We start from the raw sequence: 121,896 nt of genomic DNA, 5'->3' as shown, positions 1-121,896 counted from the left end.
ATTGCCATCGAGTTGATTCCGACTCATAGTGACCCTACAGGACAGAGTAGAACTGCGCCATAGGGTTTCCAAGGAGCGCTTGGTGGATCTGAACTGCTGGCCTTTTGGTTAGCAGCTGTAGCTCTTAATCACTCCGCCACCAAGGTTTCCATTTGGAACATAGCTGTACTAAAAAAAAAAATGTGTTGTTTATCTGAAATTTAGATTGAACTGGTGTCCTATATTTTTATTTGCAAAATCTGGCCACCTAGTGTAGGAGCGCAAGTGTGGAAACACCATGAACAATGAGGGAGCTGGAGCAGAGGAACCAGGACAGAGCCAGAGTACAGATGGGGAGACCAGGCACGAGAGGAGCAAGCTTTGCCCCTGGCCTTACACGGGGTCAGGAGGCTGGAATGCTACCGGTTCCAGGACACTCTGCCTTCCAGATCCCCCTGATTCCATGCAAACTTTTCCCGCACACCTTGAGCTTGTGTACAAAACCAGCTTGCCCGAGACTTCCTGCCTAGATCAGCTGAGCTATTTTGGGGAGCTGGATAAAGACCAAGATCTCATGGAAGCTGGGGCCAGGGTTCTCCAAGAAGGGGAAGAGGTCCTAAGGGGCCACTTCAGTCCTCCAGAGCGTCAGGGTAAGGCAGGAGAGAATCCCGTCATATCAAGTTAGCTAAGCCCCAGGCTGGTCAACAACCATCACCCTGGAGAGGTGATGTTACTTGCTGTGCCCTGAAAAACAGGGCCTGGCACCTGGCCAGGGGTGGCCAAACCCTGTGCCTGCCTCCCAGAACTAAGTGCAAGGCCCGCCTCTAAACAGCAGGTGTCCTGAGCACCTATTGTGTGCTGGGGCCAGGCTTCTGCCTTCCAACTTACTTCCTGGCCAATAAGCCTGCAATCTTTCTCGTTAACAAATATTTATTGAGCACTCACCTAAGTGGAATAATAACGGTCTTAGTCATCTAGTACTGCTATAACAGAAATACCACAAGTGGTAACCACTAAAAAACCGGCTTTAACAAAGAAAAGTTTATTCTCACGGTCCAGTAAGCTAAACAAAGAGAAGTTTATTCTCACAGTCCAGTAAGCTAGAAGTCTTGAATTCAGGGATCCATCTCTAGCGGGAGGCTTTCTCCGTCTGCTCTGGAGGAAGGTCCTTGTCATCAGTCTTCCCTTGGCCTGGGAGCACGTCAGCACAGGCACCTCAGGTCCAAAGTTGCGCTCTGCTCCCGGCGCTGCTTTCTTGGTGGTATGAGGTCCCCATGTCTCTCTGCTTGCTTCTTTCTTTTATATATCAAAAGAGATTGGTTTAAGACACTACCTACTCTTGTAGACCTCATGAATAGAATTGCCACTAATCTATTGTATTACATCATAGCGATAGGATTTACAACATATAGGAAAGTCACATAAAATGGTGGACAATCACACAATACTGGGACTCATGGCCCAGCTAAGTTGACAGATATTTTTGGGGTACACAATTCAAGCCATGACAATAACTAACGTTTATTTGTGCCAGGATTACCTGGGTGATGCAGATGGTTAAGCGCTGGGCTTATTAAGCACTAGGCTTAATAAGGAGCCCTGGTAGTACAGTGGTTAAGTATTTGGCTGCTAACCGAAAGGCACTTTGAACCCACCAGCTACTCCGCGGGAGAAAGATGTGGCAGTCGGCTTTCTTTAAAGTTTACAGCCTTGGAAAGCTCATGGTGTAGTTCTACCATGCCCTATACAGTTGCTACGAGTTGGAATTGACACCATGGCAATGAGGTTTTTTTTTTTTTTTTAACTATGTGCCAGGATCACAGGATCAGGGCTTTGAACCGGTTCATTCTGGTTCAAACCCCTGCTGATAACTTGCATTTCCAGCCCAGACATACTGAATCAGAATCCACATTTTAACAATTCCCAGATGATTCTTATATATGATAAAATTTGAGGACCACTGCTCTAATAGTGGTTCTCAGAGTTGGTCCCTAACTGCAGCATTAGCATTGCCACGGAACTTGTTAGAAATGCAAATTCTCTGCAGGGGTTTGAACCAGAATGAACCGATATGAAGCCCTGGTCAGGATTTCCGGGGCGACGCAAAACGGTTGAGTGCTGGGCTCCTAACCTGAAGTTGGCAGTTCAAGTCCACCCGGAGGTGCCTTGGAAGAAAGGCCTGGTGATCTACTTCTGAAAATCAGCCAAGGAAAACCCAATGGAGCACAACTGTTCGATCCTGAAACCATCATGGTGACGGCACAGGCCCAGGCAGCATTTTGTTCCGTTGGGCATGGGGTCCCCATGAGTTGGGGGCTAACCTGAAGGCCGCTACCACCACCAATGGTCTTGATGCAAGCTGTTTCCTTGCCGGGAGCGGAGTCTGTCTCATTCCTACCGTGTCAGGTTTTATTTTAGCTATCACTTTGGGTATCTCCTTTGCCACTGTTAACCTGTTTCTCTGTCTTGTCCGCCGCGGTGGATCCCCAGCCTCTAGCTCGGTGTGTCCTCTTCTGTAAGGCCTCCCACACAGTGTAAGTGGGAGTGATTAGGGTTGAAAATGGGCCTGGGTCGTGCGGGCCTTGAACGTCTGGTTGAATCGGGACTTCATCACATAAGCGCTGGGGAGCCAGGAAAGGTTCCTGAACACGGACAAGGACGTGGCCAGAGCTTTTCCCGACGGGGTTAGTGCGCCTGCCCGTCCCTCTCTTGTCACCCTTGGGGAACGCTGTGAACGGCGTCCAGGCACAGCGACTAGCAAAAAGCGCGCCCCCTGCCCTCTGCAACCGAGTCTGAAGAACCACCGAGAAAGCGCAGAGCGGTCAGCACGCGCCAGCGAGTGGCAGGGGGCTAGAGCGGCGCGCCAAGCCGATTGTCACGTGGGCGGCTACGCGAAGGCGGAACTTCCGGCGGTACGGGCCCTTCCTTCCGGTTGTTGGTTCCAGCTGGCCCCTCCCGGAGTGGGCCCTGCGCCCTCGCGTCCCGCGGCGCTCTGCCGCCGGGCCCCCTGTCACCATGAAAAAGTTCTTCCAGGAGATCAAGGCCGACATCAAGTTCAAGGGCGCAGGGCCCGGTCAGAAGCTCACAGACTCAGTGGGGTGAGGGATAGGCGCAGGGGTTTGCGGCCTAGGGGGCGGGGAGGGCAGGAGAGGGGTCTGAGACCTCAGGGGCAGGGGGTGTTGGGAGGGGCTGCGGGGAGTCAGGGCGCGAGACCCCGGGAGGCGGGGCAAGAGGGGGAGGAGAGGGTCGTAAGGGGGCGGGGCAGGAAAGGCGAAGCTTGCGGGGGCGGGGCGGGCAGGGGACCTTTAACAGACTGGGGTTGTCTTGGGGGTGTAGATGGGCAGAGATTGGGGCTGATCCTGGAGGAGGAGGTACGACTTGGGTCGCGCAGAGTCGTTGCGAGGCTCGGTGTCCACGGAAATAGAGGTTCTGGTCTCTGGTTCTGGGGTACGTGGGAGGACGGGGGTGAACTGGAGGGGGAGCCTACAGAGTCTGGAAGTTCTGGCGGCCCTAGGCAGTTGTTGGAAGGTATGTCACTGCTGTGGGAGGTCTGGGCGAATTGGGGGTGTTGGGAGGGGTAGGGGAAGGTTTGGAGGAGGGCGGTGGGTGGAGGTGGGGAGCTGGGGGAACGTGTGATGATTTAGGGAGGCTTTGGAGGAGAATTGAGGGGAGGGGAAGAGAGGTAGGATGAAGAGTCAAGCTTCTGTGAGTTATCAGGGGAGAACTTGAGGAAGAGAAGGCCGTGGGACTAGACGGAAGCTCTGGGCAGGGGGTGTGAGTGGCTGGTGCTCAGGAGACTGTGAAGAGGTGGCAGGGGTGAGGAAGGGAGCCTCAGAGGACCGGTGTGTCTGAGGAGGAAGACCCTTGGAGGGGTATGAGACAAGGGAGTCTGGAAGGGGCAGGGCCTGCTGCAGGGGGCCCTGGAGGGAGAGTGTGGACTGAGAGAGTGGGCCTAGGATTGGGAGTGACTGGGGAAAGATGTCAGCGTGGGGAGGGGTCTGAGGAATAATGGAGGCAATGGTGAAGAGGTGGGGCTTGGGAGGGGGTTGGCGGAGATGCAGGAAGGGGGGGCCGTGGGAATCGGGAGGCTATGGGGGTGGGTGAGGAAGGGTGGGGTCACATGAGGGCATTGAGTCATCTGTCACAGGAGTTCTTAGGAGCATAAGCTGAGCAGGACGCAGGAGGCCCATGAGGGCCAGGTCCGTGAGTAAGGGAGACCATGTTTGTTATCGTTAGTTGCTCTCAAGTGGGTTCTGACTCATGGCAACCCCGTGTGTGCAGAGAAGCTCTGTGCTCCTTAGGGTTTTCAAGGCTGTGACTTTTCAGAAGCAGATTGCCAGACTTTTCTTCAGAGGCACCTCTGGGTGGGTTTCAACTGCTAACTTTTTGGCTAGTAGTTGAGCGTTTAACTGTTTGTGCCATCCAGGGACAAAATCGGTGGCTGGGCAGAGATAGGAGCCCTGGTAACACAGTGGTTAGGAGCTCGGCTGCTAACTAAAATGTTGGCAGTTTGAATCTGCCATCTGCTCCGCAGAAACCCTGTGGGGCAGTTCTGCTCTGTCTTATAGGGTTGCTGTGAGTCGGAATTGACTCGGTGCCTCCTTGGGGAGAGATGGGGAGAGCAGTGGGCAAGACAAGGGGGGTTGTTCATTTATCCAACAAATAGTGGGTGGAGAGGGGGCTGGAGCAGCGAGAACTTTGTGTGGCAGGCTGTGGTGGTGATGCTGAGTCAGACTGGAGGCCTAGCAGGGGGGAGGGACGGGCAGCCTTCTGTGACTTATCTGGACAGGACATGGCTCAGTGACTCGGGGTGTGTGGGGGAGCATGCGTGAGGCTCACGTGTCCAGCAGTCTGTCCATCTCCTGGAGGTCACCTTCTAGCAGGGGCCGATGGACAGATAGGCCAATAACTAGATCATGAAGGGTCAGGTGGTGCTCAGGACCAGGAGGAAAAATAAGCAGGGTCCAGTCAGAGGTGTAGAGCACTGGTAGGTGCTCTGAGAGGGTTTTTCTGAGAAGGCGACAGTGGCACCGAGACCCTGGATGAGGTGAGAGACTCGGCCATGTGGATCTCAGCGCCCTCCACCTGTCCCCACAGCAGCCCCAGACCCCCTTTCCTCATCCCGCCCCGCTGTGGGACATTCCGGGTGTGTGGCGGGAACAGCTGGGCATGTTTTGAGAACAGCCTGGAGACCCCTGTGGATGGAGAGGTGCAAACAAGGGAGACGGCTGGTTGTGAGGGCCTCACTAGCCACAGGGAGGCTCTGCGGTCTTGTTCTCCATGTGATATGGTGCGTTTCGCAGAGGTGTGCCACGCACTGGCTTAGGGTTTAGGAGGACTCCCCTGGCTGCCCCGCGGAGGACTCCTCGAGGGGCAGCACATGAGGTGTTCTGGGAAATGTGGTTTTTATAGAAAGATCTAGAAAGCAGGTGGAGCTTGGGGGAGTCTCCATGACTTACCTTTTCCTCCATGCTGAGGTCCTCAGACCCTGCTGGTGCTGTGGGGAGGACTGGAGAGTCGGGAAAGGTCAAGGGGATGATAGAGAAGGGGGGTGAGGGGCATGACCCAAGAGCTTTGGGTCCTGACAAGGTTCTGTGGATGGATGTAGCAGCTGGGTCAGGAGCAGGTGTCGAGGGCAGAAGGCGGGCAAGGCAGAGGAGTCCAGCCAGCTTCAGGGAAAGGGCCTCTCTGCCAGAAACACTCAGGGCCAGGCCATGCTCATGCTTATCGTCCAGTAGGTCAGGAAGTCATCCCTCCAAAACTAAAACCAAACCCTTTGGCATCAAGTTGATTCCAGCTTACAGCAATCTGTGTGTTATAGAGTAGAACTCCCTGACAAGGTTTGCTCGGCTGTAATCTTTACCAAAGCAGATCATCCAGCTTTTCTTCTGTGGCACCGCTGGGTGGTTCGAATCGCCAACCATTAGGTTAGTAGCTGAGAGCAAACTGTTGGTGACACCCAGCCATCCCTCAGGTGGGGGTCACGGCTGTCCTCAGTCCAGAGGATGGAGATGAAGTTGACAAGGTTTCTGTATAACACTTTGCCCGGTGCCTGGCATGGTGTGAATTCGTTCCATCGTTGGCCGACCCTACAGGCCTGCCACCAATGTGGTGTAACCAGGGCACGTTACGTTACGTGAACGTCGTGAACCTCTCGTTTGTGAGAGGGGTCTGAAAACCTCCCTCAGAGGCTCGTAATGAGGTGGGAGCAAGCCGAGTCCCAGCCAGCACCAGGCCCAGTGTCTGACACACAGTAGGCGCCCAGTAAATGAAGCTGTGACGTTATTGTAGACGGTAAGCACTGAGCCCTTCGTGGAAGGGAGAGAGGAGGAGAGATGAGTCTGTCAGTCCTTTAAGATGTTAGGGTGCTTTTACACATACGTCATCCTACCATTGCCCTGTGTAGGGGTGCTGTTGCCCCCATTTTACAGGTGGGAGCACTGAGGCCCAGGTTGGATGCAGGACTTGCCTGAAGTGGCAGAGCTGGAGTACACCCACACTCTCCTGCCCCAGGAGCTTCTCACCTGCAGTAAACTGTGCCTTTGCCGTGGGGGTGCCTTGGAAAGAGGGGCAGGTGGTGGAAGGCTGATTAGAAGCTTCCGTGGACCCCACATCAGCCTTGCTCATTCAGCGTCCCTCCATCTGGCCCCAGGGAGAAGGCCCCCAAAGACAAGCCCAACCAGCCGGCCCCCAAGCAGCCTCGCCAGGGTCCCACTAATGAGGCGCAGATGGCAGCTGCCGCGGCCCTGGCCCGGCTTGAGCAGAAGCAGCCCCGGGGCCGGGCCCCCGCATCGCAGGACTCCATCCGGAGCCAGGGTGAGCAGTTTACAGGTCCCGGACCCTGTGCTTGGCTCTGGGTGAAAACGGTGACTCGACTGATGACTTTGGCGGGGGGGGGGGGGGGTGTAAGGTCGCGGTTGTTAGAGTGTGAAGGGCATGTGCAGGGTGAAAGGTAGGTTTGGGGCCTGATCTAGTTGGGGGGCTCGGGGTCAGGGAGCTTCTTCCAGGAAGGGGATGGAAGCTGAGACTTGGGGGAGGGAGAGCAGATGGTCGGCAAGGACAGGGGGAGGTGGTCCTGGCGAGGGACCAGAACTTGACCCTCAGAAGGGGGAGGGCCTGGGGAGGGGGCTGGCCTTGCATTTATACCAAGCATGTGCGTGGGGTCTCTGGGTGGGACAGGGGCCCCCACTCCATCCCATCTTTGCCTCTCCCTCCTGTCTCCCCTTCCAGTGAGAAAGGAACTTCAAGCAGAAGCGACCGTCAGTGGGAGCCTGGAGTCTCCGGAGACCCATGTGGTAAAAGCCTGGAGGGAGGGCCTGGGGGGGAGCTTGGGCTCCTGTAGAGGGCTCACCCAGATTCTTGCCTGCATTGGTGTAGTTGGCCATTTCCTCATCACCAGCTGCATGCTAAGAGTACCTGGTGTGGGGGCGGGGGGGGCGGCGCAGAAGAGACGTTGTAGTCACCCCTGCCCTTGGAGCTCCAAGGGGGGACTGGGGAAACCCTGCCTTGAACAGTCGAACATGGTGTCACCTGGGGCCGGTGGGGCTCAGCATCCAGTGATGCCCGGCTTGGGTTCCTCCCTGTGACCCTGGGACTGTGGGTGCTGTTAGAGCCTGCAGTTTTCAGAAGACAAAACTGAGGTTCAGAGAAGTGAAGGCAGCTGTCCTTGGCAGGGCCAGGACTGGAGCCCCGGTCTGTCTGACCCCAAAGCTGGTTCCCTCAGCACTGCCCTCTGCTGCGTTCCTTCTCTGAGGCAGGAGGATCAGTGGAGACGGGTGTAATCAGGGGGGGCCTTCCTGTAGGAGGTGGGCTTCAAAGGGGAGAGGGCTGGAAGGGGGTTCCAAGCAGCTTGGCCAGTGAGGACTCACCACATTTTAGATTGGAAGAGCTCCTAGAGATTGTGGCCTCAGGAAAGGCCAGGGTGCCGGTGAGTCCTGACTTCCCACCCAGGAGCAGCAGGAGCCAGGGCTGCTGCATGTGTTGGGTGCTCACTCACTCGGTGTCAGGAGCTGCTAAGTGCTTTTACATTCCCGACCTCATTTCATCTGGAGGCCATCCGCATGGACATTTTACAGACCAGAAGGCTGACTGGGGTGGGGGTGCAGGCTTCAGTCGTTGGTCTGAGGTGCCCTGTGGCTAATTGGTGGCAGAGGCAGGGCTGGGATCAGGGAGGCCTGACTCCAAGGCCTCACCCCCAGACACTATTGCCCCCAGGTCTCTGAGCCCAGAGAGGAAGGCTCGGCCCACCCGGCAGTGGCTGGTGTGTACTTTACCTGCCCGCTCACGGGGGCCATCCTGAGGAAGGACCAGCGGGACGCCCATATCAAAGAGGCCATTCTCTCGGTGAGCGGCACCCCGTGTCCCCCACCCACACCCCCAGGAACCTTGGTTGGTACAGGCCCCTTGTAAAGTCCTACAATTGCTTTTATCATATTTGTGTTGGTTGGTTGGTTGGTTTTTGTTTCTGTTTTAATCTCTTTAAAAAGGTAATGCTAATGTGTGGTACAAAATTGAAAAGGTACAAAAGGGTTGATGGAGAAAAGCTGCTGTCTGCTTCTTTCTCAGCCACCCCTCTCTGGAGGAGTTAAGGCCCCTTTACAGAGCTATGCCAAGTACAGGTGGTCGCTGACTTATGACACGGTCCCATTCCTACAACTCTGTCGTAAGTCGGTTCTGACATGAGCTGGATACCTTTTTTTTTTTTTTTTTTTAGTTTTCATCATTATTGTCTTCTATTATCAGTACCTTTATAAACCTGGCAGTGTTTTGAATGGTAAATCTTAAAGTTGAACATCTGCCAGCGTTCACTGAGAATGGCAACATCAGCAAATTACACGCTGCAGCGTATCGTTAACGAAGAGACGTACAAAAAAAAACAACAGTCGTTAAGTGCGGTTTGCCGTAACTTGAGTATATCGTAAGTCAGGGATTACCTGTATGTACAAACTATCAATGTACTTATATCTCTGCCCCACTTGGTTTTGTTTTACATAAAAGGTTACCTACCATCCACAGTTAAGGTATCAGCATGGAGATAACAGTTGAAAAAGAATTTCCATGTTATTTTTTTTCTTTGTAAGTCTTCTTTGCAAGTAATTTCAAATTTAAAGTAGGGGTATAAGAGTAGCACAAAGAACATCGAATGCCTTTTATCCAGAGTATGAGTTTCTGATTGCTGCTGGAATATGTGACCGCAAGCATGGTGGCTTAAAACCCACTCCCACTGCCAGTAAACTGACCTATAGTTCTGAGGGTCAGAAACCCAAAATGCGTTGCAAAATCAGGCCGTCAACAAGGTTGCACTCCTCCTGGAAGCTCTTAGGGGAGAATCAAGCTGTGGACAGGGCTGAATTCCTTCCAGAGGCTACAGGGTAGAATCCATTTCTAGGCCTTCTGCAGCTTCCAGAGGCTGCCTACACTCCTTGGCGCTCGGTCCCTTCTTCCATTCTCTAAGCTTGTCAGCTGAGTCCTGATCCTTCTCACGCTGCCTTCCCTCTGGTTCTCTCTCTCCTGCCTCCTTCTTCCCCTTTTAAGGACCCCAGTGATTACACAGAGGAGCCCTGGAAGCCCAATGGTAAAGCACTCAGCTGCTAACTGGAAGGTCAGCAGTTCAAAACCGCCAGTGGCTCCATAGGAGGAAGGTGGCAGTCTGCTCCTGTAGAGATTTACCGGCTGGGAACCTCTGTGGGGTTGCTCTGCAGCAGTATCAACGCGACAGCAGTGGGGTTTTCCCTGAGAATAGTTGTCTCATGGTTTCTTTAGTACTCTTTGCTTTGTTTTTCGTGTTTTAGTAGTTAAAGCTTCGGTACAACCAGAGTGCACCCCAGTGTAAAGTATGATACGGATCCCATGCTATTTTTTCCAGCTTGCTATCCATTTTTTTCCCCAACACCGTTTATTGAAAATGCCTGCCTTTTCCCCCTGAAATGAAGTCTGACTTTAATCACAAAGTAGTGAACCCCAATATGGCTTCAGGTCCCTTCCCGGACATTCTCTTCCTTCGCGCCTTGTCTGCTCACGCAGCTGTTCATTTAAACGAGACTGCAGGTCGCCGGGGAGCCTCTGAGAGCCTTGTTTGGAGCTGCAGCTCTTCCCGGGGTGGGGGTGCCCATCCCCGGGGGCTGAGTCCCGAGGGAGTTCTGGCTGGGGGCAGCGGCGGGGGGTCTTCTAAGCCTGGCCTGGCCTGGGCCATGTCCTGAGGATGCTCTTCTGTCTCGTTCCCTCCTCTCTCTGCATGGGTTCCCCTCCCTGCCCCACCACTCAATTGGCAGACTGTCCCCACTTTTAAGTTGGCTGGAGCACTGACTCAGTTTGATGCCACTGTCGCTGCTGGAGGCTCACCTGTGCACCTGAGGGCAAAGGGCTGGGGTAGGTAGGTAGAGTCCCCACCTCTGCCCCCAGGAGCTGTGAGCCTGCCCATGTCAGGCCCGGGGCCAGCATCCAAGACTGCTGAGTCACCTGTATCCTGCCATGTCTCCCAGGTGAGGAATCTACTGGTAGCGAGCAGTGCTCCCAAGTCTAGGCCTCCAGCCTACGTGGAGCAGCCCTGCCCAGCACACAGCCCCCAACTCTAGAGCTCCAGAGAGACACATGGGGGCGGCCAGGCAGCTGTCGTCCTGTGCACGAACAGACTTGTCTCCCCTGGGACGTGTTGGCAGTCCCCAGGGCGCCCACTTGGTGGGTCACCAGGTGCTCTGCGATTCTGGGGTACCAGCCGTGGCTCCTTCCTTCTCTTTCCTTCAGGCAGCTGGGATGCTGGGAGAGGGGCTGTGAGAGGGTACATCAGTGCCACTGTTGGTGTTTCAGGTCTTCTGCCACTCACGCATGCACCTGCCCACGGAGGGGTCCCAGGCCTCAGCTGCATCCTGTCCCTGCCGCCTGTCACGCCTATGACGCTGGACGAGGCACTTGACATCTCTCGGTCTGTTTCTTCGTCTGAAAACCGGGAGTTGTGACAGGATGACTTGCAGGGCCGAGAGCAGGTTGGAGGGTTGGTGGGCTGTGTGGCAGAGGCTCCGGGTGTGGTGAATGCCACGTGAAGCATGGTAAGTGCCATGTGAAGCTGTAGCGCTGGAGCACAGGGCAGGGAGCAGTGGAGTCGGATCCGCCCCGAGAAGGCCCAGGGAAGGCCGTCCTTTCTGGCTGTGGCCCCCTGGCCCCTGGAGGAGGGACCGGGCCGGGCTGGAGGCTGGAAGGACCTGCTGCTCGTCTCACTGAATCGGCTTCCGTTAAGGGCTGCTGCTCCGCCGAGAGGCGCCTCGGGACGGTTGTTACTGCTGTTGTTACTGTCATCTGAGTGTTGAGGGGACAGGTTGCCCAGGCAGTTTGGCCTCTGGGCGTGAGGGGTTGTTTTCTTTTTGTTTTTTTGTGTCGTCATTTTTTGGTGTCTGTATGTTTTGAATAGGTGTCTTACCAGCTGCTGTGGCAGCGGTCCCAACTCACGGGGACCACATGGATGTCAGAGCAGAACTGCATTCTGTAGGGTTTTCCACAGCCGATTTTTCAGAAGTAGATCTTCAGGCCTTTCTTCTGAAGCACCCCTGGGTAGACTTAAGCCTCCAGCCTTGAGGACATTTAACCGGTCTTTACCACCCAGGGGCTCCTGGGCTTGGTTTCCAACGGCTCCCTCCCTCCCCAGCATTTCTCCACGGACCCGGTGGCCGCCTCCATCATGAAGATCCACACGTTCAACAAAGACCGGGACCGGGTGAAGCTGGGCGTGGACACCATCGCCAAGTGAGTGGGGGCCCTCGCTGAGCCCCGCCGTGCATCAGCGCACCTCAACCTGCTGAGGCCGAGCTGGGAAGGTCACCGGGCTGGGATTGTGCTGCTCAGGAAGTGACGCTTGCCCCTTTGGGCCTCAGTTTACCCATCTGTGATGAAACAAAGGGGTATACCTAATCGGGTTCCCATCCCAGGCTTCCCTTCAGGATCGTCAAAGGATGACTGTGTGGACGAGGCAGGGTGGAGACCCCACTCTGTGTGGGATTGAACAGGTCTGGGTGGGCTCGGAAGCACCCCCCCGATCCAAGGCAATTGCCCTGCAAGCACTCCCTGGGTGGGGCGGCCCTATCAGCTCTGGTGGTCAGCTGTTCTGGCTCTGTCCACCACCCCATTACCATGGTTACTTGGGGTGCCCAGGTGTCTAGGTCTCCATGCTGGGGGCAGGACCCAGGCAGAGCAGGGAGGGCAGCAGGGGCTCCTGTCCCAGTGCAGGCTGTGAGCTTCGGGGAGTGAGTTCCAGCCCTGGGTCCCATGCCACCGTCTCCCTCTGAGAATGAGGTGGAGTGTGGCTGAGTGCTGTCCCATCTCCCCAACCCCTACCCCCACAGGTACCTGGACAATATCCACTTGCACCCTGAGGAGGAGAAGTACCGGAAGATCAAGCTGCAAAACAAGGTGTTCCAGGTGAGAGCTACTGTCTGCCAGTGGCAGGAGCACAGCGCCGTAGATGGGCTTAAAACAGCCCACACTGCTCCTCACTGTCCTGGAGGCCAGAGGATGTGGGCAGAGCCAGGCTCACCCCGAAAGCTCGAGGGAAGGATGCTTGCTGGTCTCCTCCAGCTCCTGGGGCTGCAGGCGTTCCTTGGCTTCTGGCTGCGTTACTCCCTCTCTGCCTCCGTCTTCACGTGGCATCGGCCCTCGGTGGTCTCTGTGCACATCTCCCTCCTCTTAGAAGGACACCAGTCATGTGGGATGAGGACCCATCCGACTACAGCGTGACCTCGTGTAAACTGACATCATCTGCAGAGACCCCATTTCCAAACAAGGCCCCACTCACAGGCCCCGGGGGTCAGGACAGTGGCCCCATAGCAGGCTGCCTTCCCCAGGTGCATGCAGCCCTCGAGGTGTTTCGCCTCCTGCTTGTGCATCGTGGTGCTCAGCTATTGTCATGTGCCATCAAGTCGACTCCAACTCCCTGCGACCCCACGCGTGCAGAGTAGACTGTGCCCCATAGGGTTCTTAAGGCTGTGACCTTTCGGAAGCACGTTGCCAGGCCTTTCTTCTGAGGTGCCTCTGGGTGGGTTCGAACCACCAGCTGTTCAGCTAGTAGTCAAGTGCTTAGCCGTTTGTGCCACCAGGGACTCCATCTTTGCAGCGTGTCTTGCCTTGTCTTCAGCTTGAATGTGTGGGGAACATGGCGGCGTTGGGGAGGTTTCACTCAAGCGCAGACTTTGGCTTCTTTTGAGAAGTTGAGGGCTCTGGCCTGGCCTGTACTCCTGGGACAGGCGTCAGACGCTGACTGTCAGCCCTGCGTGGCCTGCTCCCCACCCCAGCACACTGGACCCCTAAGGAGCTGCCGCAAGCCCCAGCCTTTCCTTTGAAGCATGTGTCTGCGCTCAGCTCTGCAGATGGTGTCCGGGGCTTTGCCCCCAGCCAGAGTGCAGAAGTCCGGGCTGTGGGGTGTGGGCAGGGGAACACAGAGCTCATGGAGACCCTGGGCCCCGCCTGCCTGACCCCTGGCTCCACCCCCAGGAGCGCATTCACTGCCTGGAAGGGGCCCACGAGTTCTTTGAGGCCATCGGGTTCCAGAAGGTGATGCTTCCAGTTCCCGACCAGGGTAAGGGGCGGCCGAGGGCCTAGCCCAACGGTGGGGGGTGCCTCCCTGCTGTGACAGGGACTGAGTGGCTGTAGTGCCCGTGCCGTACCACAGAGGACCCTGAGGAGTTCTACGTGCTGGGCGAGGCGGCCCAGGCGCAGCCGCAGAACCTGGAGCGGCACAAGGAGCAGCTACTGGGTGCAGAGCCCGTGCGGGCCAGGCTGGACCGCCAGCGCCGCGTCTTCCGGCCCTCGGCCCTGGCCGCGCAGTTCGACCTGCCTGGGGACTTCTTCACGCTGACAGCTGAAGAGATCCGGCGGGAGCAGAGGCTGAGGTGGGCAGAGGCCCCCGCCGGGTGGGGGGTGGGTGTGCGGCCCGGCCCCGCTGAGCGGCTCGCCCCCCAGGGCCGATGCGGTGGAGCGGCTGAGCGTGCTGCGGACCAAGGCCATGCGGGAGAAGGAGGAGCAGCGCGAGCTGCGCAAGTACACATACACGCTGCTGCGTGTGCGCCTGCCCGACGGCTGCCTGCTGCAGGGTGCGTGTCCCCGGCAGGGGATGGACATGGCCCTGGTCGGGGCGCTGCTGGCCCCGGCCCTGCCCTGACCGCTTCCTGCCCCACGCTGTCCCCAGGGACCTTCTACGCCCGGGAGCGGCTGTCCGCACTCTATGCCTTCGTGAGGGAGGCCCTACAGAACGACTGGCTGCCCTTTGAGCTTCTGGCCTTGGGGGGACAGAGGCTATCGGAGGACGAGAACCTGGCCTTCAACGAGTGTGGGCTGGTGAGCACAGTGGCAGGCTCCGGGGGTCTGGCCAACACTCCCGGTGGGAGGTTACTCCTCAGTGTGGGGTGGCGCTGAAGGACCCGACCTCTGCACTTACAGTAGAACGTGGAGTGAGTTCCTGACTTCTGTCTGCCTCATCCCCATCTGTAAAATGGGGACAGCGGGAGCATTAGTTAACACTCGGGGGGAAGCAGAGTCAAGGTGGGATGAGAAATGCTGCAGAGACTGGAGTGGCTGAGGAGGCTGCCGGGGGAGGGGGCCTGGGCAAGGCTTGGAGGCTTGGGAGTGCCAGGCTGTGCACGGGCTCCGAGGGTTTGGGCTGGGGCCGTGGGGTGCTGTCCTTGGGCTCCGAGGGTTTGGGCTGGGGGAGTGGGGTGCTCTATGTGGGCTCCAAGGGTTTGGGCTGGGGCAGTAGGGTGCTGTCTGTGGGCTCCGAGGGTTTGGGCTGGGGCAGTGGGGTGCTGTCCGTGGGTTCCAAGGGTTTAGGAGGGAGGTTCTATCCATGGGCTCCGAGGGTTTGGGCTAGGGCAGTGGGGTCCTGTCTTGGGCTTTTAGCGTTTGGGCCAGGGGAGAGCGGTGCTGTCTTGGGCTTTTAGGGTTTGGGCTAGGGCAGTGGGGTGCTGTGTTGAGCTTTTAGGGTTTGGGCCAGGGGAATGGGGCACTGTCGCTGGCCAGGAGTAGCCCCAGAGCCGTGACCTCTGCTGCACAAAGGCCAGAGGTGAGGCCAGGCGTCTCCCACCACAGGTGCCCTCAGCTCTCCTGACCTTCTTGTGGGACCCAGCTGTGCTTGAGGACGTGAAGGCCGCGGGTGCCGGGCCAGACTTGAGTGTGCTGAGACCTGAGCTCCTGGCAGTCATTGAGCAGCTCTCATGAAATAAAGCAGGGTCAGCTCAGCCCCCGTCTGTCTCGTGCTCGTCCATGATCCCCAACCCTTCCCACCCCAGCCCCGTGCCTTCCCACCTCCTGGAGGGGGGCACAACAATGGAGGCTGTTAGCTGCCGTGTGGAAGAACGGAGGGGCTTAGGCTCTGTTGCTGACATGTGCCTGTGCCCACAGCCCCATGGGGATCTGGGGACGCTGCCCCCCTCGGAGGCATGTGACCTCAGCGTCCCCGTGGCTGTTAACGTGCTAATGGCGGACCAGGCCGGCAACAGCTGACAGCTGTGGGCCCTTCTGGGGTGGGAGACCCAGCCTGGAGCCCCTCCATGCCGTGTTGGTGGCGGAGGCTGCTCTGAGGGTGCAGCTGACCGCGGCAGGGGAGGGAGACACAGCTGCCAGTGCACAGATCTGTAGTTATTTCTTAACTATGATGTGGAATAAACAGGATATTTGAACAGTTTTCTGGTGGCTAATTTTGAGGAGCATGTGGTGTGCGGGGTGGACAGTCGACCAGGCCTGGATGGCTTCTTGAGGAGGGTTCGAGAGCAGACACCTGCGTTCCGGGTGGGGGTCGTGGATTCCAGGAGCCCCATACGGGCATCCCGTTTCACGTCTCTCCCTGGGAGACCTGTGGCATCACAGCCCCCACCCCCTTGGTGCAGGGGTCCCAGGAACCAAGGGCCGTGAGCCTCCCACGAGCCGTGGGGTGAGTGCTCACTCGCCGTCTCTGTGTGGCAGAACGACAACTCTGTCCTAATCGCTGGGCCCTGTGACTGTGGTACCTCACAGGCAAAAGAGATTTGCAGATGAAGGGAAGGATCCTGAGGTGGGAGGTGATCCTGGATCACTCAGTGGGTCCAGTGTAATCACAGAGTCCTTACAAGAGGGAGGTTGGTCAGAAATACAGGAATATGCTGAGCTGCCGGCTTTGAAGATGGAGGGGCCCTGAGCCAAGGAATGCAGGCGGCCTTAGAAGCCAGAGAACGGAACCAATTCTCCCATAGAGCTTCCAGAAGGAATGGGGATGGGGAAGGCTGACTGGCCAGGCCCAGGCCTTCTGCCCTGCAACTGGGGGACGAATAGGTGGGGAAGAGCAGGACCTCTGCAGAGGGGAGAAACCGGGGTGGTGTGACCAGAAGTGAAACCTGTGGCCAGAGGACCAGTCTCCCAGCCTCGGCTATACCCACAGGGAAAGCTCACACGTCTACAGGATCAACAACACTTCCTGTAGGCCGAGAGCTGGCTGGGCCTCTTTGGGGGGAACAGGAGCAAACGGTTCATTACAAGGGGAGGGGAGGAAGGATGTACAGGGCCAGGAATGAAGCCCCAACCCCACTCCCCTCAGGCCTTTGCTGGGCTTTGGCTCTGCCCAGTAGGGGTAAGTCATCAGCACCCCCGGACCAGTCTGACAACTTCACTCGCTGCTCAAGGAGGTCCTGTGGCTTATTTTTATACTTTCTCACTTTCAGCGATAAGGGCAGTGGTGATTCAGTGGTAGAGTTCTTACCTTCCATTCAATGCGTGGGTTTGACTCCCGGCCAATGCACCTCACACATGGCCACCACCCACCTATCCCTGGAGGCTTACGTGTTGTGTTGCTAAGATGCCGAAGAGGTTTCAGTGGAGCTGCCAGACTAAGCAGGACTAGGAAGAAAGGCCTGGTGACCGACATCTGAAAACCAGCCAGTGAAAACCCCATGGATCACAATGGTCCAATCTGCAACTGATCACGGGGATGGCGCAGGCCTGGGCAGCATCCCGTTGAGTTGTGTGTGGCATCACCATGAGTCGGGAGACTGGCTTGACAGCGGCTGACAACTGGGTTAACACTTCCTCGCTATGTGGCCCCACACGGGAGTCTGCTCTCATCCAGCCTCAAGGACTGGAAGCCAGAGCTGAGGTCCTGGCAGCTCTCGGTGGAGGAGCTGCACTCAACCCTTGTAGGAACACACATGGCAGCCTCCCTCCCAGGAGGAGCAGGCAGGACCAGCCAGCAGTGCCGACAGACCCTCGCTTTCAACTCAAGGCCCTCGGAGACGGCGAGGGTTTAAAGACAGCAGGTGGAACAGCGTGTCGGGAAGGGGTAAAGTTCTGCGCAGATGCTGTAGCACCAGACACGGAGGTTGGGGAGGCGGGTAGTCCCCTCCTAGCCGAGAGGCCTGGGGCAGGTGACTGACTGCACCCCCCTCAGACCCAGCACTTTTAAAGAACAGAGACAGACCAGGTCTGGGCTAGAGAATAAGTTTATACACAACCCCCCTTGTGACGCCCAGGCACCCACATCACACATGCCTGCCAGGGTGCCCACCTGCGGGTTCCAATTCATTTACAAGCATCTGACCCCAGCCCCTGACATGGGGCCGCAGCCATGCAGGCGCCCAGGCATGGAGCCACACTGCAGTAATGCTTTATGAAAGGAGCAGGTTAATAGGCAGCTTTTGGGGAAGTTTTTACAAGTATCAAAAAGAACTAGTCAAACATCCTATATAAACTTTCCAGCCCTCCAGGGAGGTCTGCCAAGCGGACAAAGTGCTCTTTCCAGGGGGTCGGCAGTACTTTCAAGTATCTGATGCGCGGCTGAGGACGCCTCATCACTGACCAAGCTCGGCGGGCCGCGGGCACTCAGGACAGGAGGAGCGCACTCACAGGCAGCGGGCCCTCACAGGTGTCCACTCTCACCGACCCCACAGCTCCCGAGGAGGTGCCACATGGGGTCTGGGCCTCTGGAAGGCAAGAGATGGTGTCTTAGCTGGCAGCACCCCCCATGCTCGTGTCACCAGGGCCTGAAGCAGCCCAGGCCTTCTAGGATGTGCTGTGATCTCGCAGTGGGGAGCAAAGGGGGAAAACTGCAGCCGAGATGCGTCCCTTCCAAGCAGCTGTGCTCCCTTCTGACCCCTAGTCACATCCTGCTCCCTCCTCAGCTCAGGGCCCTCCCACAGCTCAGAGTAAAGCCTGATCTTGGCCTTTACAGGTGACGGAATGGGCCCCTTCCTTCCTTCCTCAGCCTGGCCCCTGCCTGCCACCAGGCCCACTTCATCTTCTAACTCAAGTCCCGTTGTTACAAGGCAGTGAGAGTGCGTAGGCTCTTCTGGAACACGCCCAGAGTGCTGGACCCCTTCTCACCACCAACGTCTGGGATGTCCACCATCACGCAGTCGCCCTCCTCTTCCTCCTCCTCCTCCGTGTCCGCCTGGAAGCCATCCATGTCCCCAGCTCCAACCTGAACAGACGATGGTGCATGGCAGTCAGCCGTGGCAGGGGTTCCTGGGATGTGACCCCCACATACCCAGTCCACTAAATCGCCAAACGTGTTCAGAGTTTCCCCATATCCTCTGCCCATTTGGGCAGCAAATTCTCCACAGTTGAGAAGTCTCTGCAAACCTTCCAGCAGAGGAGGTCTTAAGGCTCCCTAAATGAACTAAATTCAGATCTCTCCACACCACTGTCATCACTATTTCACCTCATTACAAAAATACTGTGTGACTACAGAACCCTTGGTGTCTGGCTTGGTTTGAACAAGAAGCATGATTTCTGTGAGCTCCTGACAGGACGCCCCAGCTGCGAACTCGGTCAGCCAGCGTGGTCCACCCATGTCCTCACAGCTTAAACCCCACAGCCCCGGCACTTGACAGTTCTTCCTCTTACACTATGCTTGGGCCAGCTGTGCCAGTGAGAACACACTCTGGCCACTGTGGATGGAGGTCAAGGGGCCAGGGGTGAGGTGGGGTAGGCCTCTACTGAGCATACAGACATGGAAAGCAGGAGGACCTATTTCAAACACGCCACCCCCAGGGGTGCCCACCCACTCCGTAATACAAGAAGAAAAGCAGGGTGGAATGAAAGGACACTTCTGTCAATAGGGAGGCCATCTGTCAGGACACTGTGGAACTCCTCTTCCACAAAAGTCTCCATTTGCCTTGCAAAGGAACAGCAAAGCGAGAGCACTCAGCTTCAGCAGTGCAGGGCTGGTTCCCCGGCTCGGCCTCTAAGGGCAGATGGTGCTTAGGTGAATGGGCTCCTACAACCCCCAGGTAATGCAAAGGATGAATGTGCTCAGCTGCTAAGCGAAAGGCTGGAGGTTCAAGTCCACCCAGAGATGCCTTGGAAGAAAGGCCTGGCAATCTACTGGAAAATCAGCTACTGAAAACCATACAGAGCCCAGTTCTACTCTGACACACATGGGGTCACCAAGAGTCAAAACTGACTCGATGGCAACTGGTTATGTGTTCCCAGTTCATAGATTCCACCCATGGACTCCTGTCCAGATGAAGATCTTACTAGACCCACTTCATCAGGTGATTGGGGACATCACAGAGATAGGACCATCCCAATCCCCACCACTCCCCAGAGCAAGCACTGTCGCCGTGAGGATGGCAGGGCAAGCTTCAACTACGTGCTTCAAGAGAATGTTTCAGTAGAGGAGAGAGTACCAGCCACGTCCTAGCCGCGCTGATGAAGGCCATGCTGCCGTGGAGGTGTTAGTTTGCTGTGTTCGTTAGGAAGAACACGTGGATTTCATGATGGTCATCCCAAGTGAAACGGCCCACACCAGGCCCCTCCAGAGGGGAAAGGCCGGTGGAGATGAACTAGGTTTTCTTTTGGTCTACAACTTCCCAGAGGAATTACCATCCACAACTCTCCAGGCACAAACTGGATCTTAGACAGCGTTCTGCAGAGAGAATTCAGGCCGACGGCCCTAGGTCCACTGTGCTAGGAGCTGTTTGCAGCTAGTGAGTGGAAGAGCCTGTCACCTTACCTGCCGTTACTGTAGATGGTAACAGAGACAGAAAAGAGGGACATGGACAAGCACTCAGAGGACACTTGGCAAAAAGAAGAATAAAGCCTGTGTAACAACTATTCTCTTTTAGTTTCACTCTGATCAGATTATTTTTGGTTGGAAAGGGCAAAAATGCCCTCCCGCCATTGTAAAATCAAACTGAGGCTCAAAGAGTTACGTCACAGCAGAGATCGCACAGGTCGTGGTGGCAGAGCTGGAGCCAAACTAGTCCCAATTCAGCCCACAAGGTTGTAATACCCCCCTTGAACACAGGACTTTGAAAAATTCTTGAAAATTAAGAAAGCCCAACTCCATCTAAAATATTTATACATCCTTCCCTGTCTGCTTCAAGGGCGAATGAAGAAAACCAAAGACACAAGGGAAAGATGAGTCCAGAGGACTAATGGACCGCAACTACCTCAGCCTCCACCAGACTGAGTCCAGCACAGCTAGATGGTGCCGGCTACCGCCACCGACTGCTCTGACAGGGACCACAACAGAGGGTCCTGGACAGAGCTGGGGAAAAGTGTAGGACAAAATCCTAACTCCAAAAGAAAGACCAGACTTACTGGCCTGACAGAGACTGGAGAAACCCTGAGAGTTAGACACCCTTTTTTTACTCAGTACTAAAGTCGCTCCTGAGGTCTACCCTTCATGAAGCCAAAGACTAGACAGGCCCATAAAACAAACAACACATGTAGTAGCTCAACCACGTATCGAGACTAAATGGGCACAGCAGCCCAGGGGCAAGGACAAGAAGAAAGGAAAGGACAGGAAAGCTAGTAATGGGGAACTCAAGGTCGAGAACGGGAGAGTGTGGACACGTCCCAGGGTTGGCAGCCAATGTCACAAGACAACGTGTGTATTGTTTAATGATAAATTAATTTGCTCTGTATACCTTTATCTAAAGCACAATAAAAAAATGAAATATTTATACACATTTATAGTTTAGCAAAGGATCCCTGGTAGCACAATAGTTGAGTGCTTGACTGCTAACCAAAAGGTTGGCAATGTAAACCCACCAGTGCCTCCAAGGGAGAAAAGACCTGTCGATCGGCTCCCCTAAAGATTCCAGCCTAGAAAACCCTATGGGGAAGTTCTACTCTGTCACGTGGGGCCACTATGAGTCAGAACCGACTCGAGGACACCTAACAACAGCTTAGCAACAGCAGTCTTCCAGGATGCAGAAATATCAGTGAGCGGGCCTCTAATCCCACCCTCCTAAATTCCATCTGCCTTTTCCACTCGGTATAAGGTGGCCCCTATTCCATGTACAACCACAAGCTATTCTCCGGCCCCACCTCCTTGCAAACCAGAACCAGAATTTTGCTTGGAGTGTTGAGATCCCACTTCCCGACTCTCCTGCAGCTACGGGTGGCCGAGCCGAAGACTCCGGTCAGGGAGATACAGGTGGAATTTATGCTTCTGGCAAAGTGGGAAGCGCCGCCCCCCTCCTGGGAGGTTCTGGTCTCCCTGTCCTGCTGCCTGGAGGTGCAGCTGTCATCTTGCAGCACGAAGATGAAGGCCACCCGCTAAGGAAGGTGGGACTTCTGTTGCTGCAGAGAAACCCCTAGATGTTTAAGGCACGGTGCTAGGTGCTCTGTGATCTGTAGCCCAACACAATCCGAGCAGATTCGAGTGCTGTCAAGTAGTGGCACCCTGCTTGGAGGAGCAGCAGTGAGGTTGATGGCCTCCAAAACATCCCAAAGAGCCAGTGGCTCAGAGCTTTCCTCCCCTCAATACATTTGTTGGGCTGGCCCCTCCTTCCCCAGGGTCAGTGTGGTGCTGGGTTCCTTCATGTCAGAATCCCAGAGAAGGCCTTTAAAAATGTTGATTTTAGGGCATGACCTCAGAACTGTAGTTGTGTGCCATCAAGTCGATTCTGACTCCATATACCAGAGCAGAATTGCCTCATAGGGTTTCCTAGGCTATCATCTTTACAGGAGCTGGTCTCCAGGTCTTTGGCCTGTAGAGCTGGTGATGACTTTGAACCACTAACCTTTCAGTTAGCAACTGAGCGCTTAACTGCTGCACCACCAGGACTCTTTATCTCAGACCTACTCAGTCGAAAATCTAAATGTTTGTCCCACTCCTTGGGTGATGCTCACGCCTCACGCGGTTTGGGGCACCCAAGCGTGGCAGCGAGCAGTGGGTGGGTGTTCTGACACTGAGCACTGGTGTTTCCTCAGGAGTCACCCCCAGCCCCCAGGCCAGGGCAGGCCCCCGGCGATGGCCCCTGTGGCTCCACACTGGCCCCTGCTCCGCACTCCTTGGTTGTAAGTACCCAGGTGTTCCCTCCATGGGCCCTGTCGGGCTCCCTCACTAGATGGGTGTTTGTCTACAGGGTCCGGCGGGGTGCTGGCACACAGTAAGTGCTCAGTGACTGGGTCAAATTGAATGTTAAACAGAACAAAGAACGACAACAACATAAGCCCCCTGGCGGGGGTCCTCCCCAGCCATGGCCGGGCCCCCACCTCGCAGCCGCCGGTGCTCACCTGCCCGTCGTGCCTACGCTTCTTCATGAACTGCGTGATGCACATGCTGCCGGCCGACTTCCTCTTCAGAGAGAGCAGTGTGGCTGGGCTGGGCCCCACGGCGAGGGCGCTGCCACTGTCCTCCCGGGCAGTCGAGGGCACTGCAGTGATGTAGTTCCACTGGCAGGGCACGGGCAGGTGCTCCTGGTCGAAGCTCTTGAGCACCTGCGGGTGGACGTACCAGCACATCCTGAAGTCAGGCCGCTTCTCGTACACCGAGTTCTCGGAAATGATCCGCTTGAGCCTGGCCTTGGATGGAACGGTGGTGTCGTCGCCAGCGGTGGGGGTCTGTGGGCGGGAAGAGCCGGGGCTCGGGGGGCTGGTGGAGCTACTCTCGGGGCTGCCGGTGTCCCTGCTGAGTAGGCCTTGGCGGCAGCACTCCTGAAACTCACGGATGATCACCTTGCTCCCGTTGACGTTGCCATGTAGCAGCGGGAGCAGCTGGGCAAGGACTGGCAGGAGAGGAAGAAGCCGTGAGTTGGAAACAAGCGACGGCACCGCGGGCTGAAGAGTGAGCCGAGGCCCTGACACTGTGGCCCCCAGCCACTCTTCAAACCTGGAACCAAAACTGTCGCCCTTAATGGACCACGGCTACCACCAGCCCCGACCAGACTGAGTCCAGCACAACTGGATGGTGCCCAGCTACCACCACCGACTGCTCTGACAGGGATCAAAATAGAGTGTCCCGGACAGAGCTGGAGAAAAATGTAGAATAAAACTCTAACTCACAAAAAAAGGCCAGACTTACTGGCCTGACAGAGACCAAAGAAACCCCGAGAATATGGCCCCCAGACAACCTTTCAGCTCAGTAATGAAGTCCCTCCCAAGGCTCACCCCTTGGCCAAAGATTAGACAGGCCCATAAAACAAAATGAGACTAAAGGGGCACACTAGCCCAGGGACAAGGACCAGAAGGCAGGAGGGGACAGGAAAGCTGGTAATGGGGAACCCAAGGTCAGAAAGGAAGAGCATTGACATGTTTTGGGGTTGGCAATCTATGTCAGAACACAGTATGTGTATTAATTGTTTAATGAGAAACTAATTAGCTCTGTAAACCTTCATCTAAATTACAATTTAAAAAACAACTGTCCCTTGAAGTTCCCTTTAAACTAAGTAACAGTTTAGCTCAAAAAGGAAAGATTGTCACCCTTGAGTATTGCGTTCTTTATAAGACCAAACAGACAACAACTATTCTAAAGCTTAGATGAGAAGGTTGGGGGGCAGAGCTTGTCCAGGGGAGTGAAACAAGCAGAAGAGAACTAACGAGGATGCTGACACAACGTGAAGGATGTAGCCAGTGTCACCAGTCATCGTGTGTAGAAACTGGAATGGGAAGGAGTTTTGCGTGTATATTTTCACCAAAAAGAAAAAGACAAGCGAGCACAGTTCTCAATCTATCAGCTGCGGGGCGCGTTGGAGGGAAACGTGAGGCCGTACGGTGCGTGCACCCTGCTCTGGAAGGGATTCTAGGATGCGCGAGTCTCACGAGGCGAGCTCGGCTCAGGCACTCACAGAATGTCGCTTCGCCAGCTTTATGCCTGTACTTTGCGTTAGTAAGTGGCTGTCACCTCATTCTGAGTGTGATGGTTAATTTTACGTGTCAGCGTGGCTGGGCTATGATTCCCAGCGTTTCGGCCAAACACTAGACCAGTTTCTGTTCCATAATGCAATGCAGTGCAATGTGACCGCCTCCCAGCGTAATGTCATGTACTCCATCAGTTGAAAGGGGAGTTCCCTCAGGGCATGGACCGCCTCTGGCCTAGAGGTGTTCTGGAGAACTTGCTCTCCCTACTCGGCAGCCTGACGACCGCCTGACCTTGCCAGCCCACCAGGCACACGAGTCAATCCCTTGCGGTAAATGTCTATCTGTATCACATGTGTCTCACTGGTTCCGTTTCTCTACAGAACGCTGAGGAAGACACCAAGTACCTCTTCCTCTCCGGTGTGTCCTGGGGCAGTCCCAGCCCATCACTCCCCAGCTGGGGGACCCCCTTGGGGGGCACTCTCTGTGCCTGTGTTGATGTGGGAGGGGCAGCCTAAGCACAGCTGCTGCCTTTCCCTGCGACCGTGAGTGAGCCTCATGCTCAGGACCAGACATGGGGGCCTGGCTTCCTGGACAGTCGGAAGAGGGGGCCGACTCCCTTTCTGGGTGCTCAATAGATCCCACAGCACCCGGTGGCCTATCAGCACATCCTTGCTGTGTACATTAGGCACGGCAATATTCCCAGAAAACCACTCTCTGCTCTGTGCCCGTCCCATTCCTACAACTGTTCCCGGGGCAAGGGGGAAAGGAGCTCCCTCACCACAGCACGAGAGGGTGCGTGAGGAACACCAGCCCTGCATCAGCTGCGGGGAGTTACCCTGCCGGCCATGGGGACCAACATCACAGTGAAGCTGATCTGCTGCCTCTTCTCTGTGTGTGCGAGGCGCCCTCCCCCTGCTTGTGTGCAGGAAGCGCCCGGCCCCTGACCATGCGACTGAAGCTTGTTTTTCGAACCCTGACCTCGCCTCAGCAGTTATTTGTTGGAAAGAGTTTTGACTTATGAACCCAGTTGCCTAGCAGGACACCCGCCCTTAGACTGGAGCGTTCTGGGAACCCAGGCCCTACACTGAAGGAGAAGCCCTCTCCCCCAGTGCTTTCATGGAGCACTCACTCTGGTGGTCCCTCTTCTCTTTCTTGGAGGCCTTGGGCATCTGTTCCTCCTCGGGGGGCACCATGTCCAGGAGGCAGGCCGCAAACTGCTGCAGCACCTTGAGGTCGGTGCCAGCACAGCCATCCTTCTCAGCCGCCCAAACACAGCCGATTTTCACGGGCTGGAGGACGCGGAACCGCTTCCCCTTGGCTAGAAACTCGTCCCACTCTTTGGCCTTCAGTTTCTGGCGAACCTTGTGGTTCTCGGGGTCAGCACATTCCTTGCAAGGTAAGGTCAGAAGTTTATTTACAGTGCCCACACCCCTCAACCTGGGCATCCTGCAGTGGCTCCAACTCCCCAGCCAGGGGGCAGGGGGCTGTTTTCGCAGCTGGGGCCAGTGCAGAAAATGCCCCCTTCTCTGGCTCCGTGACTACGTCCCAGCGTTCCCCTTCCAGTCCAGTGCCAGAGGTGAGAGGCGTTTTCAGTCAAGGGTGCATTCCCACCCCTCTGCTGTTTCCAGTGCACGCACCCTCCCTGGCACCGACTGGCGCAGCCGGTATTTTTATAACCTCACCCACTGCGCCTCTGAACACCAGTCTGCGAGTTTCCTAGTTAATACGTGGCCACAGAGCTGTCCAATCGCCAGCCCCAAACCGCACATCCAACCTGGCACCACAAAGCTGGGCCTCGTCCCACATACACACATCGACAAACATGTGGGACCTGGTACCACTGAGACAAACATGACGGAGGGCCCGACAAGACCCCATTGGTTAAAAATGCACCACGACGACGTGCCCTCACATCTGACTGTGAAATACAAACTAGGCCCCACCACGACCTGCTTTCCCATCTCCCTGCCACCCAAACATCCAGTCAACAGGCCCTGGGAACGGCTTACTCAAGAGTTCCACAGCTCAACAGAATTCAGACAGGCACGGGGAACCCTTCTGGGGAGACAGGGAAGGCTTCTCCATCCTATTTTGGGTGGCGGTTTCACTGATGTAGTCAACTATCGAAGCTCATCAAACTGAACCCTGGAGGTAGGTCTATGTTCCTTGTCGTATGCTAATTATGCTTCCTGCTAGCCCTCTAGGCCACCGTACCCACTGCCACAGCAGTGACCCATGGAGGTGTGCTCTGACCAGAGGCTCTGCTTGCACAGCACCCCTCACTGAGGATTTCGTCCCACCTCTGCAGATTCCACCATCCTCCCTGGCAGATCCAAGTTCAGAGCTCAACCACTCCCACAGATGAACCTGCCGACCCAGGAGCCCTCCTGGGCCATGAGGTGGGCTGTGGCTCGTCTTCCCCGCCCCGCTCTGGCCCACACAAGCTCCTCTCTGAGCTGGTCACCCGCCTCCTCCTCACCTCGGTCACACCTTCGTCCTCAGACAGGTACCCGTGGGGCACAAAAAAGCCATCGTCCTCATCTTCATCCTCACCCACCTCATCATCATCATCCTCGAGGAGAGAAGACAGTCAGTCCATAACGTGCAGAAACAACACGGTCCTCGTTCACTATCTGAACCTACTGCCCTGAAGGCTGTTTCCACGGACACTTGGGCGGCCCGCAGACACCTGCTGACAGGGGCCCTCTTGTTACAGCAGGGCTGGGGGCAGGCAGGTGTAAGGCAAAAGGGAAGGATGGGGCTGCGAGAGGACCACAGGGAACGCGTGTGTGCCCTCCAAAGGGGAGAGACACTGCTCCGTTCCAGCCCGCAGCGGTGAAGCCAGCCCACTCTCGCACATAAGATTGTCTGAGAGAAGCTGAGGAAGCCAGATTTTAAATACCAGCTCAAGTTTTAAGACCTAACAGTGCAGGTCAGACAAGGTGCGTCTGCTGATGAGCCAAGCGCTGGGGCCACCCCAGGTGTGTTCTCACCCCTTCGCTGTGGGAAAGGGACTCCCCCGGCTCCTCCTCTTCCCACTCATCGTCACTGTCCACCTCATAGTCAAGGAGTTTCTGAAACGAGAAGCACGCAGTGTCTCATCATTGTTCTCAGGGCTGGGAGACAACGGCAGCACAGAAAGGCCAGGACACTTACAGCATCCAAGGGGCCGTGTGAACAAGGCCAAAGGAAACATGGGGAGACAGTGGTACATGTGTGCCACCCCCTCACCCGGTCAGACCCTCACCCGGTCCTGGGCCCAGGGGTTCCTCGGACGGATGATTGCCGTCTTCTTATTCCACGTGCCCCAGTATGCTGGTCGGTGGTTCTCAGAAAACTGCAGCAGCTTCATTCTGCCAAACTTCTTCCTTTCGGGAACGCCATCTGCTTTGCCGCTCTCCACGATCACCACGTCACTGAGGGACACAACACCGCCCTCAGCAATTGGTGTGCACACCACCCACAAGTCCTCCCAGGGAGCTGCCTCCTGATGGAGCATGGGCTAGCCAGCATAACCGCCTGTCTGCAAAGAAAGCTAAGGGACGTTCCCTGAGGGACACATACGAAGAAAAGATGTGGTGCGGGCAGGAAACAAGGAGGAAGAAAGATAAGAAGAGTACCAAACTGCTGCTCAAGAGCACTGTCAATAGGTGGGGTTGTGTACAGAAAGTGGAGGCCCTGGTTGGCGCCAACAGCCAAGTGCTCAACAACTAGCAGGAAGGTTGGTGGTTCAAACCCACCCAGGGGCACCTCAGCAGACAGACAGGCCTGGCAATCTACTTCCAAAAGGTCACAGCCTTGAAAACCCTATGGAGCACAGTTCTCTGCACACACAGGGTAGCCATGAGTCAGCATCGACTCAGTGGTAATGCTTGGAAGAGCAGGACAATGCCCTGTGTGGCGGCTGACACCAAGATAAGAAGGGCCCTCCAGGGGGAGACCAGGGAGCTGGGAGAGGCTTTCTGAGAGGCTGTCACTGTGTACACAAGGGGTTTCAGAGGCTTGAAGGATGGCAGAGAGGAGAGGCCTAAGTGACACCAGAGCCCAGTGCCAAGGCCCAAGAGGGAGACGACTTGCCCAGGCCTCAGGCAGCGGCAGACCCAGGTCCAGGCTTCTTGCCCAGTTCCCCAGGGCTGGTCCAGTGGCTCTCTGGCCTCACCCGTGGGAGCAGGGCAATCTCCCAGTCACTCGCCTGTTGAAGATGTCTGCATTCCGGTTACAAACAATGGTGGGCCCAGATCTGAGGGGTCGCCGGCCCTTTAGATCCTGCAGGAAGGAGAAGCTGCCACTCTGCTGCTGCAGAAGCTGGTCTAACTGGTCACAGAGGTCCTGATCGAAGGCTGTCCGGCACAGTGGGGCAAGAACCATGTGCTCTCTAATCTCAAATGGGGCAAACTTGCCACAGGAGCCGGCCAGGGTCTGAAATTGAGAGGAGACGTGGCGGAACCCCACTCAGCAGTGAAGCGGATGGGCCACTGCTGCCCACCATGCTGGGGTGATGCTCAAAGGCCGTGTCCTAAGTCAAGGGGCACACGCAGAAGGCTACATGCTGGGTGAGGCCATTTACATGAGATCCTGGAAAAGGCAAATACTACAGGACAGAGATCAGGTCAGCAGCTGCCAAGGCCGGGGGTGGGAGGAAGGGACTTATGACAAAGCAGCACGGACAGCTGTTTGGGTGACAGGAAGACTCTGTTATCTTGATTATGGTAGTGGTTATGTGACTCTACGGAGGTCCTGGGCAGTGCAAACAGTTAATGCACTCAGCTGCTAACCAAAGGGTCGGCGGTTCAAGTCTACCCAGAGGCACCTCGGAAGAAAAGCCTAGCGATCTACTCCCAAAAACCAAGTCAACGAAAACCTTATGCAGTTCTGAACAACAATAATGTAAAAAAAAAAAAAAAAAGGTATTGCTACTGGTCTGTTCTAAAATGTGTTTAAACCCCAGGAAGAGAATACAAAATAGCCAATATTCCAAAAAGTGTTCTTTTGTTTCTGGAAAGAAATTACTCTGACCCATGATGAATACCCAATCAAAATAAGAAAGCCCCATGAGGCAGCAGGGTCCAGTCCACAGCCGACAATGAGGATGGTACGGGACCAGGCAGAGCTGCCTTCCGCTGCGCCTGGGGTCGCTGCAAACAGGGGGCCGACTCGACAGCAGCAGCAACACACACACACACAAATACGTGTAGGGACGTGCATGCAGAGGGAAGATCTGGGAGGGAACCCTTCCATCTGGGAGAGACGGTAACCTCCGGAGAATGGGGTGAAAAGAGAAGGTCCTGAGCTCGCCACATGGGTGCTGGCTCAGTTCTGACCTGCCAGCTGATGGACAGGTGCCAGGTTGAGGAGCCAAAATTCTGGGCTAAATTCTACACTGCTGTTCTATGGCTAACTTTGCTGCCAGTCTTGAGCATACGTTTCCCAAGGGTTAAGAACACGGTCTTCTTCTCTCATGCCTTCCTCTGAAGCTCCTAACGTGAACCGGTCATTAAGCAACTCCTAGACACCAGGCAATTTTACCAAAACGCGCCATTTGGCCATTCCAGAACGTGGCAAAATGATAGAACACTTAACTTCTAGGCCTCACCAGAAACAGAGGCTCCCTGCGCACCAAGGATCACCCATTGATGGAAGGGGAGCCAGATGGTCAGAGGCCCCTTTCGTTTTTAAAAGGCCAAAGCCCCCCAGCACAAGAGAAGAAGCCGGTTTCTCACCTTGGGGGCTTGTGGAGTCTTTGGTTTCTGGAAGAACCGTGTGATCTCAGCCTTCTCAGCTTTAATGCGCTGCAACATAAGAGAAGATGACGAGGAAGAAGAAATCAAGAGACTTGGTGTGGATATGTTTGTGTCTTAAGACAGAGGCCTCCCGAGGTGACCTCCCAGCATTTTTGAGTTGCATTTATTTTGACTTTAGCTCTCAAGACCAATAGGCTGGCTGGTGGGTACCAGCTCAGATGTCAAAGAGGTGTGCTTGTTCTCGTGGGCACAGCACCGGGCTGTCAAGTCAGCAGCAAGCCAGCCACAGGAACGAGCTACAAGAACCTCCTGCTGACACCCACACATCAGTCCCAACACCTGGAGCCTGGGGCAGCAGTTCAGGTACCGCTCGCTCCCTGCTCAGAAGAGCCCCAGGTTCTGTGCTGGGGAGGCCAAATATCAGAGATGGGATATAGAAGTCCCCTGGGAAGACGTTACCTTTTCTTCTTCTTTTAACCGTTTCTCCTCCTCTTTTTTCCTTTTCTCCTCAAGTTTAGCCCTGTGAGACATGGAATTAAGTGTCAGCTAACCAGTACCTAAGAAGCCCTGGTAGTGTAACAGTTAAGCGCTCAGCCTCTAACCAAAAGGCTGGTGGTTCAAACCCGCCAGTGGCTCTGCGGAAGAAAGACATGGCAATCTGCCTCCGTAAAGATGACGGCCTAGGAGACCCTATGGGGTAGTTCTACTCTGTCGCGTGGGGTTGCTGTCCGTCGAATTCAACTTGATGGCACCCCACAACAACCAGTACCCAATAGACAGAGACAAAACCACACTCCTGAGTGGCAACACCCATCCCCAGCTGGTGAAAAACCTGAAGCGTCCCCTGGTGTGAAGAGGAAGAAGGCGGGCAGCAGAGCATGGAGCTCCCTGTCACCCTCTCACGCCTGTGGCTCAGTGTGTAACCCACGCAGAAGAAGTAGAAGGAATTCGAGGAATTCAAGGAGCGCCACCCCCTCGCCTTCTAAGCACCCCAGCAATGGACATGCAGGATGGCCGGCCCCAGGGAGCAAGGGCTGCAGCTTCGCCCAGACCACAAGCAGACTCACTCGAGCGCCTCTTGCCTCTCCTTGCGCCTCTCCTCCTTGAGCCTCTGCTTCTCCGCCTTCTCCTTCTCATCCTTCTCCCTCTTCTCCCGTCTCTCCTTCTCTTTCAGCTCCTTCTCTTCCTCTTTCTTTTTTCTGGCCTCTTCCTTGGCCCGCTTGGCCTCCTCTTTCAATTTCTCCTTTTCTTCCTTTTCTGCTTGTAACCTCAGTTGCTTGCCCAAGCGCTCTTTGTCCTATGGCCAAAACACAAGTCAACAGATGTGTCCCCTAAAGATCTCATGGCTGGGGGTGGGGGGTGGGGGAAGGAGGATAAGAATATGGAGGGGTGAGGGGCTGTGCTTAAGTGGAATGGAAGGAGCCAGGGCCGAGTGACAGGAAGAGCCTCATGTCATAAATCCTGACACAGAAGTGCTTTTTATCCATTGCAAAGACTACCTTCTGTTATGAGGAAAATGATGAGAATTAGCCATTTGTCACAGTATCTGGTGGGCGATTCAAAATCAGATTCATTTAAAATAACCTATCTTTGAACCCGAGGCGAGTTTATTATTTTTTTACTAAAAAAAAGGGGGGGGTGGTGGTGGCAGGCAGCTCTCTGGGTTGTCTATGCAGGCTTCTCTATTAGGTTTAAACTGCATTTATTTAACCAGAAAGCTCGGGTCAGAATATTAGTTGTAAAGAGAAATGGAGTCCTGATGCATGCCACAACATGGGAAAACCTTGAAAACATTATGCTGAGCGAAATAAATCAGTCACAAAAGAACAAATATTTTATGATCCCACTTATGAAAAAGGCAACTGTAGAGACTGAAACTTAAGAGTGGTTACTAGGGGCAGGAGCGACGGGGGAGGGGGAGTCCCTGCCTGAGGGGCACTGAATCTCTGTTCATGGCGGTGAGACACTTTGGAAAAGGACAGCAGTGACAGTCACACAACACGATGAATGTCGTCAACGTCCCTGCATTGCACGTGTGAAAACTGTTGAACCGGCAAATGCTTTGTTATATATATATTTTACCATAATTAAAAAAAAAAAAAAGAAGATAGGAACAGGTGGCAGGGAGGGGGAAACAAGCAAGTTACGGTCAAATAGTCAAAAACACCCACAGGTTTTGCCTCTTCTACCTTTAAAACAAAAACTCCCCACCCCACCCCCAAAACACCAGACTACAGAATCTATTTTATTTCTTTTGAAATAGAACACTGGGGCAAGGCAAGGATGGGGAACCTGCTGGGTAAGTCATAAAACTGTGGGGGAATAAATGAGAAAACACAAAAGGAGAAAATACAAATCTTTAAAGCCATTTCTCAGAATGTGAAGAAAAGGTGAAGTGTTAAGTGAAGAGAGGACAAATGAAGTGTCATCTCTGTGACTACAGTGCTGTCATTTCATTACTGTTGGAAAACCCAGCTAGTTTCTTTTAAAGTAGGAACACTGCACTTTATCACATCCGTTCCTCATTCCAAAGAATCAGGGCAAGACCCAGGGCGTGGAGTTATTCCATAATTTTTAGTTCAGATAAAACAAGCCCACCTGTCTGACCAGACAGATGGTCACCTGACACACCACAAGTAAGGAAGGTGTGGAGGTAATGACCCATGGAAGACGGCCTTGCCCACTGCCAGGGGCCTGATGATCAGTTTTCCTTTTGGGCGGAGGAGTATGCACTTGCCTTTGGAGAGAACACGCTAAAACGTCTGGATACATCTACGATCGCTGTGACCACAGCCACGGTGACAACGTTGTGTGTCTGGCTACCCGTTTCGTGCCAAGCACCCCCCCACATCCCCATCGGACATGCAGGATACCGGAGGAAGGTGACGGCCTTGGCATAACATCAAGACCATCAGTACGAGCACAGGGTGGTGAGAAAGAGAACCTCTCCCTGTTGCTAAATAAAAAAACAGAAAGCCTCTCCAAATCATGTGTAAATCAGATCTATTTGGCTGTGCTTGAGTTTCTTCCCCCGTATGTCCGACTCTGAAATTCCAGTGGAGGAGGAGGTAAATTATAAAAAAGACATTAACACGTGACACGCAAAAAAATTCAATGCAGGCATGAGCTGGCAGAGAAGACGTGGTGGACACGCAGTCAACCATCCCCAGTGCCCCTCTGTGAGCTGGCAGGCGGCGGGGGGAAGCCCGCAGTCATCTCTGTTCTCTGTGGCAAGAAGAAAGATGCCCCCTGCATTGCCATGTGAGAAATGAGGGTGCCCCCCAGACAACTAAACCCAAGATTCAGCAGGGAACTGCTCAAAAATGACCCCCACCTAGTGAGGGGCCACTAAAGCGTTACAGCACTTGGGAGCAAGTGAATAGAGCTGAAACCCACTCACAGGGGTGGGGATGCAAGGACAGGGACGGGGCTCCTTGGAAGGCAATTTAAGGTGACAACGAGAGGCCTGGCTGTTACAGTTGTCTCTGTATTAGAAATAATGGTGATAATAAAAGCTCTGAAAAGGCGACATGCAAGACCTCAGGATTCCGCAAAGCTAAAAGTGACGCAACCCACAAGCCACAAAGCCTAGTCATGTAAAGTGAAGCAAGAATCAAAATGATGATCAGAATAACCAGGAGAAAGGTCCAAACTAGGCCCAAGGAAGTGCAAAGGCCTTTGCTCACTATGGAATGCAAAAAGCACAGGAGGCCAGTTTTCTATTTCAGGGAAAACGTCTTACTCTTTGCAGTCTTATCTTGTTCTTCTCTGTAGAGCCTTTGATGCATTTCTTAGTTATCTGAAATGAAAGACATTGACAGTTAAGCATAGGTCGTTTCAATCACATTAGCGTGTTCAGCGTATCGAACATTCCTCAAGGGACGGCAAGCAGGGAATGACAGCTCCATGCTATGAAGAACTTCTTTGCCAAACAAAACAAACAGGAAAAAAAAAAGAAAAAAACCTTCCCAGGTGATCAGTTTCCACTGACAGGGCTAGAATGTCACGATGGGGTCACAAACTCAAATGAGTGTGCATGTGCGTATAACTTGGTGGGGGAGAGAGGAGATTGAGGAGGCAGATAACGAAAATGAATGAAGTGCGCCGACCACAGGAAAAACAAGATAAGCTCAAAAATAAAAACAACCAACAGCCAACGTGGGGAGTGCAGGATCTGTCGCAAGTTAGAGGGCACCTCCACCGCCTGTCTGGTTGTTGTGCTGTGGTGGCTCGTGTGTTGCTGTGATGCTGCAAGCTATGCCACCAGGATTTCAAATACCAGCAGGATTACCCATGGTGGACAGGTTTCAGCAGAGATTCCAGATTAAGACAGACTAGGAGGAAAGGCCTGGCAATCACTTCCAAAAATCAGCCAGCAAAAACCCTATAGGTCGCAATGATCCGATTCACAAGTGACCACGGGGACGGTGCAGGACTGGGCACTATTTCATTTTGTTGTGCAGGGGTTCACCATGAGTCAGAACGAACTCAACGGCAACTAGCAACATAACAACAGCGAACACCTGTCCTGTCCAGAGGGGACAGACCTCTTACAGGAGTGCAGAGAAGCTGATGCTGGGAAGTCTATGTTATTCTTTAGGTACTGAAATGATCGACACCGTGCGAATCAAATGCAGCACGTCTACAGGCTGCCTTCTTGCTGGCCACCCCTTTGCGCTCTGTGAAAGCTCAAGAAAAAAGGTCAGTCTCCCACAGGTGGCAACCTGGCCTACAGCCGCTGTGTTCTGGACCACAATATTCCCTACCGCCCTCCTTCAACCTGAGCACAGCCGACAAGGAACCCAAGTTCAACCAAGACACTACGTTAGAGCCACTTCCTAGTCCAACTAAACGACCCTACGTAGGCATATGAGCAGGCAGTTCAGACACCCGGCTTCGGCTTTCTGGAGCTGGGAATCCCGAAAACCAAACTCAACAGGCTGAAGAACGACAGGAAGAGAGGGTTAAGGCTGGAAAGAAAGAACTCCCCAGGTGCATTTTAGACTCCTAGAGGCAAGGAGTTTCTGGGTGGCACAAATGGTTGCGCACTCAACTACTAGCCAAAAGGATGGCAGTTCCAGCCTGCCAGTGATACCTTGGAAGGCAGGCCTGGTGACAGGGATGGGAAGATAAACCATGTGTGCAGAACAGGTCTGGCCTTGAAAACCCTACGGAACACAGGTCTACCCTGTACACACAGGGTCACCAGCAGTTGGATCAGTCTCATTGCAGCAAAAAAAAGAGACGGAAGTTGAGCTGAAAAACCAAAAGCCCATTTCCCTTAAGACGGTCTTCCATGTCCATGGCACCACGCAGCAGTGATGTCTTTATCCGGGAGCATCTAACCCCTGACTATAGCCCCTCACAGAGTACACCCACAGACCAAAGGAGCACTGAGCTTCAGTGTTGGTGAGGGAAAAATCTCATTAAGTGTAGGGTTGACAGCCAATTATTGTAATTGCTGTCAATAAGTTGTACACCTGTAAAAAGTTGTACTGGCTAAATTGTGATAAATACATTTACAACAACGACTAAAAAAACAAAAAGTAGCTGCTGAGGCTCCTTTTGTGCAACCAAGCACCTCATGGAATTTGGTTCCTTGCTTTGGAGATTTAGGGTCGTGATGTTTCCTGGACACCAGTTAATTGGCGTAATAACATGTTCAGTGCTTCTGTTCTATCTCCTAGTTCCTTGTGTAGTACCTGGGGTTGTAAAAACGGGTAAGCTGCTCCCAAAGCACAACAGTTGGTTTCTGTTCGCCTGGGGCAACAGAGAAAAAAACCGCCAGGAAGAGGAGGGAAATGGAATGTGTGGCTAATTGCCTCCAGGAACAACTGCCTCCTTTGCTGTGAGACCAGACCTGGATGGTGCCCAGCGACAGCACTGCTGAACATTTTGCTCGAACATTCCACAGAAGAATCGTGATCAAAGAGGGGGCAATGCAGAAGAGAATTGCAAATTCTCACGGAATTCAGACTTCCTGCAATCATGAACACGGGCTGAACCACTCTAACTACTGCCCTGAGATAATCTTTAAACCTTTAAATATATGCCCTGAAAGGCTTCTTAAAACCAAACAATAGTTTAGCTCAAATAAAGAATGTCTGCCTTGAGCATTGTGCTTTTTTAAGATCTATCTATATGAGATCAAATGGACAACATCAACTTTGAAAGATTAGATAGAAACCTTAGGGGCAGTTAGTTTATGTTAATGGGGAAGGACGATTCAGAAAAGGGTTGCCCAACTACAAGTAATAAATGTCACTGAATTGTACCTGTAGAAACTGTTGAATTGGTCTATGTTTTGCTGTATACATTCTCAACGACAAAAAATAAATTATTAAAAAAAATTAAAAACTACACTACAGACTAACGAATTCAAAAAGGCATCCTTCTCTCTCGGAACCTGCCATGTTCTTTCTGGACTAAGCCTTCCTTTAAGGACTGGTCAGACACAGTATGGTGAGAAAGCCACCTTTTCCAGTGTTGTTGGGGAAGCCAACTGCCCAAGTGACTGCCGAGTTTTAAGCCCTGTCTTTACTGAGCATGCTCCAAGCCAATGCCAGCCACCGGAGCAGTCCTACCAAATGTCTAGGAGAAAGCCTCTGCCTCCCAAGAATTCACGTTGCCTGCCAAGCCGCTGGACCCCCACACACTAAAGTACTGACTGGCAGAATTTCTAAGTTGCTGTATTTTTGTGTGGTTGTCCTTCATGCTCAAAGATGACAGTATCAAGCGTGATTACCAGACTTCTATGCGAAGATCTGGGGAAAAAGCACACTTAGTCTTGTCTGTCCTTGTTCTTGAATTTTGGCTGCAGCTTCCGGTGCCCTCTACAATGCATCCCCTTTGCTGCAAGCCCAGGAATACCGTAGTTGACATGACTACCAGGACCTGGTTTAATAACATCTAACAACTAGAACAATTCCTATTCAATTTAAAAATGGTAACTCTATTGCTTTACTAAACACTCAGATAAACCTTGTTATTGTTGTTGAGCGCAGTCCTAGTCAATTTTCCACTCATAGCAACTTCATGTGACAGAGTAGAACTGCCCCATATAGTTTCCTAGGCTGTAATCTTTACAGGAGCAAATCACCAGGAGCCGCTGGTGGGTCTGAACTGCCAACCTTTCAGTTAACAGCTGAGCACTTCACTGTTGCACCCCCAGGGCTCCTTAGACGGACCTTACTGGTTGGTCTGATAGAATTTAATCTTCTAGAAATCTGACCCAAGTATTTATAAAACTATAACTCTCAAATTTATATGCCATACGGCCACATTCTACCTACCTGGAGCCCAGCCAATGGTAACCTCATAGCAAAAAACATGATCAAGGATCCCAGAAGGAAGCTGGGAATAAAAAAATCAATCAAAAAAAAAAAAAAAAAATCAACTACTCCAACTGATCAAGAAGGATGTGCCTGTGACCAGAGGCTCCATCAGCCTGAGATCAGAACTAGATGGTGACCGGCTACCACCGATCACTGCCCTGACAGGGAACACAACAGAGAATCCCTGACGGAGCAGGACAACAGTGGGATGCAGATCTCAAATTCTCCTAAAAAGACCAGGCTTAGTAGTCTGACTGAGACTGGAGGGACCCTGACTGTCTTGGTCCCCGGACCCTTTGATAAGCCCAAGATTGGAACCATTCCCGAAACCTACTCTACAGAAAGGGATTGGCCTGGACTGTCAGACAATGATGCCGGTGAGGAGTGAACTTCATGTCACAAGCAGACATATGAGACTATGCAGGCGACTCCTGTCTGGTGGCGAGATGAGAAGAGGGGGACAGGAGCTGGCTGAATGGGCAAGGGGAATACACTGTGGAGAGGAGCAACATGCTGTCTCCTTAAGGGGAGAGCAGCTGGGAGTGAACAGTGGGGTGTGTATGGCTTTTTGTATGAGAGACTGACTTGATTTGTAAACTTTCACCTAAGGCACACACACACAAAAAAGATGTCCTCTGAGTTAAAATTCCTGCAGTTTTTTCATGAGAATCCTCTCAGGGCTTATTTATTCTGATTTTATACATAAAAAGCCAGTTGCCATCAAGTCAACTCCAACTTGTGGCAACCCCTCATGCGTTAGAGTAGAACTGTGCTCCACAGGGTTTTCTTTTTATAATTTTTATTGTGCTTTAAGTGAAAGTTTACAAATCAAGTCAGTCTCTCAAACAAAAACCCATATACACCTTGCTAAACACTCCCAATCACTCTCCCCGCAATGAGACAGTCCGCTCTCTCCCTCCACTCTCTCTTTTCGTGTCCGTTTGGCCAGCTTCTAACCCCCTCTACCCTCTCATCTCCTCTCCAGGCAGGAGATGCCAACATAGTCTCAAGTGTCCACCTGATCCAAGAAGCTCACTCCTCACCAGCATCCCTCTCCAACCCATTGTCCAATCCATGTCTGAAGAGTTGGCTTCGGGAATGGTTCCTGTCCTGGGCCAGCAGAAGGTCTGGGGGCCATGACCACTGGGGTCCTTCTAGTCTCAGTCAGACCATTAAGTCTGGTCTTTTTATGAGAATTTGGGGTCTGCATCCCACTGCTTTTCCTCTTCCCTCAGGGGTTCTCTGTCGTGTTCCGTCAGGGCAGTCACCAGTTGTAGCGGGGTACCATCTAGTTCTTCTGGTCTCAGGATGATTTCATCTCTGGTTCATGTGGCCCTTTCTGTCTCTTGGGCTCGTAACTGCTTTGTGTCCTCGGTGTTCTTCATTCTCCTTTGATCCAGGTGGGTTGAGGCCAATTGATGCATCTTAGATGGGTGCTTCCTACCACCCATTTAAGACCCGAGATGCCACTCTTCAAAGTAGGATGCAGAATGTTTTAATAGATTTTATTATGCCAATTGACTTAGATGTCCCCTGAAACCATGGTCCCCAAATCCCTGCCCCTGCTACATTGGCCTTCGAAGCAGTTTATTCAGGAAACTTCTTTGCTTTTGGTTTAGTCCAACTGTGCTGACCTCCCCTGTATTGTGTGTTATCTTTCCCTTTCCCTAAAGTAGTTCTTAACTACTATCTAATTAGTGAATACCCTTCTCTCACCCTCCCTCCCTCCCCCTCTCGGAACCACAAAAGAATGTTTTCTTCTCAGTTTAAACTATTTCTCAAGTTCTTATAATAGTGGTCTTATACAATATTTGTCCTTTTGCAACTGACCAATTTCACTCAGCATAATGCCTTCCAGGTTCCTCCACGTTATGAAATGTTTCACAGATTCCTCACTGTTCTTTATCAATGCGTAGTATTCCATTGTGTGAATATACCATAATTTATTTACCCATTCATCGGTTGATGGGCACCTTGGTTGCTTCCAGCTTTTTGCTATTGTAAACAATGCTGCAATAAACACGGGTGTGCATGTATCTGTTCGTGTAAAGGCTCTTATTTCTCTAGGATATATTCCAAGGAGTAGGATTGCTGGGTCGTATGGTAGTTCTATTTTTAGCTTTTTAAGGAAGCACCAAATCGATTTCCAAAGTGGTTGTACCATTTTACATTCCCACCAGCAGTGTAGAAGTGTTCCAATCTCTCCACAGCCTCTCTAACATTTATTATTTTGTGTTTTGGATTAATGCCAGCCATGTTGGAGTGAGATAAAATCTCATTGTAGTTTTGATCTGCATTTCTCTAATGGCTAATGATTGTGAACATTTCCTCACATATCTGTTAGCTACCTGAATGTCTTCTTTAGTGAAGTGTCTATTCATATCTTTTGCCCATTTTTTAATTGGGTTATTTGTCTTTTTGCAGTTGAGTTTTTGCAGTATCATGTAGATTTTAGAGATCAGGCGCTGATCGGAAATGTCATAGCTAGAAACTTTTTCCCAGTCTGTAGGTAGTCTTTTTACTCTTTTGGTGAAGTCTTTGGATGGGCATAGGTGTTTGATTTTTAGGAGCTCCCAGTTATCTAGTTTTTCTTCTGCATTCTTAACAATGTTTTGTATACTGTTTATGCCATGTATTGGGGCTCCTAACATTGTACCTATTTTTCCTTCCATAATCTTTACTGTTTTAGATTTTATATTCAGGTATTTGATCCATTTTGAGCTTGTTTTTGTGCATGGAGTGAGGTATGGGTCTTGTTCCATTTTTCTGCAGATGGATATCCAGTTATGCCAGCACCATTTGTTAAAAAGACTGTCTTTTCCCCATTTAACTGTTTTGGGGCATTTGTCAAATATCAACTGCTCATATGTGGATGGATTTATGTCCGGATTCTCAATTCTGTTCCATTGGTCTATATATGTGTTGTTGTACCAGTATCAGGCTGTTTTGACTACTGTGGCGGTATAATAAGTTCTAAAATGAGGTAAAGTAAGGCCTCCCACTTTGTTCTTCTTTTTCATAATGCCTTATTTATCCGGGGCCTCTTTCCCTTCCAAATGAAGTTGGTGATTTGTTTCTCCATCTCATTAAAGCATGTCGTTGGGATTTGGAATGGAATTGCATTAAATGTATAGATTGCTTTTGCTGGAATAGACATTTTTATAATGTTAAGTCTTCCCATCCACGAGCAAGGTATGTTCTTCCACTTATATGAGTCTCTTCTGGTTTCTTACAGAAGTGTACTGTAGTTTTCTTTGTACAAGTCTTTTACATCTCTGGTAAAATTTATTCCTAAGTATTTTACTTCTTGGGGGCTGCTGTAAATGGCATTGATTGGTGATTTCCTCTTTGATGTTCTTTTTGTTGGTGTAGAGGAATCCCATTGATTTTTGTATGTTTATCTTGTATCTCCACAGGGCTTTCAATGGCAGATGTTTCTAAAGATTACCAGGCCTTTCTTCCGAGGCACGTCTGGGTGGACTCAAACCTCCAACCTTGCCTTTAGCAGCCAGCGCGTTAACCATTTTTGCCACCCAGGGACTTCAGTTTTACATGTAAGGGTATCTAATTTCTGAGCTCGCAGGAGGCAGGCAGCAGCAAATGAGCTGAGGAAGCAGCTGCTATGGGCAGGCCCAGCAGCAGAGCTACAAGCCCAACAGCAGAGGAGAGAAGGCAGGGCGAAAAGATAAAGCCAAGACTGAGCCAAGCACACTGGAGTGCAAGGTGAGAGGGATGAATGCATGTGCTCCTAGGAGCCAGCAATTTTGCTTGCCCAACAGCCCAAGGAGGCGATGACAAGGACGCTCATTACAGCTGTACGTAAAGGACAAGCGTCGGAAACCACAGGAACACCTGGCAGGAAGAGAATGACTGCAAGGTAATGGATTTCTCTTTCCATATGGCCTTTCTGGCCCTGGGCCTGCATTTCTGTCAAGATGGTTAGCTAGGCCACAACCATGTGAAAGAACTGAACAGTTACTATGCAAGTAAGGTATGTAAAGCCCTGTGGTAACTGGTCAATCTACTACGCAAATAGGCTATGCAAAACCACTCAACAGGATTGAGTGTCTTGCTTATATAAGCAGCCAAACTGTCCTAGTTATCTTAACGTTAAAAAAAAAAAAAACCGTTGCCATCGAGTCAATTCCAACTAAGTGACTCTTACTTAGTTATCCAGTGCTGCTGTAACAGAAATACCGTTAAGTGGATGGCTTTAACAAAGAGACACCCTCTCACAGTCTAGTAGGCTATAAGTCTGAATTCAGGGCACCAGCTCCAGGGAAAGGTTTTCTCCAGGGAAGGTCCTTGTCATCACTCTTCCCTTGAACTAGGAGCTTCTTGGTGCAGGGACCCTGGGCCCAAAGGAGGCACTATTCTCCTGGCTCTCACTTCCTAGTGGTGTAATGTCCTCCACTCTCTGCTGCTTCCCTTTCCTTTCATCTCTTGTTAAGATAAAGGATGATGCAGGCCATACCTCAGGGAAACTCCCTTTACATTGGATCAGGGATGTGACCTTACTGGGTGTTACATCCCACCCTAATCCTCTTTAACATGACCTAATCTTGTCTGATTAACACAGGCAGCCATTAGGATTTACAACACATAGGAAAATTACAATCACAAAATGCAGGACAACCACACAATACTGGGAATCATGGTTTAACCAAGTTAACACATATGTTTTGGGGACACAATTCAACTCATGACACGATCCAACAGAGCTTTTGAGACATACACGGAAAGAGAGAGGAGCTGTAGCCCTGGAGACAGCTTAGCACTAGACCGCAAGTGACAGAGCCCGGCAGCAGCAGGCCCCAGCAAAGGGCCTGCCTACAGCCACAGCCGAGGAGACGAGAACTGTCCCGGTCGGAAGTTGTCCTCAATGACAAACTGTATCCTGTCCTGCATTGTTCCTGTTATTTCCAAGTTAACCTTGATCGTGAGCTGTGACACATCACTTCCCTAATAAACCCCACAGCTGTAAATATGGTCTATAGCCTGCATTGAATTGCATCCCCCAAATATGTGTCAACTTGACTAGGCCATGATTCCCAGTATTGTGTGATTGTCCCTCGTTTTGTCATTTGATGTGATTCTCCTACGTGTTGTAAATCCTACCTCTATGATGTTAATGAGGCAGGACTCAGTCTACAAGATGAGGTTGTATCTTGAGTCAATCTTTTTTGAAATATAAAGAGAGAAGCCAGCAGAGAGACAGGAGGACCTCACACCACCAAGAAAATAGAGCCAAGAACACACATCCTTTTGACCCCAGGTCCCTGTGCTGACAAGTGTCTGGTCCAGGGGAAGATTGATGACAAGGACCTTCTTCCAGAGCTGTTCCCCTCAACCTGGCACCATGAGTTTGGACTTCTAGCCTCCTAGACTGTAAAGGAATAAATTTCTCTTTGTTAAAGCCATCCATTTGTGGTACTTCTGTTATAGCAGCACTAGATAACTAAGGGAGTTCTGTGTGGCCGTTGCAATGAATTACTGAAGCCAGCAGAGAAGCAGTGTGTGCCATCAGGGAACGGCTGGTGTCAGAAGTGGTAAAAAGGTTGGCGTGTCCGACCTCCGCCTCATAGGGATCGGCTTTGTGCTTATTTTGATTCTCTCGCCACCTTGAGAACAGGACTTCTGCTGCTGCTAGGGTGCAGTGACTACATAAACTGAAGGGTGCGCTGACTACGTAAGCCGCAGGGTGCGCTGACTACGTAAGCCGCAGGGTGCGCTGACTATGTAAACTGCAGGGCATCCGCACTGGACCAGGGCAGGATTAGCAGTTACAAGCGCTAGATCTTTCCATCCCAGTATAAAAAATACGCAAGACACCCTGAGTGAAAGAAACAAAACCATCCTGTGGCTCTCTCAGGGATCTCTCCCACACACACACACACACACAGGAACATGTAGGATGATAATAGCTGCAATCGGGCAGGCCATCGGGAAGCCCTGGCGGCGCAGTGGTTAAGAGTTCGGCTGCTAACCAAAAGGATGGAAGTTCGAAACCACCAGCCAATCCTTGGAAACGATATGGGGCAGTTCTACTCTGTCCCATAGGGTCGCTATGAATCAGAATCGACTGGACAGCAATGTTTTTTTTGGGGGGGTGGTGGTGAGAGGGGGTTGTAACATTTTATTTTTTATACACGGAAAATACTTGCATAATTTAAATCAACGAGCCCTTGTGGATCAAAGACTAAGCACTCAGCTACCAGCTGAAAGGTTGGTGGTTCAAACCCACAGCGGGTCCTTGGGAGAAAGACCTGGTGATTTGCTCCAGTAAAGATTACCAAAAGTAAAAAAAATCAAATCCATTGCCACTGAGTTGATTCCAACTCATAGCAACCCTACAGGACAGAGCAGAGCTGCCCCATAGAATTTCCAAGGAACACTTGGTGGATTCGAACCGCCAACCTTCTGGTTAGCAGCCGTAGCACTTAACCACTATACCACCAGGGTTTCCGTTTACAGCCTAGAAAACCCTATAGGGCAGCTCTACTCTGTCCTATTGGGTCACTATGAGTCAGAATCAACTCAATGGCACCCGATAACAACATAATTTAAATTATATGGGAAAAAGCTCTGGCAACCTGGGGTCATTTGATATAGAGGCAAGCCAAGATTCCGGTAACACAAGTGTATTAAAATGATAATTTACGGAATCATAATCTTGAACCATCAACAAGATAGCCTAAATTGCTAACTGCAAATAAGCTTAAACACTATTTCTATCCCAAATGGGAAGAAACTCTAACGACAAGCTCTTCAGCTATTCAAAAGGCCCATAAGAAAGGGTGTTCCTGAATCAGTATTCCTCCAAGTAGGAATCTCCAGACCTCCTGGAGTATTTTTTTTTTTTTTAATGAATATTGCCCAGAATACATCAGAGTCCCTGGAAGGAGCCCTCATGAGCTGTATGTTAACAAGCTCCCAGGTGGCTCTTAAGCACACAAAGCACCACCAATTAAAAAGGCCCAGGGTTCCAAACGGCAGAGATTTTATGGTACAAATTCAAGTACTAACCAAAACCGTTGCCTTTGGTTAGCAGCCGTAGCTCTTAACCACTATGCTGCCAGGGTTTCCCAAGTACTAACAGATCCCCAATAAAACCCACAAGTTATAGTGATACTACACAATCTGTAAGCTTCCAAAAAGTTTCCACTGAAAATCTGGAAAGGAGGAAGAAGTGGGGGAGGGAAATTGGCAGAATAAACATATTTACAAAGCAACAAGGATGAGCAGAAACTCAGGCCCCCGGGCAGGAAAAGCTGCTAGTTAGGTGTGGGTGGTGGTGGTGGGTGCCGTCTAGTTGATTCCAACTCCTAGCGACCACATGTACAGAGCAGAACTGCCTCGCTGGGTTTTCTCGGCTGTAATCTTTACAGGAGCAGATCACCAGGCCTTTCTCCCATGGAGCCACTAGTAGCCGAACGTTTGATGGTCACAGCACCAGGGCTCCTTTAGAGTTAGGTACACACTACAGAGCTAATCAATCAAGAAATTCAGCACTCCTAAAAGGTAATAGGATTCAAAGAAGAAACTGATCTACAGGACTAACAACCCACACGAACCACACAGCCTCATTTAGCCTAAGACCACAGACACAATAGAAGGTCCCGGATAGAATGGGGGAAAAAAATGTAGAAAAAAACTCGAATTCTTAAAAAAAAAAAGACCAGGCTTAGTGGACTGATAGAGTCTGGAGGAACCCCCGAGACTATCACCCTGAGGTACCCTTTGAGCTTGGAACTGAAGCCATTACCAGAGGTCTCCTTTCAGCCAAATAATAGACTGGCTCATAAAATAAACAATATCACCCAAGTCATATGCTCCCTTAAATAATCACCTATATGAGACCAAATGGTCAACATTTACCCTAAAGCAAAGATGAGAACACAAGGAGGGGCAGGGAGGCTAGATTAATGGAAACAGAACAAACAGAATGGAAATAACGAGAATGCTGACACATTGTGAAAAACATGTAACCAATGTCACTGTACAATTGTATGAAAATTGTCAAATGAACCTAACCTGCTGTGTAAACTTTCAACTACAATATTATTAAAAAAAAACTAATGGGAGTCCCTGGGTGGTACAAAGAGTTAACATGCTTGGTTGCTGACTCAAAGGTTCTAGTCCATCCAGAGGTGCCAAGGAAGAAAGGCCTAGCAATCTACCTCTGAAAAACCGGCCCATAAAAACCCTATGGTACACGGTTCTACTCTGACATACACAGGGTCCCCATGAGTCAGAGCCGACTTGAGGGCAACTGGAGGTAAAGGCAAGGGCATAAACTGAAAGCTATGTATTTGAAGGTGGAGCTGGCATCTGTGAAAAGCTGGCAATAACTGTGGCTGCCTCTCAACTGGGCTCTCTGGTGGGGTCTGCATCGACAGCTCCCAGTTGTAGTTGTTGTTAGGTGCCGTCAAGGCGGTTCCAACTCATAGCAACCCTATGAACAATTGAACGAAATGCTGCCCAGTCCTGCCCCATCCCCACAATCGTTGCTATGCTTGAGCCCATTGTTGCAGCCACTGTGTCAATCCATCTGATTGAGGGTCTTCCTCTTTTTTGCTGACCCTCTACTTTACCAGGCATGATGTCCTTCTCCAGGGACTGGTCCCTCCTGATAACATGTCCAAAGTATGTGAGATGTGAGACTAAGTCTTGCCATCCTTGCTTCTAAGGAGCACTCTGGCTGTATTACTTTCAAGACAGATTTGTTCATTCTGGTTGTTGTGTGCTGTCAAGTCGATTCCAACTCACAGCAAACTTACAGGACAGAGTAGACCTGTCCCATAAGGTTTCCAAGGAATGGCTGGTGGATTCGAACTGCTGACCTTTTGGTTAGCAGCCTGAGCTCTTAACCACTTTGCCACCAGGACTCTCCATGGCATATTCAATATTCTTCGCCAATACCAATATTAAAATGCATCAATTCTTCTTAGGTCTTCCTTATTCACTGTCCAGTTTTCACATGCATAAGGCAAATTAAAACACCATGGCTTGGGTCAGGTGCACCTTAGTCCTCAGGGTGACATCTTTGCTTTTTAGTTTTTTCCAGATTTGCCAATGTAATATGTCACCTAATTTCTTTTTTTATTGTGCTTTAAGTGAAGGTTTAAAATTCAAGTCAGTTTCTCATACAAAAACTTACACACACATTGTCATGTGATCCCAGCTGCTCTCCCTACAAGGTGACAGCACGCTCCTTCTCTTCACCCTGTATTTCCCATGTCCATTCAACCAGCTCCTCTCCCCCTCTGCCTTCTCATCTCACCTCCGGACAGGAGCTGCCCACATAGTCCCATGTGCCTACTTCAGCTAAGAAGCACACTCACCAGAATCATTTTCTCTTATGGTCCAATCTACTCTTTCTCTTGCCTAAAGAGTTGGCTTCAGGAATGGTTTGTTTTGGGCTAACAGAGAGTGCAGGGGCCATGTCCTCTGGGGTCCCTACAGTCTCAGTCAGACCATTCAGCCTGCCCTTTGCACTAGAATTTGAGTTCTGCATCCCACTTTCCTCCAGCTCCATCACTGCCTGTTGTGTTCCCTATCAGGGCAGTTATTGGTGGTAGCTGGGCACCATCTAGTTCTTCTAGTTTCAGGCTGATGGAGTCCCTGGTTTATGTGGCCCTTTTTGTCTCTTGGGCTCTTATTTTCCTTGTGTCTTTGATGTTCTTCATTCTCTTTTGCTTCAGGTGGGTTAAGACTAACTGATGCATCTTAGATGGTCGCCTGCTAGCTTTTAAGACCCCAAAGTGGAATGCAGAACATTTTAACACACTCTGTTATGCCAATTGACCTAGATGTCCCCTGAAACTGTGGTCCCCAGACTCCTGCCCCTGCTACTCTGTCCCTCGAAGTATTTGGTTGTATTTCGTCACTTGATTTCTTGACCGCTTCTTCCATGGGTGTTGACTGTGGATCCAAGTAAAATGAAATCCTTGACAACTTCAGTATTTTTATCATGCAAACCAAACAACAGTTTACCTTAACTAATAAAGGATGTCTGCCTTAAGCATTGTGTTCTTTTAAGATCTATATATCTGGGATCAAACTGACAACAGCAACTCAAAAACAAGATTAGATAGGAAGCTTAGTGGGCAGTGAGTTTATGGTTATTGGGTAGGAACAATTTGGAAAAGGAGGGTGAGAATGGTGCACAACTCGAAGAATGTAATCCATGTCACTTAATTGTACATGGAGAAATGGTTGAATTGGTGTATGTTCTCTGTGTATATCCTCAACAACAACAAGAAAGAATGTCTTGTAGAACACTACAAAGCATTTTCTGAGAAGCTTCAAGCCTGCATTCGGAAGAAGACCTAGCGTCTCAGAAGCAGGGATCTCTAAATTTGGCACGCTTTGTCCACTTGCTCCATTGGTTTAGAACCACTGGGGCGGCAGACACAAGGCAAGATCCTTCATTACAATGCCCAACTATAGGACGTCCCATTTCTCATGCTTTGGCTATGGATGTAAAAAGAAACAAAAAATTAAGTTATTAAGAAAAACGGAAACATATGTACATGGCCTGTTCTCAGTGGTGATTGATTCTAATACATCACGTGACAAAGGGGTTCTGTAAAATAGAAGCAGCAGCCTGGAAGAAATCCAGGCAATTGAATTTATGCAACAAGATGGCTGACAACAAAAGAGATTTGAAGTTGGGTCTTGAGAGTCTGAGTAACAGCTAGGTAGCAGTATAAAGATTCATCTTCTAATCTGCCACATTTCGGAGCTTAGAACCCATTCTTTATTGACATTGTGTGAACCTAGAGGGAAAGTCGTTTTCCTTTCTCCTATACTCCTCAGCGAAGGAAGCCCTGGTGGTGCAGCGGATGAGCACTCAGCTGCTGACCAGAAGGTAGCAGTTGGAGACCAGGTCTCTCCTCGGGAGAAAAGACCTGGCCACCTGCTCCAAGATCCAAAGCCGTGGAAACCCTATGGGGCAGTTCCACTCTGTCCTATAGGGTCGCTGTGAGTTGGAATAGGCTCGATGGCAACGGGTTTGGTTTTTTTGTAAACTCCTCAGGAAGATGCCTGGGTGGTACAAATGGTTTATGCTTAACTATTAGCCGAAAGGTTGGCAGTTCAGCCCTACCCAGCTGCCCCACGGAAGAAAGGCATGGCGATCTGTTTCCACAAAAGATTACAGCCAAGAAAACCCTATAGAGCAGTTATACCCTGTAGCACGTGCGGTCTCCGTGAGTTGGAATCGATGCTATGATAAAGGGTTGTGTATATGCCTCAGGAGGGGAAAGGAAGGACCAAGAGATGAATCATCTGGAAGAGTCCAAGGAAAAAGCCCTTAGAAAGCAAATTTCAGAAAGCATCGAGGTTGGTGTCTGATGGTCCGATTAAGCAGCCACAGCAGAGACTGTGTGACCTTTGCCAGGATCCAGTCTTCCGAAAACCAAATGTGAGCAAACAAAAGTGTGACAAAACCATAAACAAAAGAGCACTGTTTTTAAACACACCTTGGGATTCGTTACCAATTTTATCCACCAAGGTCCATACGTGGCACAAACGGTTCTCGAGGTTGGCAGTTCAAACCTCTGCCGCAGCACCGCAGGAGAAAAGGCCTGGCAATCTGCTGCCACTAAGATTATAACCAAGACGACCCTACGGAGCAGTTCTACTCTGTAACACCTGGGGTCTTCAGGAGGTGGAATCAGATTAACATCAACTACAACAAGGGCAGGTGAGAACAGACAGGCACCATCGTGCTGATCAAAAATCAGTGACAGAAATAGGTGTTTCGAAAGTAATCCTTTTGGGATCCTTAAAAATGATGCTAAGTTCCTCATTTTTTTTTGTTCTTATTACTCTGGGTGAGTTTTTCAGATGGGTGGCCATGCTCAACAAAAGCTGGCTCTACGGAATTCCCCATTTTATTCTTCCTGTGGCCTTCCTGTCACTTCCAAAGTTTAGCAACTCTTCACTACCCACACTCCGACAATGATTGTTGGGACAGGAAAAATCGGGGAGGCTGAAGCTAGAACTCAAGGTGAGGGGTCATGGTTGCTTGCTTTACTCACTAAAATGGCTAAGTTGACTGTTACCACTAATTAAGTGCGAACACTTGGTAACAAGGTTACCAAAATGGCAGGGTATATAGTTCACCTAAAAGGAGCTCTGGTGGTACAGTGGTTAAGCACTGGGCTGCTAACCAAAAGGTCGGCGGTTCAAACCCACCCAGCGTCTCCATGGGAAAGACCTGGCAATGTGCTCCTGTAAGGATTACGGCCTAGGAAACCCCATGGGGCAGTCCTACTCTGTTACGTGGGGTCGCTATAAGTTAGAATTGACTCAACCACACACAACAACAGTTCACCTCAGGCTCTCGACACACTGTTGATTAACCAAGTTACCAGAACGTCACAACGGCTGTTTAAGTGAATGCTTTCTGAGGTCGGAAAGGAATCTGCCACGGAAGCCAGAAAACCTCGTTTCTGGTCCCACAAACCATCTGGGTGGCCCAGTATCCCCATATAAAAAGGAGTGGGACCAGAAGCACCGGTGTGCTGGGATCCCGGGAGAAATACTTACTCTGCAGGTAGGTGTGGAGGCAGGTAAGGGGCTGGTACTGCCTCGCTGTTTTCCACGTGTCGGCTGCCCCTCAGGGGAGCTGGTAGATGAGGACGAGCTCAGGGACGAATGGCTGAGGACAGAGTCTTCTTCGGGGCAAGAGCCCAGCTCCTCGCTCTCCCAGGCCATGCTCTCGTCCAATGGTGCTGTCTGGGGAGACGTGGCCTGAGGAGGTTTCGCCACCAAGATATCCTGCAAGACCACCACAGGCACCTTCCCTTTGAACAGAATGCCCCCCGCCTCGCTCCAACCCTGCTGTTCCCTCTCACAGCACGTTCTCCAACCGCCTCCCAGTTCAGGGCAGGGTTCCGGGGCGCCTTCCTGCCCGTCTCCATGCCTCTCTGCGCCTCCTGAACCAGCACTTCCCTTTGTGTGGCATGGAAGGTCGGGAAGGGTCTCTTCTGGAGATGCCAACTTATTGTCCTGACTGGCCTTCACCAGGCCCCTCTGACCTTCGTCTTCCTCTCCAACTCCACTGATGGTGTCCCTGGAGGGAGGGGCTTCAGAACAATATTTAGCATGGTCCACGGGGCTGTCCAGCGGATCGCTCGAGTCCTCTGTCAGGTCAATTAGGACTGTGGTCTCACCAGGATCAATTTTGGCTTTTCTTAAAAAGTTATCTAAGGGACCCTTCCCGTTTATGAGTTTTGGTTTAAATTCAGCATCGGCACCTGTATGGCAGTGGTTCTCCAAGTTGTCCAAAGAGGTTTCCAAGTCGGGGGCTTTATTTTGCATAGAAGCACTCTGAGAGCCTCTCACATCCTCTGAGCTGTCGTCAGGTTTCTCCTTGGGGACAAGACTCAAGCGCTTAAAAGGCAGACGAGCTGGAAGACAAGAGGGAAGGAGGCCAGCTGTTTAGCAAAGGTGTAAAGACATGATTAAGGAGCCCTGGTGCCGCAACAGTTAAGTGCTCTGCTACCAACACAAAGGTCAGCAGTCCCGATTCATCCAGTCTCCGGGAGAAAGACCTGGTGATCTGCTTCCGTAAAGATGACAGCCTGGGAAACTGGCTAGATGGGGCCAGTTCTACTGTCACATGCAGTCACTACGAGTCAAAACCAACTCGACGGCACCCAAAAGCAACGGGAGACATGAACAGCAACAATAAATCAGTGCCTTCGTATTCCAGATGCTGGAAAATCAACGACCTTGTTGGCCTCTGGGGGCAAAGTTTTTTAAAGTTTTAAAAGGAGCCGTCTTCTTTTATAATGGGTGAAAACTCCTTTCGAAGATAGCCTCCAACCTTTCTGTTTCTGAAGAGCAAAATACATAGATCCATCCATGCGAGTCCCTGGGTGGGGCAAACAGTAAACGTGCTCAGCTGCTAACCAAAAGGTTGGAGGTTCCAGCCTACCCAGAGGCACCTCAGAAGAAAGGCCTGGTGATCTACGTTAGAAAAATCAGCCATTGAATACCCTATGGAGCACAGTTCTACTCTTAGACATGTGGGGTCGCCAAGAGTTGGCCTTCACTTGGCAGTATTTATGGGGAAGTGTGTCCTTCTGCCCCCACCATCCCAGTCTCTGTTATGGAAGGAATTATGTAAAAATGCAAAAAGTCCTGTGTTGCCAACCAAACAGCCATCCCTCCAGCACCTACCAGGTGGTACCATCCAGGGGGAGGAGCCAATTCGGAGGCGTGAACTTCCCAGGGAGCCCCCATTGACTCAAAGGCCAAAACATTTCCCATTAACTGTTCTGTTTTTAACCCTAATAGAGCAAATAAAACAGAGAAACCTGTTCTTGGTCCTATGTACCTTAACTGTTTATAAAACAAAGATGTTCTCAAGGTATCGTCCTTAATATGATTCCGCCAACACCAAACCTGCTGTCAGTCATCCCGTGAGAAGGCAAATTGCCAGGAGGGGAACCATATAACCACATCTTCAAATCAGATATGACAGCTTTTTATACAATCCAGCCATTCAGCTGGCCCCATGGTAAAGGCTTTCCCTTTCAGGATTTAGGGACATTTATCTTCCCCCGGTATGGAAACAGCCACAAAAGTGGGCTCAAACATACTGGCCATCATGAAGATGGGGCAGAACCAAGCAATGTTTCTTTTGCAACCTTTGCAACTAACTCCAGGGCAATTAACATTAATAATGTCTTCCTGTAAAGCGTGGTTCACAACCAGGGGCAATTCTGCCTCCCTGTAGACATCTGGCAATGTCTGGAGACATTTTTGGTTCTCACGACTTTAGGGATGGGAGGGAGGATGAGGAGACTACTGGCAGCCAGGGATGCTGCTAAATCCCCTACAACACATAGGACAGCTTGTGTGACAAAGGGTATCTGGCCCAACATGTCAATAGTGCCAAGGTAAAGAAACTCTACTACAGAAGCAGTGACCTCTGGGTTTATTGCTGGGCACCTAAGGGGACGTTGTTGTGAGGTACCATAGAGTTGATTCTGACTCATAGTGACCCCACTTGACAGAACGGTAATTGCCCCATAGAGTTTCCTAGGCTGTGATCTTTATGGGGGCGGATTGCCAGATCTTTCTCCTGTGGAGTCGCTGGGCGGGTTGGAATCACCAACCTTTTGGTTAGCAGCCAAGCACTTAACCATCGTGCCACCAGCGCTCCTTAAAGGAATATTAATATGAAAGAATGGGTGCCCCAACCTTCTGTTGTAAGTAGCAACTGTTTTCTTCTGCTGAGCGTCCAAACAAATAGCCTTTGCTCAAGAATTTAAAGTATAGCTGAGAAGACAATGAAGGATATAAATTATCTTTCCACAAACAGCCACAACAGTGGACTCAACTATTTAACCTATTCCCAGAAAGTTACCTTGTATTAACTTCTTGACTGGAAAAGCTGGTCTGTCTTTGCAATCCATGGCTGTGGGTGACAGTGTCAAAGGAAAGTTATTAAATGCTGGAAATAATCAAGTCAGCAAATACACATGCAGAACCTATTACGTACAATGTCGTTTTACAGTGGGGCTGCTTTTGCCTGCCCCTCCAGGGTACACTTGGCAAGGTCCGTAGACATCTGTGGGTGTCATGACTCACGGGTAGGTGCTACTAGCATTGAGTTGGTGGAGACCAGGGATGCTGCTCAATACCTACAGTACACAGGACGGCCCCACCCAAGAGAACGATCCCGCCGAAAATTGGCAGCGTCAAGGTGGAGAAACCCTGCCCTAGACACTATCATATCTTCCTCTGTCTTCCTGCGGTACTGAACCGTTTGCGTTCATGATGTCTCCCACCACAAGAATGTCATAGCCATGACATTGAGAAGGCTTGATCCACACTGTACCTATAGCACCTGGCTCAGGGACTGGCATAGTAGGAAGTCAACGAATAGAGTAACAGGCATAGAGAAAAGTGGAGTGGGTGAAAGTGGAGATAAAATACTGTATTAACAATTTTACTGTTAACGTGATGTCGCCATCAGTCAGAATCTACTCAACTGCAACCGAAAACAAACGACCCTAAAACATCCTCCTCTCACTCCCTACAAACCCGTAAAATTAGATTGGGTTCACTTTCTTTTTAGTTTAGAGCACTTTGAGCGTATGAGGTAGAAGCTAAAATGTTGCCAAGAAATAATTTGAAAGAACAATTTCCTGTATCAAAAAAGTTCTCAAGAAAAGCAACTAATAATATCAAAACTGATGCAGAAATGACCATGAATAGAACCAAGCTTTTGGGTAAGTAACTTTAAATAGTTAGAGTAAGTTTAGAAGCTCACACCTGGTAGAAGACCTGGCTAGGAAAAATCTAGTTATTTTGGCCAATCTACATACATTTTGTAAAAGATACATAATAGTGAATATTTTTTAAAGGGAGACTACTGGGGCTTTCTAAAAAAACTCAGCTGTCCACAGATGAAACTCCTTCCCCCTGCCCCTGCAAAGCGTGGAGAGTAAGAGAAGGTACCAGAAGGTTCACACTTCCTATCTGCCCATTTCAAGGGAATGAAGGCATTACCATCTTCATGTTCTCAGTTACAAAAAAAACATGGACTTTTTTTTCCCCTCTCAAGTGAAGGACACGCAATCTTTAGCCACTTAAATTTATTTTCAGGACAACCACAGGATTTATTTGCATGGCCCTGAGTCACCAGCTTTGATGCAAACGGAGCAGAGAGACCTGGGCCCAAAAGCAACCTGAGGTTGACAACAAGAGGGACCCATCCAGGGATCCAGGGAGCTCCAAGGCACACACACAGTCAACATACACTGGTGTATAAAGCTGTCAGCTGTTCTTTATTCTGAGATTACATCCTTCCTAATTTTATTTGGTGTTAAAGCATCCTTTTCTGATGCTATGGTCACAGAAGGTGGTGGTATTTTTTCTTTTTTAACACCCTCAATTGGTGAAATAAAATGACCACAGCTCCATAACTACTTTATATTAATTTTACATCTCTGTGAACTCCCCAGAGTCTGGAAACTTCTAGAACGGGGGTGGGTGGGTGGGAATAATGCAGTCCAGGGTACACTTGACAACATCTGGAGGCATTTGTGGTTGTCGCAACTTGGGGGGGATGCTACTGGCACTGAGTGGGTGCAGGCCAGGGATGCTACTCAAAACCCTAGAATGCACAGGACAGCCCCCTACGACAAAAAGTTATCTGACCCAAAATATAAATATGGGCCTGGTCTAAGGAAATAGGGGAAGGGAGGGGTGATTCTGTGCCCCAGGAGACACTGATGATGTTGTCTGGAGACACTTGTGGTTGTCACAACTTAAGGGGGTGCTACTGGTATTGAATTGGTGGAGGCTGGGGATGCTGTTCAAATGTCAGGGTCCAGGTGGAGAAACCCTGTGCTATATATACAGTTAAATTTCACCAATATTAACCAAGCACTTTTTGTCACTAACATCTAGTTCAGGGGTTCTCACCCAGGGTGATTCTGCCCTCAGAGGACTCTTGGCAATGCCCGGGGACGTGTGGTCGTCACAACGGGGAGCTGCTATATCATGGAGTGGGTGAAGGCCAGGAATGCTGCTCAACACCCCACAGTGCACAGCGCATCCCCACCCCAGAGAATGATCCGGCCCTCATATCAGCAGTGCCGAGGTTGAGAAGCCCTGGACTAGACTAGTTGGCGTCCCTCCCATCCCTTAATTCATTCAACCAACACAAATTTATCGGGCGCCTACTATGTGCCAAGCATTGTGCCAGGTGCTGGGACCCAATGGGGAGTTGAGCGGTGGGAGAGGCGGGCAGTCTGGTCTTCCGTGGTTCACCCCACGTTTTGGGGGGCCCGCTGTGTGCCAGACAGAAAGACCCTTCGACAAATACGGGGTGGGGGGAGAAGGCAGCTCATCATTTTGCATAGCAGGCAAGATCAGCACCGCGGGGATCTCAGCTCTCTGACACTCCCCACCACCCTGCCCTCTTACCTGGACTTGCCCTGACCCGCAGACGTGTGGTCTCGGGCCTCAGTTTCCCCACCCGACCAGAAGGTCGCTGCAAGGCTCAGGGGCCCCATAAGCACTCGGTAACTTCCAAAAGCCGGCCTTTTTGCCTCCCTGGGCCTCAGTTTCCCCACTTGGACCGGTCACCCCCCCAGAGCCCTGGAAAGACGAACTGACGCAAAAGCGCCGGAAAAACATGGTCGCGGCCGCAACAATAACGTCAAGCAGGGCGCCCTGCGGGTCACAAGGCCCTTGGTCGGGATTATAACGGCCGGCCCCACGGGCTGAGCGCCCGGCGCGGAGGAGCAGGCCCGGAGCCCGGAGGCCCGGAGCCCCCAGCCGCCGCCTCGGCCCTCACAGGCCGCGCGCCGCGCCCCCCCCTTCCCCCGGGCCCGGACCCGGACCCGGACCCGGTCCGACCACCTGCGGCGGCTCCCCTGGCGCCCGGCGCCCCGCACTCCGGCTCCTCCAGCATCGCTCCGGCGGCGGCTCGATCCCTCCTCAGGCGGGGGAGGCGGCGGAGGCGCGGGCTCCCCTCAGGCGGCCGCTGCTGCTCGCCCTCCCGCCCGCGCCGCTGCTGCCGCGGCCGCCGCGCTCGTATTTGGCGGGAACCGCGGCGACCCCCGCAGAACGCGCGCCGATTGGGCGAGGGCGCGTCACGTGATAGCCCGTCTCGGGAAGAGGGGAGCGCCGGGAACATCCTCGCGAGAGCCGTTGCCTCCATTCCTCCCATGGCTCGTCTATTGATATTCCCGCGGGCGGGGGAACTTTCTCTCGGCAGCCTGTCATTGGCTGAGAGAACATGCCCTGCGATTGGCGAAGGAAGGTGTCAAGCTTAGAGATAAGCACTGTGATTGGCTGAAGTGCGTGGGATAAGTCGGCAGGGGGGAGGGAGGGCCAGGCTTAACGTCATGACGCGAACGTGTCACGTAAGACGCCGGGTGACAGCTTGAAAAACTGCGGTTTAGAAGACGATCTGAAGTTTTGAGTTTAATACCCAACAGCAATTAATATTACAAATTACTTGTTAATGAGCAATAAAATAAAAACTGGGCAGCGCTTCAGAGGGCTTTGACATGTAGTAAATATATTCGGAGCGAATGAAATGCAAGTTTCGGGTTAAATTCTCGGGACATGCTGTTTTCTCTGCCTAAAACCCTCTTTCCGCAGCTCTTTCTAATTTGTACCTAACCTTCAGATCTCAGGTAACACCTCAGAGAAGACTTTCCCTCTCCACCCCCAACCAGATCAGGCATCTACAACACTTTTTTTTTTTTTTAAGCACTTAGAGATTCTAAGTGTCTACTAAAAAAAAAAAATTTTTATTTAATTTTCCAATTTAGGATTTCCAAGGCTATAAATCTTTACAGAAGCAGACTGCCAAATATTTCTCCCACCTTTCAGTTAGCAGCCTAAGAGCTTAACCACCGCTACCCCAGGACTTCTACATACATAGTAGGTGCTCAATAAATATCTGATTGAATAAATATCATTTGATTGACCTGTGGAGATCACGCAGGTTAAAAGCCTCACACAGAGGAGACGCTCAGTAGAGATCCTCAGTGTCAACCTGCAATTCTTAGAAATAGGTTTGCTTCAGCACTCATTTAATGTTTGAGAGAAACAGGGGTGAGGAAAGATGGGAAATTTAGCCTGAGTTTGGAAGTTTATTGCAGTAGATTGGATAATTAAATCGGTAGAACTTGTTGAGAGAGGAGCATTGAGAAATAGGAAATTGGGGAATATCATTTCAGTCAGGTCATGTCACATGACTCAGGTTTCTCCATCTGGATCATGAGGATGTTTTCCGTCCCGTCTCTAACATTCTGGCATTCTGTGATGATTTAGACCAGTGGGTCACAGCTGAGGGTGTATGTCAGAATCACATGGGAGGTTTCTCAAACTATTCATAACAGCACCACCTAGTGCATAAGGATCTTGGGAGTGAAGCCAGTACTGAAAAAACTCCTGGAGATTCTGAAGCAACCTTCTGACTAATCTAGTCCAGCATCTCTATTGAGCCATTTGGAAACTTCTAACAACCTTCCGCATTCAGAAAATCACCTAAATCTAGGAGATTTCGGCATAGAAGTTCCAAGTACTTTGTCCCTAATCACATTCTTGCTATTCTTTCCAATTCATCTCTAATCCTTTCGATAAACTCTCATTGTGTACTCTCTGTGTGTCAGGTCCCCTCCAGATGCTGGAAAAAAATTCATTAATTTATTCAACAAATATTGATTGTCATCAGGCAAGGTGCTACTACAATGCTGAATAAAACCTTTGTCCCATGCCTCCAGGAGATAGGCCCATCAGCAGGCTCTTCCGCCATTTGATGATACATGTCATGGTAGTGCCGGGTTTCTCCACCTCAGGACTGTTTACATTGGGGGGCAGATCATGCTTGGGGAGGGGGCCTATGGATTGCAGGATGTTGAGCAGCATCCCTGGGTTCTACCCACTAAATGCCAATAGCACACCCCCCCTCCCGAGTTGTAACTACCAAAAATGTCTCTAGACACTGCCAAGCGTCTCCTGGGAGGGTAGCGAATCACGTCTGGTTGAGAATCACGGTGGTAAATTGTCTTAGTTATCTAGTGCTGCTATAACAAAAATACCACAAGCAGATGGCTTTAACAAAGAGAAATTTATTCTCTCAAGTCTGAATTCAGGGTGCCAGCTCCAGGGGAAGGTTTTCTTTCTCTGTTGACTCTGGGGGAAAGTCTTTGTAATCAATCTTCCCCTGTTTTAGGAGCTTCTCATTGCAGAGAGCCGGGCCCAAAAGGACATGTCCCCCTCCTGTTGATTGGTGGTAGGAGGTCCCTCCCCTCTCTGCTCCATTCTCTCTTTTATAGCTCAAAAGGGATTGACTCAAAATACAACCTAATCCTATAGATTGATTACTGCCTCATTAACAGAATTACCTCTAATCCTGCCTCATTAACATTATAGAGGTTACGATTTACAGCACATAGGATAATAACATCAAATCACGAAATGGTGGACAGTCACACAATACTGGGAATCATGGCCTAGTCAAGTTGACACACATTTTTTTGGGACACAATACAGTCCATAACATAAGGGTATAAACATAAGGCAGTTAGCAAAGCTACCCTGTATTTACCGCATTATAACATGTCTTCAATTGAGGTATTTGGAAATGCCTAGCAATCTTCTTCCTTCAGGAAAGCACTCACACCTTTCAGAGATTTAAGCATAGAAATCACAAGCCCTTTAGCTCTAATCACTTTCTTGGGTCTCTTTCTGATTCATTTGGTCGTTCCCATTCATTATTCATGTCCAATTCATTCAACAAAAATTTTACCAACAACAATTGATAAAAACAATATCAACAAACATGTGTCAGATCTGGGAAGGGGTCCTGGAGGAGGTGCCATGCCAAGCTGCGTCCTCTTTTATGCACAAAAATCCGCTACCATTGAGTCACTTTCAATCATAGTAACCCTATAGGACAGGGTAGAACTGCCCCATAAAGTTTCCAGGGAGTCCCTGATGGATTTGAACTGCTGACCTCCTGGTTAGCAACCGTCACACTTACCACTACACCACCAAGGTTTCCTTTTATGCACAAAGGACGGGGGAAAGACTGGTGAAGAATATGCAAAAGAAAAACAATCTTAGCAAAGGCCCATAGGCATCTGGGATCATTGATTATGGAACAGGAAGAGAGTTGAGGTCAGAAAGGTTGGTGAGGCCAGATTATTCAAGTTTTGCAGATGGAGTAAGAAGTTTGGAATATATCTTGAGGGCAGTAGGTGGATTTTAAACGGGGGAATGATGCGATCTAAATTGTGTTATAGAAGCATCTTTATGGCTGCCTTGTGGGGAATGATTTTAAGGTGGGGACACCAGCAAGGAGGCTGGTGGAATGGTCTGGGCCAGGGCAAGAAGGGCAGTGGGGATGGTGGAAAGGAGGTAGACGCTAAACACAGATGTCTGACTTAGGCAAATGAATGGATGAACACAGAGCAGGGTGGGGGGAGGGGCTAAACACACAGAGGAATTGGGAATAGCCGAGGTTGTTGTTGCACGCTATGGTCAATTTCAACTCCTAGTGACGGCATGTGACAGAGTAGAACTACCCCACAGGGTTTTCTAGGCTGTAATCTTTAGGAAGAAAATCGCCAGGCCTTTCTTCCGCGGAGCTGCTGGGTGGGTTCAAACTGCCAACCTTTCCAGTTAACAGCCTAGACTTTGACCGTTACACCACCAGGGATTAACTTCTCAAACACCCCCTCTCCCCACTTCCAAGGTTTCAGTGCCTATCCTAGGAATTGAGGGACACCTCCGGGACTGCAGGGGAAGCTGCAGCTGCGACGTCCCCTCTAGGCTCGCACTGGGCCACTCGCTGGTGTGGGCGGCCTCTTCCCAAGGCTGCCCAAACGCGCGTGCGCTCCCCGGCCGACAGGGGGCGAGCGTGCGCAGAAGAGGCCGGGGGGAGCGGGGGCCGGCGCCGGAAGTGTGCGGTTGCCATGTAATATCCTGGCCGCGCGGGCGCGCGAGGGCTGAGGCGGCGCAGCGGCAGGCGCGGAGCTGGAGAGAAAGCGGCTGAGGCGGCGCCGGAGGGGCCGCTGAGGCGCGCGGGGGTCGGTGGCGCCCGGGAACTTGTCGATTAGGCGGTCGGTCCGTCCAGGTCGCTCTGTCCGGGCGGGAGGCCCGACGGCGGGAGGCAGCATGTCGGTAGCGGGGCTGAAGAAGCAGTTCTACAAGGCGAGCCAGGTGAGCGGGGACCGAGCGGGGACCGAGCGCGGAGCGACAGGCTGCCGGGAGTCCGGGGCCCAGCCCAGGCTCGGGAGGGGGCCGAGGTGGCGGCCTTGGCACGTGTCCCCCGCAGGGTGGGGGCGCCCCGGAGGAGCGGGGGGCTGCGAGGGGGCGCAGGCCCTGCCCGCCATGGGGGCTCCAGTGTCCTCGAGAAGGGTGAGCAGAGACGGAGCAGAGCTGCACCCACAGTTGCCCAGGGACGGGCACCTCTCCCCTGTGAAGTTGGGGTGGGGGGGCGCGGAGAAGGGGAAGCACTGTGCTTGGAGGCTGTCGACACCGGAACCTACTCTTGCCAGATAGCCCGGGGGGCAGGGAAAATCTGTATCTAAAGCAATTTTTAAAAAATCCTTGTGGCCGAGCTGGTCCAAACCGGAAAGGGTAAAGTTAGACTCCCAGCCCGTCCCTCTGATCCCTCTCCCCAGAGACAAGGACTGTCACGGGTTTCTTACATCTCCTTCCAAAGATGTGTCTGCACCGTTACTTTAAAAGGCACACACAATGGCTCTGGTTGTTGTTAGGTGCCACGAAGTCGATTTCGACTGAAGTTAGGCTCCCTCCCTATCCCTCAGGCATCCTGTCCGTCTCCCCAGGGACAAGGACTGTGTTACCCATTTCTTTTGTCTCCTTCCAAAGATGTGTGTGTACCTTTATTTTAAAAGGCACACACAATGGTTGTTAGGTGCCATGGAATCAAGGTTCGCCTCATAGTGACCCCACGTGACAGAGTAGAACTGCATGGTAGGGTTTCCTAGGTTGTAATCTTTGTGGGAGCAGATCGCCAGGTCTTTCTCCCGCAGAGCCTCTCAGGCGAGTTCAAACCACCGACCTTTCCCTTAGCAACCGAGTGCTTAACCGTTGTGCCACCATTCTATATGTTCTTGTATACCTTGTGTTTTTCCTTAAATGTGGCTTGGAGATTGCACTAGAGCCGGGTTTATTAGCCTCAGCACTATTGACATGTGAGGCCCTATCCTTCTCTGGGGTGGGGCCATCCTGTGTACTTTAGGGTGTTGAGCAGCATCCTGGCCTCCACCCAGTTGATGCCTGTAGCATTACTTCCAGTCACGACAACCACATATGTCTCCAGACATTGCTAGTGTCCTGCGAAGAGTGGGACAGAATCACCTTCCCTTTCTTTCTTCCTCCTTGCCAGAATGATTGCACTAACCCCCTAGAGCTTCTCGGATCTTTCTAACAGGTATATGTAGTATTCCATCCCATGGAGTATGTCATTGTTCTTCTTGTTGGGTGCTGTCAAGTTGATTCTCACTCGCAGCGACCCTGTGTGATGGAGTAGAACTGCCCCATAGGATTTTCTTGGCTATAATCTCTATCCAAGAGCCTGGTGGCACAGTGGTTAAGTGCTCGGCTGCCAGTGAAAAGTCTAGTTGGAACCACCAGCTGCTCCGCGGAAGAAAGATGTGGCAGTCTGCTTCCGTAAAGATCACAGCTGTGGAAACCCTATGGGGCAGTTCTACTCTGTCCTGTAGGGTCACTATGAGTCGGAATCAACTTGACAGCAGTGAGTTTGTTTTTGGAATCTTTATGGGAGTAGATCCCTAGGTCTTTCTCCGGTGGAGCAGCTGAGCGAGTTAGAACCACCAGCCTTTCAATTAGCGGCCAAGCGTTTAACCATTGAACAACCAGGGCTCCTCTATGGTTTATTTACCTTGTTATCTGTTCGTGGACATTTAGATTATTTTCAGTACTTTTCTGCCCCAAACAACACTATACTGAATAGCCAGTGAGTGTCTTTGTTTGTGGGTAGGATTGGATATATAGAATAAATTCCCAGAAGTAGAACGCTGAATCCAAGATTATATGCATTTTATACCTGACAGACAATATATATATTTTCGGAAAGTCCAAGCCCCGTTGTTTACGGATCTGATGAAAGCTGTGGGTAGGAAACTGGGCAAATGCAAGATTTTGTTTATTAATTTCAGAGGGTCCCTAGCTCTCTTGAAGCCTGTTGTTCCGTGCATCCCGGGTTAAGAGTCCTAGGTGTGGAGTTTGTGTGGATGGACTCCAGGGAGGGATAAGCGATGATCCTAGGAATTGTCTGAGCACCATCCACAACTTGGAGTCGTCAGAAGGAAGAAAAATGAAGGAACATAAGAAGCATTTGCTCTGGAGTTGATTCTGACTCACGGCTCCACGTATGTCAGAGTAGAACTGTGTTCCATACGGTTTTTGTTCTGTTTTTTAATTTTTATTTTGGTGAAAATATGCCCCACAGAACTTAGGCCTGTTCCTTAGTTTCTGCGTGTATAGTTCAGTAACACTCGTTACGTTCATCCCCTCTCCTTTCTCGCTGTCTCTGCCCATGTTGTTTGTCTCGCCATCACTGACTTAGACTCGCTCTCCCCTCAACTTCTCATCTGTGCTTTAGCGTGGACAGTTGGATATCATATAGATAATTCTCTAAAAGAACGCAGTGCTCGTGGTGAACATGCTCTGCTGAGTTAGCTAAATGTTTGTTGAAAGATGATTTTAGGGGATAATTTCAGTTCATAGTTTGAAAATTTCCGCTGAACGGTAGATTCAGGGGTTCCTCTCGTCTCAGAAGGTACAGTAAGTCTGGCATCTGTGAGAATTTGCAATCCTGTTCCTCATTTTCCCCCCTTTTGATTGGGATTAGTTGATCGATGCCTTGAACCAAACGTTCAGTGACGGTGGTTGCACGCCGTCTGGTTCTTCTGGTCTTGCGGCCGAGGAGGCAGCAGTTGGTGGAGGGGTCAGACCTGTGGTCCAGCTCCTCCTCTGGTCCCTGGGTCTCCTTCTTCCACGGGGTCAGACCTGCAGTCCAGCTCCTCCTCTGGTCCCCGGGTCTCCTTCTTCCACGGGGTCAGACCTGCGGTCCAGCCCCTCCTCTGGTCCCCGGCTCTCCTTCTTCCACGGGGTCAGACCTGCGGTCCAGCCCCTCCTCTGGTCCCCGGCTCTCCTTCTTCCACGGGGTCAGACCTGCGGTCCAGCCCCTCCTCTGGTCCCTGGGTCTCCTTCTTCCACGGGGTTTTCAGTGGCAGGTTTTTAGGGAGTCGATCTCCAGGCCTTTCCTCTGAGGCATCTTAGGGTGGACCTGAACCTCCAGCATTAACTGTTTGCAGCACCCAGGGACTCCTGAAGAAAAATGAGGCCCCAGCAGCAAACAGCTGGTCTCTTTTGCCCCTTGAAGAAGCAAGTAATGACCTCAGTGATTGTCGCAGGGTGTGTTTCTAGACTCCCAGATGGTGGCAAAATTCTGGGGGAAGAGAGACTTCATCCAGAGGAGTTTTGGGAGTGTTGCCAGACGAGCTACTCCTACCCTTTTGCCCCAGGAGGATGAAATGCAGTGACCTGGCCCTGGATTAAACCTTGTCCAGCAGGCGTCAGTCCCCCACGTGCCTGACAGAGGCGCCTGGAATACTGCTTACCAGCTTGGGCCCTAAGCAGCCCTGCTGGCACAAACGGTTAAGAACTCAGCTGCTAACTGAAAGTTGGTGGTTTGAACCCACGCAGCAACCCGGTGGTTTGCAGCCCTAAAGATTAAAACCAAAAGCCCATTGCTATCAAATCAATTCCAACTCAGCAACCCCATGGGACAGAGTAAAGCTGCCCCATAGGGTTTCCAAGGTTGTAAACTTTATGGCAGCAGGCTGCCACATCTTTCTCCCACAGCGGCTGGTGCGTTTGAACCACCAACCTTTCGATTAGCAGCTGAGTGCTTAACCAGTGCACCACCAGGGCTCAGTTCTGCTCTGTTATATGGGATTGCTGTGAGTTGAAATCCACTCAATGGCACCTAACAACAAGCTTGGGCCCTAATATAATCCCTCCTGCAGGGAAGATGCCCCGACAGGTCCTGGGAGAATTCCTGAGGGACCTTTTTTCTTTGCATAAACAGGTCTCTGGATGTCCTCCTCTCCTCCCTCCCCCAAGATATTAGGACCCCAGTACCCATGGTGGTGGCCGGTACCATCTCCAGTAGACACCTGCCAGAGGGACTAGCCAGGCCTCTCAGGCCAGCCACGAAAACCTTCTCTCTCGGGGAAGCAAGACGACCTGCATTCAAATTTGTGAAAAGTGCTTTGAAACCTGGAAAGCACAGTATAAGGGTCAATTTATTATCTCAACACCCTGAGGCCCAGTCCCAGAGATTTGCTGCGATGGCCACATCCGTCCCCAAGAGTTGTCTTCTTGCCTCCAGCTCAGTTCTGTGTTGAGTTGTGCTTTCAGGAGCCCCAGCCCACATTCAGTTCAGTTCACTTTTCTGCACTGGCTTCCTCTAGCTCTCTACCATGTTGATTGGTTATCGGTATGTGGCCATGTATTCGTGTGTTTCTTTTCTCAGTCTTAGTAACTACCGCCACTTTCATCTTCTTCTGTGCCTGAGGATAGGGGAGAGACGTCTGTCCTTAATGTAATAACTGATAGTTCTCGCTGTGTGAACTGGCAATATGTTCCATATCAGTGGTTCTCAGTGGGGGAGATTCTGTCCCCCAGGGGACACTGGAGATGTCTGAGGACATTTGTGGTTGTCACGACTTGGGGGGGGGGGAGTTGCTATTGGCAACAGGTGGGTGGAGACAAGGGATGCTGCTAAATACCCTATGGTGCACAGGATGGCCCCGCCCTAGAGAAGGATCCAGCCCCCACGTCAGCAGTGCTGAGGGGGAGAGAGCCTGCTGTAAAGTTTGAGAAAAGTTTTAAAAAAAAAAAGCTTTGAAAAAAGTAAAGATAACTTTATGCATATAAATATATATATAGTGAAACCTGTGAGAGCCGGGACTCAGCGGGACTGCCTTGTTTTTCCAGGTCTCGCCTTTGACGGGGTGCGGTCTTACCACTTTTATGTCACTCGTTTTAGTGGAAGATAGTTGGGTTTTCCTTCTCTCACAGGTTTCCACCTTACACAGGTTCCGGTTTCCACAGGTTTTACAGTCTATCCACAGATGCGTATGTGGGTATGTATGTGTATACGTATATATGTACGTACACGCACACACACTCATACCCTGATGGGCCATTCATGCAGTAGCGGCCCGATTTTCCTAGTTTTCTATACACAGACGCAAAAAAACAGAAAACCAAACCTGCTCCTGTCGAGTTGATCCCAACTCATAGCCACGTCTTTCTTGCGCAGCGCGGCTGGTGGGTTCGAACTGCCGACCTTTTGGTTAGCGGTAGTAAATAAGCACTACGCCAGCAGGGCTCCTCTACACAGTCGAATACTTCCGTAAGACTCGACAGCCAGACTCCTTCGTTCCCGAGTCCTTAGGAAAAGCTCAGAGTGTCCTTTGGTAGGTAGGATTTTTGAGCTTCCATCCGTGCTTCTCAGCCAGGGGCGATTCTGCCCCTCCGGGTACATTTTACGACGTCTAGAGACAGGTTGTTTTCACAGCCGGGGGCGAGATACTAGCATCCAGCGGTTGGAGGTCAGGGATGCTGCTCGACACCCTCCAATAAAGAATTACCTGGCCTCAAATGTCAGTAGTGCTCGGGTTGAGAAACCCTGCTTTAAAACAGGTTCTTGGTTTCAAAAGCTTTATTACAGTGTTGTTGCGAAATTGAGCAATAGAAGCCAGATGGAAGTGACAGAGCTGGAAAAGATAAACTTGTTTCCAGCAGGTGAGGCCATGATATATATGCGTGTGTGTGTGTGTGTGTGTGTGTGTTTGTGGTAAATAGACAGGTAACATAACAGTTGGCGTTTCAAGAATCTTTACATAGTTCATTGACAGTAAATACGTTGATCACGTTGTTCACCCATCATCATTCAAGAATTGAGGTTGTGATATTCGTAGAAGTCTTTAATCTTTCATTAAGGAGCCCTGGTAGTACAGTGGTTAAGCACCATCTGCCAACCAAAGGGTCGGGGGTTCAAACCCACCAACCGCTCCACCGGAGAAAGTTGCGGCAGTCGCTTCTGTAAAGATTGTTGTTAGGTGCTGTCGAGTCAGCTGTCGAGTGACCCTGTGTACAACAGAACGAGACACTGCCCAGTCCTGCGCCGACTTCACAGTTGTTGCTGTGTTTGAGCCCGTTGTCGCAGCCACTATGTCAGTCCATCTTGTTGAGGGTCTTCCTCTTTTTCACAGACTCTCTACTTTACCAGGCATAATGTCTTTCTCCAGGGGCTGGTATGGGGCAATTCCATTCTGTCCTATAGGGTCACTATGAGTTGGAGTCAACTCGACGGCAGAGGGTTTTTTTTTTTTTTAATCTCTCATTGGCTTTCGGGTTGGCACAGTTAAGCACTCAACTGTTAGCCGAAAGGCTGGCGGTTCAAACCTACCCAGAGGTGCCTTAGAAGACAAGCCTGGTGATCTGCTTCCAAGAGGTCATGGCCTGGAAAACCGCATGGAACAGGTCTACTCTGCACACATGGGGCCATCGTGAGTCGGAATCAACTGAGCAGCAACTTGTAGCAACAGTCTCTCATTGGTGGTGCTGGTAACAGCTTTAGCCACGTCCACGTTAAGTCACCTGTGAAACCCTTTCAGGTCATGTTCATAGTCAGCTTTGGCTTGGGCGGCGGCTGTGAGTTTGTGCTTCCCCTGTTATGAACCGGTTCCCCACTGGTTGAGGGGCTAAAAGTCTGAGGCCGGGGCCGCAGTTGAAGTTGAAGAATCCGTTATTGAGGAAGACATAAAAGAAGTAAGTTGCCATCCGTCTTCTCTCCAGGGCTCTGATCCCCGCTGTCCCCCTCTGTGCTGTGCACGCTGTTAACAGCTGGCTGTTGTCTGTGGCATATCTGGAATTAGAGGGCAGCTTTCTGGGCATTCCTGGGGAGAGCCAAGGAGCGTGAAAAGGAACCCCACTAATGAGACCCAGGCTTGCAGGTTCGCTGCTCTGTGTGTGTGTGTGTGTGTGTGTGTGAGAGAGAGAGAGAGACCTCAGCTGCAGACTGGTTTCCTGATCATTCTTGTGGCAGAGCCATGTAGAGATTTGAGCGTGTAACTAGGGGTACAGCTGGCAGCTGCCAGGAATTCCGGCCCGACCTTTTTTGCCTGAGAGGAGGGAGAGGGTTTTGAACTGAAAGATCGGATTGGTCTAAGCCAGGAGGCAAATTCATGCCCCGCGTTGTCACTTAGCTTTGAAATTCAGGGAGTGCTCCCTAAACTGCTCTGGTTGCCATGGAGTTGACCCCGCCCCATGACGACCCGGTGTGTGTCAGGGTAGAGCTGTGCTCCCTACAGTTTTCAGCGGCTGATTTTTCGGAAGTAGATCGCCAGGTCTTTCTTCTGAGGCACCTCTGGGTAGACTCAAACCTCCAACCTTTGGGTTAGCAGCCTAGCATGCTGACTGTCTGCACCACCTGGGGACTCCTGAATGCCCTCTGAGCATGGGGTTTGTGCTTAGGAGGAAGGGACAGACTTCATGGGAAAGGTTGCAGGGTAGGGGAGGGCAGCACGGGAGTCTGGCTGTGTCGTGGGGGACCCAGCACCCTGAACCTATTAGAAAGGTTTGGGCTGGCCCTTCTGAAACACACGCCACGTCCCCAGGTACCGCCTCCTCTGACCTACTTTTTAACCCGTACCGCCTCCTCTGACCTACTTTTTAACCCGTTTCGTGGAATTACAATTTTGTTTAGCGAGTGCTCAGTTTGCTAAACAGTAAAGGTGGGATGAAGTTAAAATACGAAAGTGTATAGTTTAGCTTAACTGGTAGAAACTGTCTGCGTGGACAATTGTGCTCTTTTAAAGAACTGTCTATATGGAATCAAACTGACCACAGCAACGGGACTGGTCAGGTAGAAAGCTTAGGGGCGGTGAGTTTACGTTAGTGGGGGAGGAACCATTCAGAAAAAGGGTGAGAATGGTTGCCCAGCTTGAAGGATGTAGTCAGTGTCACTGAATTGTACATGCAGAAACGGTCCAGTTGGCCTACCTTCTACTGTACATGTTCTCAGCAACAAAAAGTTACAACATGTAAAACTTTTAACCATTTCTTTCTGGGTGAATAAAAATGTGGAGCCAGTGCCTTGGGAAGAAGGGCCAATGCTGAGGCTGGTGAGCGTGGTCTGGGGAGAGGGGTCCGACCCAGCGTTGCAAAGGCAGGTTCTAAGCACGAGGGCCGGGGAGTTCAGCAGCTGCAGGCTAACCTCCGAAAGCACCTTTTCCTTTGCAGGCCACTGGCATCGGACATAGGAAGGGGTTTTGTCATGGACTGGCCACGTGCCTTGGGATCCGGGTTACGTCCTTCCTTACAGGAAGCCATGAGGACTTGAGTCCAATAACGAGTGACATTTGCTGACTTCGTTCTGTGAAGCAGAAACCAGAAGTGGGGATTCTGTGGATGTCTGCATCCTGCGGAATCAGTGACAGGCAGGGCCTGCTCACCCCACTGCCAGTCGTCAGCCAGTTGTGCAGGGTAGCCAGCCAGGTGCTTCCAGTCAGGAGCTGTGTGCTGGCTGGACCAGGAAGCACAGAAGTCTGAGAGTGCCTTCGCAGAGGGATGTGGGGCCTCATCACACCCTACCCCTCCCTGGGCCTGTCTGTCCAGCAAGGCTAGCCTGACGTCCTTCGTAGTACCGGCTTAGTAATCACGGAGGAACCTTGTCACCACACAGCATCCTGTATGCTCTTGTTATTAGCAAACCAGGGCAGAGAGCCTTCGTATTCTCCAACTATAAATGTGGAATCGGCCGCAACTCATGGCAACCCCACGTACAACAGAGCGAAACATTGCCCAGTCCTGTGCCATCTTCACGATCGCTGGTATGTTCCAGTCCATTTTTGAGGCCACTGTGTATTTTGAGTGCCTTCCAATTTTGGGGACTCATCTTCCAGCACTGTATTGTGAATATTCTGTTGTGATCTGTAGGGTTTTCATTGGCTGGTTTTTGGATGTTGTTCACCAGGCCTTTCTTCCCAGTCTTAGTCTGGAAGCTCTGCTGAAACCTGTCCACCATGGGTAACCCTGCTGGTATTTGAAATACTTGTGGCTAGCTTCCAGCATCACAGCAGCGTGGGCTCCACCACAGTGATAAACGAGGCGGTGTAAATAAAGCAGAGAGCCGAAAGTCACCTCTGACTCAGAACCTTCTTGTGTTTATTAAAGACCAGGGTCGAGCTCTGGAAGCTAATCACCCTGCTTAGCTGGGTGTGTTTCAACCCAAAGCAGTGCTGTCCTTAATTATATTTTACAGGCTACTTAATAACGGCCTCTGGGGGGAAGTGTTTCCCGCCATCTCTGTTCAGTTTTAGAAATTTGGGGCTGTTCCATTTTTGAGATCCCAGACCTATGGAAGACTGAGGAAGTAAACGGAGAAGATAGTTGTGTGTATTCATCCACCACCGGCCAGGCTATCCACCCTGCCTTCCCTTAGTGAAACCAGCATTTGAATCTGTGTTGCCTTGGGGGCCCGAGCTAGTGCCTCAGAGGAAAAGCTTCCAGGCCCGGACCAGTGCAGCCCCTGCTCACCTCTTGCTATGTGCCCTGAGCCTTTCTGACCAGGGACGTAAAGGCACAGTTTGGCTCCCAGTCCTGTCTTAGCAACCTTCAAGTTGTTGCCAGCATTTTGAAACTCTCTACCTGGGGATACTTAGTTTCAACTTGAGGCTGCAGCCAACCTCGGTGGTAGGATTTCAGAAGCAACTGCAGTGTTGGCCCTGCCTGAGGCTGGGGGAGTGGAAGGAGGGAGATGAAACGTTTTCTGTGTTTCCTGTTGCCAAAGTGGGTGGAGTGTTTCTAAGCTGTGTTGTTGTCAGTTTCCACCCAGTTGGCCCTGGCTCCTGGTGATCCCGTGCACAGCCGAACAGAATGCTGCCCTGGTCCTGTGCCATTCCCATGATCGGTTTTGGTTTCAACTGTTGTGATCCATAGGGTCTTCATGGCTGGCTTTTAGAAGTAGATCACCGGGCCTTTCTTCCTAGTCTGGCTTAGCCGGGAAGCACCGCTGAAACCTGTTCGAAATTCTCACAGCGCGGAAGCCTCCACTGGCAGATGGGTGGTAGCTGCGTATGAAGTGCATTGGCTGGGAATCAAACCCGGGTCTCCCGCGTGGAGGTGAGAATTCTACCACCGAGCCACAGCCATCCCCAGCTTTATCAGTTGCTGTCAGTCAGCTCCCACTCACGGTGACCCCGTGTGTGTCAGAGTAGAACTGTGCTCTGTAGGGTTTTCAGTGGTTAATTTTTCAGAAGGAGGTCATCGGGCCTTTATTCTGAGGCACATCTGAGTGGACTCGCACCTCCAGCCTTTAGGTTAGCAGCTGAGGAAGTTCACTGTTTGCACCAGCCAGAGACTCCTGCGAAGCTCTGGGGAGGACTTCATGCTGAAGTGTTTCAGGCCATGGGCCTTTCTGCCTGCAGCCAGGAGCTCAGCAGGCCCAGAAGCCTCTCTCCCTGCTTTTGTGCTCTCTGCCCCCAGTGGCCTTTCATGTGTGCTGGGAAGTAGAAGGGGTGGTCTTTGCTGGTTCTTACTCAAAGCTGTCCCAGGAAAGCTGGATGGAAGAATGTGTGGGACCCAGCAGCAGCTGGTCTCCCTCTCTTTCTCAGGCCTTTCACAGGGGTGGACTTGGCAACCTCTTTTCCTGAGTGTTGCAGTTTGGTTACGTTTCTCTTCATTTCCTGTTAAGCAGTAACTAGGGCTCCATGAACCCTGCCCCTCAGAGGGCTCCTCTGGCTTACTTTAGAAAAACCTGACTTGGCCGTGAGAGCGGGGTCACGAGGAGACTTCCCGACCACAGCAGGAACTCCACGTAGGACTTCCTCCAGAGGCCCCGGCTCAGCCCCGCACCATCGCCAGCTGTGGGCTGGGCGCTCCTGTGGCCTCTGCACGTCCACACACATGCAGTCCGGGCCCCAGCAGGCGCTACACGTGGCATGGGAAGCAGTCCCTTCACTTCCCTGGCCACCGACCACCTGTGCAGGGGCTGGCAGGCCCAGGGACGATTTAACATCATAACGATATTAGATGCCCGCACGCTGAACATCCCACTCCTCCTGGTGGACACAAGGTCTCCTGCCCTGTGGCTCCTGAGCCCTCTGCAGGGAGGTCTTCCTGGGCCCCTGTGGTCAGACCTTTGTGCCAGAGTCCCAAGGATCCCTGCACAGAACCTTCCCTGTAGCTATTTTACGTTGATTTGGGTGACTATTCAGTTGTCCTTGTCACTAGATTATAAGCTCTTTGCGGGGCTACCCCCCCAAAATAGTTGCTATTGAGTTAACTCCTACTCATGGCAACCCCGCGTGTGTCAGAGTAGAACTGCGCTCCATAGGGTTTTCAGTGGGTGATCTTCGGGAAGTAGATCGCCAGGCGTTTCTTCTGAGGCACAGTTGGGTAGACTCAAACCTCCAACCTTTGAGTTAGCGGCTGAATGCATGAACCATTTGGACTACCGAGGGACGACTTTTTGTGGGCAGGGACTGGGTATTTCCCTTGCCTGGTATAGCCCCAGTGTCAAGCCTGGTCCCTGGCATGTCCCAAGAACTCAGTCAGAATTGTCTGATAGACACACAGATGGACAGACAGGCACCCCCCTACATGCTCCAACAATGGCTGCGTGAGTGGGTTGCAGGCAAGCAGAGCAGGAAGCATTGCTGGGAGCACATCCCCTAGGAAGCAGAGCTGGGGTGCTGCACTGAGTTGAATAGTGTTCCCCAAAGTTTGTGCCCACGCGGTACCTGTGAATGTTAAGAAGAGACCTTAGTTCGAATCCACCAGGCTTTTCTGTTGTTACTTGGAAGTAGGGCCTTTACAGATGTCGTTGGTTAACTTAAGATGAGGTCATACTGTTCAGATGAGCAGGGTGGGCCCTAATCCAATATGACTGATGTTCTTATAAAACCGACAAAATAAAACCAAACCTGTTGCCGCTGAGTCAATTCCAACTCCTGGCGACCCTATAAGACAGAGTAGAACTGCCCCACAGAGTTCCCAAGGAGAGGCTGGTGGATTCAAACTGTCGACCTTGTGTTTAGCAGCCAAGTTCTTAACCACCGTGCCACCAGGAGGGAAATTTGGATGCAGACGATGGAGGCAGGGATTGGAGTGCTATAACCACAAGCCAAGGAATACCTGGGGCCACCAGAAGCTGGAAGGGACAAAGGAGGATCATTCCCTAGAACCTTCAGAAAGAACAGCCCTGCTGACATCTTGATCCTGGACTTCTGGCCTCCAGGGCTGCGAGAGAGTAAATGCCTATTTAAGCCCCCCAGCTTGCAGCACTTTGTTCCAACTAAGAACAGATGGGTGGGGAACTAACACAGACTGGTGGGGTTCAGCTCTGACTGGGCGTTAGGACTCCAGCAGCCCCAGCCCGGTTCCCACATGAAAGTAAATTATCTTCCACGCTTCCTCAACCGTCCACCTGGTCTGCTGGGGCCCTGCCCAGCCGTGCTGTACCGTCCTGCCTTCGTGGTGGTACTCTGGCCCTCTCCTTCCTTCCCTGCCCTGGCCACATTCTCTCTGTCCACATCCTGTTTGTTCTTCACAGCTCTGCCTAGAGCTTCCTTTATCCTTGGCGTCTCCTGAGATCACCCTTCAGAAAGGATTTCCCCACCCTCCGACCTCCCAGCTCAGCGGGCTCCCACCCAGACACCACTTGCCAAGCATGTCCTTGCATCAAAAGTGCCTTTCTTCCCACCCTGCAGAAGCCGCTTAAGGACCTGCTTGTGCCTGACCCCGTCGGGGCAGGGGGGCCTGGGTCCTGCCGGCCCATGCTTCACTGAAGGAGCCATTTACATGCGCCCTAAGAAGGCTGAGTGGGGGCTCCTCCTTGGAGTGGGCCTAGAACTGTCTAGTGACAGAGCTGAATGTCCCTGCAGTGTCCCCCATGGTGGCCCTGGGCAGGGCACCAGGGAGGCCATGGGGCTCCCCAGGCCTTTCAAGGCTGGGCCAGGAACAGGTCCTACTGGTTTAAGAAATGCAAAGCTCAGAGATTGTTCCATTGGCTCGGGAATGCCAGCCAAGGTGACCTGTGCTTGGCTTGGCCAGAGAGGGCCCAGTAAGTCCTGGGCAGCCCTCCATGACCCAGACCCGGCTTGACTAGGGTTCATTGGCCCAAAGTGGGCCATCTCTGGCCTCCAGAAACCTGCTCCCCAGAACTCTGCTTAGACTCGACTGTCTTCAACCCCCCACCTGCTCCTCCACCCTGTCTTCCCCCTCGTGCCTTCCTCGCCAAGGGGCTGTTTTGACTCCACTGATATCTTCCCTCTGCCCAACAGCTCCTCCCTCAGCTGCTGGTCCCCTTTGGCTCCCTCTGTGGACTTCCCATTCCTGTCTGGGCCATCCCCCTCTCAGGTCTCAGCTGCCTCCAGGTGCCAGCCACCCCTTTTTGCACTTGTCTTCCAAACCGACTTAACTAGCCCTGACACTCAGCACCCTAAACTGTGGTACATAGGGTCTCTATGAGTCGGAACTGACTCGATGGCCCCTAACAGCAACAAACTGCCCCACGGGTACCCCAGATTCAGGTTCTTGAGTTTCATGCCCCTGATACAAGCCTCCTCCCTTCCCTTCTCGTTCTGTGCTTAGGCTGCTTCCCTGCCTGCACCCTGGCCTCCAGGGAGCTCCACACTGTGGCTCCAACTCACCATGCCACCCTCTGCCTACAGCAGCACCTAGAACACTGCCTGGCACACAGTGGGCCCTTGTAAACACTGTGAGCAAACACTCAGGCTTTGCCGCCGACAGCCCATACAGTTCTGGTGCAGGTGGTTAACACTGTCGCTGCTAACTGTAGAGTTGACAGTTCAAGTCCACCCAGAGGTGCCTTGGAAGAAAGGCCTGGCAATCTACTGAAAACACAGCCATAGAAAACTCTATGGAGCGCAGTTCTACTCTGCCAGCTGGTACCTACACAGCTAATTAATTTGATTTTGTTTCCTTCAAATCGACTTACTTCTTAAAACTTAAGTTTCTTTAAAAACGAATCTCAGTGTTATTTCTTGCTACAAGTAATTATAACTAAAAACGAAATAAAAATATAATTGAAAACAAAATAATGGGAGCAGCTCTTCCTACATCCTGTACCTCCAGGCCTGATGACCGCTCTCTCTTGTTAAAAGCACAAACCCTGTGCCTACCGTTACTGCACATCTCTATCGAAGATTCTGTAGAATCATCCTGATGGGGGCTATGAGGAGGGAATGTGGGACAGAATTTCAGATTCTCATGGAAGACACTTTGTAGATCATTGAGGCTGGATGAACCCCTGGAACTATTTTGCCCTGAGATCATCTTTAAACTTTAAACCTTCAACCAAAAATATCCCCTGAAGTCTTCTTCCAAACAATATTGTTTGTTGTTAGGTGCCATCGAGTAAGTTTCAACTCACAGCGACCTGATATACAATAGAATGAAACACTACCTGGTCCCACACCATCTTCACAATCCTTGCTATGTTTGAGCCCATTGTTGCAGCCAGTGTGTCACTCCATCTCCTTGAGGGTCTTCCTCTTTTTCGCTGACCCTCTACTAAGAGTCTCAGTCATCTAGTGCTGCTGTAACAGAAATACCCCAAGTGGATGGCTTTAACAAAGAGAAATTTATTCTCTCACAGTCTAGGAGGCTAGAAGTCCAAATTCAGGGTGCCAGCTCCAGGGGAAGAAGTTCTGTCTCTGCTGGCTCTGGGGGCAGGTCCTTGTCACCAGTCTCTCCCGGTAGAGGAGCTTCATAACGCAGGGACCCTGGGTCCAAAGGACACACGGTTTTCCTGGCTCTTGTCTTGTGGTGGTATGAGGTACCCCTGTCTCTCTGCTTGCGTCTCTTTTTATATCTCAAAAGAGATTGGTATAAAACACAACCTGATCTTGTGGACTGAGTTCCACCTCGTTACTATAACTGCCTCTAATCCGCCCTCATTAACACCACAGAGGTAGGGTTTACAACGCACGGGAAAATCACATCAGATGACAAAATTGCGGACAATCACACAATACTGGGTATCATGACTGAGCCAGGTTGACATACATTTTTGGGGGACACAATTCAATCCACAACACTTAACACGATGTCTTTTCCAGGGACTGATCCCTCCTGATAACATATCCAAAGTACATGAGATGTAGTCTTGCCATCCTTGCTTCTAAGGAACATTCTGGCTCTACTTCTTCCAAGACAAATTTGTTCATTCTTCTGGCAGTGCCAACACCATAATTCGAGGGCATCAATTCTTCTTTGGTCTTCCTTATTCACACACACGAGGCGATTGAAAACACTGTCGCTTGGGTCAGGGCACCTTAGTCCACAAGGTGACATCTTTGCCTTTCAACACTTTAAAGAGGTCTTTTGTAGCAGATTTATCCAACGCAAAAGTCGTTTGATTTCTTGACTGCTACTTCTATGGGTGTTGATTGTGGATCTAAGTAAAATGACAACTTCAGTATTTTCTCCATTTATCATGGTGTTGCTTACTGGTCCAGTTGTGAGAATTTTTATTTTCTTTATGTTGAGGTGTAATCCATACTGAACGCTGTAGTCTGATTTTCATCAGTAAATACGTCAAGTCCTTTTTGCTTTTAGCAAGCAAGGTAGTGTCATTTGCATATCACAGGCTGTTAATGGGTCTTCTTCCAATCCTGATGCCCCGTTCTTCATGTCATCCAGCTTCTCAGATTATTTGCTCAGTATACAGATTGAATAAATATGGTGAAAGGATACAACCCCACGGCACACCTTTCCTGATTTTAAACCACTTCGTATCCCCCTTGTTCTGCTCAAACAACTGCCTCTTGGTCTATGTACAGGTTCCTCATGAGCACAGTTAAGTGTTCTGAAATTCCCATTCTTTGCAGTGTTATCCACGGTCTGTTACGATCCACACAGTTGAATGCCTTTACATAGTCAATAAAACACAGGTAAACGTCCTTCTGCTATTCTCTGCTTTCAGCCAGGATCCATCTGACATCAGCAGTCATATGCATGTCCTCTTCTGAATCTGGCTTGAGCTTTTGGCAGTTCCCTGTGTACTGCTGTGACAGTTTTTGAATGATCTTCAGCAAAATTTTACTTGTGTGTGATATTAATGGTATTGTTTGATAATTTCCACATTCGGTTGGATTGCCTTTCTTGGGAACAGGCATAAATACGAATCTCTTCCAATCGGTTGACCAGGTAGCTGCCTTCCCAATTTCCTGGCATAGACGAGTGAGTGCTTGCAGCATCATGTCTGTTTGTTGAAACATCTGAATTGGTATTCCATCTATTCCTGGAGCCTCGTTGTTCGCCGGTGCCTTCAGAGCAGCTTGGACTTCATCCTCCGGTACCATCGGTTCCTGATCATGTGCTCCCTCCTGAAATGGTTGAATATCAACCAGTTCTTTTTGGTACAGTGACTCTGTGTATTCCTTCCGTTGTCCTTTGAAGTTTCCTGCGTCATTGCATATTTTGCCCATAGAATCCTTCACTGTTGCAACTCAAGGCTTGAATATTTTCTTCAGTTCTTTCAGCTTGAGAAATGCCGAGCCTGTTATTCCCTTTTGGTTTTCTAACTCTGGTTAAGCAATAGTTTAGCTTAATCAGTAAAGAATGTCTGCCTGGAGCATTGTGGTCTTTTAAAGAATTATCTATATGTGATCAAATTGACAACAGCAATGCGAAAGGTCAGATAGGAGGCTTAGGGGACAGTGAGTTTATGCTAGTGGGGGAGGAGCAACTCAAAAAAGGGGGGTGAGAATGACTGCAGAACTTGAAAATATAATCAGTGCCACTGAATTGTGCATGTAGAAATGATTGAATTGGTGTATGTCCTCTGAGTATATTCTCAACGATGACAACAAAATAACACCCACGCAGATATACAAAACCCACGTGCGAGTTTTCCCCTCACCAGAGTGAGAAGTATTGAACAAGAATTGCAGAGTGGGTCCTCTTCTCACCGTGGGATTCGTGTAACTCCACCGTGGGCCACCTTCCTCCCACACTTGGCAATACACGGCCCCACATAAGCCGTTACCTAGAAAGTCTCAGTCCCCACGGCTGCCGCGCATAGGCTCGCATAGAGTCAGGACATCCTGCCACCTTAGTCAAGGCATCTGGGCCCACTGAGAAGCGTGAGCTTTTGGATGTGGGTCACTTTGGCAACAGCCAAATCTGAGTGTCTGGGGAAAGCATGGCAGTGATTGGCGGAGTTAATGTTCTCAGGGAGTCCCCAGGGGTGACCTTGGCCGATCGTTTCAGCGTCTCTCTCCAATAAACCTTAGTCCATTTGGTAGATGATTTTTCTGCTGTCTGGTCCTCAGCCCCCGAATGGGCCTAAGACAGGCTCTTGTTCTTAGGGAGCCCCCCCACCCACCATCCCTGGGATTTATAAAACATGGGGGGACCAAAGGATCCCTCATCTCCGTCCCACGTTGCTGAGCCGAGGCCCCACAGCTGACTCAGACCGGCAGGCGCCCGTCAGCCAAGCAGTCCCTGCTCATCAGAGTCTTAGTTGTTGGAGACAGGATAGGCAGCCTGTGTGGCTTGGAGAGGGTGGCCGACGAAACTGGGATAGTTTCCTAACCTGAGCCCCCGCCCAGCTGAGCACTGCCCTCACCTTTTCTGAGGACCGTGGGCTCACCTTTTCTTCACGGCCAGGCATCCCTGCTATTGCGTTGTTGCTCTTAGCTGCCGTCCAGTTGGTCCCCGACTCATGGGACCCTATGCACGACAGAAAGAAACACTGCCTGGTCCTGCGCCAGCCCCATGATCAGCTGTGGATCGGACTGTTGTGAGCCATAGAGCTTTCATGGGCTGATTTTCAGAAGTCAGTCACCAGGCCTTTCTTCCCAGTCTGTCTGATTCTGGAAGCTCCACCGAAATCTGTTCAGCATTACAGCGACACGCAGGCTCCCGCTGACAGATGGGTAATGGCTGCGTGTGAGGCGCATCGGCCACGAATGGAGTCTGGGCCTCCCACATGAAAGGCAAGAATTCCACCACAGAACCACCACGGCCCCTGCTGTTATTTGGGGGGGTGGTAGGGGTACCGTATGAATTAGTGTCTTGCTTCTTGCTTTCTCTGGTCGAGCCAGCATTTCACCTGCTGGGGATCTTTGAGCTGCTGAAGAGGCACAGCCCTTGGGACCTGACAGAGTGTCTCTGTGAGGACCAGCGAATGTGTGTGTGATACTCACCACCCAGGGCAGCACAGAGGCCCCTGGGATGGGCAGTGTGGGCCATTTTTCTCCCCCAGCTTTCACATCCTAATTCCACAGCTCTGAAATCGCCTGCGTGTCCCCCAGGCTCTGGACGCAGCTAGGGCACCTCTTCTCTCCAGCAGGGCTCCAGGGTGGCTGAGCATTCCCTCTATGTGCCCCTCCTCCCCAGGCCTCCCCTGTGTCCTGGAACACCCCATGCCTGCTAGCTCCACACAGGGCCAGCCAAAGGCAGGAGCACGCCCCTCCTGTCCATAGAGCCCGGCCGCACCTCTGATGGGTGGGCTCCTCAGTGTGAAGCTGCAGGGACCCAGGTGTGTTTGGAACCTGGCGGGAAGGTGCTTGTTGAGGGGAGCGGGCATGAGGGGCTTTCTGTTCCTGGAGTCCCAGAGCCTGCCCAGCTCGTTGGGACGTTGACCTGCTTCCAGAATGAGATTCCGTCTAGCTCGTTGAGAACACTCCCTAGGCTCGTGAGTCAACCGGTGCCAGGAAGGCGTTGGCAGGCACAGCCCTCATTCGGGCATCTTGCTAAACATGTACCACAGACTGTTTCAGGTGGATAGAAGGAGCCCTGGTGGCACAATGGTTAAGCACTCAGCTGCTAATTGGGAGGTCAGCAATTTGAACCCACATAGCAGCTCCGCGGAAGAAAAGACCTGTCAGTCTGCTCTCGTAAAGATTATAGTCTAGAAAACCCTATGAGTCGGTCCTGCTCTGTCAGATGGGGTTAGAATCAACTTGACGGCACACAGCAACAACAGGCGTAGAGAGAGGTATAAGGAGTGGGTGGCTGGCAGGTCACCACGTGCCCACCGCCCAGCTGGAGAAATAGAACATGACTGACAGAGTGAGGGTTGAAGCTGCCAGCCCGCCGTGGCCTTGAAGGTGACGCTGGTGCATTCATTTCTGTGAACCGTTGCCTCAGGCAAGTGTGTCGCTGAAACAGCCATGTGTCGTAAACTTACACCACGTCAGTGGCATCAGTTGTTTTTTGTAACCTGCATGTTTTTACTCTGTATGATTTGAGAGTTTCGCTCACATAATACACGCAGCTGTAGTTCATCTCCACAGCTGTGTAGTTTTCTCTTGAACTGTAAACCAGTTGCCTTCGAGTTGATTCCAACTCATGGCAACCCCACGCATATCAGAGTAGAACTGTGCTCCACAGGGTTTTCAATGGCTGAGTTTTCAGAAGTGGATCGCCGGACCGTTCTTCTGAGGTGCCTCTGGGGGGACCCGAACCTCCAGCCTTTCAGTTAGCAGTCATGCGCATTCCCCGTTTGCACCCCCAGGGGCTCCACAGTACTTGTGTTCATTCTCCTCTCACCGCGTGTGCAGGACATTGCCAAGCGTTCACTGTCCCCAACGCTGCTACGTGAAGTCTTATAGATGCCGCCATGGGCACGTGTCTGAGAGATCCTCTAGACCTTGCTTGGTGTGTAAGCATCTAGGTTTTCAGTGGTGCCAGCCTGGGAAAGCAAAAAAAAAGTACTTAATTTGCATGGCCAGAAGTCTTGGATATAAAACCACAGGGTGTCATGTGCTAAAGAACGAGTGTAAAGTGTGATGTTTCAGCTTGGCCCCATTGTACTGGGGCTGCCCAGAGGCCTGGGTGCTCACAGCGTGGGTTGGGAGGGAGATCCCAGGCATGGAAGATGCCCTGTGTGGCCTGGGGGAGATGGGAACCACAGAGGGGGCTCCACCAGCCACCATGGGGGCCAGTTGGGCCGGGGGGTACCTAAGGCAGTGTCGGCATGGACAGCTTTGTTTCTGCCCTTGGCCTCCTCCCAGGCTTCCTCTCCAGGCTGCAGGTTCCTCAGGTCTCTGGGTTTTCAGTTTTAGTCTTGCAGAAAGCACCTGGCATGTGGCCATGTTGTCTGGAAGCATTACATAGTTCCTGTGGTCGGCAGAACGGTGGTCCCTCTGAAGGTGTGCGCATCCCAGTCCTGGGGCCTGTGAAAGTGGGGCCTTACGTGCCCAAAGGGGACTCTGCAGATGGATGAAGGATGTTTGTAGACCCTGAGCTGGAGAGACATTGCGGGGTAAGCCAGATGGGCCTGATGTCGTCACCAGGTGCTATAGAGTCAGCTCCGGCTCACGGTGACCCCATGTGTGCAGAGTAGAACTGCTCTCCATAGGCTTTTTAATGGCTGAGTTTTCAGAATTGGATTGCCAGGCCTTTATTCTGAGGTGCCTCTAGCTGGACTAGAACCTCCAACCTTTTGGTTAGTAGACAAGCACACCGCCTCAGTGCTGTCTGCATATGTTCTTCCTCTCCTTCTGAAACGGATCCCACAGAGGCCTCAGACGGGACTGCACGCCGGTCACAGGGAAGACGTGAAGCCCCTCAGCATCCCCTGTCACCCCATCTTTCCTTAGAACTCATATCACACAGCGAGTGACAGGCCAGTGTGTGGAGTGGTTGATTTTTGTGTTTTCAGTTTTTTATGGTAAAGTGTTTATAACTGTTTTCATGCATACAATTCAGTGACATGAATTATACCCATGCTGTGCAACCATCCCCACTGTCCACTTCCACGTGCCTTCCATCACCCCAGGCAAGCTCTGTCCCCCTTCAGCTGTGACTCCCCATGTCCCACTCTCTCCTGGTCGCCACTAACAAACTCTGGGCTCTGCGCATTTGCCTACTCTAGATTACAGGTTAGAGGAGCCTGCAGTGTGGACTACACTGAAACAAAGAAAACAAAAAGCCCTATGATTGGGCCAATGAGCAACACTGTGATAAATGGAGAAAAAATTGAAGTTGTCGAGGATTTCATTTGACATAATCCATAATCAATGCCCACGGAAGCAGCGGTCAGGCAATCAAAAGGCACGTTGCATTGGGCAAATCTGCTGCAGAAGACCTCTTTAAAGTGTTAAAGAGCAAAGCTGTCACTGGGGACTGGGGTGCGCCTGACCCAGGCCATGGTGTTTTCAGTCACCTCAGAGGCATGTGAAAGCTGGGCAGTGAGTAAGGAGGGCTGAAGAACTGATGCACTTTAATAATGGCGTTGGCGGAGAATGTTGACTATGCCATGATGGACCACCAGACACACGAACAAATCTGCCTTGGAAGAAGTACAGCCAGAATGTTCCTTGGAAGCAAGATTTCGTCTCACGTACTTTGGACGTGTTATTGGGAGGGACCAGTCCCCGGAGAAGAGCATCATGCTTGGTAAAGTAGAGGGTCAGCGAAAAAGAGAACGATCCCCAGTGAGACGGGTTGACCCAGTGGCTCCCACAGTGGGCTCAAACACAGCAGCGATTGTGAGAGGGGCGCAGGACCGGGCAGTGTTCCGTTCTGTCGTGCAGAGGGTTGCTGGGAGCCGGAACCGACTCAGTGGCACCTACCAACAACAGATACTTCACGTAAGCGGGATCGGACGGTGTGTGTCTTTGTGTCTGGCCTTCTCACTGAGCGTGACGTTTCCAAGGTTCGCCCACGTCATAGCGTGCATCAGAGCTTCACTTCTCCTTGTTGTTGGGTGTGGTCAAGTCCATTCTGACTCACAGTGACCCGGGTGCCCGGGCAGAACTGCCCCATAGGGTTTCCTAGGCTGTCGTCTTTATGGGAGCAGATCGCCAGGTCTTTCTGCTACACAGCTGCTGGGTGGGTTTGAACCAGCAGCCTTTTGGTTAAGAGCCGAGCATGTGCATAGACTGCCTGATAGTTTCTAAAACGTTCCCGCCCTCGAGTCTCAGCAGGCCACAGTCACTCCGTGTTAGAGTTGAGGAAGCTGAGGCGGAGAGACGTTGGGTTCTTGTGAAGTTGCAGCACGGCAGACGCCAGAGCCGAGACCAGAGCCCCTCCCGCTGTCACCATGACCCTGCACTGCCCTGTGACTGCACGACAGGCCTGTGTTGTGACTTGTTTAGGCACCTGGGTATCAGCGTCTTGTGAGCTCTCGATGGGCGGGTCAGTGCTGACTCAACATTTACTGGTTAATTATCTCCGCAGATAGGCAGCGGCTGGGCACCTCCCGGGCCCTGGGCTGGCTCTGCCGACCCCGGCTCAGGACGCGCCTAGCTCGCACCCTCAGCAAAGCAGTTGCCGTAGAGCCGACTCCGACTCACGGCGTCCCCAGGAGTGTCAGAATAGAACCGTGCTCATAGCGCTTTCCATGGCTGGTTTTTCGGAACCAGATTGCCAGGCCTTTCTTCTGAGGTACCCCTGGATGGACTCGAACCACCAGCCTTTCAGTTAGCAGCCAAGCGCATTAACCTTTCGTATCACCCAGGGAGTCCACCATGCCAGAAGGAAGCTAGCGTTTGAGGGTGGGAGGTTCGTCGCGTGGGGAGGAGATGAGAGGCCATCCCACGTGGTATTACGTGAATGACGACTGAGTTGTAGTTGGGGGCCACGTCACGGTGGGGAGCGGACCCAGAGAGCCTGAGGTAGGGCTCCTGGGAAGTGTCCCCCGCCCCGACAACACCCTGTGTGCCCGGGGGCTCACCACCACCTGGGACACGAGTGGTACTCGGTGCGCGCATGCTCCCTGAGCGTGTGATGGTAGCATCTGAGCATGTGTCCTGCATAGGGCCAGGCCCACTGTTGAGTGATGGGCAAGAGGGGCACAGGGCCTGTGTGCCCTGCTGACTGCATTGATTGCCCACCTGGCCCCGGCCCCTCTGGCAGCCTCCTCATCTGTGTGTTTAGGGGCTGGGCCTTGGTTTCCTGGCTCCTCCCCGTGCCGGGTTCTCACGATGAACCTCACAGGTTAGAAGAGCCGGTGAGCCTGGACAAGCAGAGGGCACAGAGGGAGCATGAGCCAGGCAGGGGGCAAACAGACCCCACGGCGGGTTGGTGGAGTACGAGCATCCAGCACGCAGTGCCTGCTGTCAGCCGTTACTCCACACCCCACAACAGGGACTGGTCAGCCAGCCCGAGGGTGGCGACGGCTTCCCCCCGACCCCCGATTGTGGTATGCTGTCCCAGGTGACCCTCCGAGGTGTTGGGCAGCCACTTGGCTGAGTCATCTGTCCCCTGAGACCTGTCCACCCTGTCTGAGGCAGAGAGCCAGGTCCCAGGTGAAGGCATGTTCCGCAGCTCCCAGTCAGAGCTTCTGCTTGCAGCTGTGCCATGGCCAAGTTCAAATACCAAACTCGGGCCCCACCCCGGCACTTCATGTTGTTGTTAGTCGCCATTGAGTCAGCCTGACGTCATGGTGACCCCATGTACAACAGAAGGAAACCCGGGTTCCATCCCCAGCCACTGTACCTCATACGCAGCCACCAACCATCTGTCGGAGGCTTCCGTGTTGTTATGCTGAACGGGTTTTCAGCAGCACTTCCAGACTCAGGTAGACTCGGAAGAAAGGCCGGGTGATCTGCTTCGGAAAGTCAGCCAGTGAAAACCATATGGGTCACCTAAATATAAAATCTAAAACGATAAAGATCATGGAAGAAAAAATAGGGACAACGTCAGGAGCCCTAATACAAGACATAAACAGTATATAAGACATTATAAAGAATGTAGAAGAAAAAATAGATAACTGGGAGCTCCTAAAAATCAAACACCTATGCCCATCCAAAGACTTCACCAAAAGAGTAAAAAGACTACCTACAGACTGGGAAAAAGTTTCTAGCTATGACATTTCCGATCAGCGCCTGATCTCTAAAATCTACGTGATACTGCAAAAACTCAACTGCAAAAAGACAAATAACCCAATTAAAAAATGGACAAAGGATATGAATAGACACTTCACTAAAGAAGACATTGAGGTAGCTAACAGATATATGAGGAGATGTTCACGATCATTAGCCATTAGAGAAATGTGGATTAAAACTACAATGAGATTTCATCTCACTCCAACATGGCTGGCATTAATCCAAAACACACAAAATAATAAATGTTGGAGAGGCTGTGGAGAGACTGGAACACTTATACACTGCTGGTGGGAATGTCAAATGGTACAAACACTTTGGAAATCGATTTGGCACTTCCTTAAAAAGCTAGAAATAGAGCTACCACACAATCCAGCAATCCCACTCCTTGGAATATATCCTATAGAAATAAGAGCCTTTACATGAACAGATATATGCACACCCATGTTTACTGCAGCACTGTTTACAATAGCAAAAAGCTGGAAGCAACCAAGGTGCCCGTCAACCGATGAATGGATAAATAAATTATGGTATATTCACACAGTGGAATACTACGCATTGATAAAGAACATTGAGGAATCTGTGAAACATTTCATAATGTGGAGGAACCTGGAAGGCATGCTGAGTGAAATTAGTCAGTTGCAAAAGGACAAATATTGTATAAGACCACTATTATAAGAACTTGAGAAATAGTTTAAACTGAGAAGAAAACATTCTTTTGTGGTTACGAGAGGGGGAGGGAGAGAGGGTGGGAGGGGGTACTCACTAATTAGATAGTAGATAAGAACTATTTTAGGGGAAGGGAAAGACAGCACACAATACAGGGGAGGTCAGCACAGTTGGACTAAACCAAAAGCAAAGAAGTTTCCTGAATAAACTGAATGCTTCGAAGGCCAGTGTAGCAGGGGCAGGGGTCTGGGGACCACGGTTTCAGGGGACATCTAAGTCAATTGGCATAATAAAATCTATTAAGAAAACATTCTGCATCCCACTTTGAAGAGTGGCGTCTGGGGTCTTAAACGCTAGCGAGCAGCCATCTAAGATGCATCAATTGGTCTCAACCCACCTGGATCAAAGGAGAATGCAGAACACCAAGGATACAAGGTGATTACAAGCCCAAGAGACAGAAAGGGCCACATGAACCAGAGACGACATCATCCTGAGACCAGAACTAGATGGTGCCCAGCTACACCCGATGACTGCCCTGACAGGGAACACAACAGAGAACCCCTGAGAGAGCAGGAGAGCAGTGGGATGCAGACCCCAAATTCTCGTAAAAAGACCAGACTTAATGGTCTGACTGAGACTAGAAGGACCCTGGTGGTCCTGGCCCCCAGACCTTCTGTTGGCCCAGGACAGGAACCATTCCCGAAGCCAACTCTCAGACATGGATTGGACTGGTCAATGGGTTGGAGAGGGATGCTGGTGAGGAGTGAGCTTCTTGGATCAGGTAGACACTTGAGACTATGTTGGCATCTCCTGCCTGGAGGGGAGATGAGAGGGTGGAGGGAGTTAGAAGCTGGTGAAATGGACATGAAAAGAGAGAGTGGAGGGAGAGAGCAGGCTGTCTCATTAGGGGGAGAGTAATTGGGAGTGTGTAGCAAGGTGTATATGGGTTTTTGTGTGACAAACTGACTTGACTTGTAGACTGTCACTTAAAGCACAATGAAAATTATTAAAAAAAAAAAACCCCATATGGATCACAATGGTCTGATCCGTCGCTGGTCAAGGGACTGGGACAGGACCAGGCAGCATCTCGGTCCGCCGTCCATGGGGTTGCCAGGAGTCAGGGCTGACTCAACAGGGGTAACAACAACAAGGGAGGAGCTTTCCAGGCTGAAGGAACAGCAGCGATGAAGGCTCTGGGGAGGGACTGAGGTTAGTGCGTTGAAAAGGTCGAAAAGCAGGAAGCACTGGCCCGAGGGGACCCTGAGACCTGTACGAGATGAGGTCCAGAGAGGCAGAGTCTTTTTTTTTTCCCATACCAACAAGGCATCTTTATTCACAGTAAAATTCCCAGGGTTCACAGAGGAGAGGCCTTTCTCTGCAGGCAGGCAGGTGATACCTTCCTCTCTAATCGGCCTGTGGGGCAGGTCTGCAATCTGGATGGGCTATAGCCGCTCCATTGAGCTGCTGTGGGTGTTGTTGGGTGCTGTGGAGTCAATTCGGACCCACAGTGACTTCATGTGACAGAGTAGAACTGCACCACAGGGTCTCCTAGGCTCTAGTCTTTACAGAAGGAGCCCTGGTGGCACAGTCGTCACGCACTTGGCTGCTGAACCCACGAGCTGCTCTGCAGGAGAAAGATGCGGCAGCCTGGTTCCTTAAAGATTTACAGCCCTGGAAACCTGTGGGACAGTTCCACTCCATCCCATAGGGTGACTAGGAATCGGAATCGACTCAGTGGCAATGGGTTTGTCTTTTGGAATCTTTGCTACTGGTGGTTTGAATCACCAACCTTTTGTTTTTTAATTTTATTGTGCTTTAGGTGAAAGTTTACAGCACAGACTAGTTTTCTCATTCAAAAATTTAGGCACACATTGTTCTGTGACACTGGTTGCAATCCCTGCAATGTGTCATCATTCTCCCCCTTTCCGCCCTGGGTTCCCTGTGTCCATTCGTCCAGTTTTCCTGCCCCTTCCTGCCTTCTAGTCTTTGCTTTTGGTCAGGTGTTGACCATTTGGTCGAACTAAGGAGTCTGTTCTTCGTGTGTGTTATTTGTTTTGTAGACCTGTCTAATCTTTGCTGAGAGGTGGGCTTCAGGAGTGCCTTCAGTTCTGAGTTAGCAGGCTGTCCGGGGGCCATAGTCTCGGGGGTTCCTCCAGTCTCTGTCAGACTAATAAGTCTGGTCTTTTTTTGTGAATTTGAACTTTGTCTTACCTTTTCCTCCCACTCTGTCCAGGACCCTCTACTGTGATCCCTGTCAGGGTGGTCGGCGGTGGCAGCCGGGCACCATCCAGTTCTTCCGGGCTCAGGCTGGTGGAGGCTGCGGCTCACCTGGTCCGTTAGTCTCCCGGACTGTTCTTTTCCTTGTGTCTTTGGTTTTCTTCGTTCCCTTTGCTCCGGACAGGAAGCTGTGTATTAGATGGCTGCTCGCAGGCTCTTCAGACCCCAGATGGTACTGACCGAAGCAGCGTGTAGAACATTTTCTCCATGAACTGCGTTATACCATTGACCTAGCTGTCCCCTGAGACCACGGTCCCCAGCCCAGAGGGGCAGAATCTTGGGAGAGAAGGGGTCAGGGTCAGTAGTGTGACCTGAGAGGTGGCTGGTGGCCAGAGAATCAGGAGGGTTTCCTGGGAGAGGTGACTCCTGATGTAAAAAACACAAACCTGTTGTCAGGGAGTTGGTTCCGATTCGTGGCAACCCGGTGTGTGCAGAGTAGGACCGTCCTTTTCAAGGCTGTGACCTTTCGGAAGCACATCACCAGGACTTCCTTCTCAGGTGCCTCTGGGTGGGTTCGAACAAGCAACCTTTCAGTTAGTAGCTGAGCGGTTAACCACTGGTGCCAGCCAGGGGCTCCTGATTAGATGGGCCTTTCAAATGGAAAGGGTCTTGGAGCAGGGGAAGATGGCGCCTGTGTCTCAGGAGGGGTGGAGGCAGGGGCTCTGGGCCCTTAGACCACTCACCTCACTTGTGGTTGTCGGGGTCCTCGTGGCCCCTGCGCTGGGACTGTGCCCGCGTACCTGCCGCCGGTCGGTGTGCGCGCTGTCTGGCGCAGCATTTGTCCCAGGGCCTTTGTGCAGCTCAGCTGCCCCGCCGCTTCCCAGGATTCTCGAGCCCAATGTCCAGTCTCTTCCTGAAGGGCTGCCACTTGTGTCAGCAATGCCAGTGATGAAAGATCAGTTTTTCAAAAACATCTTACCATTTGTGTGCACGCGCGTGATATAATTGCGCTCCGCCGGCAGCTGCCCCGCAGTGAGCACGCGTGCCTGTGGCCGGTGGTGCCGGGCAGGGGTGGGCTGTGCTGGGATGCAAGGCTTTGTAGCTCATTTGCTCGCAGGTTGAGTTTTTATTTTTATAAGTTCTCGTCCAAAATTGGTCTTCCCGGTTGTGTGACGTGCAGCCTCCCTGCTGTGTTCCTGCAGTGGGAGATTAAAATTCACGAGGCCGATTCTTATCTCAATAGTTTCCGTCTGGTGAGAGTTCCCATACCTGTCTGCTCCTTGGGCCTGGGCCCCAAGCAGTCTTTGGCATCTGGGTCGTTTGGTGACATTCCCTGTCAGGCTGAGGGCCAAGCTTGAGTCACACACCACAGTTCTACATCCACTGCACGTCGCTTGTGGGCAGGCTTGTCTCCACCATCTCCTGGGTAGGGAGATGGTCAGGCCCTCTCTCCCCAGAGTACCAGAGGTTAGAGGAAGCTTCCAGCCTTTGATACTAATTGATGCTAAAGGAGCAACTTAATATCAGCTGTATTTCATTTAAAAACAAAAAGATACAGATTCTGTGACCCTTTTGGTACTAACCGATACTAAAGGGGCAACTTAGTATCACCTTATTTCACGTAAACTGGAAAAGGTACAAATTCTGTGAGCTCTTATCCACTCAAGCAGCCCTGCTTCACAGAGCAAACAGTAAGTGCCCCAACTCGAAGCCTGCCCTTCCAGAGGTGACGAGGTGGAGCCTGCATACTCCCCCAGGCTGTGAGACTAACCAGGGACTAACCTGGTGAACCGTGAATGGGGGGGGCGGAGACTGTTGTCGATGCTTCAGCTTCCAATGGGGGAACCGGCCATCCCGAGTGGAAACCCCAGAACCGCTGAGCTTAGTGCCGAGCTGAGGCCATGTTCTGGTTTCATCATTGAGGAAACTGAGGTCACTCTGAGAGTCCCCGGTGGAGCCAAGACGAGTACCAGTGGTCTGCTGACCCCAGGGCCCCCCACCAGCTCAGTGAGCTGGGGACACTCCTTGCTGTGCGTGCATCTCTTTTGACCCCATCATCCTGGGGCCTTGCAGCAGGACAGGGTGCCGCGCAGCCACCCGCTCAGCTGAGCCCCTCGTCTTCCTCCCTGGCCTTTGGTCAGAGACCCTCTCTGAAGCACCCACCTTGTGGGTGGCTAGATGGGAAGGGGCTGGAGTGGAGGCCAGCAGGACAACACTGAGGGGCCTATTCAGTGCCGGGAGCAGCGCCAGGAGTGTGGGGTGGTGAGCGTCAGCCAAGTGACATCGCTGAAGCCTCATTGCATGCCAGGCAGTGATGGCAGGAACCAGGTCACAGAGCTGGTGTCCCTTCTGTCCTCTTGCAGCCCACACCTGCTTCAGTGACAGACGTTGGATTTCCAGTTAGGGGTGTAAGGCCAGTTTGGGAGACACTGACAGAAATGGCATCGAGGCCTCTGAGAGCTAAGGGGAAGTTCGGTGGGAGAAGAACCAACAGGCAGGGACCGAGAGGAGTCCCAGGGGGCTGCAGCTGGTGGGGCCAGCCCTGGAGTGTAGGGGGTTCCAGACTTGTCTTCGGGGCTGCGCAGAGAAAGGGGCAAGGATGAGGCCCAGGGCAGCGAGACCAGCAAGGGGGCTTCGCAGGAGTCAGACCAGGCGGGAAACAGCACGTGAAGGATTCCTTGGTGTGTAAAGCCCGTGGCCAGAGGTCCAGTGACAGTGCTGTCAGTGAAGAAGACAACCTCTGGCTGCTGGGGCTAGGCCCCAGGTGACCTCAGCGTCACCCCTTCCTTGTCTCCAGGACAGCAACACATGAGCCTTGACTCCTAGCTCGTCCTTCGGCTTCCACAGCACTGAGTAATCTCCTCGTGTCATCTCTCCCTGAAGGCAGCTCCCTCCGCCTTGGCCCCTGCTGCGCTGCTTGCACCCGGCCTCCTGATGAGGCCCCACAGTGCTTTGTAGAGAGCTGCTCTTGCTTAGGCCTGTGCCGGGCGGGGAGCGAGCCCAGACTGCACAGATGCTCAGCCCTCTGCCGCCCAGATGGCGGATCACCTCTCCTGAGAGCCAGGAGCTTAGCAGTCCGGAAGTGCTTTTGTGCAGACCAGAGGCTGAAGCCCGCGAGTGCCCAGTGCCCGGCACTGTGGGGCCAGAAGGCCGCGTTGTTGGAGGGCTCCACAGCACTCCTAACTCTCACCTCTGGCTGCTTGTCCGTGCAGGGACCCAGGCACTCAGCGGCTCCCGTGACCTGGCTGGAGAAGCAGAGCCAGTGTCTCGTTCTGGTTCTCTGATTCTGCGCCGGGCTGCTGCCACCAGCCCCTGTCCCAGGGGCCTGCCCTTCTCCCCAGAGGCTGCCACGGGCCTCGAAAGCCAGACTTTGGTTCCCCGAAACCCTGAGCGTGCCCTGGAGCTGTGTCTGTGGGTGTGGTCTGTCCCCTTCTGGCTAGACTGGGGGCTGTGGTGCCTGGTTGGGGATTTCCACTTGAAAAATAACTTCAAAAGCCTCCCCCTGCTTCATTGCTTCCCAGTTCCCATCTAGAGACAGACGGCTTTCTAAAGAACGCTGAGCAGGATAGAGAGGAGTCGGAGACCCCTTGTGCCTGGGGTTTCCCCACAAACTCGGGCACCAGGACCCCTGGTATGTCTGAGGAGGTTTCAATTCATGAGGACCTTCCCCTCCATGGGGCCTGGCTCAGGCTTTCAGACGACACACACGTTTATTAGGAGTCCGAGAGGATAGAGTTCCTACGTGGCCTGGAGCCTCCAGCAACTTGCCCTGCCCACCTCAGCCGTGGGGCTGATTTCTACCCTGTGATTCCTCACAACTGGGACTGGAAAGCTCACCACAGACAGCTCCTGTTTTCTTGGTCCCTTCCCACCCTGCGCCTCTCCCTCGCCCTCCCGAGCCTCAATGCTGCAGGGACCCCTGCCGGGCTCCAGGTACCAGGGCTCTGCCGGGGGACGCCCCTGCAGTGTCTGCCCTGACTCAGAAAAGCAATGTTCTCAGGGCAGCATGGAGTCGATGCCACCACTCGGCAAGCACTTCACAGCCAAGTGACCCGTGAAGAGAGCCTGGGTGCCGTGGGTGATCTGGGGCCACCCTGAGCTCCTGAGCAGGGGCAGACGGCCTAGTGCTGGTGACCCTGGGACGTGCTCCCCTGCTCGCCTTCTGGAAAGGAGCGCAGAGAGGAGGGGAGGGAAGGCCAGCACCGAGTGTGTCCCCGAGCCCCAGGCCAAGCCCTGGGCTGTGCCGCTCCTGGAGTGTGACTCACAGGGAAGAGGGTTGTGGTGGAAACACGCATAGTTACCATGGCTGCACTTGGCAAGAGGCCCTCCAGATGTTGGGAGGCCAAAGCTGGAAGGGGCCTTAAAGACTACACAGCCGCCCTTGAGCCCATCCTGTCGTTTCTCCTTGTCCCTATGCCATCATCCAGGTCAGGAACTTCTCAGCTCTGGTTGGGGTCCTCACAGCCCATGTGGGGTCTTCCTGGGGCTTTCGGGGGCCTTCACCCCTCCAATTCCTGACCAGGCCACACACCTCAGTCTCCCCATCTGTAAGATGGAGCTGCTGGTCCCTCCGTCATTGCGTGGGGGTGACACACCCATGACATGAGAAACAGCAAGTGCTCTATGGCACCCTTCATTTAGCAGACCATGGGTGGCGGCTCTTGTGGCTCCACGCGTCCGCCGGCCATTGCCCCACGCCTTCCCCAGAACGCCCGCTGCCCTTCCTCACCTGTTGAGATCTGGCTCTTCCCCTCCACCCCTGGCTTGTCCAGCCTGGGCCCGACCCCTCCTCTGCTTGTCTGCTCCCAAGATGCTGCCTTTTCCAGGTCATTCATTCCATTTTCCTGCTGGTAACCATAAGCCTCTGCCCATGGGCTGGGCTCCGGTGGCTGGAGGGGACAAGACTCGTCGCAGCCTCACAGGCTTCACTGAGCCGGGAGGGTGGAGTGAGGAGGTCGCCATATAGCACAGCGTGGCATGGATCATCATGGGGTAACAGACGCACAAGTAGACATTAGCCAGGCAGAGGGCAGAGGAGAAGGCACCCAGACATCCTCACCCCGGCCCAGATGACACTGAGCCGCCACTGTTCACCTGCGAGGGGGCTGTCAGGTGCCTCAGAATCTGACCCACATGGAGATAACAGCTGTCTCAGCATGACAACCCTGGAGCTGTCCCCTCTAGGCCAGCCACACCTGGAGCAGAAAACCCAGGAGCCTTTGAGTCGACTCCAGTTCACAGTGACCCCAGGCATGTCAGAGTAGAACTGTGCTCCACAGGGTTTTCAATGCCTGATTTTTTGGATGTAGATTTCCAGGCCTTTCTTCCGCGGCACCTCTGGGTCTACGTGCACCTCCAACCTTTTGGTTAGCAGCCGAGCATGTTCGCCATGTGTGCCACCAGGGCCTCTTGAGCAGCCCTGGTTACCCTCCGCCCCTCCTCTGCGCCGGTTTCATTCTTTGAAAAAGAAAAAAGACTCAATTCATCAAAACCAGTTGCCTGGACAGTCACAGAATGGCCGTTCACTCGCTGTCTTATTGGTCAGGTTTCACGGCGGAGACAGTTGCAGGACAGGTCTTCCATCCAAGGCCTCTGACTCGGCAGGCTTCTACTTGCTTCTCCAGGTGTCGCCAGTTGGCCATCACAGATGTGGTGCTCTGTGCAGAGGGGCCATCTCTCTGAGCTTAAACAAAAACTATCCTCCCGCCTCTGGTTCCCGCACGCTTCCTTGGGTGCCAGCTCACTCTAGCTCACGCTCTCAGCTCTCGGCAGCGTCTCCTGGAATTCGTTTGGTTGGTTTTCCACCCCCGTTGTCTTTCCCTTCCGCATGCCAGATTCCTCACTCCTCTAAAGATGACCAGAGGTTGGGAGCGCTCAGGACGCCTGTCCCTGCAAGGACACCTCCCTCCTCGGCTTGGTCTTTGTTATTAATGCCCATGAGTGCACATGCATGAAAGGGTGCCTCCCTCGGCCTGGTTTCAGTTAATGCTCACGGGCGCACACACGTGGGAGGAAGTTCCAGGCTCTGGGGTTAAACTCCACCTACATCTCAGGGTCTCTCATGCCACGGGGGCTCAGTTCACCTGGACATGGTCAGAGAATTATGGCTTTATGGCCATTTGCGGGCGTGCCATCGTAATTGGGACATTCAGGCCAGGTCAGACACGGGAGAGCTGCTCGAGTTGGGGCAGGGGGAGTGGACAGAACTAGAGCCTTCCTCCCAGGCCCTCACACAGGTCCCCCAGCACAGCCAGCAGCTCAGAGGCTGAGTCGCAGACTGAGAACTCAGAGCTGCAGCTGCTCCGCAGTGGGCTGTGTCCCTCACAGATATGCTGACTCCTAACCCTGGCACTTGTGAATGTGACCTTGTCTGGAAAGAGGGTCCTTGCAGATGGTGTCAAGTTAAAATGAAGTCATTAGGACCAATTGCTGTTGAGTCCATTTCGACCCATGGCGACCCTGCATGTATCGAGTAGAACTGTGCTCCATAGGGTTTTCAATGGCTGGTTTTTTGGAAGTAGATTGCCAGGCCTTTCTTCCAAGGTGCCTCTGAGTGGGCTCAAACCTCCAACCTTTTGGCTAGCAGCTGAGCATGTCCACTGTTGGCACTGCTCAGGGCCTCCTACTGGAGTAGGGCAGGTCCTAGTCCATTGACTGGTGTCTTTGTAAGAGGAAAAGAGACACAGACACACGGGGAAGACAGCTACATGAACATGGCAGCAGAGACTGGAGTGATGCAGCCCCAAGCAGCAAACACCGAGCATCACCAGGAGCCAGCAGAAGCTGGAAGAGGCAAGGGAGGGTCCTCCCCGGAGCCGTCAGAGAGTGTGACAGAGGGAAATCAAGCCACCTTGATTTTGGACTCCAGCCTCTAGAGCTATGAGAGGATATGCTTCTGTTTTGACCCTCCCAGGAATAATGTTGAGTGGGGTGCCCACTGGCTGAGAGCCGAGGTGTGGCGCCAGGCCTCCACCAGACAGAGGCCCTGCCAGGTCAGCCCAACCAGGGCCTTAACCAGGCCCTTCTCAGTCCCGGCTCTCAACCGCAGGGGCAGTCCACCTCAGTCCCCGTGCCCTTTGAGGCAACACAGTAAGTCCTTCTGCAGAAAGTTCCAGATGGCATAGCCTGGCACCTGAATCTGGGGCATAGTCTTCTGGAACGTTCCCTGTCAGGGCTGGGCCCGTGTTTTTCCTGGGGGAGAGGAGGTGCCGACTTCATCACACCCATGTGGGTATCACAACGCAGCCTTTGTGCGGCCCACTGCTGGTGACTCAGGCCCTGCAGCGGGTGCCCTCACCTAGTCTTGGCTGGGTGAGGGGACAGTGGTTTCCCAACAGCACTGACAGTCCTGGCCTCATGGGAGGGCGGGGCGGGGTAGGGGAGGGGCCGTGATTCCTGAGCATCTGGGCTGGGTGGTCCCTCTGTACCCGTGCACCAGGTGGGTCCCTGGCTGCAGCTTGGCCAGGTGCTGCACCTCGGTTTCCTCCAGCGCAGGATGGGTCATGGGTATCCCATCAGGTCGCAGTGCTCACCAGGGAGGGAGTGTGTAAGGCAGGCCTTGTAAGTTTGGGAGCAGGCTCCACACAGGGAGGCATTACGCCCACTGCTGCATCCGCCACTCTCATTGGCCGGGCTGAGCTGCTGGGCTCGTGGCCGTTCGTCCGGAAGGAGTCCGGGCCCTTGTCCTCTCCAGCACTGAGCACCAGGGCTGCCTAGCTCCTCAGACCCCTGTGGGAGCCCTCTCCCCAGGGACAGCACCAGCCTGTAGAGAAACCTGGTTATCACATCAAAGTCCAGGGCCTTTTGGTCACTTGCACGTGGCTCACGGTCTGCCCATGGACCGCTCTATAAGCCTCCCGAAATGTGCCTTGTGTCCCCTCTCCACTCAAGCACGGCCGTGCGGAGGCCACACAGGTCAGGGCCCAAGGGCCTGCGTGCCCAAACATAGCTTCTCGCGTTGCCGCCACTCAGCTGTCGGCATCTGGGCTCCGTGTTGCCCACTGTCTCCTGTGGCGTCGTCTGTCAAGGTCCCTCAGCAGCAGCCCTCTCAAGAGGGCCTTCACAGTCGCACTCACCCAGCGCGGCGCTTAACTCTTGGGGCTGGCTGGTCAGAACCGCTGAGGGGCTCCAGCTCACAGAGCAGTTCATCTGTCCGGGGAGGCTTTTGGCCTGGGGGGCAGGGGAGCGGGCCCTGCCAGGAGGGAGTCACAGCCAGGCGGAGGGTGGTGGTGGGTGCCGTCCGTCGATTCCTGACTCCCAGCGGCCCCTGTGACAGAGTGGAACTACCCCACAGGGTCTCCTAGGCTATAATCTCTATGAGAGCAGATCACCAGGTCTTTCTCCCCCCGAGCCACTGGGTGGGTTTGAACCGTCGACCTTCTGGTTTGCAGCTGAGCTCTGAACAGTTGGAAGGAACAGCACATCCTAGGCTCACGTGGGCTCATAAAGGCTGGTCGGTCGTGGAGGCTCGAGAAGGCAAGGCGAGTCCTGAGTTCTCTGGGTGAGAATGGGCAAGTGGCCCAGAAGAGACTGAAGGGGTGGTTTGGCACGATAGTGCCCAGAGGAGGGCTAGGGTCTGTGGCCCAGGGCTCGTCTCTCACTTCCCTCCGGTGAGGCACAAGAAGGCCTGGGGGCCGGCACAGCGGAGGGCTGGCCAGGGTGCCCTTGCTCAGAAGGAAGGCAGGCGCGGCTGCATGCTCCGCAGCCCCCCCCCCCACTCACTAGAAGAGTCCCGGCTCACAGCGGCCCCTCACTTCCCTCTCTGGCAGCCACTACGCTTGAGACCTGCCTGTTTGACCGCCACCCAAAGAAGTGAAACCACCCCATGAAATAAAGTGGAACACCCCAGAAGCCCTGGTGGGGAGACCGGGTCTTTCCTTGCGACTCGTCAGCAGATGAGGGAGCACAGCCCCCGTGAGGACTGTCCCTGGGCCCTGTACAAGCTGCGTTTCCTGCCTGCACCCCCATGCAGGGGGCACCACTTTCCCACACTGAGGCCTCCCCTGGGCTGGGGTGTGAGATGAGGATCTGAGGTGCAGTCAAGTGGAGAAGCACTGACTACGGGCACCCAGCCTGGCCCTCTTCTGGACCTGTAGGGGACGGGAGACAAGGATGGGTGGCAGGCCCTACTCTGGACTTGTACACTCCCCATCAGAGGGACAAGACACACAGGGAGAGTCTGATGGTCAGAAGGGTGGGAGGTGGGTATGGGTACTGGCTGCCGAAGCCTACCCAGTGCTCTCAGCAGCCCTGAGAGGTGTTGCCTGTCATCCTCCCCGTTTCACTGAGGGAAAACTGAGGCTGGGTGTGGCCACTCTTCCAGGACCCCACCAGGAAAAGGCGGTGGAGCTGTGTCCTACCCAGGTAGGCCGGCCTCACTGCTCACTTGTAGGCTGGTGCCTGCCCAGGGCCTCTGCTCACGTGGAGGCCTCAGAAAGTGCAGAAGGGTCCTAACTGAGTGAGCAGAGAGATGGCTCTGTCGGGGCAGGGGTTCTGGAGCGGAGACTCGAGGGAGTGCAAGAACTGCATGGGGTAGTGGAGGACTGGCTGTCCAGGCACGCCGAGGGGTAAGACCAAGAGGGGACCCATGTAGCCATGTGGTGCGTGGACACGCCTGCTGCCTGGCACAGGCCGGGGCCGCACTGTTGCCTCACCTCCCATACCCACTGTCTTCAGCCACCTCTGACCACGAGGACACTGGTGGTATTGTCAGGTACCACGTTCTGGGGTGCTTTCTGCAGACGCTGTACTTCTTCACGCTCCCGGCAGCTCAGTTGGAGGGCACAGTGATGACTTCAGTGCTCCCTCCTGCCCCCACAGCCGCCCTCGTCCCAGCACACCTCCACCTGCTGTGAGAGGGAAGGGCCGAGTACCAGTGGTCGTTCCTGCCGTTCTGATCACCAGGCAGCTCCTCAGGGCACTGGTGCCAGGCACCCGCTAAGTGCTTCTTAAAGACTCCAGCAGCCCCTGGGCTGGGGGAGGCATCCCTGTCCTGCAGTTGGGGCCCCAGAGCTGGGAAAGGCTCGGCAGCCCCCGCTGTCCCAGGAAGTGAGTGTCTGATGAGTGTTGGGCCCCCCCCAAAACCTGTGCCCCTTCAAAGTCTGTGCCACCACTAATAGCTCACGCTACCTTGTAATAAAAATGTTATTTCTTTTTTACAAAATTCAATCCTAGACCTTTGAGAATAGGGGCAAGCCCCTAGTTGATTTCTACAGGGACTTTTGTGCCAGAGCCTCCTGGGTCAGTGTCAGCTGAGGGTGTGTGTGTCCCAGGCAGGGCCAGCCCTGTCAGGTTCTCGCCTGGTGGGCTTCTGCCCCTTCCTGAGCACCACAGCACACGCAGTGACAGCGCAGAACCACAGAGGCCCTCTGAGTGCCCGTGTGTGGCTCCGGCTGGCCTTCTGCCTGCCAGCCCCGACCCAACCGACCAAGTCTAACACCCACACTGCTGAAAAGTGCCGTAGGGTGCCCTGGGCCTCAGGTCTGCGTCTGCCCCTCCTGGGGTGACTTGGCATCTGGCACCTTTGAGTGTTTCCTGCAGGTTCAGACGCCACCATGACCAGCATGAGGCCTTGCCTTGGGGGACTCCCAACCTGGTGGGGCACTGAACTTGAGACAGGCACCGAGGCATGGAGGCGGGTGGCAGGTGACTTCTGGCCCCTAAGTGAATGGCTGGCTTGGCTGACTGCATAGGGCGGCCTATGACCTGGCCCTTGGTCATCCTCTCAGGCCCCTCACAGAGATGTCCCGAGTAGAGATCTGGAGCTGGGCCCTCACCAGGTTCTCCTGCTCCATGTTGCTGCGTGTCTGGTGGATGGCATCCTGGGTGGGTGGGGCTGCCACTGCTCCATCTCCTCTGAGGCTCACACTGTCCCCCCCTTCTTGCCTACAGCTGGTCAGCGAGAAGGTTGGTGGTGCCGAGGGGACCAAGCTTGACGATGACTTCAAAGAGATGGAAAAGGTAACGGGGAAAATCGCACGTCACCAAATGCTGGCGGGGGGGCACCAACTAGAGGCCTCTCTTCTTCTGCCTCACCAGAGCCCATAGTCCAAGGGGAGGTGGAGGGGGCCAACCCCCACGTAGGCACAGAGGGCCAAGAGCAAAGGGGCCTGGCTGGGGTCAGGGGAGGGACGCGCATCAGGCGGACGTGGTGAGTACAAGGCCTTTCCCCAGGCCACCGGCAGGCACCACTGGGGCAGGGCCTTCCTAGCAGGGAGGTAAAGAGGCCAGGCCAGCCTCCAGAAGCAGCCAGTAGTTCTCCTCGTGTGGGCTTTAAGGAGGTGCCCCCCCAGGCAAGGGCTATCCAGGTGCCTGTAGTCTGGGTTTGGGTGCCACGCTGCGAAACCCTCACGCTTCCTCTCTTTACAGAAAGTGGATGTTACCAGTAAGGCCGTGACAGAGGTGCTGGCCAGAACCATCGAGTACCTCCAGCCTAACCCAGGTGGGGATGCCAGCCAACTCCACAGGTCTCTGTGTCCCTCAGGAAGCTTCTGGTTGCCAGGACATGAAGGGGGATCGTATAGGTTCCCAGAACTTAAGTGCCCAGATTAGGCAGGCTTCAGGCATAGCTGGGTCCCAGAGTCCCGCGGGTGTCCTCCGGCAAATGCCTTCGCCCCCTCCGTCGTCTGGCAGCACAGGCTCCTTTGTGCTGGCCTTGTTCTCCAGCTGTGAGTTCCTTGGTTTAGAGTCCTGTCTTTCCCCCAACTCACTCACTCAGCCAGTTTCAGCTGGATGCCCATCCTCAGTTTACATAGGCCTGGGGCTGGGGTCGCGTGCCCTTCCCCTGGGGCCTTTCCCGAGAGGAAGGGCGCAGGCGCAGACATCGCCTGGAGACCCCTGCCAGGGTTGAGGAAGAAGTGCAGCAGGCAGCCCCAGGGCTGCGATAGCGGCGGGTGCCCTGTGCCCAAGCACACCTGCCATCTGGGGCACTGCTACCCAGACAGACAGGAGAGGGTACTGCTAAGCCACTCTCAGGCTCTGTGATGGGGGGGAGAGGGCCCCAGCCTCGATGGGAGGCCTCGGAGGAGGTGAGCTCACTTGGGCACCATCGCCCTTTGCTTCTTTGTGGCTGACAGACGGGGAAGAGGATCTCCCAGGATGCCTGTGGGAGCTGCCAGTCCACTCTTTCCCTGGCTGGGCCCCTCTGGCTGAGGGAGCACTTTCATGATAATGGCGTGGGTGGGGCAGGGGAGCAGCCACTATGCTGTGCACACCTGGTCCCGTCCCTTTCCAGCCTCACGGGCCAAGCTGACGATGCTCAACACGGTGTCCAAGATCCGGGGCCAGGTGAAGAACCCCGGCTACCCGCAGTCGGAAGGCCTGCTGGGCGAGTGCATGACCCGCCACGGCAAGGAGCTGGGCGGCGAGTCCAACTTTGGTGAGTGGCTCCCGGCCACCACAGCATCACCATTCTCATCACCTCCAGGGCTGTGAGGGGACGTGGCGACAGCTGCCCACGGGGCCCAGCGTGGTGGGCTCAGTCGACGGCTGCTGTAGGTCACTGAGTCAGCAAACACCCACCCAGTGCCTCCCAGGGCCGGGGACTGACCTCACAAAGGACACACAGGGCAAAACAGTGTCACCATGTACGGGTTGGGCTGAGCAGACAGCTGAGCCTGTGTCCGGCAGGCACGCGTGACGTTGAGGCAGGCAGTGAGGAGGCGAGCAGGACAGAAGGGGTGAACTCCAGAACCTTCTCAGTGCTGCCCATTGCCCCGAGGCTGTGAGAATTGAAGAACTGAGAGACCTCCCTTCCCTCTGCTGCAGAGCCCACCCTCCACACCACCCCCCAGCAGAGCCTGCATCCCCCTTAAGGGAGAAAGGGGTGGCTTGGCTATTGTGACTGATATATTTTAGGGCCCTGTGTTTTCTCTGGATGCCTGGTGGTACAGTGGTTAAGCCCTTGGCTGCTAACCGGAAGGTCAGTGTTTTGAACCCACCAGCTGGAGAAAGATGTAGCAGCTGGCTTTCCTGAAGATTACAGCCTAGGAAACTTTATGGGGCAGCTCTGCTCTCTCCTGCAGGGTCACTATGCGTCGGAATTGACTTGATGGCAGTGGGATTGATGTTTGCTCTGAATTCTGGTCCTCTAGCCCCTGGCTCTGGTTTGGGCAGCAGTTTAGAAGTTGGGGAGTGTGTCAGCTAGAGGGCCCATGTGAGGTGTCAGCTAGAGGGCCCATATGACGGCCTTTCGCTGCCCCCAGGTGATGCCCTCCTGGACGCGGGGGAGTCCATGAAGCGCCTGGCCGAGGTGAAGGACTCTCTGGACATCGAGGTCAAGCAGAACTTCATCGACCCCCTCCAGAACCTCTGCGACAAGGACCTGAAGGAGATTCAGGTGCTGACCCCTGCCATCCCTGTCCCCATGCTGGGGCAGGGTGACCCTGACTCATACCTGCCACCCTTGTTCTGTCCACTGACCCTGCTACACCAGCAGGGGCCTGCCTGTGTTGCCCGCGTGGAGCTGCTGCACCCCAATTCAGTCCTCGTCCCACGCTGAGTGTGGCAGCCCCGCTCTGGTCTCTTCACTCAGCGCTGCCTTCTGCGTGCTCACACACACACCCCCCACGCACGTATGCACACCCGTGCACACACACCCATACAACACACACGCATATGCTCATACACAGACCACAGATGTATGTACACCCACGCACACACGTACACACACAAACACCACGTGCACATGTGCACACACTTGCTACACTCTTGCACGCACTCAGGAACTCACACAGCTCACAAGGACGCTCATTACACACACATAGGCACACTCACATTTGGACACACTCCTGCACTCATACTCAGTGTGCACTCATACACACTCGTGAACTCTGCACTCACGCACTTTCGCACACTCGAATGTACACACGAACACACACACTCATGCATCATCACTCATGCACACACTCGCACATTTTAACATGCTCGGTACACGCACTCATGAAACCACACACCACACATACGCACACATGTACTCTCACTGGTATACACACATGCACATTCACACGTTAACATGCACACACTCTCATACTCCCGGCCTGGGTGCAAGTTTCCCCACAGGAGAAGCCACAGGGACATTGGTTGAGGACACACCTGGGCCATGCGCTGGCGCTGCCTGCCTGCATGTAGCTCCAGTCGTGACATGCGACCCGCCCTCCTGTGCCGCAGCACCACCTGAAGAAGCTGGAGGGCCGGCGCCTGGACTTCGACTACAAGAAGAAGCGGCAGGGCAAGATCCCCGACGAGGAGCTGCGCCAGGCCATGGAGAAGTTCGAGGAGTCCAAGGAGGTGGCCGAGACCAGCATGCACAACCTCCTGGAGACGGATGTATGTGCGCGGGGGTGCCACACGGCCTGAGGGGTGCCAGGGTTGCTCCCGCACAGTGCTTGTCCTGGGGCTTAGTGCCCGCTCAGGTGCTCAGATAGACAGGCAGCAGGGCTGCTGGATCTGGCCCTCGAGGCTGGCGACAAGCAGCGCGACCTGCCCATGGTGCAGTCTGGCACGGCAGTGCAGGGGACTGGGGCCCTGTGGCCTAGAGGCAGCCTGGGAATGGGGGTCACCTGCCGCCGCCGAGCCCCTCAGCCCCGCCTGTGTCCCGCAGATTGAGCAGGTGAGCCAGCTCTCTGCGCTGGTGGACGCGCAGCTGGACTACCACCGGCAGGCGGTGCAGATCCTCGAGGAGTTGGCTGATAAGCTCAAGCGGAGGTGAGCCCGGCCCCTGCCCTCCACTGCCCCTGTGGCCAGGCGCAGTCCCTTCCCTGCTGGAACCTCCAGCCTGGTGTCCGCGGGTGGCAGCCACATTCTTGCCTGGATTCCTGGGGGGCGGGCTTTGGCACAGCCAGACGCCTCCGGGCGACCTCTGCTGGCTGCAGGGGATGTTTGACAGTGCGCGTAGCCCCGGGTCCCCGCTGCCCTAAAGCCTGGAACTGTTGTTTTAAAAAGGAATTCTAATGTGATGTTGGCGGTGGTGGTGGTAAGCGGTCAGGTCAGTTCCAACTCAGAGCAGCCTCGTGTAAAACAGGACAAAACGCTGTCCGCTCCTGCGCCATCCTCACAATCATCCTTATGTTTGAGCCCATTGTTACAGCTCCTGTGTCAATCCATCCCGTTGAGCATCTTCCTCGTTGAGGGTCTTCCTCGTTGATGGTCTTCCTCAGATCCATCTGACATCAGCCATGCTATCCCTGGTTCCACGTCCTCTTCTGAAACCGGCCTGAATTTCTGGCAGTTATCTGTCGATACACTGCTGCAGCCGCTTTTGAATGATTGTCAGCAAAATTGTACTTGCGTGTGATATTAATGATATTGTTCTATAATTTCCACATTCAGTTGGATCACCTTTCTTGGGAATAGGCCTAAATACAGATCTCTTCCAGTCAGTTGGCCAGGCAGCTGTCTTCCATATTTCTTGGCATAGACGAGTGAGCACCTCCAGCGCTGCATCTGTTTGTTGAAACATCTCAATTGATATTCCATCAATTCCTGGAGCCTTGTTTTTCGCCAGTGCCTTCAGAGCAGCCTGGACTTCTTCCTTCAGTACCATCGGTTCCTGATCATATGCCACCTCTTGAAATGGTTGAATATCGACTAATTCTTTTTGGTATAATGACTCTGTGTATTTCTTCCATCTTCTTTTGATGCTTCCTGCATCATTTAATATTCTCCCCATGGAATCCTTCACTATTGCAACTCGAGGCTTGAATTTTTTCTTCAGTTCTTTCGGCTTGAGAAGCGCTGAGCGTATTCTTCCCTTTTGGTTTTCTATTTCCAGCTCTTTCCACACGTCATTATAATACTTTCTAGCCGCTCCTTGGAGTCTTCTGCTCAGTCCTTTTCCTTCGTCATTTCTTCCTTTGTCTTTAGCTGCTCGACTTTTAAGAACAAGTTCCAGAGTCTCTTCTGACATCCATTTTGTTTTTTTTCTTTCTTTCCTGTCTTTTCAGTGACCTCTTGCTTTCTTCATGGATGATGTCATTCCACAACTCATCTGGTCTTGGTTGTTAGTGTGCAATGCGAGAAATCTATTCTTGGGATGGTCTCTAAATTCAGGTGGGATGTACCCAAGGTTATAGTTTGGCTCTCGTGGACTTGTTCTAATTTTCTTCAGCTTCATCTTGAACTTGTATAGGAGCAATTGGTGGTCTGTTCCGAGGTCAGCCCCTGACCTCGTTCTGACTGATAGTATTGAGCTTTTCCATCGTCTTTCCACAGATGTAGTTAATTTCATTCCATCTGGTGAGGTCCATGTGTATAGTCACCGTTTATGTTGGTGAGAAAAGGTATTTGCAATGAAGAAGTCCTTGGTCTTGCAAAGTTCTATCGTGATCTCTGGCATCGTTTCTGTCAAGAAGGCCATATTTTCCCACTACTGAGCCTTCTTGGTTTCCAACTTTCGTATTCCAATCGCCAGTAATTATCAATGCATCCTGATTGCCTATTTGATCAATTTCAGACTGCAGAAGTTGGTAAAAATCTTGTTTCTTCATCTTTGGTCTTAATGGTTGGTGCGTAAATTTGAGTAATAGTCGTATTAACTGGCCTTCCTTGTAGGCCTATGAATTCTACTGTAGCACCAGTATATAACACCTCACCGTTACAAAGCACGTGATCAAATACAGGGGCTCACTCGCAAGGTCCAGACTGAAATCCTGGGCACGGGACCCGGTTCGTGTCCGTGCACTGCTCTGGCCGCACAAAGTCACACAGACCAGCAGGTTAAAGTTGTGCCACCCCAAGTCTCTGTGGGGTGGGCTTTACTCTTGGCCTTGACCCCCGGCCCCGGGCTGCTCCGGGCTCCCCTCCTGCACAGGATGCGCGAGGCCTCGTCACGCCCCAAGCGGGAGTACAAGCCCAAGCCCCGGGAGACCTATGACCTCGGAGAGCTGGAGCAGTCCAACGGGGGCTTCCCCTGCACCACAGCCCCCAAGATCACAGGTATCGGGGGCAGGTCATTTATCCCCAGCTTGGGGGAGGTGGGGAGGGGACACTGGCGGCGGCCGAGTGCTACTAGTCTCCCATGATCTTTGGGGAGCCCTGAGGTGCAGCCCTCAGCAGGGGCGGGAGCAGGGCCCCCTCCGGCTCTCTACAAAAAGGCCCCATCGGGAGTCAAGTCTGCGCCCATGTGCTCAGCCCCCTCCACCTGGTTTTCAGCGTCTTCATCCTTCCGGTCTTCGGACAAGCTGGCCCGGACCCCCAGCAGGAGTATGCGTGAGTGTGCCGCGGGGCCGGGGGTGTCCTCATCACTTCTCCCTTGACGTGTACACTCCTGTGTGGCAGCCAGGCTGGCCCAGGCTCCTGCCCCTCCCGAGTAGGGGAGGAGCCCACACTGCCTGACAGCATATGTGCTGGCTGCCCACCAACTTCTGGGCACAGGGTGGCCCGCACCGTGGGCCAGGGGGCTACAGGGACACACATTCCAGCACCAGGGCCTCTGCCTCTGGGCCTCAGTTTCCTGGTGTGTACAAGGAGCCCCGGTGGCACCCACCTCATGCACCTAGCCCAGTGCTCAGCACACCCTGAGTGGTGGCTATGGTGGTTGGGGGCTCTGATTGTCCCTCGTTCCCCCTGTAGGATAAGTGACAGTCCCCACAGCCCTCTCCCATCCCCTGGCACCTGGCCCATCTTCCCAGCAGCGCTGATGAGCAGTTAGAGAGCAGGGGTCCTGGCAGGAAACACAGGGTCAGCCAGCAGCAGGACCAGGACAGAGGCCAGGCAGGCGAGGGGCAGGTGTGGACACCCTGCCCTGATGCCACGCCCCCACCCCCCATCCACAGCGCCCCTGGACCAGCCGAGCTGCAAGGCCCTGTACGACTTTGAGCCCGAGAATGACGGGGAGCTGGGCTTCCGTGAGGGTGACGTCATCACACTCACTAACCAGATCGACGAGAACTGGTACGAGGGCATGCTCAACGGCCAGTCAGGCTTCTTCCCACTCAGCTACGTGGAAGTGCTGGTGCCCCTGCCGCAGTGACCCGCCTACCCGCCCTGGCTGCCCATCCGGCTCCTAGCCGGAGCGCCCCTTGCCTCGCAGCGTGGTGGCAGGAGAGCCTGCATTGGGGTTCCCCAGGCCTGTCCCCGGGGTTGCCCAAGGTACTGCCCATGGCCTCGAGGCCTGGGCCTGAGCAGGGCCTGCTGGGAGGGGGCAGCATGGCCATTTACAGGCTCCCACCTCTGGGGTGGGCGTCCCTTCCCCCTCCAGCCAGCTGTTGGGGCCCTGGCAGTCTTTCTACTTCCGCTCACTGGCTCCACCCTCAGCCTAGTCGGACCTCCGGGCGGGGCTGACACTAAGGTGCTCTCTGAAACACTAACGTTCCCCCTGATCCCTCCAGGGTGGACCACTCTTACCAACACGCCAGGTCCCCCACCTCCGCCCTGCCCAGAACTCCTCGCCTTAATGGGACAGGCTTGATCCGTGTGAGGGGTGGGTCACAGTGAGCCACCCCTGGTTTTAAACCCCCCAAGGCTTCCTTCCCAGCCTGTTGCTGGCGATGGGCCCCCAGGGCCCCCAGCCCCTGCTCAATCAAAGGCCCTGACCCAGGCTTTGCACGGAAGCCACCTTCCTGGAGCTGAGGGCCCTCTGCAGCCACCCCAGCCAGGGCCGGCCCCCATGCCCTCTGTCAGCTCTGCCTGGGGCACGGGGCCGGTCGTGGCTGTGTCCCCGACCTGTCCCAGGACCAACCGTCCACCCCCAGGGTGAGCTGCCTTCAGCACCCCCCCCACCCCCCACCAGCTGCTGTCTCTGGGGCCTCTCTCACTCCTGCGGGGGCTCTGCCCCACCTCACCCCCACTCTATCTCACACCCCTTTCAACCTCTTACTGCCCCAACCAAGCACAAGGAGGGGTGTCTCAGGCCACAGGTGCCACCACCAGCTATACACACACACACCCAGACACCCTCAACACGGGACCACGGGCCCCGGCCCCAGCCCAGTGATGGTCAAGCACAAAGGCTTCGATGAGTGAATGTACCTAGACCCTTGCTGCTGGCCCAACCTGGGCGTTAGCCATTGGCCTCGACCTGGAGCCCAACGACTCCCCTAGACCATGGAGACAGCTCTTGGGAGGGGGAGACCTTCTAAGAGCAGAGCCCCAGGGCTCCGGGCCTTGCCACACCTACATTCCCCACCGCTTGCCCACCTGGACCCCGCCATGTGCCGCGTTGTCATGACGGGGCACAGACATCTCAGCGGAGAAGAACAGTGTGGCCTCAGACGCGGTATCTCATCAGCTAGGGCATATCGAAACGTAACCCTGATTTTTTAAAAGAAGTATTAAATGTCTTTGTATGCTCCGTTTCTGTGTCCTGGCCCTGGTGTGGGGGCAGCCAGACACAGTGGCCAGCCCAGGTCTCTCAGCAGGGGGGACACTCCCCCGATGCCTATTCTGGGCAGCGACCCACGTGGCCTCGTGCGGCTCCCTCCCCATGACTGCGCACATGCAGACACGCAGGCTCACGCCAGCTGGACTGTATGGCCCAGAGGTCATTCCCCACAGCCACACGCAGGGGGCCGCACTGGGATCCAGCCCACCACCGCCCCTCCTGCACCCAGTGTCACCTTTCCCTGAGGTTTGCCCTGTGGCCGATGCTGCGGACCCAAAGGAAGAGGAAGTCCATCTGCTCGCCCCAGTACGCCAATGCAGAGGCCACGTCCTCGAGAGGAGGAGGGACGGGGAAAAAGGTGGGCTGTGTGCTCACGAGGTCGGTGCCAGGTCCAGGGGGAAGCCCCCAGCCGGCCGCTAGCCCTCACCCGTGTCCCCATCATGAAGTGAGAGACTTGTGGCAGACTCCTCATCTCAGTCTTTATTATCTGAGCCGCTCCCTCTGCGCGAATGCATGCTGGAATTGGACCGCTCCAAGCAAAGCCGCAGGATCAGGTGCACCCCTCCAGGACGCCGCCCTCAGCTGCCCTGCTTGAGGACGCTGTAAACCTGCTCCAGCACGTGGCACAGGCCCGGGTCCTTGGGCGTCCGGCTGGCCAGGGAGATCTGCAACGGGAAGGGGGCTCAGGGGGCTGGCCTGAAGCCACGCTTCCATCAGAAAGAGGGTTGTGGGGCGGGACCCATCTTCAGGTCCCACATCCCGAGTTCCCCCTCCTGGGTCAGCAGCATTGATGTGCTCGGGCCACCCAGCTGGTGGACAGAACTGGCCCCAGCCCCAGGGCTTCCACACCAGTGATGGCCCCTTTGGTCCCCCAGCAGCCCAGCGCCTGGGGGAGGCATTACCATGGTTTCCAAAACCTGTGTGAGGGAGCAAAGCCATCAAGTGTCTGGATGTGTCTGTGCAAAGTGGAGTCGAGGGCCTTCTGAGAATGACTTTCAAGCAGTAAACACACTCATTTAGATGTCCCAGCACCCGTGGGGCCCCCTCAGTTGCCTGGGCTTGAAGCGCCAAGACAGGACATGCCCTGTGCCCCTCTGTGGGCTGCCGCCGTAGTACATACGCCCGGAGCTGCTGCTCCACTCAGATAGAGGGTGATCAAACAGGAGCTTTCCTGTCAAATTCCCGGCAGCGCTACTTTTGTGCAGAACAAGGAAGGAAATTAACGTCACTGATCTCAGACTGTCCATGGGTATGGTCTCGGGGACTCCCCCAAAACTCTTCCCTTAGAAGGGATTTGCATAGGATTCAGGGCTGGGGATGAGACGCTCTGGACTGTGTCACCTTCAGCTTGTCCAGGTAGGTGTGCTCCTGGCTCCAGGGTTCCTGGAACCTCACGAGGTCGGGGGCACCCTTGTAGAACTCCACCAGCAGCATCTGTGGGAGCGAGGCAGAGGATGGAGCTTCCTTCCTTTCTCCCACCTTCCCTCTCTTCCCCCTTGCCCATTGTGTCCCAGGCTAGTGAACAGAACAGAAAATAAACTACATAATATGTTGAATGCAACAAAGGAGAATAACAGGAAAGTGTACCAGGAGGGCCCACCTACTTCTTAAGTCCAGGAAGAGTCCCTGGAGGAGGAGGCTGAGCTCCTGGCAGAGGTGTCCCAAGCTTCTCCCACTCTCCTCCCACCTGGACTTCTACCTACTGAGTTTGCCTCTGTGTCTATGTGGGCCTAACGTCGCTCCTGGCTTAATCTTGTCCTGAACAATGTTAGCTGCCGTCAAGTTGGCCCCTGACTCACAGAACCCCATGCACAGCAGTTCGAAATGCTGCCTGGTTTTTCACCATCCCCATCATCAGTTGCAGGTTGAACTACTGTGATCCATAGGGCTTTCATGGACTGATTTTCAGCTGTAAGTTGCCAGGCCTTTCTTCCTAGTTTTAGTCTGGACACTGCTGAAACCTGTTCAGCATCCTCGCAAAACACAAGCCTCCATTGACAGATGGGTGGTGGCTACATATGAGTTGCACTGGCCGGGAATCGAACCCAGGAGTCCTTCAGGGAAGGCAAGAATTCTGGTCCTAAGCAATAATATCAATGAAATCACCATTGATGGTGGTAGGTGTATACCGTGGAATTGATTTTGACTCATAGTGACCCTATATGACAGAGTAGAACTGCCCCATAGGGTTTTCTAGGTATGGACTGTCAGAAGAAAGAACAAATCTGTCTTAGAATACAGCCTGGATGGCCCTTAGGTGGCTCCTAAGTCCAGTCCCATAGGATGGCGAGACTTGGTCTCACATACTTTGGACGTGTTATCAGGAGGGACCAATCCCTGGAGAAGGACATCATGCTTGGTGAAGTGGAAGGTCAGTGAAAAACAGGAAGACCCTCAAAGAGATGGGTTGACACAGTGGCTGCAACAGTGGGCTCAAACTTAGCAATGACTGTGAGGGTGGCACAGGACTGGGCAGTGTTTTACTGTTGTGCGTGGGCTCACTGTGGTGCCTAACAACAACAATCTTTATGGGAGCAGATCGCCAGGTCTTTCTCTTGTGGAACCGCTGGTGGGTTCAAACCACCAAGCTTTCAGTTAGCAGCCGTACACTGAACAGTTGCGCCACCAGGGCTTCTGTGAAATCGCTAGCTGCAATTTTTTAAATGCAGGTTGAGCACAGAAGTATTTAAAAACGTTCATCCGGGCAGCACCTGAAGTCTTGGAGGGTGTCTCCACATGGGTGTCATTGGCCAGGTGCAGAGCCCTGAGGTGTGCCTGGGATGTCCCAGAACAGCCAAGGGGGGGGTAGTGGGGCTGGGAAAGGGTGGGTTAGGGAAGGGTGCTGGGAGAGGCAGGCGGGGCCGGGATTTTCTCCTGTTAGGGAGGAGGAGGAGAAGAGAAGCCTGGCCCAGGCCCTGGCGTGGTGCCCTGGCCCTCCATCGGGTGCCCTGTCCCCACCCAGGGAGGCTCACCATCTCCTGCAGGATGTCATTAGTCAGGAAGCCATCCTGCACGTAGACCATCTCCACGTCCATGGGGATGCCATAGTCACCCGGCCGTTGCTGGCAGGGACACAGGCTGTCAGAATGGCCTCGCCACCCCCAGTCCCACACTGGGGCGGCAGGGGACAGCAGGAAGTGCCCCTGGGCTGGGAATCGGAGAACCAAGACTCCACACCCGGCCCCACCTTGGGTTCAGGGGCGCAGAGCCACCTTCCGGGACTTGTCGGTGTGACTGGGGAGGCAGCGAGGGGGCCGGCATCCTCCCTTCCCCCCCGGGCAGCTTCAGGAAGCCCCCTGGGTGCCAACAGCAGGTGCCACCCTTTATCTTTGGCCCCACCCTTTCTCACACCCAGACCTTCTCTGAAGCTTCCAATAGGGCCACCATTGGGACCTACCCACAGGTGGGAGAAACAGGACAGAGCCTGTCCCCTGAGAGCCCTCCTAACCCAATCCTGTCCCCACTGCCCAGCCCAACTGCCCCCAGCAGCCCCACCTACCTCAGGAGGCGGCATCACCCAGAAGGGCAAGATCTTGGACTCGGGGCCCGGGTTGCCAGAGTAGTAAGGTGCTGGAGAAGGAGCGGGAGAGAGGGGCTGGGCCCTGGAGCTCAGCTGGCCTGGCAGCCCCCTGCCTGCCCACCCCCGGGACGTACAGCAGAGCAGGGCAAGGCAGGGCTGGAAGCCGTTGCTGGAGCCCTGCAGGCGCAGCTGGTAGTCCATTTGCGCATCGATGTCCTGCAGCGACGGGAGCGCTGGGCTGTGTGGGTGGCTGTGGTACCACCCCACCAGAGACAGGCCCCGCAGGAACAGGCTCTGGTACACCTGGGGACACAGGTGGGGCCTGGGCCAACATTTAATGAGCACCTACTGTATGCCAAGGCTGGGGACACAGCAATGACCAAGACAGACCCTGCTCTGCCCTCACGGACTCCAGAGGCAGAGGGAGAACAGTCAATACATGTCTATAAGAAAGACGTACCCTGTCACCAAATGAGGGGAAGGATGCTTTGTTCACTGCTGTATCCCCAGCTTGATGACTGGCACACTGTAAGTGCTCAATAGTTATAGAGAGCATGGACACATGAGCTGAGACAAACATTCCCGGATGTCACAGCAGGAAATGCATGTGGAAAGAGAAAAGGGGAGGCGTGCCCTGAGCTGACACTCCACTGCTAACCTGATCCACTTGGAGACACTGTGAAGCTCCACGATGTGGGTGTGAAGCTTGGCAACAGACAGCGCGGGTAACGCACTACCCACCATTATGAAAGCTAACAGACTGGCAGCTAATGTTTATTGAGCCTATACTGGGTGCCAGCAGGGGCCCGCAGAGGATTTGATATTCGCAACCATTCATTTCAGCCTTGTATCTTACAGACTGAAAAGGGGCCCTAGTGGCGCAACAGTTAAGCCCTTGGCTGCTGACTGAAAGGTCGGCAGTCCAATCCCATCCAGTGGCTCCAGGGGACGAAGACCTGGCAATCTGCTCCCATAAAGATTACAGCCTTGGAAACCCTACCGAGCAGTTCTACTCTGCCACGTGGGGTCGCTATGAGTTGAAAATCAACCAGAAGGCACCTAATAACAACAACTTCACAGAGGGGGAAACAGGCGCTGGGAGGGGAAGGGACTGGTGAGGGCTGCACAGAGAACGTATAATACCCGGGGTTCAAGCCCCCCCCCCCCGCCTCCTGCACCTCACCTCCTCTTCGGTGGTGGCCGCTGCGTCCGCGTCACCAAGCCGGCTCCGACAGGGGAAGGCTCTCAGCACAGTGAGCACTGCCAGAGGCAGGGGTAAGGCATGGACGTCCACCCTGATCCCAACAACCCCCGTACTCTGGGCCCCAAATACCCACTCTGGCTGTTGATGTCCCAGCGGCCCCCCAGGTACCCCACGACCTCACTCCGAGTCAGGTGGCTGTGGAAGTCCTGGGGAAGGGAGGGGACACGGGAAGAGTGGCTCAGGGTCCATACCCACTCCTTCATTCAAGCGTTTTTTGAGCATCTATTGTTTACCAGCAGTGAACAAGGCAAACAGCTGGCATTCCAGGGGCTTCCTCCCTCACAGGCACCTCAGCCCCCTGCACAGGCCCAGGAGCCCCTTGCTACTGGGCCCCGAGGGACAAGGCCAGGAGGCCACACACCAGCAAGAACAACACGTTGCTGGAAATGGTCACGTTGAATGGCTGGAACTTGTTGATGGCTGCGAAGGATGTCACTTCCACCAGAGTGCGTGGGCTCCTGTAGGGGCCGGGGGAGCGTCCCAAAGCCTCAGGGACCCCTTGAGGCTCTCCCTCCACCCCCAAGGTGCCCCCCCCCCGGCACAGCCAGCTCCCTCCTCCACCACCCCGCCCCACAAGGGCTCCAGGTGAGTTGGGGAGGGAGGCAGGCATGGGGGGGTGGTATCTGACCTTGCAGAATCCCGACTGCCCAACATGCAATAGCGAACAGGCACCCGGATCTTGTTTTCCACGTGCTTCCCTGGGAGTGTGGCCTCTTGGGGAGAGGAGGAGAAAAGGCAGCGTCACAAGGAAGAAGTTCAGCAGAAGCCGCCTTAGAAATCAGGCAGTGGGACTGGGAAGTCAGGCCACGGGCTAAGAAAAGGAGAGAGGAGCTCAGGAAGTCAGAGGACGACTTCAGAAAAGTAGGCAGCGGGCCAAAGAAATCAGGTGCCAGGGCTAGGAAATCGGGGAGGACTTTAAGAAACCAGGCAATGGGGCAAAGGAAATGCTTCAGGGGGGCAGGAAGTCAGGCAGCACGTAAAGAAATAAGGCGGTAGGACCAAGAAATGCAGCTTTAGAGCTTTAGAAGTCAGGCGGCAAGAGCGAAATTAGGCAGCGGGGCTTGGAAATCAGCCAGGCATCTTGGGGAGAAGGGCTGAGCAGAATTAAAGCCTGACCTGTCCAGAGCTGCCTCCCCCACCCGCTTCCCTCCGTTTCCCTCCTCCCCCAGGCTTCTCACCCTGGTGGGTAGGCTCCGAAGGGCCTTTCCCTGGTGGTCTCCGGGTCTTGTCCTCTGCTGAGACCCCCGCCGGAACTTCATCTTCTTCCTCCTCCATCAGCAGCTCCTCCTCCTCCCCTTCGCTGGCTGGGCTCTGGCAAGGTGCGGGAAGAGCGGCAGGCAGGACCCTAAGCTTGGTGCCCCCTACCTTCCTGTAGCTGCTGTGAGCCCTAGGCTCCTGCAGTTTCCCCCAGATGCCCACTAGAGGGAGTAAGCGAGCAGAGGCGGCCGTAGGCTCAGCTCAGGCCTGAGGGCCTTCCAGTAGCCGTTTCACAGGTTTGAATCCTGTCTGGGCCTCTTACAAGCTGTGTGACCCTGGGCAAATGTCTTAACTTCTCTAGGCTCTGTAAAAGGCATGAGGACCGCGTCAGGTGAAATGAAATAACGTGTGCAGAGCATTTAGCAGATACGCGGGGCTTCACATGGATTATTTTATGAAATTATCTCAATAACCTCTCCAAATACCCAGAACCTACCCACTTCTGCCCTATTTGAAGGTCCTCACCCTGGTCCAACCCCATCATTGCACACCCGGACCAGTGCAGTCACCTCTTCCCTGGTCCCCCAGCTCTCCTCCCTTGCCCCGTTTGTTCCCACCTCAGCCGCCAGAGGGCGCCGTGAGCACCTGAGTCAGGGCCCATTCCTCCTCTGCTCACAGCCCTCCACGGCTCCTACCTCCCTCAGGTAAAAGCCCAAGTCCTCCCCGCAGCCCACAGGGCTCTCCAAGACCTGACCTGTCCCCTCCCTGTCCTCCCCTTCTCCTCTCTCCCCCTCTCTCACTCCGCTCCAGCCACACGGCCCTCCTCACTGTTCCTCCAAATCACTGGGCTGGTCCTGCCTCAGGGCCTTGGCACAGGCTGTTTCCTAGAGATCCCCCTGGGGTCTTCCCTCCCTTCTTTCAGTTTTCTGCCCAAATGTCACACGCTGATCTCAGCAAGGCCCTTCCTGGCCCCCTTGCTTTCCCCCAACTCCCATCCCCACCCTTGCTTATCTGTCATCTTCTAACACACTGGAGGACTGATTGATCATGTTTCCTTTCTCTCTACAAGGACAGGGATTTTTCTCTTTTTCACTCCCTGTGCAGAAGAAAGGCCTGGCAATCTGCTCCCATAAAGATCACAGCCAAGAAAACCCTATGGAGCAGTTCTACTGTGTCACATGGAGGCATGCTGTGTGTCCGGCACCTGGAATAGGACCGGGCACACAGTTGGAGCTTACTAAATACTTGCTGAATGAAGAGCCCTATGACACGGACATCATGTACATTTTACATACGAAGAAAACTGAGGCACACACAGGGTGTTTAGCCAAGTTCACCCAGCTCATGAATACTCAAAGAATATAAGCTACTATTATCTTGGCATTCGAGGCCCTCCAGGATCTGATCGGTCAGCATTTCCAGCCCCATCAGCCACCCAGGACACCTGCACCTCCAACTACATCAGCTAATCCTGACTCCCTAAGCAGCATGAGTTGTTTTATGCCTATGTGGCTTTGCATATACCATTCCCTCTCTCTGGAAAACCCCTCCCTTCATCTTGCTCAGACAAAACTCCTACTCATCCATCAAAGCCCCAGCTCCAATGCCCCTTCTCTCTGGCCCACCCCAGGTAAGTCAGAAGGGACTGGCTGTGGCAGGAGGCTGAGGGACGCACCTCGTCAGCAGCAGCTGCAGGCACGTGGAGTTGGTGCCGCCGGAGCCAGGTGGCCTTGTACTTGTCCAGTTTCTGGCCCTTGTACTTGACAGAGGCCCAGCCGCAGCCTGACTTCTTGGCCGGGTTCACCAGCTTCTTGCAGTGTGTGGCCCAGGCGCTGGGTGAGTTGAACACCTGCCCTGTCTCCTGCCACACAATCCTCCCGTCTGGCTGCAGGTCCCCCACGAACTTCTTCCCCTGTAGTGACAGTGGACTAACTAGGGCGCTCCTCCAGGAAGCCCTCCCTGACCCCCAGGCTGCTCTTTGGCTTTGGCACCTACTTCCCACTCCAGCACCTCCTCCAGGAAGTCTTTGTGGGATTCCCAGGCCAGCTTGGGTGCCTTGTCACTACATGTGTGTCTACCATCAGAGCCCTGAACATTCTGTATTAAAACTGCCCAGTTACGCGTGTCTCCCCCACTGGACTGTGAGACCCCAAAGGCAGGGGACTGGGTCTTGATCATTGCTGTGTTCCTGTGTTCCCAGCATCCAACACATAGCCAGTGTTCAAATCAAAAATTGCTCCCATTCGCAAACCTGACAATAATAAGAATAACCAGTAACCATCTGCTATCAGTGGATTCTGACTCATGGCGCCCCCATGTGTGTCGGAGTAGAACTGTGGTCCATAGGGTTCTCAGTGGCTGAATTTTTTTGGAAGTAGATCACCAGGCCTTTCTTCCGAGGTGCCTCTGGGAGGAAGGACTGAAACCTCCAACCTTTCACTTAGCAACCAAGCATGTTAAGAATAATTGCACATTAGGAGTAAGAACGGTAACAAACATTTATTAAGCACTTACTGTATAGCTGGCAGCGCACTAAGCACTTTATTCATTGGGGGAAAATTGCCCGTTTACAGATGGGAAAACTACCACAGAGACTGAGCGATGCCACACAGTCAAGAAGACCCTGTGCAGGTGATTGCTCCTCTCCGAGCCTCAGTTTCTCCTCTGTGGAAAGGGTGTTTGGGGCCCGATGTCCTTCCGCCTATAAGGGTGCACCCTGAACCTGGCTGCTCCGTGCCTCGGTTTCCCCCTCTGGGATCTGGCCCCAATATCTGGGATCTTGCTCCAGCGGGGATGGTATCGTGAGGGGGCGCTCACCAGGTAGTAGATGGAGAGCACCCCGGAGCCCGGCTCCAGCAGCGCGTCTTTGAGCAGCACCCTCAAGGTGACTGCGCGCCTGGTGAGCGCGGCCCCCGGGCCACCGCCGCCCCCGGCCCCGGCCCCGGGCCCGGCCCCGCCGCCGCCGCCGCCGCTGCGCCCCCCGCCAGCTCCCGCCGGCCGCTCGGGGTCCTCGGCCTCCGCCTCGTCCTCGTCCTCATCCGGCGCCTCCTCGCCCGCGCCGCCCGCTGGGGACAGCGGCTCCGGAGCTGCGGGCGGCGACAGGCTGCATTGGGGCCGCGCGCCCCCCGCCGCCGGCCCGGCGCCCCTCGGCCACCGCCCCCCGCCATACCTGCCATGGCCGCACCTCCCGGGCACCGCGCGGCCCGGCCTTTCTTCCCCGCACGTGACGCGGCTCCGCCCCGAGGGCGGGAGGAGCCGCCGAGCCATTGGCCGCTGCCTAGGGGCGGGGGCCGGCGGGGAAACTGAGGTCGCCGGGGTACCAGGGCGGGAGGCCGGGTCCGGGGACGCAGTGCTCCAGGACCAAGGGGGCAACTGCGGCCTGAGACCGCCGATCTTGGTGGGACGGGGTGGCTGGGAGCGCAGCTCGTTGATACAGCGGGGAAACTGAGGCCAGGAATCGCTGCTTTCGGGGGGCTAGTGGCTCGGCCGAGGCCAGTACTTGTTAGGTTGAGGATCGGGACTGGAGGGCGCGGGAAGCCCAGCCCGCTGGGATGAGCGAGGAAAGAGGACCACGGCCACCGCTCTGGAGGAAAGCTGAGCCTTCGGCCGTTGAGGTCAGAGGGGAAACTGAGGCCCGGGTTGACGAGCCACGGCGCCCGGGGGCTGCGGGCTAGAATCCGGAAGCAGCCCTTGCCGGCTAAGGTGGGTCTCAAACGCCCAATTCGAATCAGTCTCTAAAGGGTTAACTTGCAGCCTCCCGCTTCCAGCTAATTCCATGATTGGGCCAGAAAGAAGCCCTTCAACCAGTTATAGGCGGGCCATTTTTTTCTCTAACCAATCGGCAGCGGCCCCTGGATTCTCTACTCACAATCAATAGTAAACTATGGCTTCCGCCTAGTTGCGCCTCAGCCAATGGGCAGCCGGCCACCTCGACCAATCAGCAGGAGCCACTGGACTTCGCGCACCCAATCAACTGCTACTCAGCTGGCCAATCAGCTCCCGAATCAAAACTTACCCGGGTCTGGGCACAGCAGCGCTCGCGGTGCCCGGGGGCGGGGCCTCGCTGGCCACGCCCCTGGAGGGATCCGTGCCCTTTGTCCCCAGCTCTTGTCGGGCTCTTGTTCCGGGACCTTCGACCCTGGGCGCAGACAGACTGAAAGCCCGGGTCGGGGGCTGCCCAAAGCAGTGGGCGCCGTGGACGGGGCTCAACCGGGGTTGGGCTTGCTCGGACTCCAGTTGGGGAAGAGGGGACAGGACGAAGCGGAAAGGGACGGCCGGGTCGCGCTGGATCAGACTGGACCGGTACCAGATCCTGCGCCACCACTTCCCAGCTCCATAACAGCGGGCACGTGGCTTGACTCAGTTTCCCCATGGGGATAATAGTAGTTCCTGCCTGTTAGGGTTGTTAAGATTATTAAGTGAATTAATACATGTATAGAGTTTAGACCCAAACCCGTTGTCCTTGAGTAGATTCTGTCTCATGGCGACCCCATGTGTTAACAGAGTCATCTTACATAAAGGAGCCCTGGTGGCGCAGTGGTTAAGTGCTCACCTGCTAACTGAAAGATTCCAGGTTCCAAACCACCAGACGCTCCATAGGAGAAAGATGCGGGCTCCTATAAAGATTGTTGTTGTTGTTGTTAGGTACCTCGAGTCGGTTTACAACAGAAGGAAACACTGGCCGGTGCTGCACCATCCTCACGATTGTTGATATGCTTGAGTCCATTGTTGCAGCCACTGTGTCAATCCATCTCTTTGAGGGTCTCCCTCTTTTTCGCTGACCCTCTACTTCACCAAGGATAGTGTCCTCCTCCAGGGACTGGGCCCTCCTGATAACATGTCCAAAGTATGTGAAGATTACAGCTTTGGGAGCCCTATGGGGCAGTTCTACTCTGTCCTATTGGGCCACTAGGAGTTGGAATTGGCTGGATGGCAATGGGTAGTCTTACAGAAGGAAATCTCCAGGTCTTTCTTCCACAGCACCACTGGGTGGCTTTGAACTGTCAGCCTTTATTTAGTTTGGTCGTTGACCACAAACTGTGCCACCCAGGAACCTTGAGTTTGGAACTGAGCTTGGCATATAGTAAGAGCTTGATAAATGTGAATTATTCTCTTTCTGTCCAGCCCAGGCCTCCTTTTGGACCCCCCCGCCCCGCTAGTCCAGGGGCAGTGGTGGTGCAGTGGTGGAGTCCTGGCCAATGCACCTTATGGGCAGCTGCCACCTGTCTGTCATTGGAGACTGGCATGTTGCTAGGATGCTGAACAGGTTTTAGTGGAGCTTCTAGACTAAGATAGACTAGGAAGATAGGCCTGGCAGTCAGCTTCTGAAAATCAAGCAATGAAAACGCTATGGATAACAACGGTGCAATCTGCAGCCAATCATGGGGATGGCACAGGACCAGGCAGCGTTTGGGTCCACGGTGCACAAGGTCACCGTGAGTTGGGGGCTGACTCACAGCAGCTAATAACAACCCAGTCCAGATATTAGGTATTTTCCCAGCCTCACCCCCACATCAGCAGGGCCCAAACCAACCTGTTTCTCCTCCTGTGTCTCACTCACTTTCACCTCGATTTACTTTTGTCCCTTTCCTTCAAGGACCTGGGCCAGACCCCGTTTCTCCCACTGGGAACCTGGTCATCCTCCATCCCTACCCGGGACCTCAGACCTCCACCTCACCCCCTACTCCTGGCCATCTCTCACCCTGGCCCCAGAGGCAGCTTTCTAGAATGCAGATGTTACCACCTCCCTCTCCTGTGCTAAACACTTCCGTATCTCCCCCTTGCCTTTGATAATAAAATTAAAACTAACTGCTGTGACCTTATTGATGGCCGCGGCACCCGAAGTGGCCGACACGGTTATCAACCTTAAGTGGCTCAGCAAAATTAAGTCACCACTGGAGTTCACACTGCTCTTGAGTGAATTCCACACTCCATTCTTTGCTATGTGCATAAAGTCCAGACGGAGTCCTTGGCTGGTGTGAATGATTAGCACACTTGGCTGCTTACTGAAAGGTTAGACATTCTAGTTCACCCAGAGGCGCCTCGGAAGAAAAGCCTGGTGATCTACTTCTGAAAAACCAGCCATTGAAAACCCTATGGGGCACAGTTTTACTCTGACACACATGGGGTCGCCCTGAGTAGGAGTTGGCTCAATGGCAACTGATTTTATAAAGCCCAAGAAGCCCTATAACTATTAAAAAGGATTTTAATTTGTAATTTAAAAACCCACAACAAAGACATCTCCAGGCCCAGATGGTTTCGTTGAACAAAATGTTTAAAAAAGAATTAACACCAATGTTACACGATCTCATCCAGAAACTTGAAGAGGCGGGAACACTCCCCAATTCGTTTTATGAAGCTAGTATTACCCTGAGAGCAAAACCAGATAAACGCACCCAGTGGTCCCACAGAATAAAGGCCTGGTGATCTGCTTCCATAAAGACTACAGCCAAGAAGACCCTACGGAGCAGCTCTAATCTGTAACACATGGGGTTATGTTCAAAAAGAAAACTACAGGCCACGTCTGACACGAAAACAGTTGCAAAAATTGTTTACAAAATCTTCAGAAATAGAATTCATAGATGCGTAAAAGAATTATACGCCACGACCAAGTGAGGTTTATTCCTGAGATAAAAGATTGGTTTAACATTTAAAAATCAATCAATGCAGCCGGCCATATTTAACAGGCTGGGATAGGAAGAATCACGTGCCTAAAAAAGATGCCCACGTTCTAATCCCCAGACCCAGAGAATACGTTGGGCTACACAGCAGAGGGGATTTAAGGTTGTTGGTAGAATTAAGTTTGCTAATCAGCCGGCCTCAAAATAGATCATCCTGGATTGTTCAGGTGGGCCCAGTGTAATCACTCAAAAAAAAAAAAAAAAACCCAAACCCTCTGCTGTCCCATGTGTTACAGAGTAGAACTGCTCCATAGGGTTTTCTTGGCTTTTTTAGTCTCTAGGGAAGATTGCCAGCCCTTTCTTCTGTGGCACCACTGGGTGGGTTTGAACTGCCAACTTTTATTTTAGTTTTTAATACACATATAGAATTTTATTTAATTTGTTGTTGAGAATACACACAACAAAACATACACCAATTCAACAGTTTCTACATGCACCATTTAGTGACACTGACCACCATTCTCTGGAATGTTCCTCCTCCGTTAAAATTAAATTCACTGCCCCTAAGGTCCCTATCAAGTCTTTCCAGTAAAGCAATGTTTGTTTGTCTGTTTTTTTAAGTACACTCTTAGGAACATTAGTTCTCAGGATGTTAATAGATTTTCTTTATACAACAGGTTCTGAGACTAGATTAGAAAACACTGAACTGATCACGTGGCTTCATTTCTCAGGGTTTTTTTTTTTTTTTTTGTATGCGTGAGTGCATTGTTGCCACCAGTGTGTCTTTTTTGTTTTGTTTTGTTTTTGTACGTTAGATGAAGATTTACAGAACTAGCTTCTCGTTAAACAATTAGTACACGTATTTTGTGACATTGGTTACCAACCCCATGGCATGTCAACACTTTCCCCTTCTCGACCTTGGGTCCCCTATTACCAGCTTTCCTGTACCCTCGTGCCTTCTAGTCCTTCCCCCTGGGCTGGTGTGCCCCCTTAGTCTCGTTTGGTTTAATGGGCCTGTCCAGTCTTTGGCTGAAGGGTAATCCTCAGGAGTGACTTCAGTACTGAGCTAAAAGGGTGTCCCGGTGCCATACTCTCAGGGTTTCTCCAGCCTCTGTCAGGCCAGTAAGTCTAGTCTTTTTTTGTGAGTTAGAATTTTGTTCAACATTTTTCTCCAGCTCTGTGATCCCTGTCGGAGCAGTCAGTGGTAGTAGCTGGGCACCATCTAGTTCTGCTGGACTCAGTCTGGTGGAGGCTGTGGTAGTTGCGGTCCCTTACTCCTTTGGACTAATCTTTTCCTTCTGTCTTTGGTTTTCTTAAATCGCCCTTGCTCACAAAGCGGTGGGACTAGTAGATGTATGTTAAATGGCCACCCAGAAGCTTTTAAGACCCCAGACACTACTCACCAAAGTAGGATGTAGAACATTTTCTTTATAAACTATATTATGCCAACTGAGCTAGATGTCTCCCAAGACCATGGTCACCAGCTCTCAGCCCAGTAGTCCAGGGAGAGGGGGTTCCCTTAGGGAGTTTGGATGCGTCTATGGAGCTTCCATGATCTTGCCTTGGACAAGTTGTTCTGGCTTCCCGAGTATTGTGTACTGTCTTGCCCTTACCACTTAGCTATCGTCTATTTAGTGTTTTTCCATCCCCACCCCTCCCCTGCATCATAACCATCAAAGATTGTTTCTTTTTATGTGTAAACCTTTTCATGAGTTGTTATAGCAGTGGTCTCATACAATATTTGTCCTTTTGTGGTTGACTTATTTCACTCAGCACAATGCCCCTCCAGATTCATCCACGTCATGAGATGCTTCACGGATTCATCATTGTTCTTTATCGTTGGGTAACACTGCATTGCTCATTGACACTTGTTTGCAAACATCGAGCAAGTAAAGCAAAAGGAAGAAATGATGAAGTAAAAGAGTTGAACAGAAGATTTCAAAAGGCGGCTTGAGAAGACAAAGTATTATAATGACATGTGCAAAGAGCTAGAGATGGAAAACCAAAAGGGAAGAACACACTCGGCATTTCTCAAGCTGAAAGAACTGAAGAAAAAATTCAAGCCCCGAGTTGCAATAGTGAAGGATTCTATGCGGAAAATATTAAATGACGCAGGAAGCATCAAAAGAAGATGGAAGGAATACAGAGTCATTATACCAAAAAGAATTAGTCGATGTTCAACCATTTCAAGAGGTGGCATATGATCAGGAACCGATGGTACTGAAGGAAGAAGTCCAAGCTGCTCTGAAGGCATTGGCGAAAAACAAGGCTCCAGGAGTTGATGGAATATCAATTGAGATGTTTCACCAAACAGATGCAGCGCTGGAGGTGCTCACTCGTCTATGCCAAGAAATATGGACGACAGCTTCCTGGCCAACTGACTGGAAGAGATCCATATTTATGCCTGTTCCCAAGAACGTTGATCCAACCAAATGTGGAAATTATAGAACAATATCATTAATATCACATGCAAGCAAAATTTTGCTGAAGATCATTCAAAAACATCTGCAGCAGTATATCGACAGGGAACTGCCAGAAATTCAAGCCAGATTCAGAAGAGGACGTGGAACCAGGGATATCTATTGCTGATGTCAGATGGAGTCTGGCTGAAAGCCAAGAATACCAGAAGGGTGTTTGTCTGTATTTTATTGACTATACAAGGGCATTTGGCTGTGTGGGTCATAACAAACTATGGATAACACTGCGAAGAATGAGGAACCTTTCCATAGATCAAGAGGCAGCTGTTTGGACAGAACAAGGGGATACTGATTGGTTTAAAGTCAGGAAAGGTGTGTGTCAGGGTTGTATTCTTCCACCATACCTATTCAATCTGTATGCTGAGCAAATAATCTGAGAAGCTGGACTATATGAAGAACGGGGCATCAGGATTGGAGGAAGACTCATTAACAACCTGCGTTATGCAGATGACACAACCTTGCTGGCTGAAAGTGAAGAGGACTTGAAGCACTTACTGATGAAGATCAAAGACCACAGCCTTCAGTATGGATTGCACCTCAACATAAAGAAAACAAAAATCCTCACAACTGGACCAATGAGCAACATCATGATAAACGGAGAGAAGACTGAAGTTTTTAGGGATTTCGTTTTACTTGGATCCACAATCAACAGCCATGGAAGCAGCAGTGGAGAAATCAAACGATGCATTGCTTTGGGTAAATCTGCTGCAAAGGACCTCTTTAAAGTGTTGAAAACAAAGATGTCACCTTGAAGACTAAGGTGCGCCTGACCCAAGCCATGGTATTTTCAATCGCATCATATGCATGTGAACGCTGGACAATGAATAAGGAAGACCGAAGAATTGACGCCTTTGAATTGTGGTGTTGGCGAAGAATAGTGAATATACCACGGACTGCCAAAAGAAAGAACAAATCTGTCTTGGAAGAAGTACAACCAGAATGCTGCTTAAAAGCAAGGATGGCGAGACTGCGTCTTACATACTTTGGACATGTTGTCAGGAGGGATCAGTCAGTCCCTGGAGAAGGACTTCATGCTTGGCAGAGTACAGGGTCAGCGGAAAAGAGGAAGACCTCACGGAGGTGGATTGACACAG

General features: G+C 52.8%; 4 protein-coding genes across 8 annotated transcripts; 2 read left to right on the top strand and 2 right to left on the bottom strand.

The window, feature by feature from the left end:
• Positions 1-2,896: 2,896 nt before the first annotated feature.
• UBXN6 (UBX domain protein 6) lies at positions 2,897-15,641 on the top strand. The gene is made up of 11 exons (XM_049876448.1): positions 2,897-3,077; positions 6,632-6,795; positions 7,210-7,274; positions 8,194-8,322; positions 11,618-11,715; positions 12,312-12,387; positions 13,456-13,540; positions 13,634-13,853; positions 13,924-14,054; positions 14,150-14,298; positions 15,046-15,641. Exons 1-11 carry the CDS (start codon positions 2,995-2,997, stop codon positions 15,172-15,174), a joined length of 1,329 nt encoding a protein of 442 aa, XP_049732405.1. The 5' UTR covers positions 2,897-2,994; the 3' UTR covers positions 15,175-15,641.
• Positions 15,642-17,417: 1,776 nt separating this feature from the next.
• CHAF1A (chromatin assembly factor 1 subunit A) lies at positions 17,418-55,774 on the bottom strand. Of its 3 annotated transcripts, none has more exons than XM_049876444.1 (15): positions 55,487-55,774; positions 52,479-52,529; positions 49,649-50,511; positions 33,499-33,555; positions 30,824-31,053; positions 30,216-30,276; positions 29,736-29,804; positions 28,208-28,434; positions 27,263-27,431; positions 27,009-27,089; positions 26,495-26,587; positions 25,145-25,403; positions 22,453-22,943; positions 18,304-18,400; positions 17,418-17,903 (listed from the first exon to the last, which is right to left on the bottom strand). In XM_049876444.1, the coding sequence occupies exons 1-15, from the start codon at positions 55,761-55,763 to the stop codon at positions 17,803-17,805; spliced, it is 3,126 nt and encodes a 1,041-aa protein (XP_049732401.1). In that variant the 5' UTR covers positions 55,764-55,774; the 3' UTR covers positions 17,418-17,802. The 3 variants fall into 3 exon arrangements, with proteins under 3 accessions (XP_049732401.1, XP_049732402.1, XP_049732403.1); XM_049876445.1 differs by having other exon boundaries at positions 28,208-28,281; XM_049876446.1 differs by lacking the exons at positions 17,418-17,903; positions 18,304-18,400 and having other exon boundaries at positions 22,606-22,779; positions 22,884-22,943.
• A 3,773-nt stretch (positions 55,775-59,547) lies between these two features.
• On the top strand, positions 59,548-105,696 carry SH3GL1 (SH3 domain containing GRB2 like 1, endophilin A2). 2 transcript variants are annotated; one of them, XM_049876442.1, is made up of 10 exons: positions 59,548-59,806; positions 97,297-97,365; positions 97,774-97,846; positions 98,639-98,782; positions 99,609-99,742; positions 100,573-100,731; positions 101,006-101,109; positions 103,214-103,338; positions 103,555-103,611; positions 104,178-105,696. In XM_049876442.1, exons 1-10 carry the CDS (start codon positions 59,762-59,764, stop codon positions 104,372-104,374), a joined length of 1,107 nt encoding a protein of 368 aa, XP_049732399.1. In that variant the 5' UTR covers positions 59,548-59,761; the 3' UTR covers positions 104,375-105,696. The 2 variants fall into 2 exon arrangements, with proteins under 2 accessions (XP_049732399.1, XP_049732400.1); XM_049876443.1 differs by lacking the exon at positions 59,548-59,806 and adding an exon at positions 60,092-69,838.
• A 58-nt stretch (positions 105,697-105,754) lies between these two features.
• Positions 105,755-115,425, bottom strand: MPND (MPN domain containing). Of its 2 annotated transcripts, none has more exons than XM_049876440.1 (13): positions 114,875-115,425; positions 114,523-114,791; positions 113,381-113,617; positions 111,687-111,819; positions 111,137-111,221; positions 110,870-110,966; positions 110,582-110,654; positions 110,428-110,504; positions 109,379-109,547; positions 109,224-109,294; positions 108,697-108,786; positions 107,066-107,158; positions 105,755-106,389 (listed from the first exon to the last, which is right to left on the bottom strand). In XM_049876440.1, exons 1-13 carry the CDS (start codon positions 114,879-114,881, stop codon positions 106,303-106,305), a joined length of 1,488 nt encoding a protein of 495 aa, XP_049732397.1. In that variant the 5' UTR covers positions 114,882-115,425; the 3' UTR covers positions 105,755-106,302. The 2 variants fall into 2 exon arrangements, with proteins under 2 accessions (XP_049732397.1, XP_049732398.1); XM_049876441.1 differs by having other exon boundaries at positions 109,379-109,460.
• Between the last annotated feature and the right edge of the window lie 6,471 nt (positions 115,426-121,896).

The sequence above is a fragment of the Elephas maximus genome, chromosome 3 (assembly GCF_024166365.1).
Source record: "Elephas maximus indicus isolate mEleMax1 chromosome 3, mEleMax1 primary haplotype, whole genome shotgun sequence".
Taxonomy (NCBI): Eukaryota; Metazoa; Chordata; class Mammalia; order Proboscidea; family Elephantidae; genus Elephas; species Elephas maximus.
This window is presented reverse-complemented; position numbering and strand designations above follow the sequence as displayed.

What these genes read in the sequence shown, in the direction of transcription:
- MPND (XM_049876440.1), bottom strand. An exon ending in TTCGGAGCCTACCCACCAGG is followed by an intron (nt 111,222 to 111,686) that starts GTGAGAAGCCTG and finishes CCTCTCCCCAAG; the next exon opens with AGGCCACACTCCCAGGGAAG. An exon ending in CTGCCTTGCCCTGCTCTGCT is followed by an intron (nt 109,295 to 109,378) that starts GTACGTCCCGGG and finishes CTCCTTCTCCAG; the next exon opens with CACCTTACTACTCTGGCAAC.
- CHAF1A (XM_049876444.1), bottom strand. Translation starts at nt 55,763, where the DNA reads ATGTTCCCGGCGCTCCCCTCTTCCCGAGACGGGCTATCACGTGACGCG. An exon ending in ACCCCTGGGCCCAGGACCGG is followed by an intron (nt 27,090 to 27,262) that starts GTGAGGGTCTGA and finishes TTCTCGTTTCAG; the next exon opens with AAACTCCTTGACTATGAGGT. An exon ending in CCCTTTCCCACAGCGAAGGG is followed by an intron (nt 26,588 to 27,008) that starts GTGAGAACACAC and finishes TCTCTCCTCGAG; the next exon opens with GATGATGATGATGAGGTGGG.
- SH3GL1 (XM_049876442.1), top strand. Translation starts at nt 59,762, where the DNA reads ATGTCGGTAGCGGGGCTGAAGAAGCAGTTCTACAAGGCGAGCCAG. An exon ending in GTACCTCCAGCCTAACCCAG is followed by an intron (nt 97,847 to 98,638) that starts GTGGGGATGCCA and finishes GTCCCTTTCCAG; the next exon opens with CCTCACGGGCCAAGCTGACG. An exon ending in ACAACCTCCTGGAGACGGAT is followed by an intron (nt 100,732 to 101,005) that starts GTATGTGCGCGG and finishes TGTGTCCCGCAG; the next exon opens with ATTGAGCAGGTGAGCCAGCT.
- UBXN6 (XM_049876448.1), top strand. Translation starts at nt 2,995, where the DNA reads ATGAAAAAGTTCTTCCAGGAGATCAAGGCCGACATCAAGTTCAAGGGC. An exon ending in GGACTCCATCCGGAGCCAGG is followed by an intron (nt 6,796 to 7,209) that starts GTGAGCAGTTTA and finishes CTCCCCTTCCAG; the next exon opens with TGAGAAAGGAACTTCAAGCA. An exon ending in CGGCGGGAGCAGAGGCTGAG is followed by an intron (nt 13,854 to 13,923) that starts GTGGGCAGAGGC and finishes CTCGCCCCCCAG; the next exon opens with GGCCGATGCGGTGGAGCGGC.